The 144,179-nt window shown below is 39.1% G+C and overlaps 4 protein-coding genes across 7 annotated transcripts; 2 read left to right on the top strand and 2 right to left on the bottom strand.

Moving 5' to 3' along the window:
• The first annotated feature begins 30,817 nt into the window (after positions 1-30,817).
• LOC137249761 (uncharacterized) lies at positions 30,818-32,792 on the top strand. Its single transcript, XM_067781624.1, has 4 exons — positions 30,818-30,913; positions 31,452-31,518; positions 31,581-31,649; positions 32,426-32,792. Exons 2-4 carry the CDS (start codon positions 31,489-31,491, stop codon positions 32,624-32,626), a joined length of 300 nt encoding a protein of 99 aa, XP_067637725.1. The 5' UTR covers positions 30,818-30,913; positions 31,452-31,488; the 3' UTR covers positions 32,627-32,792.
• Positions 32,793-38,370: 5,578 nt separating this feature from the next.
• LOC137249760 (nucleic acid dioxygenase ALKBH1-like) lies at positions 38,371-40,485 on the bottom strand. The gene is made up of 3 exons (XM_067781623.1): positions 39,816-40,485; positions 39,225-39,760; positions 38,371-39,160 (listed from the first exon to the last, which is right to left on the bottom strand). Exons 1-3 carry the CDS (start codon positions 39,909-39,911, stop codon positions 38,695-38,697), a joined length of 1,098 nt encoding a protein of 365 aa, XP_067637724.1. The 5' UTR covers positions 39,912-40,485; the 3' UTR covers positions 38,371-38,694.
• A 4,321-nt stretch (positions 40,486-44,806) lies between these two features.
• On the top strand, positions 44,807-45,643 carry LOC137247906 (STING ER exit protein). The gene has a single exon (XM_067778833.1). The coding sequence runs from the start codon at positions 44,883-44,885 to the stop codon at positions 45,561-45,563; it is 681 nt and encodes a 226-aa protein (XP_067634934.1). The 5' UTR covers positions 44,807-44,882; the 3' UTR covers positions 45,564-45,643.
• Positions 45,644-62,708: 17,065 nt separating this feature from the next.
• Positions 62,709-120,529, bottom strand: LOC137249759 (KH domain-containing, RNA-binding, signal transduction-associated protein 3-like). 4 transcript variants are annotated; one of them, XM_067781620.1, is made up of 7 exons: positions 120,275-120,529; positions 120,079-120,200; positions 76,854-77,197; positions 76,705-76,791; positions 76,545-76,624; positions 63,968-64,068; positions 62,709-63,890 (listed from the first exon to the last, which is right to left on the bottom strand). In XM_067781620.1, exons 1-6 carry the CDS (start codon positions 120,429-120,431, stop codon positions 63,971-63,973), a joined length of 888 nt encoding a protein of 295 aa, XP_067637721.1. In that variant the 5' UTR covers positions 120,432-120,529; the 3' UTR covers positions 62,709-63,890; positions 63,968-63,970. The 4 variants fall into 4 exon arrangements, with proteins under 4 accessions (XP_067637721.1, XP_067637723.1, XP_067637720.1 ...); XM_067781622.1 differs by having other exon boundaries at positions 62,709-62,936; XM_067781619.1 differs by having other exon boundaries at positions 62,709-64,068.
• Positions 120,530-144,179: the final 23,650 nt, after the last annotated feature.

Raw genomic sequence — 144,179 nt, 5'->3', positions numbered from 1 at the left:
GCTGAAAAGGGAACTCTATGTTTGCGTTGGACTGGTAATACCACTCGCATCGAAGAAAACTCTGAAAAGGCGTCCATAGATATTTCGGGTAGGAGCCTCAACCATAAATTCACACTGGAAAATGTACGCACGGTAGATAACCTTGATCTCCCAGTACAGTCGCTTAACACAACTGATATGCAATCGAAATATCAGTACTTTAGAGGGCTTCCCATTGAATCGTACAATAACATAAAACCGTCGGTACTTATTGGTGCTGATAATTGGAAGTTGGCCATACCGCTTATAGTTAAAGAAGGTGCCTGGTGTCAGCCAATAGCCTCCAAGACGCGTGACACTGCAGGGGTGTGAGAGAAACCAAAACGACAAATTTCATCTGAATGTACACACGTGTGGCTGCCAACTGAAATACGATCACCTGCATGAAATAGTGAGGGATTTCTTCGCACAGGAGTCCCCAAAATCAAAGGAGATCCTTTCAAAGGATGATGCTAAAGCTTTAAATATCATGACCAGCACGTGCCAGCAACTTGGCGATCGTTACGAGATTGGGTTGTTGTGGCGAGATATAAATGCCACTCTGCCTGACAGTTATCCAAATGCAATACGACGTCTGATGTGCTTAGAAAAGAAATTCGCTAAAGATCCTACCCTGCGGCCTATCATGCAACAGCAGATTAACAACTTGGTCAGCAAGGGGTACGCGAAGAAGCTATCGACAGCCGAGATTGAAATTCCCAGAAACAAAGTATGGTACCTACCAACATTCGTCGTTACAAACCCCAATAAACCTGGTAAAATTCGTATGGTTTGGGACGCTGCTGCGAAAACTAATGGAGAATCACTAAACGACTTTCTCTTAACTGGTCCTGATCTGCTGAACCCACTTGTGCAAATATTGCTAGCGTTTAGGGTCGGTAGAGTTGCTGTATGTCGAGATATTGCCGAAATGTTTCACCGCATAAAGGTTCGAGAAACGGATATGCACGCTCAGCGATTTGTGTGGCACGATGACGGGGACGATCCGAAACGTCCTAGCGTGTATGTTATGCAAGCGCTAACATTTGGTCTCAACTGCGCTCCTTGCATAGCTCATTTCGTACGTGATAAAAATGCACATAAATTCATGGATGAATTTCCACGGGCAGCGGAATCCATAAAGAAAAATCATTACGTCGACGATTTCATTGACAGCGAAGACGACGAAGAGTCCGCTCTTAAATTGGCTACGCAGGTTAAGGATATACACCGCGCAGCTGGGTTCGATATTCGCGGTTGGTCCTCAAACTCCAAACCCTTGCTGGATAAATTGACGGATGACCCCTTATCGGTACACGCGGTAGAAGAGTGGGCGTCTACTACAAAGATACTGGGTATGTTTTGGCATCCAACTAGTGACAATTTTAAGTATATTTGCAGGTTTACGAGACTTCGCCGCGATGTCATTAATGAAAACTTGGCGCCTACAAAAAGGGAATTTCTCCAGGTACTAATGTCTATTTTCGATCCTTTGTGGTTCGTCAACTGCTACACTGTAGAGTTGAAAATTCTCCTCCAAGATGTGTAGCGATCCGGTATTGCCTGGGACGATCCGCTATATGACAAACTCTACGACAAATGGTGCCATTGGAAAACTATGGTGCAACTTATAACTGCTGTACAAATTCCTCGCTGTTATTCCTCATTGCTTAAAGGGGCAGACGATGTACAACTGCACACTTTCGTCGATGCAGGAGAAAACGCGTATGGAGCTGTTTGCTATTTAAGAATACAAAAGGGCAACGATGTCTCTGTCACTCTAGCAGCGGCCAAATCCAAAGTCGCACCCCTCAAGCCATTGTCAATCCCGAGGCTGGAATTACAGGCAGCGGTTGTCGGCACCCGACTGGCCTCTACGGTAACCAGTGTGCAACGAATTGGCATAACGTCTATGCATTGGTGGACCGATTCGAAAACGGTATTGCGGTGGATCCGGATGGATCCCAGAAACTTCCATCAATACGTTATGCATAGGGTTGGTGAGATACTCGAGACATCAAATACAGACCAATGGAGGTGGGTATCCTCGAAGTCGAATCCCGCCGACTTGGCTACTAAAATAACTAGCCCTACTGCTACGGCCTACCAGCCATGGTTTGAAGGGCCGGAGTTTTTAGCGTTAGAGCAGAAGAACTGGCCGCATTTCACCGACGTAAACTCAAATGATGATGACTTAAAAGCTCAGACACTATTGTTTACAAATTGAAATTACACCATTACGAAATATTAAGCTGAACGTTAAATACTTTTCTAACTGGAGACGCTTGTATAGAGCAGTAGCGACCTTCATGCTCTATATACAAAAGCTACATTCAAAAATATCATCTAAAAGAACAAAGTCAGCTATTGACTTCGAAATGATCCAAAAAGCTCAGTATTTTCTCATTAAGTATGCTCAAACAGATTTCAACGAGGAGATAACCTTTTTGCTGGACGGGAAACCTTTGAAAAGGTCTTGCAAATTATATTCTCTGGATCTCTACTTGGACGAGACAGGTATAATCAGGAGTAGGAGTCGCGCGGCTAACTTGAATACCCGAAAAGACGCTATTGTCATGTCTGCTTCTAACTACGTCACATTTCTCATCGTACGTTCGGCTATCGAGCAATTTCACCACCAAATGCGCGAATCAATTATCATACCATGTACGCGGACAATACCTGATACCACGTCTTAGATTTCTCTATAAAAATGTTCGTAAATGTTGCCAGTAATGCATAAAGTATGCCGAAAGCCCCACAAATGGCAGCTATACCATCGGCAAGACTTGCCGCTTTCGAGAGGCCGTTCACGTACGTCGGCATAGACTATTTCGCTCCCCTACAGGTGGTCGTAGGAAGAAGGCGCGAAAAAATATGGGGTGTAATTTTCACGTGCTTAACAATCCGTGCCATACACATCGAAATAGCATAGAGCTTGGACACAAGCTCATGCATAATAGCGATACGCAACTTTATGTCACGACGGGGCTATCCCAGAGAGATATTCACAGACAATGGAACTAACTTCAAGGCGACGGAGAAGGTTATATGCGCTAAGCTCAAGGAGATCAACTTCCCGAATCTTACGCTATCCTTTGACACGATAAAATGGACATTCAACCCTTCAGGTGCACCCCATATGGGTGGGGTGTGGGAAAGACTTGTGAGATCTGTCAAAAACGTACTGTATCATATTCTTCCATCTACGAGTTTCAACGACGAGAGTATACGAAATGCATTATGTGAAGTGGAGTTTGTTATCAATTCCAGACCACTCACCTCGCTCGAGAGTCACGATGACGAGGCGCTTACTCCCAACCATCTACTTATTGGATCGTCGAGTGGTTACAAACCTATTTGCAACGACAGCTCCAGCCCTCGTGAACGTTGGCGTCAGTCTCAAAACTTTGCTCACAGTTTTTGGAACAGATGGATTAAAGAATACATTCCTATCATATCGCGACGCAGTAAATGGTTCGCGAAACAGCCCCCGGTACGTGTAGACGATATCGTAATAATAGTAGATCAAAATCTCCCCCGAAATTGTTGGCCGAAAGGTAGAGTAATAGACGTTGTGTCAGCTAAGGATGGCCAAGTTCGAAGCGTGAAAGTCAAAACATCAGCTGGTATACTTCATCGACCCGTAGTCAAAATTGCAGTACTAGATGTCGGCGATATACGAAGTAAACATACTGAGACTAGTTCGTTTACAGGCGAGGGGATGTCACCGACAGTTTCGATTAATTCGGTGTGAACCTAACATGAACTACATTGTTGCTAATTTGCCCATTTTCCTTATTCTTTGTTTTAATTTCACTTTCCTACTTAGCATATAGCATACAAATACATGATATGCTTTGTTACATACTCGCATATATGAATATTTTTATGTACGATCTAACGGCAGAATCAGCTCATACTTAAAAGGTATAAATACTGAAATAACTGTGTAAAATGTCTAGTTTTATCAGAGGCAACGAATAAAGTTAAAGTTTAAAAGCATCCGCTTAATAAAATCTTTGTTCTTATTTTTTCTGAAAAACAGGCGCGTTATGTGAACGCAACACATACATTGTGACATTTACAGAATATATTTATGTATAATAAAATTTAATTATTTTCTACATAATCATACGGATATGTTTTTCCTAATACTTGTGTGATTTTTATGCCATTTTGATTAGTTGTTGGCCGTCATTGCTTTTCAAAAATTTAATAAACTCCTCGCAATTCATTTTAAAATTTACTTTTATTTGAAGTTCACTTTCAATTGATTTAACTAAAAGGCGATTTCTTTCTTTACTCCATGCTGCAAACATTAAACTAAAAATTCGCTCAACAGCTGCGTTGGAATGTGGAATTGAGAAAATAACGTTACAAATTTTTTCACTGGGGAAAAGAGCGACTATTGAAAAATGGTATCCATTTATTTTCAAAACTTGAACTATTTGTTTCGTTTGTAAGAAAATTTTGTAAGGCAACAAATTCATCAAACAGCATATTTAAATCGATGTCTCTAATATAAAAATCATTAATTATTTCCGTGAATTGAAAGAAATTCATTTCGTTCCCTAAACGAAATACTTTAAATTTTTAAAATTTATTATCATTGTACTGGAATTTTTTGCCCAGATAACTTTTTTTCCAATGTACTTGTTTTTTGCAAAGCACTTCGCTTATTTCAAAGCGTTTGCAACTCTGTTTACTTTATTTAGTATTTATGTGGATGATAACGAAGTGGAATAGAACATTTGTAAAACAGAACAGGGTGACTCTGATCATGAAAATCAAAAAATTTTTTTAATCATGTGAAATAACTTCAGAAGTTTTGCGATTAAATATGTCGAGATAGAAAAGTCAGTACAAATCAGGACAGAATTGTAAAAAATCAGGACATTTGCGTACTGAATTGGGAATTGTGAAAATTCAGGACAGCGAGTGAAAATTCAGTACTGTCCTGCCTAAATCAGTACGTCTGGCAACCTTAATCCAGTGGAGGTTATGTAGATCGGAAGACCATACTGGTGGCTCACAAAAAAGATCGGTCGGCCAATTGCCTTCTACATCGTCAAAGGTGGTTTTTTTGTACTTTCCCCCAAGTGCTGCAAGCGATTTTGTATCTCATCTCTAAGCAGCAGTTTAAATGGCCTAGGCGGTTATGTGCTATTTAGTGATAAAGACGGCTCATAGCTTTCACCGCAATCAAATCCAATCGCTCGCTCAACAGTTGAATTCTGCATACCGTTACTGAACCTTTCCGAAAATGAGGTTCTACAAAATTGAATTCTTCAGGAGGGACACTTTCACGCATGGTGTAAATATTACCAGGTAAAACCATTTACTCTTCTTGGCGGCCATGATGGTTTTTTGATTTTTAAAAAAATTTTAAAATCACTCTCTTAAACTTTGTGGAAATGCCAAACCAAAGAAAACACACAAAAAATTGTTGGTATGACATTTTTCACTTTTTTAATGCCAAAAAAATAAAATGCTTATGAAATAAGTCAAAAAATATTTCGAAAAGTTTTGAAAACCGTTTTTATGTATATGGCAAAAAAATTAGTTGCCAATATAGTGGATGCCTCAACACGTCCTATTTTTGCAAAGGGACAAAAGAAAAGACCTTACTTCTCAACCTCTTCTAATTAAGAAGCGAATGTTGGAGACCACCCCTATTGATTTTTCATTCATCCTTCTTCACTTGGTTGATAGGTCTTTTACCCTTAAGTATGCTGAAACTTCACTTCATAAGAGATCAGCAGTCTCAAATGTTCCTCGCGGTTGGAAGATAAATTCGTTAATTGGCACTTTACCGTTTAGGAGATGCTGGTCGTTGCGTAACAAGTCACTCCAGCTAACCCTGTTTCGCGATAACTGACGCCAACAGGGGGCACCAAAAGAGATCAGTCTTCCCCCACCTGCTTCTCCGAACTCAGTGGAGATCTTCCCATAAGTTGCCCACGCCAGCAAAAGCGCTGTAGATCTTCGCAGCATAGCTAAACAGCATCGTGCAGTTGGAGTATGTTAGTTCGTGGAGGCTGAATTTACCGGCTGAACGGCCAAAGTCTGCCGCCGTGGTCTTGAGCTAGTGTGTTGGCCTATCCATCGAAAATATTTAAGAAAATTTGTATAAATGGTATCGATTGTCCCTCGGCATTATCTTGACACCAAAAAATCCTCCGCCTTAGTAGATAAAGTTTTGGCTCGGCATAAAACATGTATTTAGGTGAACCATTTCGTAGAAAAATGAATACACGATACGTAGCCTTCAAATTGTATGGAAAGCTAGACCTTAATCTCCTCGGATATATGTCACACCAAATTGTTGTTATTATTAGTAGGTATGTACCTCTTACGCACACCTTGGCACAAGAAAATTCCTCAGAAGAGGATCGTGGCCTGGTGCTTCCTTTTGTGGGAAACCACTATACAATTCTGAATTGAAAATTCTGGAATGCGGTTGACCGTTGAGATTTCTTTCCCACCAAAAAAAAAGTTATTTCCACCAACAAAAAAATCGGTTTTGGATAAAATACACTGGATCACAAATTCCAATTTTCTTTCTGCACCAGAGACGCCATTATGAAATTCCTATGTAAAATCACCCCCTGATTTCCAAAATCAAGGTTATTTTTAATTCTATGGTAACGTTTTTGAGATATGTACGAATAACGGGTTTTTCCAAAAAAAAAAAAATTGGGTCCACTTAATCATAAGTATATATCTCAAGAACTAATTGAGCAATTCCAAAACGTTTTGAAGGTTTTAAAAGGTAATACAATTTCCTATAAACTTTGTAAAAATATAAAAAAATTTGTACTTTGCGAGGAAGTATCTCGAAAACTTTTTATTTTTTTGTAGATCTGTTTTTTTCTCTCTAAGCTCTGTTTTATTACAACAAAAATAAGCTTCCATTCAACAAAATCGATGGACTAATACAAAAGTTATAAGCATTCAAGTAAACATATCCATTTAATACTTAAGTACCCTAACTAACTGATATACGAGATCCGTCGGGATCCTTCCTCGCAAAGTACAAATTTTTTTATATTTTTACAAAAAATAATGGAAAAAACCGTAATGATTGTTCGTTATCTTTGAATCTGCAGGGCCTAGCAAAAAATGTATGTATGTATGCACAGTTTATAGAAAATTTTATTACCGTTTAAAAGCTTCAAACCGTTTTGGAATTGCTCAATTCGTTCTTGAGATATATATGATTAATTGGACCCAATTTTTTTTTGAAAAACCGTTATTCGTAAATATCTCAAAAACGTTACCATAGAATTAAAAATAACATTGATTTTCGAAATCAGGGGGTGGTTTTACATAGGAATTTCATAATGGCGTCTCTGGTGCATTTTGGCTGTAAACCAGTGACATCATAATAGCCGTGTCTTTTTTACACGTAAACGTCTATACGCTTAAACTTTATATGGACTGCTAAGCGTCAAACTTTAAATACACCTCTGAAATTGCTGAGCAGAAAATGTGTACTACTAAATTTCAATACGCATTATACTCAGATGTAACTGAAATATGTGTTTTTGTTTCACCCTCTACACTAATTCTATGTATTCTATGTGTGTCCACAATTCATCGCAACTGATTTAGCTATATGTTATACCCTATGGCCATCAGAGCGTTGTGCCTCCGCTTTTCGGTACACTCTGTTGCTGTAGCTAGTTGTTTAACCACAGCCGCTAGATGGGTCTCCTAAGCATTATCTAAGCGAGGATAGGCGTTTTTTTCACGCGCAAACGAAACGTATACGCATGTAAAAATAACACGGCTAATATTAATGTTAGAACGCAAAAATATATGGTAATTGTATACGACAGCATGACACTGGTAATACGCGTTCAAAAATACCCAGAGAGGTGTAAAAAACTCGTATTGACCTCGACAATGATAATCCGACAGCGGAAAATAAAAATTTTAGATCGTTCAAAAGATATTAACGAAAATCCGAAAAATGACCCCGGAGTGCTCCGAAACCGAGGGTGGAATCCATACTATTTTTGCGCAGAACTCCTTTCTGCATTGGCGGCCTTTGACCGCGCTTATAAAAAATTACCTTGGGTGGGTCCAACACCGGTTTGGAGACCAAAACTATATCCGCGCAAAACACTTATGTTCACAATTTTTTTGTGGGTACCACAAAATCATCAAAATTACAACAAGCACATGAAAATTTTCAAAAATTTTTTTTGCAAATATCTCTTGAAAGACCCAGAATTTTTTACCTCCGTTTTCGGGTTCGCGATCCTGGATCCAAAACGCGTCTTTTGATACCCCTCTTGATATTTTTGGACGTGTAATAAGAGTGTCCTGCTGTCGTATAGAATTACCAAATATATTACAGTTTGTTATATTTCTGTTATGAAAACAAAACCAAAATAAAAAAATTAAAATGTGAGAGCAGTGAGAATTTTAAATTTTTTTAAACGTCATTTCGGCTCTTACCGGTTTTACCTTGTAATATTTATACCATGCTTTCACGCATATTGGTGTTTTCTTTTTGTATGGAAGCACCAAGAAGCATAACCAAATCCTTGAATGTAGCTTTTGACATGCGATAAAATGTCCGGAACTTTGTATTATCCTGAGACAACTCCTTTGCACATACAAACAGTCTACAATTAAATTTTTTCCGAATATATGGATGTGCCTAATATTTTATCTTTGCTTTCTTTTCCTTTCTGCGACGAAGGAAATTTAGCAATACCAAATCTTCGTCGCTGGACATGTTTATGTTGACCGATACAAACAAAAATTGTTATTGAAACCCGTTTTGAATTGAAATTTCTTTTTTTTTTTTTCAATTGAATTGTAGCTGAAATATCTTGTACGCGTCTATGACGCGTAGCCTCGTGTGCACCTTGCCTAAGCAAATATTAGCCGTGTTTTTTAACACGCGTATATCCGTTTACGCTTAAACTTGATATGGAATGCTGAGCGACAAACTTTAAATACACCTCTGAAATTGCTGCTCATAAATTTTGTCCTACTAAAATTCAATACGCATTATACTCAGATGTAACTGAAATATGTGTCTTTGTTTCACCCTCTACAATACATATATATACATAGAATACATAGAATTATTCTATATGTGTCCACAATTCATCGCAACTGATTCAGCTATATGTTATACCCTATGGCCATCAGAGCGTTGCGTCTCCGCTTTTCGGTACACCCTGTTGCTGTAGCTAGTTGTTTAACCACAGCCGCTAGATGGGTCTCCTAAGCATTATCTAAGCGAAGATAGGCGTTTTTTTACACGCGCAAACGAAACGTATACGCGCGTGTTAAAAAACACGGCTATTATCGAAAATAAAGATGTTGCAGGCGCAAACTTCGGTGGAAAGCAGTGGAGCGTAACAAAATTCTAGTAGGTCACTTTCACCACACCAAAAACTTTAACACAATGTTTAACATAATTTAAGCACAGAAATACACTGCTTAGAGTTTTAGAGAGTAAAAGTTAAAATTCTGAACACATTACCTGAATAAAAAGTGTACAAATAATTATTAACGGCCCGATTCTTAGCGTTACCGGTAAAATAGTAGCCAGAACATTATGTAACCGAAAATCGTTACCAGTTGTTTTATTCGCGATTCTGGCCAAAGTGGTGACGCTGTCATCACCGAAAAACTCACAAGTGTCTGTGGTGAAATTGAAAGTTGGTTTTCTTCGCTTTACCCATGGCGGAACGATACAAGGTGGCAGCATGGGACAGCTGAATATAAACTTTTTTTATTTAATTTGATACATCAACTTCCGACGCAGTACGATTTTGACATTTGTCCATCGAATTTACAAAAACGAAGTACATGGAATTTTTATTTATTTGTAGGTATGTCACCATGCTGCTACCGTGTATGGTTCCGTCATGGCTTTACCGAAAATGTGTCACTCGTAGATACGATGTTAACGAATAAACGGGACGATGTGTATACACATATGTGCATACATGCGTACGTTTTTATATAGCTATATTGTAATATATACTGTGAAAGTACATGGAAACAAATATGTATAGCAAGAGGCAACACTTTTTTACTATTATGTTTACTTATTTGCGCTCACAATTCTTTATTTTTCAGTATTGCCTTTTTATAAACAATAGCTTTTGTGTGGTTACATCGATGTTACCACCTATTTTAGTGGGTAAACAATTATCCAGCTACTTTCGTGGGCAGAATACCAAAAGGGTACAAAAGTTACCACATGAAGAAAGTTGCCGTGGTGAAGAAAGTTGTTACCACATTAGAATCAGGCTGTAAATAACAAATACAGACAGTGGTAGTTAACAAATTCTGCTGTGGTAAGTGGTGAACGTTACCTACTAGAAGTTTTGTGAAGCTTGCTTCACACGATTTTTCGTCCCTGCAACATCTTACTTTTCGATAATATTTGGCCTAAGTGAGATGTTGCTGATTTTGACGAATTTGTCATTGTGCTCTCGCACATCGTATACGTATATGGTCGCTTAGCAGGTGCTAAGCTCACGCCCATCCCTGCTTATATGGCATCTATTTACCAGCAACACAGTGACGCATCGAAATTGCTAACATTCGCCACAGTATCTACAACGCTGCTTCGCTTTTACGTTAGTTAACTTACTATTATTAATGGTGCCCTAAGAACACCAAAAAAACCCGTTAAATTATCGGATTTCCGTCAATATTAAAATATCAGTGGCTGTTGATATGACCGAGATTTCTGTGACATGACAGCGCCGTGAGCGTAAGTTTCTGATGCAGTTGCATTATATTTACAGTTGTTCACTGTTGAAATTACCAATGAAATCAGTTCTTTTAACAGAAAAATTAGTAAAATTTAATTAATATTAAGTCAATTAAAATAGTGGTACCTAAAGACGCGTATTTTAGTCAAACTGGTCGGTATCTAATATTATCGCTTTTTCGTTTTTGCAATTAAACACGTGAAGGTGGTGAATATTGTTGCCAATAATAATGAATAACAATCTTTTATCTTATGTACTTCTTAATATAGTTTGACAACGAATAATGATACTTGAGATATATCCTTTGGATATTATACAATCTCAAACTTTCGGAAGCCAATAAAAAAATATGTTGCAATTTTTTCCGGAAGTTCTCAGCAGAGTGTTGTAAAGTTGGCACCTTTTATAATTTTATCATGAGACATACATTTTTTTTATACTTTGGTATTATGACAAGTTGATATTGATAAAATTGTTTAATAAGAGGTTTCATTTTTTATTTGCTTGTCATTTTATATTTTTATTGAATTGCTGAAGAAAAAGGATTAACGATCTCACAGCCATTATTTTGCGAATGAATTATTATATTTACGATACAAAAACGGTATGTAAGATATAGAAGCATAAAAAAATATAGAAATGCAGTATTTGCCCATGTTCAAATAGGAGGATTTTGACGACCGTTCACCTGTGATGTCACGCAGTACAAATAGTAGCAAAGCTTTATTAACAAAGGTAAATGTTTTGATTTTGAGTGTGTTCGAGCCGCGAAATAATAACAGCAGCTACTTAATCCATGGAATGTTACTGATGCTCAAGCTGATTATGTTCTGCAATAGCACAGTGAATTTTTATACTCAGCTGAGCAGAGCTCACAGAGTATATTAATTTTGTGCGCATAACGGTACCCGTAACGGCATAAACTAATCGAGATATAGACTTCTATATATCAAAATGATCTGGGCGAAAAAAGAAATTCGTTTAGCCATGTCCGTCCGTCTGTCCGTAAACAATATAACTTGAGTCAATTTTGAAATTTGGTATGTAAGTTCCTGGTTCTCCGATAGCTATTTAAAATGAACGAAATCGGCGATATCCAAAAAAAAAACCGAAAAAGTGCGATAATTCATTACCAAAGACGGATAAAGCGATGAAACTTGGGAGGTGGGTTGACCTTATGACACAGAATAGAAAATTAGTAAAATTTTCGACAATGGGCGTGGCACCGCCCACTTTTAAAAGTTTTGCAAGCTGTAATTTAGCAGCTGAGTATGTAATGTTCGTTTACACCCGAACTTAGCCTTTCTTACTTGTTTTTATTGCCTTTGATGATCAATAGATTGTCAACATATGATTCAACGAACCCGAGGCGTTGTCACAGCTGCTCGAGCTTTGCCAAAGACCATGATGCGCTGTCATAAAAAATAACACTGCTGCAAAAACTCTAGCTCGAACACACCCTTTATTTAGTTTACAAGATTAAACAAAAAATACAAGTTTTTTGACCATAGGATTCAAGTGAGCTCAGGATACATTATATTTTATGGCCTTTTATAATTGCCGTTAACCTATACGATTTCCTTGGTCTATGCCATCTTGTTCCTACACATAATCTTCATCTGTATCGCCCATTTATGATGAGCACATCAAGTTTTCAGGTCTTTCACCGAACACAAGCACAAACAATGAATTTACCTATGATATCCAAGTAAAAATGTTCAGATTATTAGCGTGATACATACATATATTAAATGATGGTGTAAAATTTTCGTTTTTTGCGTTTAACAAGGTTAAATTAAAATTTCAATACGAAATAGTGGGGTATTCAGCTTTAATTTCATTTTTATTGTGACAAATTAATGAAAAACTGAATGGAAAATAAACCATAAAGAAAAAAAGTTGTTCAAAGTTCTTTTTTTCCCTTTTTCTTTTGTATTTTTCTATTTAAGTTATTTGTTCCGTTAAAATGTCTAGCTTAGTCATAAATTAAAACATATAATTCACATAAATTGTTACTCCGTTTGTTGTACGATAACAGACTCGTTGTCTTAATGTACTAATAATGATTGTTAAATAAATGATAATGATTACTCCCGCAGGCTTTATTTCTTTCGCAAAAGGGAAAAAACGCCCATCAGAAAAAGGAAATAACGCCCGCGGATGTTATTTCTCATACGAGAATTGGTCAGTTTAATTGTTATAAACATTTTATAAATAATTTGTATTTAAAATTACTACGGTAGGAATGTCACTTTTTACACCTTTTTCATTAAACTCCGTGTGTTTATTTAATTAAAAAAAAAATGTATTCGGAATCAAAAATTGCGCGATCTCCCAAAAAGGGGAAATAGCCCGAAAATTTACCTTATATTGGCAATTCCGATTATTTTGCCCCTTCTGCTAACGTTCGTTTCAATGAACTGTCAAATGAATAACTCCAATATTGCAAAATGGTCTTTATTAGACTACTTTGGGAATAGTACAATTACCTTTCAATATCACGTACTTAACAAAAGCGTGTTTAAATCAAGCTGATTTCTGATTCATCTTGCGCTGCTTTTATACTCTCGGTTTTCTCTTTCACCCATTTCTCCTAAGGTCTAGTCATTTCGCGAACAGTTCAAGAACAATTGTATCTCATGCTTGGTTGCCAGCTATATACATGTACATTTGTAGTTTATGCGTTTCTACTAGCCATATGCGTGTGTATATGTGAGTAACAACTTCCACTGATGACTGCATGTGTGTGTGTGAGATATCTCTTCACTTCGAGCTACTGGCTATGTGTGAGGCTGCTTACAGTATTTGTTGTTGCTTTATTTACTAACAGCCTAGTGATGTCGACATTCACCACAATATTGAAGTTCCCCCAGCGGGTTAGGGAGTCAGAGTATACCCGCGGTAGGTATGCCTGTCGTAAGAGGCGACTAAAATACCAGATTCAAGGGGTTGCAAGCGCAATATATAGTTTCTCCAAACCCAATTGTCAACCTCACCTATCCGTGGCGAATCCTGTTTCATTAACAGCCGAGGCTCTGGCGACCCCGAACTCCTCATAGATCTAGGGGGTGAGAGGGCGTTATGGCCAAATAGGTCGCATGTGGTCATAACAAATCGTACCCGAGATGGTCGGGCTTGTTACCGGAGCGTACCGGATCTGCATCCGGCAAAGGACCATCAACATCGATAACACTTCCCAAGGCCTTCGGGGAGTGTTCTTATCGCTTCAACAACAGCAACAACAACAACAATATTTAGGTGACATACTATTTTCTTATTTACTTTTTTTTTTCCAGGCTGTCAAAATCTTCGCGTTGATGTTAGCCGAAAGGAATGTACAGAAAGCGTAAAATTTCTCAACTTTTGTGTGTTGTGGGAAATTTGTGCGCTTAATTAGCTAACAATTGATCACCACGCGTTAAATAATTGCCAACGTGTTGTTTACATTTTGCGCTTTCCATCTCGTTTTCACAATCTCTAAGTCAGTACAACGAAACGAATCAAATCAGCTGATGAGATGAGCCACCTACACCATTGCACCAAGTGTTATTGAAAATTCGTCAATGTCATGGGAATTTTTGGCGATGCCACCCGCACGAAACTAACAAAATTTTGTTTTAACCACCCAGGCAGACATGAGTGAGGGTGAATCCTATCTTTTCCCTAACACTAGCCAACTGGTACGGTCTTAGGTTGAATCTCCCAAGTGGACCATAACATAATAAAAAATTTTAAGGACTGCATTTATATAAATGGACCAAAAAATAGAAGTCAATTTTTCCTTTAATACAGACATAGTCTTGTTGAATTTTGATTAAAAAACTGTAACAATAGCTCTTGTAAAAGAATTTTGGGATTTAAAATTATAAAGGTTAATTGAGGAGCAATTTTCCTTTTTTGAAAACAAATAGTCAAAAATTAATGCGGATTTTTAAAAGACACCAACTTGCATTGTGCTGTTTTTAAATAAGATGGACTAAAAAACCACATGCTTAAAATGTTTCCCAAAATCTGGAACACGTTTTCGAAATCGGTTTGCATAGTTTTCGTTCTATAATTCATTTAAGTTTTATTTGAAAATAGTGAAAAGAAAAAAGGAAGAAGCTGAAACCACTTGGAATTAATTTTTGCTGCTATAATTTTACTCGCATGTGTACACATAGTTCGAATTAGCCTCATTCACAGAACAGATCGAGTACTATTCGTAATATTATTTGATATGAATTATTATTCACTTTTTTTCAACTATTTGAATTAAATTTATTGCAATAAATGTTGTTAAATGGAAAGTAAAACAGTTTAACAGTTTTTATAAACAATAATTCCACTGCCAGGGCAAAGAAACATTTGGTAATAAAAAAATAATTGCTTAAATAGTGTCGGAAATTTTGTGGGGCAGAATTTTCCATTATGTTTACATTATCGAACTCTGGCAGAGTACTTGGGTTCCGCTGAGTTGGTTGCTGGTTTTCGATATCAGTAAGAAAGGTCGTGTATGATATGCCATCTTTTTTCCACATAATTAAAAATTATTGAAATGATTGTTTCATACTTTTGGCAGCGTATAGGTGTTGAGAAAACTCCAAACTTCTTTAGCATCATCCCAAAACTGCACTCTATGTTCTTCCTATCGCGACTTAGTCTATAATTAAATATGCGCATCTTGTTGACAATGTTTCTTTCCGGATAAGGCCGCATTTCTCCTTAAAGTAAAGGCGTTATCTGCTACGAAATAATACGGAAACTTATTTCCACTGTCGTCATGTGGTAGTTCCTTTGGCGGTTGTAAATTATTGTAACTTTCTAGCCAACGTCCAAACGTCGAAATTCTAAAAACTCCCCCGTCGCTATTTCGTCCTGCAAATCCGCAATCTGCTGATGTAAACATCCCGTCGGCATCGCAACAGGCAAGTAATATTACTGAATGGTAGTTTTTGTAATTGAAATTAGCTGAACCCGAATTTGGATATTTTTGAATTCGCACATGCTTTCCGTCGATAGCTCCTAAGCAATTTGGCAGCTGCCATAGATCAGAGAACCGTCCCGCAATACTTTTCCTCATTTGGCAACGTCATATAAGAGTCCGATTGTACATTCTCCTCTTTGAAAATATAAAGCGGGCGCATTGAACGTGCATCCTGTAGCCAGATACCTAAACAAAAAGTTACAAAGAAGTTAGACCACACACTTAAAACAGGTTCGCCACCAACTCAGCAGTGGCCTCAATTCAAAGATAATCAGGGGGCCTACTCTGTATTGCGATGCGAAAGAAAAAATACGCGAAATCGCAAAATCAGTACTCTGTATCTTGACATTCGCATGTATATTTTGACTTTCGCATTCACATTTTGCCCATTCGCAATTTTTCTCCCTTTTCGCATTGCCGGCACTCTGTAAAGCGAAAGCGAATGTCAAACAGCATTCATTTTCGCATTTTTCTTGCTACAAGTAAAGGCATTCGCATTGTTCAAATATGTAAGTATTAATTGATGATTTTATAAATTGATATATTTATATTCATTTAAAAATATATAGGACAACTCAAAAAACAAAACAAACACAAAAGCAACAATTTGTAATCCTAGTTGACTTAAAATACATAAATAAATAACAATTAAATCGAAACCACTTTTTTATAAAGCATTTCTATTGGAAATCATGTCATTTTTTATTTGTTCTCTGATACAACTAGCAATATTTCCCATTCTATGATTTTCCACATTTTCTGTATTTATCACGTTCACTTCTTCCAGTTCAATTTCTGAACTGGGAGGATTTCTTCATTTAAATCAATCCTTTCTTCATTTAAATCGTTCCATAATGCTACAGAATCCTTTTTTTAATTTGTTCAACAAAAATTAATCGTTTGCCGAAATTGTAATCGCCTTGTTTCTTTTGTTCTCTTTCTTTGAGTTTGGTCAGTGATGCATACTCGAGCAAAAAATTTGCGAAAAATAAAAAAGCGACATTGTTAGCGATGCGATAGCGCTACAGAGTTCCAATTACCTTTCGCATCGCAATTTATTTTCGCATCGCAATACAGAGTAAGCCCCCTGATCTAATGAAAAGCTCCGACTCAGAAAGTATTCCTATAACCAATCGAATTTGTCAGCAGAACAGGGTTGTTGTTGCAGCAACACCTAATACTAGGAGTTTCAACAAAGTTGGACGACAAAGAAATTATTGTTAGAGTTGTTGGTTCCACATTACAATTGACTCGGTGGTGTGTCATGTGGAGACATACTGCCATGCAAGATATACATGACGCTGCCGGGGTGATTCTGGATAAGTAAGAATTTACCATGTAACAGTATCTAGATCGAAGATGAGCAAGCGACAAGGTGACAAGGAACTTACTGGGAAGTGTATAATTAGCCCAGGTCCCCGAAGGTTTTGGAGGGACTAAGCACTATTGAAAGTACTTTAACCAGATTATGAAAGGCGAGATGGTCTTGGGCCCTGGAAGTGTGCGTACTTATCTGCAACGTATGGAAATGCGGTTTAAGCCATCTGTGTTTAGAAACCTTTGCGGGCCAGCACGTATTTATCTGGATAAAACGGTTTTCGGTCGGAAAATCCCGGTTTAGAAAATTTCAGGAGCAGTTTGTTTAGCATATCATTTTGATCTTCAACAAGAAGGAGTTCGTGTTATTCAGCTGTCATAACCATACATTCCATAGCAGTAGGCCTGCAACTTTATCCAGTGTAGGGTTGCCAGATTTCCTTTGGGGAAATTCAGTACATTCGCCTATTTCAGCTCTAAAAAATCAGGACAATTCAGTATACTTTAGTTAAAAACAAAATATCTATAATTGACAGCGAGCTTTATTAAGCATACATTAAAAAAGAAAATATACATTAATTTTTACATATTTAGGTACATACTATTCATGTACGGCGCCCTTGTACGCTCATACTTATTTAGAAATCAATAAGTTCCATTATATTCACGTATGAATATCCACATACTGATTGATTCATACTGTCACCGACAGTTTCGATTAATTCGGTGTGAACCTAACATGAACTACATTGTTGCTAATTTGCCCATTTTCCTTATTCTTTGTTTTAATTTCACTTTCCTACTTAGCATATAGCATACAAATACATGATATGCTTTGTTACATACTCGCATATATGAATATTTTTATGTACGATCTAACGGCAGAATCAGCTCATACTTAAAAGGTATAAATACTGAAATAACTGTGTAAAATGTTTAGTTTTATCAGAGGCAACGAATAAAGTTAAAGTTTAAAAGCATCCGCTTAATAAAATCTGTTCTTATTTTTTCTGAAAAACAGGCGCGTTAAGTGAACGCAACAATTCTTTTAAACTTTAAAGTGTAATTCGAGATTAAAACCAATAAACATGGATCAAAATTTTCAAGTATGTGAAGAGGTGGACAATGAGCGAATGGTCCAGTGTGACGCCTGCAACTCGTGGTATCATTTCGACTGCGTCGAAGTGGACAGCAATGTTGCTGACGTTAGCTGGAGCTTCATCATCGCCAAATACTAATAAAAGTAACGGGCATATGCAATATGTTCCACTGTGTCAACCAGTTACAACAGCACAAATATTGGGAACGATCGTAAGGGCGTCAACTCTGACCACAAGAGCCACCACGGTTATCCCAACACCTATTGCTGAGGGCATCGCAGTGCCTGTAACAACAAATTTTTCAACTTCGCAACACCACAACCTCGTAAGTACGACTGTTACGAATGCTGTCTCGCACACAATTCCACAAGCACCCTTTACGGTAAAGTCGTCGACGCAACCCGTAGATATTGGAAGGCACGCGCCGATTCCGTTGGTACATCACCCACAGCATTTAAATGCTGGCTATATAGCTAGCTCGTCAACTAATATTTCATGTACTAACGCAAATACAGTGCCACGTCAACAAATGAGTGCATTAAACGACAAGTGTGATAAATCCGACATACAGCGAAACCTTCAATTGGAGCGTCTTAAAGAAGAAATGGAGATACAACAACAATATTTGGATAGCAAATACAGACTTTTGTCACAATACAGTGAGCTTCCTTCTACTGTTTTTTCTCCATTCTCGCAGAGTGTAGGACCGTCGCATTCGCAACTAGTGGCAAGGCAAGCGATCCCAAAGCAGCTTCCTATATTTAGTGGCGACCCAGAGGAATGGCCACTCTTTATCAGCAATTTTGAAAATAGTACAGCAGTTGCCGGATATACCGATGCGGAAAATCTCATAAGGCTCCAGGCCTGTCTCAAGGGTAAAGCTCGCGATATGGTTAGGGCGAAACTTTTCCTGCCTGCAATGGTTCCCGAGATTATTCGTACTTTCAGAATGTGTTTTGGAAGGCCCGAGTACATACTTGAACGCATGGTCAATAGAGCTCGAGCAATGGCTCCTCCAAAAGACAAATTGGAAGGCCTTATTGATTTCGCGCTTTGTGTCAGAAATATTTGCAATACTATGGAAAGTTGCCAGATGCATATGCATCTCCATAATCCACTATTAGTTAAGGAATTCGTCGATAAACTCTCCAATACTCATAAGATGCACTGGGCTCTCCATCAAAAGGATAATACTATTCCGATCGTGAAGCAATTTAGTGACTGGATATTCAGTTTAGCAGAAGCGGCTGGCACAGTTGTCAACTTGGCACCAGGTAAGATCAATGCCACGGTTAACACTCATACAATTGAAAGTAGTGCAAAACAGTCGAAGTTAGTATTTTATAATACAGCTAACAAACAATGTTGCATATGTAAAGGCTACGACCATAAAGTGCCCCAGTGTGAAGTATTTAAAAGGTTTGCTTTACCACGTAGACGGGAAGTAGTTAAAGCCAACAATCTTTGTCGGCAATGTCTTGGTTCGCATAGACGCAAAGGTTTCATAAACAAAGCGTGTGGAATAGAGGACTGCACTACAAAACACCACCCTCTACTACACAAATACGCCGAGGTATCAATTGAACAAGTTAACACTCACAACAGTAGCCACGAGGACTCGCGTCCCCTTTTTAGAATTTTACCTGTTCGTTTGTATTTAGGCAATACAGTGGTCGATGTTCACGAATTCTTAGACGAAGGCTCGTCAGTGACTCTTATAGAAAGGGAAGTGTTTAACAAACTTGGCGTAAAAGCTGAAAAGGGAACTCTATGTTTGCGTTGGACTGGTAATACCACTCGCATCGAAGAAAACTCTGAAAAGGCGTCCATAGATATTTCGGGTAGGAGCCTCAACCATAAATTCACACTGGAAAATGTACGCACGGTAGATAACCTTGATCTCCCAGTACAGTCGCTTAACACAACTGATATGCAATCGAAATATCAGTACTTTAGAGGGCTTCCCATTGAATCGTACAATAACATAAAACCGTCGGTACTTATTGGTGCTGATAATTGGAAGTTGGCCATACCGCTTATAGTTAAAGAAGGTGCCTGGTGTCAGCCAATAGCCTCCAAGACGCGTGACACTGCAGGGGTGTGAGAGAAACCAAAACGACAAATTTCATCTGAATGTACACACGTGTGGCTGCCAACTGAAATACGATCACCTGCATGAAATAGTGAGGGATTTCTTCGCACAGGAGTCCCCAAAATCAAAGGAGATCCTTTCAAAGGATGATGCTAAAGCTTTAAATATCATGACCAGCACGTGCCAGCAACTTGGCGATCGTTACGAGATTGGGTTGTTGTGGCGAGATATAAATGCCACTCTGCCTGACAGTTATCCAAATGCAATACGACGTCTGATGTGCTTAGAAAAGAAATTCGCTAAAGATCCTACCCTGCGGCCTATCATGCAACAGCAGATTAACAACTTGGTCAGCAAGGGGTACGCGAAGAAGCTATCGACAGCCGAGATTGAAATTCCCAGAAACAAAGTATGGTACCTACCAACATTCGTCGTTACAAACCCCAATAAACCTGGTAAAATTCGTATGGTTTGGGACGCTGCTGCGAAAACTAATGGAGAATCACTAAACGACTTTCTCTTAACTGGTCCTGATCTGCTGAACCCACTTGTGCAAATATTGCTAGCGTTTAGGGTCGGTAGAGTTGCTGTATGTCGAGATATTGCCGAAATGTTTCACCGCATAAAGGTTCGAGAAACGGATATGCACGCTCAGCGATTTGTGTGGCACGATGACGGGGACGATCCGAAACGTCCTAGCGTGTATGTTATGCAAGCGCTAACATTTGGTCTCAACTGCGCTCCTTGCATAGCTCATTTCGTACGTGATAAAAATGCACATAAATTCATGGATGAATTTCCACGGGCAGCGGAATCCATAAAGAGAAATCATTACGTCGACGATTTCATTGACAGCGAAGACGACGAAGAGTCCGCTCTTAAATTGGCTACGCAGGTTAAGGATATACACCGCGCAGCTGGGTTCGATATTCGCGGTTGGTCCTCAAACTCCAAACCCTTGCTGGATAAATTGACGGATGACCCCTTATCGGTACACGCGGTAGAAGAGTGGGCGTCTACTACAAAGATACTGGGTATGTTTTGGCATCCAACTAGTGACAATTTTAAGTATATTTGCAGGTTTACGAGACTTCGCCGCGATGTCATTAATGAAAACTTGGCGCCTACAAAAAGGGAATTTCTCCAGGTACTAATGTCTATTTTCGATCCTTTGTGGTTCGTCAACTGCTACACTGTAGAGTTGAAAATTCTCCTCCAAGATGTGTAGCGATCCGGTATTGCCTGGGACGATCCGCTATATGACAAACTCTACGACAAATGGTGCCATTGGAAAACTATGGTGCAACTTATAACTGCTGTACAAATTCCTCGCTGTTATTCCTCATTGCTTAAAGGGGCAGACGATGTACAACTGCACACTTTCGTCGATGCAGGAGAAAACGCGTATGGAGCTGTTTGCTATTTAAGAATACAAAAGGGCAACGATGTCTCTGTCACTCTAGCAGCGGCCAAATCCAAAGTCGCACCCCTCAAGCCATTGTCAATCCCGAGGCTGGAATTACAGGCAGCGGTTGTCGGCACCCGACTGGCCTCTACGGTAACCAGTGTGCAACGAATTGGCATAACGTCTATGCATTGGTGGACCGATTCGAAAACGGTATTGCGGTGGATCCGGATGGATCCCAGAAACTTCCATCAATACGTTATGCATAGGGTTGGTGAGATACTCGAGACATCAAATACAGACCAATGGAGGTGGGTATCCTCGAAGTCGAATCCCGCCGACTTGGCTACTAAAATAACTAGCCCTACTGCTACGGCCTACCAGCCATGGTTTGAAGGGCCGGAGTTTTTAGCGTTAGAGCAGAAGAACTGGCCGCATTTCACCGACGTAAACTCAAATGATGATGACTTAAAAGCTCAGACACTATTGTTTACAAATTGAAATTACACCATTACGAAATATTAAGCTGAACGTTAAATACTTTTCTAACTGGAGACGCTTGTATAGAGCAGTAGCGACCTTCATGCTCTATATACAAAAGCTACATTCAAAAATATCATCTAAAAGAACAAAGTCAGCTATTGACTTCGAAATGATCCAAAAAGCTCAGTATTTTCTCATTAAGTATGCTCAAACAGATTTCAACGAGGAGATAACCTTTTTGCTGGACGGGAAACCTTTGAAAAGGTCTTGCAAATTATATTCTCTGGATCTCTACTTGGACGAGACAGGTATAATCAGGAGTAGGAGTCGCGCGGCTAACTTGAATACCCGAAAAGACGCTATTGTCATGTCTGCTTCTAACTACGTCACATTTCTCATCGTACGTTCGGCTATCGAGCAATTTCACCACCAAATGCGCGAATCAATTATCATACCATGTACGCGGACAATACCTGATACCACGTCTTAGATTTCTCTATAAAAATGTTCGTAAATGTTGCCAGTAATGCATAAAGTATGCCGAAAGCCCCACAAATGGCAGCTATACCATCGGCAAGACTTGCCGCTTTCGAGAGGCCGTTCACGTACGTCGGCATAGACTATTTCGCTCCCCTACAGGTGGTCGTAGGAAGAAGGCGCGAAAAAATATGGGGTGTAATTTTCACGTGCTTAACAATCCGTGCCATACACATCGAAATAGCATAGAGCTTGGACACAAGCTCATGCATAATAGCGATACGCAACTTTATGTCACGACGGGGCTATCCCAGAGAGATATTCACAGACAATGGAACTAACTTCAAGGCGACGGAGAAGGTTATATGCGCTAAGCTCAAGGAGATCAACTTCCCGAATCTTACGCTATCCTTTGACACGATAAAATGGACATTCAACCCTTCAGGTGCACCCCATATGGGTGGGGTGTGGGAAAGACTTGTGAGATCTGTCAAAAACGTACTGTATCATATTCTTCCATCTACGAGTTTCAACGACGAGAGTATACGAAATGCATTATGTGAAGTGGAGTTTGTTATCAATTCCAGACCACTCACCTCGCTCTAGAGTCACGATGACGAGGCGCTTACTCCCAACCATCTACTTATTGGATCGTCGAGTGGTTACAAACCTATTTGCAACGACAGCTCCAGCCCTCGTGAACGTTGGCGTCAGTCTCAAAACTTTGCTCACAGTTTTTGGAACAGATGGATTAAAGAATACATTCCTATCATATCGCGACGCAGTAAATGGTTCGCGAAACAGCCCCCGGTACGTGTAGACGATATCGTAATAATAGTAGATCAAAATCTCCCCCGAAATTGTTGGCCGAAAGGTAGAGTAATAGACGTTGTGTCAGCTAAGGATGGCCAAGTTCGAAGCGTGAAAGTCAAAACATCAGCTGGTATACTTCATCGACCCGTAGTCAAAATTGCAGTACTAGATGTCGGCGATATACGAAGTAAACATACTGAGACTAGTTCGTTTACAGGCGAGGGGATGTCACCGACAGTTTCGATTAATTCGGTGTGAACCTAACATGAACTACATTGTTGCTAATTTGCCCATTTTCCTTATTCTTTGTTTTAATTTCACTTTCCTACTTAGCATATAGCATACAAATACATGATATGCTTTGTTACATACTCGCATATATGAATATTTTTATGTACGATCTAACGGCAGAATCAGCTCATACTTAAAAGGTATAAATACTGAAATAACTGTGTAAAATGTCTAGTTTTATCAGAGGCAACGAATAAAGTTAAAGTTTAAAAGCATCCGCTTAATAAAATCTTTGTTCTTATTTTTTCTGAAAAACAGGCGCGTTATGTGAACGCAACACATACATTGTGACATTTACAGAATATATTTATGTATAATAAAATTTAATTATTTTCTACATAATCATACGGATATGTTTTTCCTAATACTTGTGTGATTTTTATGCCATTTTGATTAGTTGTTGGCCGTCATTGCTTTTCAAAAATTTAATAAACTCCTCGCAATTCATTTTAAAATTTACTTTTATTTGAAGTTCACTTTCAATTGATTTAACTAAAAGGCGATTTCTTTCTTTACTCCATGCTGCAAACATTAAACTAAAAATTCGCTCAACAGCTGCGTTGGAATGTGGAATTGAGAAAATAACGTTACAAATTTTTTCACTGGGGAAAAGAGCGACTATTGAAAAATGGTATCCATTTATTTTCAAAACTTGAACTATTTGTTTCGTTTGTAAGAAAATTTTGTAAGGCAACAAATTCATCAAACAGCATATTTAAATCGATGTCTCTAATATAAAAATCATTAATTATTTCCGTGAATTGAAAGAAATTCATTTCGTTCCCTAAACGAAATACTTTAAATTTTTAAAATTTATTATCATTGTACTGGAATTTTTTGCCCAGATAACTTTTTTTCCAATGTACTTGTTTTTTGCAAAGCACTTCGCTTATTTCAAAGCGTTTGCAACTCTGTTTACTTTATTTAGTATTTATGTGGATGATAACGAAGTGGAATAGAACATTTGTAAAACAGAACAGGGTGACTCTGATCATGAAAATCAAAAAATTTTTTTAATCATGTGAAATAACTTCAGAAGTTTTGCGATTAAATATGTCGAGATAGAAAAGTCAGTACAAATCAGGACAGAATTGTAAAAAATCAGGACATTTGCGTACTGAATTGGGAATTGTGAAAATTCAGGACAGCGAGTGAAAATTCAGTACTGTCCTGCCTAAATCAGTACGTCTGGCAACCTTAATCCAGTGGAGGTTATGTAGATCGGAAGACCATACTGGTGGCTCACAAAAAAGATCGGTCGGCCAATTGCCTTCTACATCGTCAAAGGTGGTTTTTTTGTACTTTCCCCCAAGTGCTGCAAGCGATTTTGTATCTCATCTCTAAGCAGCAGTTTAAATGGCCTAGGCGGTTATGTGCTATTTAGTGATAAAGACGGCTCATAGCTTTCACCGCAATCAAATCCAATCGCTCGCTCAACAGTTGAATTCTGCATACCGTTACTGAACCTTTCCGAAAATGAGGTTCTACAAAATTGAATTCTTCAGGAGGGACACTTTCACGCATGGTGTAAATATTACCAGGTAAAACCATTTACTCTTCTTGGCGGCCATGATGGTTTTTTGATTTTTAAAAAAATTTTAAAATCACTCTCTTAAACTTTGTGGAAATGCCAAACCAAAGAAAACACACAAAAAATTGTTGGTATGACATTTTTCACTTTTTTAATGCCAAAAAAATAAAATGCTTATGAAATAAGTCAAAAAATATTTCGAAAAGTTTTGAAAACCGTTTTTATGTATATGGCAAAAAAATTAGTTGCCAATATAGTGGATGCCTCAACACGTCCTATTTTTGCAAAGGGACAAAAGAAAAGACCTTACTTCTCAACCTCTTCTAATTAAGAAGCGAATGTTGGAGACCACCCCTATTGATTTTTCATTCATCCTTCTTCACTTGGTTGATAGGTCTTTTACCCTTAAGTATGCTGAAACTTCACTTCATAAGAGATCAGCAGTCTCAAATGTTCCTCGCGGTTGGAAGATAAATTCGTTAATTGGCACTTTACCGTTTAGGAGATGCTGGTCGTTGCGTAACAAGTCACTCCAGCTAACCCTGTTTCGCGATAACTGACGCCAACAGGGGGCACCAAAAGAGATCAGTCTTCCCCCACCTGCTTCTCCGAACTCAGTGGAGATCTTCCCATAAGTTGCCCACGCCAGCAAAAGCGCTGTAGATCTTCGCAGCATAGCTAAACAGCATCGTGCAGTTGGAGTATGTTAGTTCGTGGAGGCTGAATTTACCGGCTGAACGGCCAAAGTCTGCCGCCGTGGTCTTGAGCTAGTGTGTTGGCCTATCCATCGAAAATATTTAAGAAAATTTGTATAAATGGTATCGATTGTCCCTCGGCATTATCTTGACACCAAAAAATCCTCCGCCTTAGTAGATAAAGTTTTGGCTCGGCATAAAACATGTATTTAGGTGAACCATTTCGTAGAAAAATGAATACACGATACGTAGCCTTCAAATTGTATGGAAAGCTAGACCTTAATCTCCTCGGATATATGTCACACCAAATTGTTGTTATTATTAGTAGGTATGTACCTCTTACGCACACCTTGGCACAAGAAAATTCCTCAGAAGAGGATCGTGGCCTGGTGCTTCCTTTTGTGGGAAACCACTATACAATTCTGAATTGAAAATTCTGGAATGCGGTTGACCGTTGAGATTTCTTTCCCACCAAAAAAAAAGTTATTTCCACCAACAAAAAAATCGGTTTTGGATAAAATACACTGGATCACAAATTCCAATTTTCTTTCTGCACCAGAGACGCCATTATGAAATTCCTATGTAAAATCACCCCCTGATTTCCAAAATCAAGGTTATTTTTAATTCTATGGTAACGTTTTTGAGATATGTACGAATAACGGGTTTTTCCAAAAAAAAAAAAATTGGGTCCACTTAATCATAAGTATATATCTCAAGAACTAATTGAGCAATTCCAAAACGTTTTGAAGGTTTTAAAAGGTAATACAATTTCCTATAAACTTTGTAAAAATATAAAAAAATTTGTACTTTGCGAGGAAGTATCTCGAAAACTTTTTATTTTTTTGTAGATCTGTTTTTTTCTCTCTAAGCTCTGTTTTATTACAACAAAAATAAGCTTCCATTCAACAAAATCGATGGACTAATACAAAAGTTATAAGCATTCAAGTAAACATATCCATTTAATACTTAAGTACCCTAACTAACTGATATACGAGATCCGTCGGGATCCTTCCTCGCAAAGTACAAATTTTTTTATATTTTTACAAAAAATAATGGAAAAAACCGTAATGATTGTTCGTTATCTTTGAATCTGCAGGGCCTAGCAAAAAATGTATGTATGTATGCACAGTTTATAGAAAATTTTATTACCGTTTAAAAGCTTCAAACCGTTTTGGAATTGCTCAATTCGTTCTTGAGATATATATGATTAATTGGACCCAATTTTTTTTTGAAAAACCGTTATTCGTAAATATCTCAAAAACGTTACCATAGAATTAAAAATAACATTGATTTTCGAAATCAGGGGGTGGTTTTACATAGGAATTTCATAATGGCGTCTCTGGTGCATTTTGGCTGTAAACCAGTGACATCATAATAGCCGTGTCTTTTTTACACGTAAACGTCTATACGCTTAAACTTTATATGGACTGCTAAGCGTCAAACTTTAAATACACCTCTGAAATTGCTGAGCAGAAAATGTGTACTACTAAATTTCAATACGCATTATACTCAGATGTAACTGAAATATGTGTTTTTGTTTCACCCTCTACACTAATTCTATGTATTCTATGTGTGTCCACAATTCATCGCAACTGATTTAGCTATATGTTATACCCTATGGCCATCAGAGCGTTGTGCCTCCGCTTTTCGGTACACTCTGTTGCTGTAGCTAGTTGTTTAACCACAGCCGCTAGATGGGTCTCCTAAGCATTATCTAAGCGAGGATAGGCGTTTTTTTCACGCGCAAACGAAACGTATACGCATGTAAAAATAACACGGCTAATATTAATGTTAGAACGCAAAAATATATGGTAATTGTATACGACAGCATGACACTGGTAATACGCGTTCAAAAATACCCAGAGAGGTGTAAAAAACTCGTATTGACCTCGACAATGATAATCCGACAGCGGAAAATAAAAATTTTAGATCGTTCAAAAGATATTAACGAAAATCCGAAAAATGACCCCGGAGTGCTCCGAAACCGAGGGTGGAATCCATACTATTTTTGCGCAGAACTCCTTTCTGCATTGGCGGCCTTTGACCGCGCTTATAAAAAATTACCTTGGGTGGGTCCAACACCGGTTTGGAGACCAAAACTATATCCGCGCAAAACACTTATGTTCACAATTTTTTTGTGGGTACCACAAAATCATCAAAATTACAACAAGCACATGAAAATTTTCAAAAATTTTTTTTGCAAATATCTCTTGAAAGACCCAGAATTTTTTACCTCCGTTTTCGGGTTCGCGATCCTGGATCCAAAACGCGTCTTTTGATACCCCTCTTGATATTTTTGGACGTGTAATAAGAGTGTCCTGCTGTCGTATAGAATTACCAAATATATTACAGTTTGTTATATTTCTGTTATGAAAACAAAACCAAAATAAAAAAATTAAAATGTGAGAGCAGTGAGAATTTTAAATTTTTTTAAACGTCATTTCGGCTCTTACCGGTTTTACCTTGTAATATTTATACCATGCTTTCACGCATATTGGTGTTTTCTTTTTGTATGGAAGCACCAAGAAGCATAACCAAATCCTTGAATGTAGCTTTTGACATGCGATAAAATGTCCGGAACTTTGTATTATCCTGAGACAACTCCTTTGCACATACAAACAGTCTACAATTAAATTTTTTCCGAATATATGGATGTGCCTAATATTTTATCTTTGCTTTCTTTTCCTTTCTGCGACGAAGAAAATTTAGCAATACCAAATCTTCGTCGCTGGACATGTTTATGTTGACCGATACAAACAAAAATTGTTATTGAAACCCGTTTTGAATTGAAATTTCTTTTTTTTTTTTTCAATTGAATTGTAGCTGAAATATCTTGTACGCGTCTATGACGCGTAGCCTCGTGTGCACCTTGCCTAAGCAAATATTAGCCGTGTTTTTTAACACGCGTATATCCGTTTACGCTTAAACTTGATATGGAATGCTGAGCGACAAACTTTAAATACACCTCTGAAATTGCTGCTCATAAATTTTGTCCTACTAAAATTCAATACGCATTATACTCAGATGTAACTGAAATATGTGTCTTTGTTTCACCCTCTACAATACATATATATACATAGAATACATAGAATTATTCTATATGTGTCCACAATTCATCGCAACTGATTCAGCTATATGTTATACCCTATGGCCATCAGAGCGTTGCGTCTCCGCTTTTCGGTACACCCTGTTGCTGTAGCTAGTTGTTTAACCACAGCCGCTAGATGGGTCTCCTAAGCATTATCTAAGCGAAGATAGGCGTTTTTTTACACGCGCAAACGAAACGTATACGCGCGTGTTAAAAAACACGGCTATTATCGAAAATAAAGATGTTGCAGGCGCAAACTTCGGTGGAAAGCAGTGGAGCGTAACAAAATTCTAGTAGGTCACTTTCACCACACCAAAAACTTTAACACAATGTTTAACATAATTTAAGCACAGAAATACACTGCTTAGAGTTTTAGAGAGTAAAAGTTAAAATTCTGAACACATTACCTGAATAAAAAGTGTACAAATAATTATTAACGGCCCGATTCTTAGCGTTACCGGTAAAATAGTAGCCAGAACATTATGTAACCGAAAATCGTTACCAGTTGTTTTATTCGCGATTCTGGCCAAAGTGGTGACGCTGTCATCACCGAAAAACTCACAAGTGTCTGTGGTGAAATTGAAAGTTGGTTTTCTTCGCTTTACCCATGGCGGAACGATACAAGGTGGCAGCATGGGACAGCTGAATATAAACTTTTTTTATTTAAATTGATACATCAACTTCCGACGCAGTACGATTTTGACATTTGTCCATCGAATTTACAAAAACGAAGTACATGGAATTTTTATTTATTTGTAGGTATGTCACCATGCTGCTACCGTGTATGGTTCCGTCATGGCTTTACCGAAAATGTGTCACTCGTAGATACGATGTTAACGAATAAACGGGACGATGTGTATACACATATGTGCATACATGCGTACGTTTTTATATAGCTATATTGTAATATATACTGTGAAAGTACATGGAAACCAGGCATGCTTAACGAACGAAACGATATCATTTCGTTACGATAATCAACGTTAATAAACGAAACGAAGTCATTTCGTTTCGTTTATTAACGTTAAGAACGTCAAATTAACGTTAATTTGACGATCTTAACGTTAATAAACGAAACGAAGTCACTTCGTTTCGTTTATTAGCGTTGATTATCGTAACGAAATGATATCGTTTCGTTCGTTAAGCATGCCTGATGGAAACAAATATGTATAGCAAGAGGCAACACTTTTTTACTATTATGTTTACTTATTTGCGCTCACAATTCTTTATTTTTCAGTATTGCCTTTTTATAAACAATAGCTTTTGTGTGGTTACATCGATGTTACCACCTATTTTAGTGGGTAAACAATTATCCAGCTACTTTCGTGGGCAGAATACCAAAAGGGTACAAAAGTTACCACATGAAGAAAGTTGCCGTGGTGAAGAAAGTTGTTACCACATTAGAATCAGGCTGTAAATAACAAATACAGACAGTGGTAGTTAACAAATTCTGCTGTGGTAAGTGGTGAACGTTACCTACTAGAAGTTTTGTGAAGCTTGCTTCACACGATTTTTCGTCCCTGCAACATCTTACTTTTCGATAATATTTGGCCTAAGTGAGATGTTGCTGATTTTGACGAATTTGTCATTGTGCTCTCGCACATCGTATACGTATATGGTCGCTTAGCAGGTGCTAAGCTCACGCCCATCCCTGCTTATATGGCATCTATTTACCAGCAACACAGTGACGCATCGAAATTGCTAACATTCGCCACAGTATCTACAACGCTGCTTCGCTTTTACGTTAGTTAACTTACTATTATTAATGGTGCCCTAAGAACACCAAAAAAACCCGTTAAATTATCGGATTTCCGTCAATATTAAAATATCAGTGGCTGTTGATATGACCGAGATTTCTGTGACATGACAGCGCCGTGAGCGTAAGTTTCTGATGCAGTTGCATTATATTTACAGTTGTTCACTGTTGAAATTACCAATGAAATCAGTTCTTTTAACAGAAAAATTAGTAAAATTTAATTAATATTAAGTCAATTAAAATAGTGGTACCTAAAGACGCGTATTTTAGTCAAACTGGTCGGTATCTAATATTATCGCTTTTTCGTTTTTGCAATTAAACACGTGAAGGTGGTGAATATTGTTGCCAATAATAATGAATAACAATCTTTTATCTTATGTACTTCTTAATATAGTTTGACAACGAATAATGATACTTGAGATATATCCTTTGGATATTATACAATCTCAAACTTTCGGAAGCCAATAAAAAAATATGTTGCAATTTTTTCCGGAAGTTCTCAGCAGAGTGTTGTAAAGTTGGCACCTTTTATAATTTTATCATGAGACATACATTTTTTTTATACTTTGGTATTATGACAAGTTGATATTGATAAAATTGTTTAATAAGAGGTTTCATTTTTTATTTGCTTGTCATTTTATATTTTTATTGAATTGCTGAAGAAAAAGGATTAACGATCTCACAGCCATTATTTTGCGAATGAATTATTATATTTACGATACAAAAACGGTATGTAAGATATAGAAGCATAAAAAAATATAGAAATGCAGTATTTGCCCATGTTCAAATAGGAGGATTTTGACGACCGTTCACCTGTGATGTCACGCAGTACAAATAGTAGCAAAGCTTTATTAACAAAGGTAAATGTTTTGATTTTGAGTGTGTTCGAGCCGCGAAATAATAACAGCAGCTACTTAATCCATGGAATGTTACTGATGCTCAAGCTGATTATGTTCTGCAATAGCACAGTGAATTTTTATACTCAGCTGAGCAGAGCTCACAGAGTATATTAATTTTGTGCGCATAACGGTACCCGTAACGGCATAAACTAATCGAGATATAGACTTCTATATATCAAAATGATCTGGGCGAAAAAAGAAATTCGTTTAGCCATGTCCGTCCGTCTGTCCGTAAACAATATAACTTGAGTCAATTTTGAAATTTGGTATGTAAGTTCCTGGTTCTCCGATAGCTATTTAAAATGAACGAAATCGGCGATATCCAAAAAAAAAACCGAAAAAGTGCGATAATTCATTACCAAAGACGGATAAAGCGATGAAACTTGGGAGGTGGGTTGACCTTATGACACAGAATAGAAAATTAGTAAAATTTTCGACAATGGGCGTGGCACCGCCCACTTTTAAAAGTTTTGCAAGCTGTAATTTAGCAGCTGAGTATGTAATGTTCGTTTACACCCGAACTTAGCCTTTCTTACTTGTTTTTATTGCCTTTGATGATCAATAGATTGTCAACATATGATTCAACGAACCCGAGGCGTTGTCACAGCTGCTCGAGCTTTGCCAAAGACCATGATGCGCTGTCATAAAAAATAACACTGCTGCAAAAACTCTAGCTCGAACACACCCTTTATTTAGTTTACAAGATTAAACAAAAAATACAAGTTTTTTGACCATAGGATTCAAGTGAGCTCAGGATACATTATATTTTATGGCCTTTTATAATTGCCGTTAACCTATACGATTTCCTTGGTCTATGCCATCTTGTTCCTACACATAATCTTCATCTGTATCGCCCATTTATGATGAGCACATCAAGTTTTCAGGTCTTTCACCGAACACAAGCACAAACAATGAATTTACCTATGATATCCAAGTAAAAATGTTCAGATTATTAGCGTGATACATACATATATTAAATGATGGTGTAAAATTTTCGTTTTTTGCGTTTAACAAGGTTAAATTAAAATTTCAATACGAAATAGTGGGGTATTCAGCTTTAATTTCATTTTTATTGTGACAAATTAATGAAAAACTGAATGGAAAATAAACCATAAAGAAAAAAAGTTGTTCAAAGTTCTTTTTTTCCCTTTTTCTTTTGTATTTTTCTATTTAAGTTATTTGTTCCGTTAAAATGTCTAGCTTAGTCATAAATTAAAACATATAATTCACATAAATTGTTACTCCGTTTGTTGTACGATAACAGACTCGTTGTCTTAATGTACTAATAATGATTGTTAAATAAATGATAATGATTACTCCCGCAGGCTTTATTTCTTTCGCAAAAGGGAAAAAACGCCCATCAGAAAAAGGAAATAACGCCCGCGGATGTTATTTCTCATACGAGAATTGGTCAGTTTAATTGTTATAAACATTTTATAAATAATTTGTATTTAAAATTACTACGGTAGGAATGTCACTTTTTACACCTTTTTCATTAAACTCCGTGTGTTTATTTAATTAAAAAAAAAATGTATTCGGAATCAAAAATTGCGCGATCTCCCAAAAAGGGGAAATAGCCCGAAAATTTACCTTATATTGGCAATTCCGATTATTTTGCCCCTTCTGCTAACGTTCGTTTCAATGAACTGTCAAATGAATAACTCCAATATTGCAAAATGGTCTTTATTAGACTACTTTGGGAATAGTACAATTACCTTTCAATATCACGTACTTAACAAAAGCGTGTTTAAATCAAGCTGATTTCTGATTCATCTTGCGCTGCTTTTATACTCTCGGTTTTCTCTTTCACCCATTTCTCCTAAGGTCTAGTCATTTCGCGAACAGTTCAAGAACAATTGTATCTCATGCTTGGTTGCCAGCTATATACATGTACATTTGTAGTTTATGCGTTTCTACTAGCCATATGCGTGTGTATATGTGAGTAACAACTTCCACTGATGACTGCATGTGTGTGTGTGAGATATCTCTTCACTTCGAGCTACTGGCTATGTGTGAGGCTGCTTACAGTATTTGTTGTTGCTTTATTTACTAACAGCCTAGTGATGTCGACATTCACCACAATATTGAAGTTCCCCCAGCGGGTTAGGGAGTCAGAGTATACCCGCGGTAGGTATGCCTGTCGTAAGAGGCGACTAAAATACCAGATTCAAGGGGTTGCAAGCGCAATATATAGTTTCTCCAAACCCAATTGTCAACCTCACCTATCCGTGGCGAATCCTGTTTCATTAACAGCCGAGGCTCTGGCGACCCCGAACTCCTCATAGATCTAGGGGGTGAGAGGGCGTTATGGCCAAATAGGTCGCATGTGGTCATAACAAATCGTACCCGAGATGGTCGGGCTTGTTACCGGAGCGTACCGGATCTGCATCCGGCAAAGGACCATCAACATCGATAACACTTCCCAAGGCCTTCGGGGAGTGTTCTTATCGCTTCAACAACAGCAACAACAACAACAATATTTAGGTGACATACTATTTTCTTAGAATTTGGCGAAATGGTTTCTGCTGCATGAAAATGTTAAGGGAATAAATAAATAAGGGAATATACAAGGATTATAAATGCATAACTTTCATCTCTGCAGCGATATTTTTTGTTGGTCAAAAATGGAATTGAACCTGTTCGGACGTTCCTTTTTTTTGTAGTTAACCCTAAACTCTTCATGCAAATAACAAATACCACGCCATGTTTTATAGTAAATGTCCAAAATTATGCCGAAAATTGCCTTAAATCTTGCATAATTTTCCAACTTCACCACTCTGATATGAGAATTTCTGTATCAAATAAATTTATAAAGCAATAAGAGAATTTTTTTAGAAGTGTTCGGACTTTCCAACTTCTCACCAGCTTGACTGGCAATGCCTTTCGGAAAACAAAAATGTGACCATAAATATACTCTAAGACGGCCTTTAGTTTAAAAATTTTGACACCTAAAACCTTAGCAGCTTAATTTTTTAAATTTGAGATATGTTTTTATTAGCCAGCACATAGCAGATCAAAAATCTTAGTTGCGTTATTTCTATATTGCAATATTAAGGGGACCTTCAACATGTTAGCCCAAAGTTTTTTTAAAACTAATTAAGGTATGTTTGAGCTCTAGGGCAGTATATACATATCGTTAGCTTAATGTGAAAATGTGCTAAGTGAACTTTTACGAATTTTACAGTAGACGAAAAAATCTGAATAATTTTTGAAATACCCTTCTTTTTTCAAAACTGTGAATCAGGATGCCTTAATTGCAATGCTTTTGAGTGTAGAAGCTTTGAAAAAGATAAATAAAAATCATGTATGCCAACCCAGCGGCTATTTTATGACTTAGCACAATTTCCGCACTCAAAACAAATTTTTTCTCCTGACTTAGCACTTTTTACTCAATATGTTTTCCCATCACTCCTCCCCTTTAATGATTGAAATATAACACTAAAACTATATATTTGACAAAAAATACTATTTATTTGTCAAACTATTTCTAACGGTTCTGATCTGGACTCTTTTGGCGGATGGTGCGCAGACAATAATTTATTTTTAAATTCAAACAACTGCCACAAACTTTATCTACGAACTAAATGCTAAATCACTTAATCGTTGACCAGAGAGTAAACACTTGGGTGTAATTTTTGACTCCAAACTCTAATTTTCTATTCACATTGGCTTCATTGTTTCAAAATTTGTTGCAATGGTTGGCTTCAGTAGACGTAACACCAGTGACTTTAACGACCCTATGACGGCACTTTATATATCCTTGGTCTGAAGTGGTCTTGAATATTGCTCAATAATATGGAATCCTTTGTATGTATCAAACTCCTATAAAATTGAGGGAGTTCAAAAAATTCTTACAAATATTGCTTTACGTATGCTTCACTAACCAGACGGCCTCCCATCACATACCAACAGGCGCAAATTGCTTGGCCTTCGGGCTTTGCATGTCAGAAGAACTTTTATTTCACTCATGCTTGCCTATAATGTAATAAACTTAGGCACGAATTGCTCTGATTTATCCAATTTGTTCATTCCATATATTCCACTGCGTGATCTTCGGCATAATGATTACACAGGCCGACAGCATCTCAGACCCAGGAACCGGGTTTGCCCATATTTGAGGTTGTGTAGCCTTGAAGTTGTTTTCTTTCACCAAAATTTAAGGATGGCATCTTTGAATACAAGTATTATTCTTTCAAATGGCGTTGAGTTTGCTCAAATATCATTTTTTTTCGCTAAGATATCGTATTCTGAAATTTTGTGGTGTGGTAGGAGTGGTTTCTAGGGGTTAGGGGATACGGAAGTTGATGGGTTAACAGTTAAGTTGGTTAGCCCACTTGTGGTGTGAGATATCTAGATAAATAAAAAGACTTATTTTAGGAAAAATATGCGAGTAAACGCTGTCCCCAGGGCTAAGAGGGTTAGCCTGCTTGCGGTATGATAGGGGTGGTTTCTAGGGGTTAGGGCTGTGTGTGACTTGATACCCGAGGGTTAGATAGTTTAGAGGTGTGGTGAGTTAGCAAACTTATGGTGTGAGACAAAATTTTAAGAAAAATGAGACTCAATTCCAGAAAATTAGTAATCGACTATATCATGTCTATGTTATCTTAATCGACTTTCAGGTGTAGGGAAATTTAGAAACATGAAAATTTCAAAATGCGATATCTCAGCGAAAGAAAATGATATTTGAAACTCAACGCCATTTGAAAGAAGATTTGTACTTAAATATGCCATCCTTTAATTTTGGTGAAAGGAAACATCTGCAAGGCTACATAACCTCAAATATGGGCAAAAACGGTGTTTTTTGCACTTTTAGGTGAGGATATCTCAAAAACCAGAGCTGATAGAGCAAGGCCAGATTTGGATTCAGCGCATCATAAACCTTCGGAAATACATAGTCTGGTTTCTGGGTCTGAATAATGGTTGAATTTTGTCGGCCTGTGTTATTTATTGAAATAACTCATAAAACGAATTATGATATGAATGAACCTATAATTAGGACTATATATCTACATAGCAAATAGATTCAGTAGAGTTATCAATTTTAGTAACAGCTTATATAAGTTTAAGCTTGAATTGTTTTCTATTTTTAACTAGTCTGTAAAAAAACATGTAGTTATCGACATGTAAAAATTGAAGTAGATAAAAGTCAGCGCAAAGCATTTATCAAACACCAAATGCATGTCTGAATTGGGTGAATCCAATTTCAAGGGGTTACGTTCGCAATCCTCTCAAGGGGTTGCCAGCGCAATATATAGCTTCTCCAACCCAATTGTCAACCTCGCCTACGCGTGGCGAATCATGTTTCATTGACAGCCGAGGCTTTGGCGACCTCAAGTTCCTCATGGAACTAGGGGTGGGGAGGGCGGGATGGCCTGGAAGTTTTAATGTAGTCATATAAATCGTTCCCGAGATGGTAGGGCTAGTACCTTAATAGTGCTTTGTTACCGGAATGTACCGGATCTATATCCGGCAAAGGACCATCAACATCGGCCCAAAGCCTTCGGGGAGTGTCTATCATTAATATAACAACAGCAACAAAGCATGTACTTTTAGACTGAATGAATTAAATAAGTAAATAAAATGCGCACACAAAGAAATTACTAGTAATTCAGATTGATATTACTGACTGATTGACTTAGCACATTTTTTTTGAACAACTGACGACTTAGCACATTTACACATCATTGCTCACAGCACGTAAAAATTAAAATTTACAATTTTTTAAAAAAAGTGAATTAGCACATTTTCACATTAAGCTAACGATATGTTTATTAAAAGATATTGTGTTTAAACAATGTATATATATATTTGTCGAATAGTTTGTCTTGCCAATATTTCGACTTCAATCTGAAGATGACTTCAAAGAAGATGACTTCAGATTGAAGTCGAAATATTGGAAAGACAAACCATTCGACATATATATATATATATTGTTTAAACACATTTGCTGTCTTTTAATAAACATATGTATATATTGGCCTAGAGCTCAAACATACCTTGAATATATTAACTAAAAGGCCGGAATATAAGAAAGTAAAACTAATTAGGTATATTTGATTTACCGTTAATATCTTCTATATCAGCCAACAAATCGGCCCGACATATGCAGCTGACGATTGACATCTATAAAATTAATTTAAGTAGGACCTTAATTTTATTTGGTCTTGGTTACCCTTTTACGGAAACACCCATATACAACATCAGCAACAGTGAAATCAGAATAAGATTTTTTAAACACCAATGCCATTCGCTATTCAGAGAAAATTAGTTTTAAGTTTATTTTTTATTTCTATACTTTTTTCCTTTCCGTGCGCCACGAGCACTGTCATACGGTGGAGCTTATCTTCCATGTCAGGTTTTGATTTGGTGCTGCCCATTGCTATTGGCGAGCACTCATTAAAAATATCCGCGACACTTCTACGGATAGGTCATCTATAATCTTGTCCACAAAATCAGTTTATCTGTGTTAAAGATACAGCGGTGAATGCTATTGAAAATAAGCTTTTTGATCTACAGCTGTCCTGATGTTTGCAACGCTGGCAGCCATGCACTCTTTGCTTGCTGAGCGTTTACCTTATCCACTGTGGGTATGATGTGTTCTGCCAAGATTGTTGAATGGTAGCATGTTTCTATTAACGGTACCGAGATTTAGCATGTTCAAACATTAAAAAGGCGTACCATCGGCCATAATTACAAAATGTTTATTAAGGCATGGTTTTCCAGTGCGAGTTTAAACTTAATTTAAATTGACTTTTTAAATGACATACAATTTCGATTCTTATCTCAGTTGAGGCCTCCGAATAACTAGGGGTTCGCACGGTAAAGCGGACATAAAGCCTTGGTGAGCTTTTGAATCGCTGAACTTTACGGTTACAACCAATAGTCAGGTCAGTCTGTTGCCTATTCCACTATGCTGAGGCCGCACATGTTATGGATGACTATCGTTATTACAATAAATAGTGTTTAATTCAACAAGTTAATTTCAACCATCGGTCATTAATTTTTGTCATTCTACACTATTTGAGAGCATCGTTGCATCAATGTCCTCCATATCAGTTTCAGAGACTTGCTCCATCATTGGAAGCCTAGTCTCACCCGCGTTTAATACTTGTCGTACATTGATGTTAATACGCGCATAGCTTAAATAACTTTTAAATGGCAACCAAAATGTTTCATCAACAACTTGGTTATACAGTATTGTATCCATTCCATGTGCATTTGTCCTTTGCAAAGGATTTGCGTCTAGTCTTGGTCTTTTACAGCTAGGTATGTCTAAAGACGTTTTACTTTGCATGCAAGGTATTAAGGCGTTCCAAGGTTGTTCGCGTGCTTTCAGTACACGTGGGACTGCGTGATAGCATAATCGTGATATTCCGGACATAACTAATACATCACCGCTTCGTAAATAGAACGCTAATGGCTTTTCCTCCTTGCTTTTACCACCAATTAAAAATATTGCAGTTTGTCCGAAACTAGTTACAATCATAAAAAAATTTTAAAAACGTCTTATAATAGAACTTCATATTAAGATCTCACCTTATTGAGAATAAGGGTGCAGTACTATTCGGCTCTGAATGATCGGTGTGAGCAGATAATGTTGTACCAATGGGATAGAAGTTTACAATTGCTGCTTGTGCTTCATAGCTTTCAAATCCTAATACGCTCGCCAAGAAGCTACTCAGCGAGATAAGATCTTGTGGAAAATCGCCGCGCATCTTTTCTGTATATTCTTTCGAGTTCCAATCGTGATGGTAACCAAGAGTAGCCCAACGCATTGATATACTCATGCGGCGCACTTCATTTTGTTCATTACATTTGTGTAGAGATCGCCACCAATCATCTAACACTTCTTTTGAAAACAATTGTGGACTTAGATTATTTATATTTGGTGTGCGTGGGTAATCTTGTAAACAGCGACTAATCCAATAACGTTGACCTTCAGCAGTAAATGGATTTTTTATAATAATAATACCCGTGGAAGCAAGTGTATAGCAACGCCATGTGTTTACTGGTTCCAAACCGAGAAAAGGCCCTTTTACATATACGGCATTATTTAGATCTATTGGGATCAGCTAAAAAACAAAATTGTCGGTAATAGCTAATCAGCTACAAGACGAACTTACAAACCTCTGCAGAATTATGTGGACTATTTAAGTCAATTACAGAGCTGAAGTCTGGCACCGGTGACTTTCTTTTAAAATATTTAAAACTTTCTTTGAACATTTAACAACGATTTCACCAATCCTTTATTGTTTTTTTTTTTTTAGGGGTTTAAGTTACTCCCGCACCGAGGCTAGGGAGGTCGATTATAAATCGAATTATTTGGCCCATTCATTGAATTAAAGCGCCATCACCAATTATGAGAATTTTCTCTATTTTATTTCAATATGTGGCGTGTTGCCACGAGTTTTTTATTCCGTTATGTTCACTGTTCCATTATTTTCACTGTCCTGTTAGTTCACTTTCAATTTTGTATTTTAATTCAATATGTGGTGTGTTGCCATCGGTTTTTTGTTCCGTTATTTTCACGTATGACTTGATTGTTCTTTTTTGTTTTGTTCCGTTATGTCCGTTTTTTCCTTCTTCACTTTTTAATTTTATTTTCCCATTATGTGGCGCCACGCCATTAGAATACTTCCTGTTGGGAGTGCAAAAGCTTTCCCTAACTCTAGTTTAGGGAAACATTGCACATCCCAACTCCGCCAATTCACCAGAATGGAGTGCATGTGCCACCTTTATGTCCATTATAGATTTCGGCTCAACCAATTCAAGCCCCAATTTATGTGGTTGAGCCGAGGCTAGCACTGCACTTCCACTCCGGTGAAAGGACAAGAACGGAATCCACCAATCCTTTATCAAATATAAATATTTCATTTCCACGCGTCAGTCTTCTTCATGGTTCAACTATATACAGGTTGGCTCATCTGTAAAGCAACAAAATATGTCTGTTCAAATTGTCAAAATCTGTGTATTGGTGTTGGTGCGAATGGTATGGAATGGAAACATAAAACTTAACAGTTTTTGCATGTGTAAGTAAAATGTTGCCAATGTGTTGGTTTCATTTTGAGTTTGCCATCTCCTTTTGACAATCCCTTCGACCATGCAATGACATAAATAAAATCAGCTGATGAGATGAGTCAACCTGTACATCATTGTGAATGATAACAAAGTGTGATCTCTTATCTGTCAACTCCCTGACAGACTGTTCAATATGGCTACTTTTCAGCGTTTTGACAGGCTGTTCAATATGGCGGCGCCTATCTTCAGCGGGTGATAGAAAGAGATACAGAATGAGACAGCGATAGTCAAATACGAATCAGGTGATCCAATCACTTTGGAATTTTGACGTTTATGCAGAAGAGATCACACTTTGTCATCATTCACAATGCTGTACATAATTGAACCATGGTCTTCTTAGAGAAATTATCTAAAATCAGCTGATCTTTACCCTACAATACACGCTGATAACTTTACCAGACCATTTACACTTTTGACAGTCCGAAAATCTTTTACAATCCCGGGGTAGTAATTTTCGTATATTTATCCTCTTTGACACTACGTAGCACTGCACTTCATTGCAAAATATTATTTGGATGTATGCTTAGAGGGCAATTCACATCTAGAGTCAGCAGCACTGCGTGACCCGGCACAGCACCCCAGCGGGTTAGGGGGTTAGAATATACCCGCGGAAGGTATGCCTGTCGTAAGAGGCGAATTTCAGGTTCCCAGCGCAATATATAGCTTCTCCAAACCCAATTGTCAGCCTCACCTGTCCGTGGCGAATCCTGTTACACTAACAGACGAGGCTCTGACAATCCCAAGCTCCTCATGGAACTTGGTGGTGGGGAGGGAAGGATGGCCAAAAGGTTTAATGTGGACATATAAACATTTCCCGAGATAGTCGGGCTAGCACCGCTGTGTTACCGGAGCGTACCGGGTCTGTATCCGGCAAAGACCCTCACATCGATGACTCCCCAAAGCGTGCGCGGAGTAACCTTATCGCTACAACAACAACAACAGCATGGCACAGCACGTTAAAATTGATCAACTAGGCAAAAAAGCAGCGTAGGGAAGCGGCGCGCAGTGCTGCTGTAGCTAGATGTGAAATACTGCGCGGCAAAATATATTACCAAAATGCAAATAAACGAGGAACAGCTAATTATTTTAATAAATATTATTATATAAATAATTTTCTTGCCGACTTGAGGTCCAATTTTGTAAATAAAATTTTCAAAAATTGTTGAGTTTTATTTACAAAATTTGACCTCAAGCCGGCAAGAAAATTATTTATTTAAAAAAGAAAGGTCGCTAAAAACTTATAATGTACAATACGGAAGGCACGCCGAACGCATACAACAATAAAATGGGATATGCAGAAATAAAGAGAAGCTATGGCAACTATAAACAAATTTCAATTAACAGCAAAAAAAGTAACAAAACCTAAATGTAGTATAAATTTTTTGTTAAAGTGTAGAAAATCCAAATTAGTTCCTAATTTTATAAGAAATTCAACTAGAAGTGATAAATTATTTGCATATGACGGCGACAGACACACAGATATAGATAAGATATTAGACAGACACACACACAACTACCACTTGAAAATTCTAAGCCCACTTATAAAACAGAAACACAACACATTAAAACGGTAACAAGAAAAATGGAATATACAACAAAAAAGCTAAAGAAGAAGCTGAGCGAACATGATTTCGACGAATTTGTGAAAAGAGAAGAAAATGCCGTCAACCAACTTACCAAAACATTGAAGAATAAACAGGAATCAAAGCACGAGAAACTACGAGGCAAACAAAATAACATACTCGTCGATAACAACAAGAGCAAAGAGTGGTTTGTAAACAAAACAAACGTTGAATTCCCCCCAGATATAAAAGCGCTGCCGATAGAAAATGAGAGATTTCCATTATTCCAATATATCGCGGATGGTGAGGATCTCATACAAACTATTAAAACAAAGGAAGAACAAGAAGAAGCGCGAACTAAATTCTCACAGCTAATAAAACATCACACAACCACAAATAAACCAAGTGCAACCAGTGAAATGAAAGACATAAAATCAGCTGATTAGATGAGCCAACCATATAGTTCAGCCATGCGTAACTGACGTTTAAGTATACTCAATAAACACACTTTACAATGTTGCATTTGCAGTTTGAAACAATTTATTACGCAATTTTTTTTAAATTGGCAATTTATTATTACAATTTATTATATGACAAATTGCGTAATAAATTGCCCAAATAGTATAAATTGCCAATTTGGTGTGTGTTTGAACCTAGTATTAGTTGATAAGCTTTTCAAATTGGCCCTGATTTCAAAGGCCGAAAGAAATAAGTTAACCACAACCACGGCACTATCCCCACGAATTTATGGACTTCCGAAAACACACAAGGAAGGAACACCACTTCGGCCGATTTGCTCTGGGATTGGATCACCATCACACGACCTATGTAAATACATTGCCGACGACAATGACGTAAAAAGTACACTTGACGCATTAAATTCATTTGACAAAAATATAAAATTCACAACAGAACTTGAAGACAACGGAAAATTACCTTAGCTCGACACAATTATTATTCGACGAGGAACCAATTAAAGCTCAAGTGGTATAAGAAATCAACATCTACCGGACGAATCATCAATTTTTATTCAAAACATCCAAAAAAGATGATAATGAATACAGTAATGGGCTGTATATGACGTATGTTACACATATCAGACGACACTTAGCACAAGGAAATAAAAGAAAATATTAAATTAATATTAAAAAGTAATGACTTTCTTGACAATGTTATCAAAACCTTAATAAAAGGTTTATCACAGACGAGTCAACGTGAATCCGAAAAAACTAAAATATTCAAATCGCTAGCATATGTACCCAAATTGTCAGAGCGTCTAGCAAAATCAGATTGCTATAATAGAGAAAAAGTAAAGATAGCTCACAAACCAATAAACACATTGAAAAATATCTTTAACAAAACGAAATCTGAAATTCCTAAAACAGAAAAAAGTAATATTGTCTATAAAATCCCTTGTAATGGAAACAGAACAGAATCATGCAATAACATATATGTGGGAACAACGAAAGCAAAATTAAAATCTCAACTAGCGCAACATAAATCCGATTTTAAATATTGCCATGAAACTATTAACCACAAAACAGCATTAATGACACACTGTGCAACGAAGAACCATTTTCCAGACTTTGATAAAACGACGATACTCCAACAAGAAACCAATTATAACAAAAGATTTACACTGGAAATGCTGCATATAATTAACACACCGACCAGCATAAGAATGAACTACAAGACGGACATCGATAATTGCGCGAGCTCCTACAGACATTTGATAACAAACAGACGGACAGTACAAAACTCCGCGTTGAGCAGTGAAGACGCGTAAAATAATGTATGTAAATAATGTTTTTTATGAATGTTTGTTTTGATGTCAATTGTTATTTTTATTTTGTTTATCTTTCTTTATATTGTTATAGTTAATCCTGAAGACAGTTACAGTAGGTAACCGAAATATATTAAAAACAACAACAATTTTTGAAAATTTTATTTACAAAATTGGACCTCAAGCTGGCAAGAAAATTATTTATTTAAAAAAGAAAGCTCGCTAAAAACTTATAAATATTATTATAAATATATAAAAAAACGAATATCCTATTTTACTAACTACATACAATTGAGAGAACCAAGGGACATCAACCTTCCCTCACCGCTTTCTTCCAGTTCAGTGGGGGTTGTTTATTTCCCTGCTGCTAAATGTGGGTGTTGATAGGGATAATTACGGGTCGGAATGTCATAATTTATTGCCATTATATCGAGGCATAGCCGGGATCCCTTTTCCCCTTTCCTCTTCTTCGCACAAAAATGAAATTATTACAGCTTCAAAAACTATGTCCTCCATTTTGCAAACAAAAATAAACACAAACTTTTGCCGCAATATGTCGATCGATTGGCGCTTAATGCTGCTGCCGCTACATGTCGCGCAGCGTTAACATGCGCGAACCTTTAATGTAATTCCACCTTGTGGTACTCACCCCTACATTTGACACATAAATTGTAACAGCTGTTCCTTAATTTATTTTCTTTCGATTTGCTTATACCGTGTGGAAAGGGAAAAGTCGAACTGATACTTTTTTAGGAAGCAAATATTAGAGAAATGCCCAAAGTTGTGTCTCGCAGCATTGTTTGCTCTGATTCCAAAGATCAGGAGGAATATAATGAAGATAAGCCTCTGAATATATATTATTGCCTCTGTGGGAAGCTGACATTGATTCTTGATTGTACAATTGATATCTTGCCACTACGTCCTGCTGACGGGGCGCGAGTAGTCGATGGTAACAAACATGCTCATAAGTTATCATACCAGGAGGGCCAAACTATGTATATAAAGCGTGACAAAGGTTACGAAAAACAATATCGCCTAAATTGTAAATCTTGTAATTTACCTTTGTATTACCGACACGAGCCTTCGTCGAATGTCACATTCATCATTAGAGGTTCTTTAGTCCGTAAAAAAATGGAAAACGCTTTAGATTCTGAAGAAGTTATGACCGCCGATTCTTGTATTGAGGGTGTTGGTTTTGGAGCAACCGAAAAGATTATGGTAACACGACACACAAAACACATGGGAAAGTTCAGTTCGGTAACCGTCTCAACCATTGATGAAGAAGAAGACGAAATCGAAGCTCGTGAAATTGCAGATAGTTATGCTAGTAATGCCAAAATTATCGAGAAACAACTTCAACGAAAAGGAGGAAAGGTCACAGACTTAGCCCGCAATAAGTCAGATGATATGATCCCACTAAAAAAGGCGAGAGGAACCTTACTTGACATATAATTGTAATTCGTTTACGAAATACCACATGCGTGTATTAAAAGAATATCTATTCATTACAAACATAAGCATTGAATTAAGAATATGTATTAATTTACATTCCCTGCACGATATGCATTTGTCGTGAATGAGTCCGGCATGGGTTGCAAAGGAGCGTGTATAGCCACCCTTTATCTCTATACGGGTTGAGCTGGTCCCATTTGTTTGAGCACCTTATATGAAAAAAGTCGACCACAGCGCGCTGCATAGGTTATAATTACAGCCCACTTTACACGAGAGGGATTATTTGCGGGCTACTATATTCAGGCATTAAATGTTTGAGAAATTAAATACATCTTTAATTTGCTTTCATTATTTTTCGACATTTGTTCTTAATCTGGGCCCTACTGTGAACCAGGCGTGGCGAAGTCCTTGCCGCTTCCCAAGACAGTCGGTTCTATGTACCGGAGCGACTCGGGATTTTTCCCGACCACGGACTGTCATTTCAGTGTAACCCCATTTAATTTGCTGTATCACTCCCACAAATTGTCTTCCTCCCAGCAGCTCCTGCAGAGCAGCGAGACTGCTCCGGGACCCCGGTCCTGATAAGTGGTTTTGCTGCGTTTGTCGGAAAATAATCATTTTAGGACGGTCATACTCTTGTCTTACCCTACGGCGCCACCAGCTCATACGGCCGCTACCACTCATAACTACAAACCCCGTAGTAGTCGGTAGCAATGCCGAACATCAGTCCCGCCCGTCTTCTTCCCCCCTGTTGTTGTTGTTGTTGTAGCGATAATGTTGCTCCCCGAAGGCTTTGGGGAGTGTTATCGATGTGATGGTCCTTTGCCGGATACAGATCCGGTACGCTCCGGTACCACAGCACCATAAAGGTGCTGGCCCGACCATCTCGGGAACGATTTATGTGGCCACATTAAACCTTCAGGCCATCCCCTCCCTCCACAACCCCAAGTTCCATAAGGAGCTTAGGGTCGCCAGAGCCTCGTCTGTTAGTGAAACAGGATTCGCCGCGGATAAGTGAGGTTGACAATTGGGTTTGGAGAAGCTATATGTTGCGCTGGCAACCTGCAGGGTTGCGCTACACAGCCCCTTGAATCTGGTATTTTAGTCGCCTCTTACGACAGGCATACCTACCGCGGGTATATTCTGACCCCCCCTAACCAGCTGGGGGGATTCTTCCCCCCTCTTTTCCGGCAGCAATCGCGTAGGCCAGGGAACCAGACTCTTAGTCCGTACCTCCTTTTGCACCGTCTGGCAGCACAGAAAATATATCTTTACGACATCCACCCAATGCAGCTCCTGCCTTGGACGGCAACCCCCCGACGGGCTTCATTGCGCCATGTTACCAGGCCGCAAACACAAATACACCTGGTACCCCAATGCTTACCTAGGGACGTCCAGTCCCAGGGCCACAACAGCAATTACGTCCTAGCTTTTCAGAACTCAGTCGTAGTCACCCGTCACTTACCCCTAGAGTGAGGACGTCTCCCCCCCCCCCCCCCCCTGCACTTCAAAATTCTGCAGTCAAACTGTAATGGATTAACTGGGAAGATCACGAAGATGGTTGGTTTCATGAAGCGACACAACATCCGCATTGCTGCGATTCAAGAGACTAAACTCACAGCAAGATCTGCTCTTCAGACTTGTTATGGGTATAATGTCCACAGAAAAGACCGCGAGAGCGGAAATGGAGGCGGCCACTCTGTGCAATATCATACATTTGATCCCGACATCGGCCGCAGGGACAGTGTATTACAATGTCAACATCTACATCCCTCCTGCCACCTGTTGCCCCAGTGGATACCACCCTAATATCAGCGCCTTACTCACTGGCAACAATCGCATTATCTTAGGCGATTTCAATGCCATCACGATCTATGGCATTCAAACTTGCGGGCGAACAGTATGGGTGAGAGGTTGGCGGATCAAATAGAAGAAACGACGTTCTGCACAATAAACGGAGACGCCCCCACACGTATGGTAGGAAGCTGTAACAGTTCGCTGTATATATCAATCGTGAGCGCAGGACTCGTAAACTGCGTCAACATGCAGCCGATGGTAACATTGGCATCCGACCACCTGCCTATACTTATTTCGCGGGCCGCCGACTTCATCGTCACAGAAAAACGCACTTTCATAAACTTAAAAAGGGAGAGTGGGACTAATACAAATCCTTTACAGAAAACCGCTTTGCTGCCGTCCCTATCCCGACTGATGCTCGCCAACGGCAGCGTGCTTTCCGCAATGTCATTGAATCCGCCTCGGCTCGCTTCATTCCCGCCGGTAGAATTCCCGAAATTCGGCCCACTTTCCTGTGGAGGCCGCAAATTTAGCGAGAGAACGTGACTTTATAAAAGACAGCTCGATCCCGGCGACCTCCAAATAAGGGATATAAACAAACGCATCAGATTGCTTGTGGATGAACACAAGCGGGCGAAATGGGAGGAGCACCTAAGCGATTGTAACCTCTGCCGGTGTAGGTAAACTTTGGTCCACCATAAAGTCCCTATCGATCCGTCTAAGCACAATGACAAAATTTCCATCGCCTTTGGCGATAAAGTGCTGTCGGGTGCGAAAAAATGCGCGAGCGTTTTCTGCCGACAATATATAATGCATTCTACGGTCGACAAAGATAGACGGAGGGCCAACAGACACGCACATAAACACAAATTCAGCGCGTCACCAATCACCATCACCGCTAAAGAGGTTGAGGACGCCATTGGTCGCGCTAAACCATCCAAAGCAGTGGGCCCAGACGGCATAGCCATGCCGATGCTTAAAAGCCTAGGGAAAGAGGGTTTCAAATATTTAGCACATGTCTTCAACCTGTCTCTTTCCACCTTTGTCATTCCCGAGAAATGGAAAATGGCCAAAGTGGTCCCGCTACTAAAGCCTGGGAAAGCAGCTAACATGGGAGAGTCATTTCGCCCGATATCTTTCCTATCGGCAGTAGCCAAAACGCTTGAAGCCATTTTGCTCCTCTACTTCAAAGCAAATTTGCAGCTAGCCTGTCATCAGCATGGCTTCAGAAAACCCCATAGTACAACCACCGCGCAATGCTATTAGCACCCAGATTAATTGCGGTTTAAATTAAAACCCCCACCAAAGAACAGTACTCGTTGCACTAGACCTATCAAAAGCTTTTGATACGGTCAACCATGGCACGTTACTGCAAGACCTGGGATTCAAGGGGTTGTGTAGCGCAATATATAGTTTCTCCAACCCAATTGTCAACCTCACCTTCGAGCGGCGAATCCCGTTTCACTAACAGACGAGGCTCTGGCGACCCCAAGCTCCTCATGGAACTTGGGGGTGGGGAGGGAGGGATGGCCTGAAGGTTCAATGTGGCCATATAAATCGTTCCCGAGATGGTCGGGCCAGCACCTTAATGGTGCTGTGTTACCGGAGCGTATCGGATCTGTATCCGACAAAGGACCATCACATCGATAACACTCCCCAAAGCCTTCGGGGAGTAACCTAATCGCTACAACAACAACAACAACAACTACAAGACCTGGAAGGGTATACCCTTCCCCCACGTCTTAAAAGGTGGACCGCAAATTATCTGGGTGGTTGGCAGGCATCGGTGCAATTTAGAAACGAAACATCAAAACCAAGAAGAATAAAACAAGGGATGCCAAAGGGTGGTGTCCTCTAACCCCTTTTGTTTAATTCGTACATATCAAAGCTACCTTCGCCACCAGAAGGAGTTACTATCGTTTCCTACGCCGATGACTGCACAATAATGGCCACAGGCCCAGGCCCACGGATCGATGAGCTTTGCAACAAAATAAACGGCTACCTCCCTGATCGACGGCACTACGCTACCGACTGTCTTACAGCCCAAAATCTTGGGTGTGAGGTATGATCAGGATCTACATTCTGGTGAGCATGCAGCCGCAATTGTACCAAAAATCCATAGGCGCAATAAAATCCTCAAATCTCTTGCTGGCAGTACTTGGGGTACAGATAAAGAAACGCTCATTACCACTTACAAAGCAATTGGCCAGCTGATTGCATGCTACGCGTCCCTGATATGGTCGCCAATCCTAAAGACTACTCACTGGAAGAAGCTAAAGGCCTGCCAAAATACCGCCACGCTTATCTTCTTATGTCCCCAGAACACCATCTACATAATGGGGCGAGAATACTCCCCATTAGGGAGAGAAATTAAATGCTAACCAAACAGTTCCTGTTGATTACGCAGAAACCTGGGCATTCCAACAGACATCTGATTGGTGAGCCAACACCGCCTAGGGGATTAAGGAATCATCTTCGTAAGCATTATGAGGAAATAAGGCACCTGAGAACTCAGCCGTAGGAAGCCAAAAAACACAAGCAGGTCCTCAGTAAACTCCACAGACAGGCGTCGGACCTTTATGCCAGGAATTGCCCGGTGAATCCTGTAATCAAAGAACAATACCCAAAACTTGCAGAAGAGGAACTCACACTCCCTAGGGAAACGCGAGTCACTCTAGCGCAACTTCGATCTGGATACTGTAACAGGTTAAACTCTTACCTATTCAGAATCAACCCCGACATACAAAATGTATGCCTCGCTTGCAACATGACACCAACCATCTCTTCAATTTTAATGTGGATCCCAACGCCTCTAACACCCCCTCATTATGGTCCACCCCTGTTGAAGTAGGACTTGGATTCCCGTTAGAGGATATTGATGACAATCGGTCATAACCGGGTTGGATGCATAGATGAATGGATTTGCGACGCTTTGTTTCGAGAGAGCGCTGTCAAAATGCAAACTTTTGCCAAGGATGTCACTCCAAACAAAAATGAATAGATCTGAATAGGGGATTTTTGACATATATTTCGGCGATTTTATAGTTTCAATCATTTAATAAAATGATAGTCGAAAAATATTCAATTCTTTAAACTTATTTTACAATAATGCGACCAGTTAGAGTTAAATATAAACAAATCTTTGTAAAATTTACATTTTGATTAAATAAATTACTCAAGTATTGTAACGCATTTAACTCACAGTGAAAACCAAATATTCTTTTGAAATTTGAGTAAATCGGACCAATGATATAATAGTTAACATCATTTAGTGGATAGGGCTTATCTTACATGTCTGACGTTCCAGGTTCTGTGATCAAAATGGACTGGTTGCATCATATTTACAAAACCTGTTTTTAGTGATAACTTTTGAGTGGGAAATAATATTTACCCTCCGCCTTCTAAATAATAATATTTACACTAAAACAAGAATTTTTATCTTTTTTCCCATAATTTTTGAACGCATTTCTACAGTTGTAGGTCAAACTAAAGTTTACCGAAATGTTTGGCCCGTTTTTCGTTTTGGCTGGCACATTTTTTGTTCTGGCACCCGCGAGGGCTTTATCTGTGATTGTTGCCAGCACAAGTTTGAGCGAAAAAAATGAGAGCGGAAACAAATATTTCGTATCAAGTCATCTTTGATTGGATGCTTCTTCTTGTTCGTTTTTTGTATGGATGCTATTTGGTACTGTTGTACTGCTTAGGTCCAAAAAAAGTGTAGTAGGCGTTAACGAAAACTGTGTAAAAATTTAATCGTAAAATTACAAAGAAATATCCTTATTTACTTTCAAACGGGCACTTAATTACATCTCTCTTTAAAATCCATATGTTTTGGGCAATTTTAGTTAACAAATTGTGATACTTTATTACCGGGGACGATTGATAACACACGACCAAAATCGTCGGGGGAAGTATTAATAGACACGTTTTTGCCTCGCTTCCTATAATTCGAAAGCTTTTTCGCCTTTGGATTATTGATATCAGGACAAAACGCTTCTTTTCATTTCTCTTTCCACATTTTTGGACGGGTTATTTCAGTCGACCCCAAAACTTCAAACTGTTTTTCGCGGAGAACTTTTGAACGGGTAGAAAAACTTAGCACCTGTGTTAGCATTCTTAATGCTGCAATGACTACCGCATCATCAAATACCCCAAGACTTTTATGTAATTTTCTGTAGGACCCATATAGGTGCACTTTACATTTCCATATTAAATTCGTTAAAAAAAATTTACCATCACAGCAACCCATATCTGGTATTCCGCTCCTTTTTTAGTTTCCCCAAAGAGGATAAATACAATAAGAGCCGTCACTCGTTATTTTGTGGCGAGTATTTCGCTGGAAATTGAAAAAAATTGATGCCGAAAGTTTTCTGAGAGGGACATTTTTAATTGTCTCGCATTTATACATGCCGTGTAGGCCCCTTGTGCAACTATGATTTTTGGAAAGAGAATTAAATAAGTTAATTAAATACAGTCGGAAAAATAAACACAAATACCCCACGAAAATGTATAGAAGACATTTATAAACACCTCGCCCAAAAAAAAAGTAGCGACTACCTCTCAGTATACATCGAGTAAATGCCTAAAAAATAACGAGTGACGGCTCTTATTGTATTTATCCTCTTTGGTTTCCCTGCGCCGCTTTCCATGGTAATTTTGAAACTTCGGCCAGTGTCAAATAGCAGTGTGTTAGAAAGAGAAAGGAATTGTTTCCTTCTCACACATATCCTACTTGTAAACCTGTAGTATGGATCAAGTGAGCGTGGCTGTGGGTGTGCTGCTCCATATCATATTGTAAACCTTTAGAATGGTCGCTATAATATAAATTTTTTATACACCTTCACAAAAAGCCGTTGCAACTTAAATTTCATACAAGTTTAACAAAACCAGCAGGCCAATCCTACCAAGTGATTGCATGTTTTGAGGCCGACTTCTCAGACTTTCCAGTAAATACCGAAAAATTGTTGCGACAAAAAAAAACTTGGCCACTTAAATGAGCAATAAGCAATCCTAAGATTTTGACCGCAACCCTATGTAGTGATCTGTTCATGTAAACTGTGCCCAACGACCTTCGAGAGAAAGAAAAGAAACCATATTCTTTTCTGCCCTTATTTTTCTAGTTTGGAGTAAGCTCTTACGGCACGGATGTTCCGGCCAGCGTTGCGTGATTTTGATTTGAATGAATCACGAATCCAAAAACAACATTTAAAATTTGTTTAAATCAGACATTTTTTATTTTATTCGGCATCCAATTAAAAATAAATTTTTATTTTTTATTTGATTCAGCATCCAAATAAAAAACACTTTTCTATTTCCTATTTGATACGGCATCCAAATAAAAAATATTTAATAATTTGGGAAAAATTTAAACAACGTGACATCAGGACGAACAAGGCAACAGCTGTTTCGATTATACTTTGTAAATCTCTACAATATTTTTTATTTGTATTCAAGGTTCGAAACGATCTCAAGGCCACAACAATAACATTTTTGTAATGATTATTTTTTTTTTTAATTTTTCCATAATTGATTTTTATTTTTATGTTTTTTAAGTAGAAACTTTTTCAGACAACCTGCCATAGCTACGCAGATAGATCCATTTCGAAGGGTGCTAAGCCTTCATCATCAGTACGCTTTAGGCACGCTGCGCTACCCATTTAGCTATACAGCGGTGGTTTGTTTGACTGATAAATTGCTACCTTTTTACCAACTATATTAATTCAGCGTTGCGTTATTTGTTATTTGATTTTCCAGCTGAGTCAAAGATACTTTTTATTTTTTATTTGATTCGGCATTCAAATAAAAGATACTTATCAATTTGGGTGTCTTTGATGGATATGTCTAACCTTACACATCGGCCTTATCCCAAAACGTTTGATGTTGTTATTGTAGGTGCTTTCACCCTACCTACATAATACATCTCGGTGACATCTGGTGACGTTTCGGATGTAAATTCGAACTGCGACCTTTTCCTCCCTCCTGTAACCTGATCTACCTTCTGGTCACAGCTCCCATTGCTACCCCTTTCCTCTTTCATTCTGGGTCAAGTTTCTCATGGAGCAGGGGTTATTTTGAAGACATGCCCCATGCTTTTTTTGATCGAATATGGGGAATCAAGAGAGAGCAACTCTAATTCCGAGTATTGTCCAAACCGTACTGTTGTTGTTGTAGCAGTGCTTCGCCCCATCCAATAGGTGCGACCGATCACAAATTGTCATCAATATCCTCTAACGGGAGTCCCAGGAAACTTGCTGTTTCAACCGGGGTGGACCATAATGAATGGGTTATTAGAGGCGTTGGTTCCACATTACAATTAAATATATGGTTGGTGTCATGTAGGGACACATGGCAAGCATGGCATACATTTTATATGACGGGGTTGATTCTGAATAGGTAAGAGTTTAGCCTATTACAGTATCCAGATCGAAGTTGCGCTAGAGTGACTCGCGTTTTCTTAGGGAGTGTGAGTTCCTCTTCTGCAAGTTTTGGGTATTGTTCTTTGATTACAGGATTCACCGGGCAATTCCTGGCATACCGACGCCTGTCTGTGGAGTTCCCTGAGGACCTGCTTGTGTTTTTTGGCTTCATACGGCTGAGTTCTCAGGTGCCTTATTTCCTCATAATGCTTACGTAGATGACTCCTTAAGCCCCTGGACGGTGTTGGCTCATCAATCAGATGTCTGTTGGGATGCCCAGGTTTCTGGGTATTGGACCATGCATGAATAATGTAAAAAGTATCTTTAATTTGGCTGAAGAATCAAATAAATAAAAATTATTTTTTATTTGAACTCAAAATGCACTTCTGGTACTATGAAAAATTTCGACAGCTTTGGTTTTTAGGATAAATACGTGTCGAGGACTTTAAACAGTATTTTGTATCTTTCTAATTTTCCAACGAAAATCCCACTTCTGGTTGCGGCTATCCATGGTAATTTGTGCATATTTCGTGTTTGTTTAATATTTGTATTGTCATATAATAATTTAAAAAGCACATACCGTTCAGACTAGCACCTTCATTAAAATGTTTATCGAGATCCTTTGGTGCCAACCAGAAAAGGTTTCTTTGGGACCATCGTGGTTCATAATGACAAACTTATCTGAAATTAAAAGCACCAAACAAGTTTTAGTGGAAAAATAACAATACAAACTGTTTTCGAAAAATACATAATATTTTTCACGTTCATTTCGTTTTTTATCTTATTACTCGGAATTTTAAAATCCTTCAACTCAAAATCAGAGAAAATGCCCTTCCATATTCTGGCATGTGGGCGACGATGTGGCATTGAAACTAGAAAACAATAAAAAAACTTAAACTTATCCTTTGAGTAGGTATTCACGCAACATTAGGTTGCATTCCATAGCAGTTGTTGTTGTTGTAGCAGTGCTTCGTCCCATCCAATAGGTGCGACCAGGGACGCAACAAATTAAACGGGTTACACTGACATGACAGCCCTTGGTCGGGAAAAATCCCGAGTCGCTCCGGTACATAGAACCGGCTGTCTTGGGAAGCATAGCAGTGCTAAGTGTTGCTTGGTTGTTGTACGAAGACAGTCTTTAAAACTAGAAAATATTAAGTTTTTCACTGCTTAATAGCATAACCTTAGATGTCGAAAGGCTGCAATCGCAACAGACTGCCAATGATTTGGCAACACGACTGTCACACCTACTCTCTGAGAGCACAAGTCAAACCGACGGAATGCAGAAGCCTCGGGAAAATTGTTTACCGCCGACCACGGAAAAACAATTGGTACGATGAAGAATGCCGCGTTGCAACCGAAAGAAAAGACGTTGCGTATAGAGCTACGTTAAAAGCGAGAGTAAAAAGAAGAGTGTGCGAGCGCCGCGAGTTAAAAAGGGAAGCGAGACGCATTTTCATGAAGAAAAAAAACAAAAACAGAGGCAGAAAGGCGTAAAAGTGTGAGGAGCTTGAGCAACCCCATTAGCTCAGTCAGAATTGGGAAACACCTCTCGGAGCCGTTCGAAACTACACGACGTTTCAGACAGGGGGAACCCCTATCGTGCGATATATTTAATTTGGATCTGGAGGAAATTATACTAGCTACAGAGCTTAACCGCTTTGGAACAATATTCTGTAAAAGCTTGCAGATATTCGCGCCGTAAGTTCTGCTTACCCCAAACTGGAAAAAAGCGGAAAATGGATTTGATGCTGAACGAGGACACAGTAAAGTCAAAGAGCAAAGAGCAAAGAGTCGCCTTGTCAACCACGCTACTGTTGGCAGCCATAATTTCGAAATAGTAAAAGACTTCGTTTATTTGGGAACCAGCATTAACACAAACAACATCAGGTCTGATATCGATCAAATAATGACTCTTGGAATTAAATGCTACATTGGACTAGGTAAGCAAAAAGTAAAGTCCTCTATCGCCTAACGAAAATCATGCTCTATAAGTCACCCGACAGTCCCTTCCTGCTATATGGTGTAGAAGCATGGACCTTAACACATCAGATGAAGCAGCTCTGGGAGTGTTCGAGGGAAAAGTTCTTCGAAAGATTTACGGGCCTCTACGTGTTGGCGACGGCGAGACGTGCTTCACGCAACATAGTCCAGCACAGAGGCTACGCTGGCTATGCCAAGTTATGCGAGGGAAAGATGACGCTCCGGCTAAGAAAGTATTTTCATCTGAACCCGCCCATAGAAGCGTAAGAAGACGGCCCCACTCCGCTGGAAGGATCACATGGAAAACGATTTAAATTCCCTTGGTGTTACCAATTGGTGCCAGTTAGCAGAGTGAAGAAGCGACTGGCGCGCCTTGGTGGACGGCCATAACCGTTTAGACAGAATTAAGGGTCTCATGCTCTATTACGAAACGAACGCTCGTTTCGCCTCTGAGGCAAATCGCTAGTGTATTTGCACTATGCTAAACGATGGCAACATATCATTTGACACTTGCTTTCGCCTTCATGTTTGACATAAAGTTAGAAACGTAAAGGCCTACCGAAAATGATCGAGCATACCATTGCTATACCAACTCGTTTGGAGGGGAATCGTTCGCAATACAGAATGAAGCCCTAAAACTTAAAATCATTCAAGTTTTATATTTAAAGAAAAATGGAAGAAGGCCCCTAAACTCATAATTTTAAATTGAGACTATCAAAGGGATTGCAACTAGCCTAAATGATATATTTCAAAAACGTTGTTCAATACTGCTTTGAAATTTTCAATAACTTCGATTTTTTCTTATATTGGAACATATATGTATATATGTAATATATATATTGTAATATTGTTGATTGGTTGGTTGCTGGTATATCAAAGTAACGCTCGGGCGCCATTTTGATGCACATGTCTCGCGGTACCAATACCTGCTGATTTCGTGTGGCTGGTCGGAACTCTGTTCGAACCATTTGGAGCGGACAATGAATCTGCTGATATCTTTTACAGAGTAATTGCTACTTCTTTAACTTCCGGCAGTATAAAACTGTTCATAATTAAAAACCTAGTGTGTGCTAGAGCTGGGCATTCACACTGAACAGGTAGTGCAGGAGGACTGTCTCTTTGCTACGCTTCCCGTCGTAGCTCGTGCAAATGCTGTTGAAAGGGATCCCCATGCTCTCAGCATGCAGGTCCTGTGCCTAGTGCCCCGTGATTGTGCCAGTGATCATAAAGATTTCTTTCCTTGACCTTAGTAGCTCCTCTGTTCTCTGACTGTCGTGTTTCGGACAACTACAAGATAACCAAGCCAATCTGTCTCCAAACTCCAACCTACGCTGACGCTAAAACTCCATTGCCAAATTCTAGATATTTTTGCTCCATCGCCATCGTTAGCGTAGGTTGGAGTTTGGAGGCAGGTTGGTTTGGTTATCTTGTAGTTATCCGAGGAATACCAGTTGGAGACTGCTAACTCCTTGATTTCGCTATGAAGGTTTCTTTTGATTGATGTAAATGGACGATGCGTCTCTAACGCCACCGCAGCCTTCAGCAGTGCCTCTGCACTTGCATGTTCGTTTGCCTCCATGTTCCTGTGACCAGGAACCAATATAAGGGTTATGTTTGCGAAGTTAACTGTGGCTTGAAGCGACCTCTTGCAGCTGCTAACGCCTTAGACGAAGTGATGGGGAGTTTAACGCCATGAGCGCTGCTTGGCTATGAGTAAATGCATACGGACACCAAAATTAAATGCATCAACTGCTCGAAGAATTATGCCCCCATGCAACTGTTTCCGTTTCTGGCGTATGTGCCACGACCACCGCTGGTGTCGAGTCCTACAAAAGCGCTGAAGCTAAATAATCAGATTGCCTCAGTGATGGATGGAGATGAAGATGAGCCCGACGCAATTAATGCATTTAACTATGTAACGGTATACTTTTAAGGTATAAAAGCAAAAAATTTCTGATATAGCGCTCTCTCTTTTGACACCGGTAGTCCAGTAAGTTTTATATGAATATCACGGATTCCAAAACAATTGGTTAGCTAAAAAAAGCTAAAAATTTTAACACGCCGGAATATAAAGGAATTGGAGGCAGACAAATAAATATTAGCTGTTTTTTTTATACATGTATATACATCTGCATTTGCAACTAAAAAAACGCCCATTAAGAATTACACATTGTAGTAGCGTATGGAAAGATAGTGGAGACACAAACCTTTATACTTAGTATACCAAAATTCAAAGTGGTGGGGACACACACTTTTCAGCACTAACTTTATGTGCAAGAACTTCATGTGTAGATGAAGTTCTGCACTTAGCAGTCCATATAAAGATTAAGTGCATATGTATATGTATGCATGTAAAAAACACGGCCATTATTTCAAAAATACAAACTGATGTAAAATTTAATGGAATGGTTACATAGGACGCGACTAAGGTTATAAAATAAAGGCACAACAACTTTAAAGCAAGCTACATAAACACCTTAATCATCATTTACACATGTACATACAAGGCAGCAGAGAGATACTCACCATCAGCCGAAGAAGTACTCACATATACACACATACATGGCTATGCGAGAGACTATAAACTACAAATATACATGTACATATATGGCTGGTAACCAGGCATGGAGTTCGCGAAGTTACTAGACCTTAGGAGAAATGGGTGAACGAGGCAACAGAGAGAATAAAAGCAGCGAAAGCTGAGTAGTAAGCAAGCAGTTTGATTTAAACACGCAATTAGTTGTGAAGTAACGAGTTATTGTGAAGTATTCTCAAAGTAGTCTAATAAAGACCATTTCGCATTATTGAATATTGGAGTTACTTAATCAACAGTTTAGCGATTCGAACGTTAGCAGAAGGTTTGGAATAAGCTGAATTTCTCTAAAATCGTTACAATACGTTTAACGACCGACGTTCCATTCCATCACGTCCACCACCAAATTTTCTTACGTAGAACGCAGTGAAGTACCAACAATTATAGGTTACTTAACAAATTGACGGTTAGAGATAATTACCCATTACCATTAATTGAGGACTGTATTGAGTCATAATCGAATGAGCTAAGATCCCGCCATGGTTCAATTATGTACAGGTTGGCTCATCTCATCAGCTGATTTTATTTATGCCATTGCAAGGTCGAAGGGATTGTCAAAAGGAGATGGCAAACTCAAAATGAAACCAACACATTGGTAACATTTTACTTACACATACAAAAACTGCTAAGTTTTACGTTTCCATTCCATACCATTCGCACCAACATCGATACACAGATTTTGACAACTTGAACAGACATATTTTGTTGCTTTACAGATGAGCCAACCTGTATATAGTTGAACCATGGATCCCGCATTCCGGAATTTTTGTATTTGTAATCGTATTTGAAAAAAAAAGTTTGATGACGTAGCGCTTTTGAAATTTTTCGATTTATTATCCCTCATGTTTCGCTATGAGTGTTCGGAGTATTTAAAACTGTTACCTGAGTAAACGACTACCCCGGAGTAAAAATTAAATATTCGGAGCATATTTTTTCTTCCTTTTTGAAAGCGGGCGAACAACTAACATAAAATTGATTTGGTGGCTTGACAAACCTTTCGGTTGTGTTTTTGCCATGTATCTCAGCAAAAAAGTTATCTGCCTTATCAGATGTATATGGAGTCGGCCTAAAACGTGTAGGATGACCAATTAATGCTCCCATTAACATACCACATTCTATCCCCCCGGATATTTATCGCGAAAAAATATTATTATTATTATTTTCGGTTTACCATACATATTTCATGCAATTTTAATGACCTAGGGTTTGAAGACCGGGGCAGATTCCTGTAGGAACAACAATGGCGACTTGGCAACTGACATACAGAGTGTGGGGGAAGACGAACCCGCGATCGCTGATGATAAAAAACACTCACCGACATCCAATAACAAGGCTAAAAAATCACAAGGTGCCAAGTAATGGCGGGATACCCGCCGGGCTGTTCAAACAGGGAGGCGAAGAGTTGGTATAAGATAAAGAAGCAAAAAAAAGTGGGTCTTGCAGTAAATTTGGACAAGATGAAGTACTTGCTGTCATCGCGGCCTTTGTAGCTCACTGTTGATATAAATTCGAGACTGTGAAGGGTTTCGTTTATTTGGGAAGCAGCATTAAAAGCAAAAACAATGTCGGCCTAGAAATCAAACGGAGAATAACTCTTGCCAACAAGTGTTTCTTTAGGCAATTGAAAAGTAAAGTCTCCTCTCGACGAACAAAATTCCCGCTCTACAAGTCACTCATCATACCTGTCTTGATGTATGGCTCGGAATCATGGAAGGTGTCGAGAGAAGATGAGATGGCTCTTGGAGTATTCGAGAGAAAAGTTCTCCTGAAGGTTTATAGTCCTATGCGTGATCGAAGGAGGTATAATGATGAGCTATATGAGATTTACGCAGACATGACGATAGCGCAGCGATTGAAAATCCAAAGGCTTCGCTCCGGCAGTTTGTAAACAGATTAAAGAGACGACCTTCACTGAGTTGGGAGAGATAGTTGGAGGAAGATTTGACCTCGCTTGGTGCCCTAATTGACGACTGTTATCGCAAAACTGGGTTAGCTCGCCTCACTGACTCGACGTACTTAATTTTTATATAAAACTTCAAGAACATACAACACGTTGAATTTTGGCAAGATTTACAGATCGCGCCCGGACACATTTTTTGCTTACATTTTACTCCTTCTATTCTCATTCCGTACGAAAAAAGTACAAAAACTGTGAGTAGAATGTGAAGAAACATGTCTTAAGACACGAAAAATTAATTCACGTCATTTCATCCAATCGTCACTTGTAAACAATCAGCTTTTTATACGTATGTAATAAAAACTTCAAACAAAAGATATTAGGTAGTTGTTGTTGTTGTTGTTGTAGCAATGCTCGCCCCACCTAATAGCCGCGACCGATCACAAATTGTCATCAATATCCTCTAACGGGAGTCCAAGGAAACTTGCCGTTTCAACAGGGGTGGACCATAAGGAAAGGGGTGTTAGAGGCGTTGGTTCCACATTACAATTAAAGAGATGGTTGGTGTCATGTGGGGACACATTGCAAGCAGGGCATACATTTTGTATGTCGGGGTTGATTCTGGATAGGTAAGAGTTTAACCTGTTACAGTATCCAGAACGAAGTTGAGCAAGAGTGACACGCGTTTCCCTGGGGAGTATGCGTTCCTCTTCTGCGAGTTCTGGATATTTTTCTTCAAGTACTGGATTCACCGGGCAATTCCCGACATAAAGGTCCGACGCCTGTCTATGGAGTTCACCAAGGACCAGCTTGTGTTTTTCCGCTTCATACGGCTGGGTTCTCAGGTGCCGTATTTCCTCAAAATGCTTACGGAGATTACTCCTTAGGCCCCTAGGCGGTGCTGGTTCGTCAATCAGATGTCTGTTGGGATGCCCAGGTTTCTGGGTATTCAACGGAAACTGTTTGGTCAGCATCTCATTTCTCTCCCTGATGGGGAGTATTCTCGCCTCATTATGCAGATGGTGTTACTGCCAGCAAGGGATTTGAGGATTTTATTACGGCTCTGAATTCTTGGAACAATTGCGGTTGCGTGCGCACCAAAATGTAGATCCTGATCAAACGTCACACCCAAGATTTTGGGGTGTAGGACAGTCGGTAGCGTAGTGCCATCGACGTGGATGTTCAATATGGTCGACATTTGGGGCGTCCATGTTGTAAATAAGGTCGCGGAAGATTTAGTCGGTGACAATGCCAGGTTTCGCGAGGCGAAAAAACTGGAGAGATCAGGGAGATAGCCGTTTATTTTATTGCATAGCTCATCGATCTTTGGGCCTGGGCCTGTGGCCATTATTGTGAAGTCATCGGCGTAGGAAACGATTGTGACTCCTTCCGGTGGTGAAGGTAGCTTAGATATGTAGAAATTAAACAAAAGCGGGGATAGGACACCACCCTGTGGCACCCCTTGTTTAATTCTCCTTTGTTTTGATGTTTCGTTTCTGAATTGCACCGATGCCTGCCGACCACCCAGATAATTTGCGGTCCACCTTTTAAGACATGGGGGAAGGGTAGACCCTTCCAGGTCTTGCAGTAACGAGCCATGGTTGACCGTATCAAAGGCTTTTGATAGGTCTAACGCTACGAGTACTGTTCTATGGTGGGGATATTGATTCAAACCGCAATTTATCTGGGTGCTAATGACATTTAGCGCGGAGGTAGTACTCCATTTGAGTCGAGTTAAAAACTAAATAGTATTACTACCTACGAGTACTGTTCTATGGTGGGGATATTGAGTACTACCTCCGCGCTAAATGCCATTAGCACCCAGATAAATTGCGGTTTGAATCAATATCCCCACCATAGAACAGTACTCGTAGGTAGTAATACTATTTAGTTTTTAACTCGACTCAAATAAACCTTTGAGATAAAAAATGTAGTAGGAGGTAAGAGCGGAGCAAAATACTCCGATTGGAATAAAGTCTGAACACTGGGTCAGCAATGAAACATGTTGTCAAAAGCATGACGTTACGACGAGAAAATTTATTTCACAGCTAACTATGATTTTGTGCTCTCTCATTTTGTAATGCGGGATCTGTTTATTGGTTCATGGTATTGAGTAGTTGCATAATAAGCGCTATTTCTCTGTATTAGACTTAAGGCGCGGATTTCACCAAGTTGATATGTCTCCCGATACAATACTGCAAAAAAAATTACAAACGAAAATTTTTTTCAGCAAAAGCCAAGATTCGGCTAAACCAACCGAGAATAATCCAGTTTTTCAAAATATTATTAATAAATAGCATTTTTCTGTTATACATGTCATTCCTGGCCTTATATTTACCATCAAATGTGACATAAATTAATTTATTTTATTATTATTATTAGTGCTATGTATTTTGGTTGCACTATAAAGTATAATATAAGATCTTATTGTACTAATATTTTCTAAATAAATGAATGAATTACGGATTATATAAATGATTTTATAGTTTTATTATTATTTCATTACTTTTTTTTTTACAAAATGTCATAGTGATTCAATATTCGATAACAACGAGTTATAAAGTTATCATTTTATTTGTATTTATTTAGAATTGCTTTGTAAATTGGCTTATAAGTTTTGACTGGTGCCTCGCGAGTACGCTTATATCCAGATTCCTCATAGGTAGTTGGTGGTCGTTTTGCAGGTGCTGTCGATAGGATAGTTATTATAAAATAGTTTTTTTTTTATATATTTAACATTATGTATTTATATTTTATTGAATTTATTGGGCATTAAAATATTATTACAATTGCGGTATTCCCTTCACATACATATATAACAAATTTTCTGCTTAAAGGTTATTTGACTACAGTTCAATTGATTTTTGTAAACTATGGAAAAAATCTAAACACACCAACAAATAAGTTAATAACCCAGGTTCAGTGAATACCCCAATTGTTTTTTATAGTGTATTTAGGTATTAGTACATATGTATGAGATTTCTTCGCGTTATAATATTATAAAGCTTTCATTATAATTTCACAGCAAACATACACGCGATCTGCATTTTCAACCTGACTTTTGTGCCACATTTTTTTAAATTTTGCTTTATATGACGCGGTTGATTCTGAATAGGTAAGAGTTTAGCCTATTACAGTATCCATATCGAAGTTGCGCTAGAGTGACTCGCGTTTTCTTAGGGAGTGTGAGTTCCTCTTCTGCAAGTTTTGGGTATTGTTCTTTGATTACAGGATTCACCGGGCAATTCCTGGCATACCGACGCCTGTCTGTGGAGTTCCCTGAGGACCTGCTTGTGTTTTTTGGCTTCATACGGCTGAGTTCTCAGGTGCCTTATTTCCTCATAATGCTTACGTAGATGACTCCTTAAGCCCCTGGACGGTGTTGGCTCATCAATCAGATGTCTGTTGGGATGCCCAGGTTTCTGGGTATTGGACCATGCATGAATAATGTAAAAAGTATCTTTAATTTGGCTGAAGAATCAAATAAATAAAAATTATTTTTTATTTGAACTCAAAATGCACTTCTGGTACTATGAAAAATTTCGACAGCTTTGGTTTTTAGGATAAATACGTGTCGAGGACTTTAAACAGTATTTTGTATCTTTCTAATTTTCCAACGAAAATCCCACTTCTGGTTGCGGCTATCCATGGTAATTTGTGCATATTTCGTGTTTGTTTAATATTTGTATTGTCATATAATAATTTAAAAAGCACATACCGTTCAGACTAGCACCTTCATTAAAATGTTTATCGAGATCCTTTGGTGCCAACCAGAAAAGGTTTCTTTGGGACCATCGTGGTTCATAATGACAAACTTATCTGAAATTAAAAGCACCAAACAAGTTTTAGTGGAAAAATAACAATACAAACTGTTTTCGAAAAATACATAATATTTTTCACGTTCATTTCGTTTTTTATCTTATTACTCGGAATTTTAAAATCCTTCAACTCAAAATCAGAGAAAATGCCCTTCCAAATTCTGGCATGTGGGCGACGATGTGGCATTGAAACTAGAAAACAATAAAAAAACTTAAACTTATCCTTTGAGTAGGTATTCACGCAACATTAGGTTGCATTCCATAGCAGTTGTTGTTGTTGTAGCAGTGCTTCGTCCCATCCAATAGGTGCGACCAGGGACGCAACAAATTAAACGGGTTACACTGACATGACAGCCCTTGGTCGGGAAAAATTCCGAGTCGCTCCGGTACATAGAACCGGCTGTCTTGGGAAGCATAGCAGTGCTAAGTGTAGCTTGGTTGTTGTACGAAGACAGTCTTTAAAACTAGAAAATATTAAGTTTTTCACTGCTTAATAGCATAACCTTAGATGTCGAAAGGCTGCAATCGCAACAGACTGCCAATGATTTGGCAACACGACTGTCACACCTACTCTCTGAGAGCACAAGTCAAACCGACGGAATGCAGAAGCCTCGGGAAAATTGTTTACCGCCGACCACGGAAAAACAATTGGTACGATGAAGAATGCCGCGTTGCAACCGAAAGAAAAGACGTTGCGTATAGAGCTACGTTAAAAGCGAGAGTAAAAAGAAGAGTGTGCGAGCGCCGCGAGTTAAAAAGGGAAGCGAGACGCATTTTCATGAAGAAAAAAAACAAAAACAGAGGCAGAAAGGCGTAAAAGTGTGAGGAGCTTGAGCAACCCCATTAGCTCAGTCAGAATTGGGAAACACCTCTCGGAGCCGTTCGAAACTACACGACGTTTCAGACAGGGGGAACCCCTATCGTGCGATATATTTAATTTGGATCTGGAGGAAATTATACTAGCTACAGAGCTTAACCGCTTTGGAACAATATTCTGTAAAAGCTTGCAGATATTCGCGCCGTAAGTTCTGCTTACCCCAAACTGGAAAAAAAGCGGAAAATGGATTTGATGCTGAACGAGGACACAGTAAAGTCAAAGAGCAAAGAGTCGCCTTGTCAACCACGCTACTGTTGGCAGCCATAATTTCGAAATAGTAAAAGACTTCGTTTATTTGGGAACCAGCATTAACACAAACAACATCAGGTCTGATATCGATCAAATAATGACTCTTGGAATTAAATGCTACATTGGACTAGGTAAGCAAAAAGTAAAGTCCTCTATCGCCTAACGAAAATCATGCTCTATAAGTCACCCGACAGTCCCTTCCTGCTATATGGTGTAGAAGCATGGACCTTAACACATCAGATGAAGCAGCTCTGGGAGTGTTCGAGGGAAAAGTTCTTCGAAAGATTTACGGGCCTCTACGTGTTGGCGACGGCGAGACGTGCTTCACGCAACATAGTCCAGCACAGAGGCTACGCTGGCTATGCCAAGTTATGCGAGGGAAAGATGACGCTCCGGCTAAGAAAGTATTTTCATCTGAACCCGCCCATAGAAGCGTAAGAAGACGGCCCCACTCCGCTGGAAGGATCACATGGAAAACGATTTAAATTCCCTTGGTGTTACCAATTGGTGCCAGTTAGCAGAGTGAAGAAGCGACTGGCGCGCCTTGGTGGACGGCCATAACCGTTTAGACAGAATTAAGGGTCTCATGCTCTATTACGAAACGAACGCTCGTTTCGCCTCTGAGGCAAATCGCTAGTGTATTTGCACTATGCTAAACGATGGCAACATATCATTTGACACTTGCTTTCGCCTTCATGTTTGACATAAAGTTAGAAACGTAAAGGCCTACCGAAAATGATCGAGCATACCATTGCTATACCAACTCGTTTGGAGGGGAATCGTTCGCAATACAGAATGAAGCCCTAAAACTTAAAATCATTCAAGTTTTATATTTAAAGAAAAATGGAAGAAGGCCCCTAAACTCATAATTTTAAATTGAGACTATCAAAGGGATTGCAACCAGCCTAAATGATATATTTCAAAAACGTTGTTCAATACTGCTTTGAAATTTTCAATAACTTCGATTTTTTCTTATATTGGAACATATATGTATATATGTAATATATATATTGTAATATTGTTGATTGGTTGGTTGCTGGTATATCAAAGTAACGCTCGGGCGCCATTTTGATGCACATTTCTCGCGGTACCAATACCTGCTGATTTCGTGTGGCTGGTCGGAACTCTGTTCGAACCATTTGGAGCGGACAATGAATCTGCTGATATCTTTTACAGAGTAATTGCTACTTCCTTAACTTCCGGCAGTATAAAACTGTTCATAATTAAAAACCTAGTGTGTGCTAGAGCTGGGCATTCACACTGAACAGGTAGTGCAGGAGGACTGTCTCTTTGCTACGCTTCCCGTCGTAGCTCGTGCAAATGCTGTTGAAAGGGATCCCCATGCTCTCAGCATGCAGGTCCTGTGCCTAGTGCCCCGTGATTGTGCCAGTGATCATAAAGATTTCTTTCCTTGACCTTAGTAGCTCCTCTGTTCTTTGACTGTCGTGTTTCGGACAACTACAAGATAACCAAGCCAATCTGTCTCCAAACTCCAACCTACGCTGACGCTAAAACTCCATTGCCAAATTCTAGATATTTTTGCTCCATCACCATCGTTAGCGTAGGTTGGAGTTTGGAGGCAGGTTGGTTTGGTTATCTTGTAGTTATCCGAGGAATACCAGTTGGAGACTGCTAACTCCTTGATTTCGCTATGAAGGTTTCTTTTGATTGATGTAAATGGACGATACGTCTCTAACGCCACCGCAGCCTTCAGCAGTGCCTCTGCACTTGCATGTTCAATTGCCTCCATGTTCCTGTGACCAGGAACCAATATAAGGGTTATGTTTGCGAAGTTAACTGTGGCTTGAAGCGACCTCTTGCAGCTGCTGACGCCTCAGACGAAGTGATGGGGAGTTTAACGCCATGAGCGCTGCTTGGCTATGAGTAAATGCATACGGACACCAAAATTAAATGCATCAACTGCTCGAAGAATTATGCCCCCATGCAACTGTTTCCGTTTCTGGCGTATGTGCCACGACCACCGCTGGTGTCGAGTCCTACAAAAGCGCTGAAGATAAATAATCAGGTTGCCTCAGTGATGGATGGAGATGAAGAAGATGAGCCCGACGCAATTAATGCATTTAACTATGTAACGGTATACTTTTAAGGTATAAAAGCAAAAAATTTCTGATATAGCGCTCTCTCTTTTGACACCGGTAGTCCAGTAAGTTTTATATGAATATCACGGATTCCAAAACAATTGGTTAGCTAAAAAAAGCTAAAAATTTTGACACGCCGGAATATAAAGGAATTGGAGGCAGACAAATAAATATTAGCTGTTTTTTTTATACATGTATATACATCTGCATTTGCAACTAAAAAAACGCTCATTAAGAATTACACATTGTAGTAGCGTATGGAAAGATAGTGGAGACACAAACCTTTATACTTAGTATACCAAAATTCAAAGTGGTGGGGACACACACTTTTCAGCACTAACTTTATGTGCAAGAACTTCATGTGTAGATGAAGTTCTGCACTTAGCAGTCCATATAAAGATTAAGTGCATATGTATATGTATGCATGTAAAAAACACGGCCATCATTTCAAAAATACAAACTGATGTAAAATTTAATGGAATGGTTACATAGGACGCGACTAAGGTTATAAAATAAAGGCACAACAACTTTAAAGCAAGCTACATAAACACCTTAATCATCATTTACACATGTACATACAAGGCAGCAGAGAGATACTCACCATCAGCCGAAGAAGTACTCAGATATACACACATACATGGCTATGCGAGAGACTATAAACTACAAATATACATGTACATATATGGCTGGTAACCAGGCATGGAGTTCGCGAAGTTACTAGACCTTAGGAGAAATGGGTGAACGAGGCAACAGAGAGTATAAAAGCAGCGAAAGCTGAGTAGTAAGCAAGCAGTTTGATTTAAACACGCAATTAGTTGTGAAGTAACGAGTTATTGTGAAGTATTCTCAAAGTAGTCTAATAAAGACCATTTCGCATTATTGAATATTGGAGTTACTTAATCAACAGTTTAGCGATTCTAACGTTAGCAGAAGGTTTGGAATAAGCGGAATTTCCCTAAAATCGTTACAATACGTTTAACGACCGACGTTCCATTCCATCACGTCCACCACCAAATTTTCTTACGTAGAACGCAGTGAAGTACCAACAATTATAGGTTACTTAACAAATTGACGGTTAGAGATAATTACCCATTACCATTAATTGAGGACTGTATTGAGTCATAATCGAATGAGCTAAGATCCCGCCATGGTTCAATTATGTACAGGTTGGCTCATCTCATCAGCTGATTTTATTTATGCCATTGCAAGGTCGAAGGGATTGTCAAAAGGAGATGGCAAACTCAAAATGAAACCAACACATTGGTAACATTTTACTTACACATACAAAAACTGCTAAGTTTTACGTTTCCATTCCATACCATTCGCACCAACATCGATACACAGATTTTGACAACTTGAACAGACATATTTTGTTGCTTTACAGATGAGCCAACCTGTATATAGTTGAACCATGGATCCCGCATTCCGGAATTTTTGTATTTGTAATCGTATTTGAAAAAAAAAGTTTGATGACGTAGCGCTTTTGAAATTTTTCGATTTATTATCCCTCATGTTTCGCTATGAGTGTTCGGAGTATTTAAAACTGTTACCTGAGTAAACGACTACCCCGGAGTAAAAATTAAATATTCGGAGCATATTTTTTCTTCCTTTTTGAAAGCGGGCGAACAACTAACATAAAATTGATTTGGTGGCTTGACAAACCTTTCGGTTGTGTTTTTGCCATGTATCTCAGCAAAAAAGTTATCTGCCTTATCAGATGTATATGGAGTCGGCCTAAAACGTGTAGGATGACCAATTAATGCTCCCATTAACATACCACATTCTATCCCCCCGGATATTTATCGCGAAAAAATATTATTATTATTATTTTCGGTTTACCATACATATTTCATGCAATTTTAATGACCTAGGGTTTGAAGACCGGGGCAGATTCCTGTAGGAACAACAATGGCGACTTGGCAACTGACATACAGTGTGTGGGGGAAGACGAACCCGCGATCGCTGATGATAAAAAACACTCACCGACATCCAATAACAAGGCTAAAAAATCACAAGGTGCCAAGTAATGGCGGGATACCCGCCGGGCTGTTCAAACAGGGAGGCGAAGAGTTGGTATAAGATAAAGAAGCAAAAAAAAGTGGGTCTTGCAGTAAATTTGGACAAGATGAAGTACTTGCTGTCATCGCGGCCTTTGTAGCTCACTGTTGGCGGATATAAATTCGAGACTGTGAAGGGTTTCGTTTATTTGGGAAGCAGCATTAAAAGCAAAAACAATGTCGGCCTAGAAATCAAACGGAGAATAACTCTTGCCAACAAGTGTTTCTTTAGGCAATTGAAAAGTAAAGTCTCCTCTCGACGAACAAAATTCCCGCTCTACAAGTCACTCATCATACCTGTCTTGATGTATGGCTCGGAATCATGGAAGGTGTCGAGAGAAGATGAGATGGCTCTTGGAGTATTCGAGAGAAAAGTTCTCCTGAAGGTTTATAGTCCTATGCGTGATCGAAGGAGGTATAATGATCAGCTATATGAGATTTACGCAGACATGACGATAGCGCAGCGATTGAAAATCCAAAGGCTTCGCTCCGGCAGTTTGTAAACAGATTAAAGAGACGACCTTCACTGAGTTGGGAGAGATAGTTGGAGGAAGATTTGACCTCGCTTGGTGCCCTAATTGACGACTGTTATCGCAAAACTGGGTTAGCTCGCCTCACTGACTCGACGTACTTAATTTTTATATAAAACTTCAAGAACATACAACACGTTGAATTTTGGCAAGATTTACAGATCGCGCCCGGACACATTTTTTGCTTACATTTTACTCCTTCTATTCTCATTCCGTACGAAAAAAGTACAAAAACTGTGAGTAGAATGTGAAGAAACATGTCTTAAGACACGAAAAATTAATTCACGTCATTTCATCCAATCGTCACTTGTAAACAATCAGCTCTTTATACGTATGTAATAAAAACTTCAAACAAAAGATATTAGGTAGTTGTTGTTGTTGTTGTTGTAGCAATGCTCGCCCCACCTAATAGCCGCGACCGATCACAAATTGTCATCAATATCCTCTAACGGGAGTCCAAGGAAACTTGCCGTTTCAACAGGGGTGGACCATAAGGAAAGGGGTGTTAGAGGCGTTGGTTCCACATTACAATTAAAGAGATGGTTGGTGTCATGTGGGGACACATTGCAAGCAGGGCATACATTTTGTATGTCGGGGTTGATTCTGGATAGGTAAGAGTTTAACCTGTTACAGTATCCAGAACGAAGTTGAGCAAGAGTGACACGCGTTTCCCTGGGGAGTATGCGTTCCTCTTCTGCGAGTTCTGGATATTTTTCTTCAAGTACTGCATTCACCGGGCAATTCCCGACATAAAGGTCCGACGCCTGTCTATGGAGTTCACCAAGGACCAGCTTGTGTTTTTCCGCTTCATACGGCTGGGTTCTCAGGTGCCGTATTTCCTCAAAATGCTTACGGAGATGACTCCTTAGGCCCCTAGGCGGTGCTGGTTCGTCAATCAGATGTCTGTTGGGATGCCCAGGTTTCTGGGTATTCAACGGAAACTGTTTGGTCAGCATCTCATTTCTCTCCCTGATGGGGAGTATTCTCGCCTCATTATGCAGATGGTGTTACTGCCAGCAAGGGATTTGAGGATTTTATTACGGCTCTGAATTCTTGGAACAATTGCGGTTGCGTGCGCACCAAAATGTAGATCCTGATCAAACGTCACACCCAAGATTTTGGGGTGTAGGACAGTCGGTAGCGTAGTGCCATCGACGTGGATGTTCAATATGGTCGACATTTGGGGCGTCCATGTTGTAAATAAGGTCGCGGAAGATTTAGTCGGTGACAATGCCAGGTTTCGCGAGGCGAAAAAACTGGAGGGATCAGGGAGATAGCCGTTTATTTTATTGCATAGCTCATCGATCTTTGGGCCTGGGCCTGTGGCCATTATTGTGCAGTCATCGGCGTAGGAAACGATTGTGACTCCTTCCGGTGGTGAAGGTAGCTTAGATATGTAGAAATTAAACAAAAGCGGGGATAGGACACCACCCTGTGGCACCCCTTGTTTAATTCTCCTTTGTTTTGATGTTTCGTTTCTGAATTGCACCGATGCCTGCCGACCACCCAGATAATTTGCGGTCCACCTTTTAAGACATGGGGGAAGGGTAGACCCTTCCAGGTCTTGCAGTAACGAGCCATGGTTGACCGTATCAAAAGCTTTTGATAGGTCTAACGCTACGAGTACTGTTCTATGGTGGGGATATTGATTCAAACCGCAATTTATCTGGGTGCTAATGACATTTAGCGCGGAGGTAGTACTCCATTTGAGTCGAGTTAAAAACTAAATAGTATTACTACCTACGAGTACTGTTCTATGGTGGGGATATTGATTCAAACCGCAATTTATCTGGGTGCTAATGATATTTAGCGCGGAGGTAGTACTCCATAGCACTACCTCCGCCCTAAATGTCATTAGCACCCAGATAAATTGCGGTTTGAATCAATATCCCCACCATAGAACAGTACTCGTAGGTAGTAATACTATTTAGTTTTTAACTCGACTCAAATAAACCTTTGAGATAAAAAATTTAGTAGGAGGTAAGAGCGGAGCAAAATACTCCGATTGGAATAAAGTCTGAACACTGGGTCAGCAATGAAACATGTTGTCAAAAGCATGACGTTACGACGAGAAAATTTATTTCACAGCTAACTATGATTTTGTGCTCTCTCATTTTGTAATGCGGGATCTGTTTATTGGTTCATGGTATTGAGTAGTTGCATAATAAGCGCTATTTCTCTGTATTAGACTTAAGGCGCGGATTTCACCAAGTTGATATGTCTCCCGATACAATACTGCAAAAAAAATTACAAACGAAAATTTTTTTCAGCAAAAGCCAAGATTCGGCTAAAACCAACCGAGAATAATCCAGTTTTTCAAAATATTATTAATAAATAGCATTTTTCTGTTATACATGTCATTCCTGGCCTTATATTTACCATCAAATGTGACATAAATTAATTTATTTTATTATTATTATTAGTGCTATGTATTTTGGTTGCACTATAAAGTATAATATAAGATCTTATTGTACTAATATTTTCTAAATAAATGAATGAATTACGGATTATATAAATGATTTTATAGTTTTATTATTATTTCATTACTTTTTTTTTACAAAATGTCATAGTGATTACAATATTCGATAACAACGAGTTATAAAGTTATCATTTTATTTGTATTTATTTAGAATTGCTTTGTAAATTGGCTTATAAGTTTTGACTGGTGCCTCGCGAGTACGCTTATATCCAGATTCCTCATAGGTAGTTGGTGGTCGTTTTGCAGGTGCTGTCGATAGGATAGTTATTATAAAATAGTTTTTTTTTATATATTTAACATTATGTATTTATATTTTATTGAATTTATTGGGTATTAAAATATTATTACAATTGCGGTATTCCCTTTACATACATATATAACATATTTTCTGCTTAAAGGTTATTTGACTACAGTTCAATTGATTTTTGTAAACTATGGAAAAAATCTAAACACACCAACAAATAAGTTAATAACCCAGGTTCAGTGAATACCCCAATTGTTTTTTATAGTGTATTTAGGTATTAGTACATATGTATGAGATTTCTTCGCGTTATAATATTATAAAGCTTTCATTATAATTTCACAGCAAACATACACGCGATCTGCATTTTCAACCTGACTTTTGTGCCACATTTTTTTAAATTTCGCTTTCATCATGGTTTCATAACGCGCCTAAAGAAGTATAACTTCAATTATTTTTTAACTTTTAGTTCTTTCTCAGTTTTTTTTTTTCAAACTATTATTTATTTTTAATTTTTTAGTTCGAGGTTTTTGTTTGTAGTTTTCTTTGTTTTCGACTACGTTAGACGTCGGCCATTTGCTTGTACGTGAAGGACCTAAAATATGGTGATGGTCTTTTTCCCGAAATGATCACATGGTCAAACGGAAACTTCCTAAATGGTCGCTACACCAAATTTTGAAGGGCCCTTAAGTCAATTGGCCCTATGGTCGCTTTAAATGGCCAATTCAGTGGTCATACGGTCAATTTACTTAATGTTCTTTGAGCTTATGTCACTCCTCCATCAAATTATTGCATTGTGGCATTGTTGTTGTTGTAGCAGTGCTTCGCACGGAGCATATTCCAGTTGTTCCCTGCCACCAGGTCTACATGTGGAATGGCATACAGTGCCGCCGTCGGGATTGTTTTCAGAGCTCACGTAATGCTAAGCATTGACAGCCTGCATACCCCTTCTAATTTTTCGAGGTAGGTTCTTTTTCGTGAGGCTGCCCATCAAACAATAGATAGTTTTTAAACATTAATGTTCCCTACTACCGGTTGGCTTAATTTTTGTTATATAAATATGTATATAAATACATACACTAATTCTATGTATATAAATACATACATATTTCGTTCAAACAAAATTTTCATGTATACTGTATTCTATTCCTAACAATTTCTCCCTATCTAAAATAATTTTTTCACTTCCAATTTTTTTTTCAAACTCGTCATCAAAAAAACCACTAGTAGTGGTTTTGGTCAGCCACAAAATGATAGAACGTCGCATTGAACGTCGATACAATACATGCGGACGCTACGTACGAAAGCAACCACTGTTGTTATGATAACGCCATATCTTTTTTTCTTATACATGCCAACCTTATAAAACCGCACTCCGGCAGTTTTCTGTAAAAAATCTCTCATGCACATACAACGAAATTGAATTTACTGCATAAAAAGCTAGCTCAGTTTCCAATTTTTGGTTACGCGTGATATATCGATTTGACGTTTGCACACATTAGCCGTGTTTTTTAACACGCGTATATCCGTTTACGCTTAAACTTTATATGGACTGCTAAGCGACAAACTTTAAATACACCTCTGAAATTGCTGCGCATAAATTTTGTCCTACTAAATTTCAATATTCAGATGTAACTGAAATATATGTCTTTGTTTCACCATCTACACTAATTCTATGTATTCTATGTGTGTCCACAATTCATCGCAACTGATTCAGCTATATGTTATACCCTATGGCCATCAGAGCGTTGTGCCTCCGCTTTTCGGTACACCCTGTTGCTGTAGCTAGTTGTTTAACCACAGCCGCTAGATGGGTCTCCTAAGCATTATCTAAGCGAGGATAGGCGTTTTTTTCACGCGCAAACGAAACGTATACGCATGTAAAAAAACACGGCTAATGTAAAAAATAGCGGCAGTGGTTAAACAACTAGCTACAGCACAGAGTGCACCGAAAAGCGGAGACACAACCCTCTGTTGTATTTCTGTGTATAACATATAGCTGAATCAGTTGTGATAAATAGTGGACGCGCATAGCATACAAAGAATTAGTGCAGAGTGTGAAACATATACACATATTTCAGTTACATCTGGTATAATGCGTATTGAAATTTAGTAGTACTAATTTTATGCGTAGCAATTTCAGAGGTGTATTTAAAGTTTATCGCTTAGCAGTCCATATAAAGCTTAAGCGTAAACGTATATAGATGTGAAAAAAACACAGCTATTATCGCAACATACGCTTATTTCGGTTAGAGCAAGAAAAGCGTTTATGTACGTGCGTTAAAAAAATGCAATGCGTTTTTATTAGGATAGACTGTAAAACCGATAGCAGCTAGTGACTTATGACAGTAACTGCATCAAATATTAGTTACGTTCCAATGACGCGTGAACCAGATACGGATAGAAATTTAACATGCAAATGCAATAACAACATTGTGATCCTGATATTTATCTTGTTAAATTTCTGATCCGTATAGCAGTTCTGTTCGTTTCGTTTTCTGCAGTAGATTTTTTGACAGCTAACCACTTTTGAGTTGGTAGCACTCATGGCTCAACTATATGGTTGGCTCGTCTGTTATGGAATCGCATCCATGATGGAAGCAGCAAGGAAGGCAGTCGGCATGATATTGTGGTGCACAGTGGCTAGTCATTGTCGGCTGGGGCGGGTCCTTGCCAACCTTACTGTTCCTGCGTCATAAACAGAAAAAATTCCTATCATGCCTTTCAAACTCAGCTGTCAAACTTAAAATAAACTGACAGAATCGCAGAGGCCGACTCAAAACGCTTATCAATACAAACTAAAACGACATCCGGTCGAACCGGATGCCACGGACAGACTGTTGACATATTCAAAATTTAAAATTCAAAATTCAAAAAAAAAAAAAAATCTAACGCAACAACGCAACGCTCATCTCTACAGCAACATAAAACTTTTTTGTGTAGTAAGAAAATGTTATCAATGTGTTGTTTTCATTTTGAATTTGCCATTTCTTTCTGACAATCCCTACTCCAGTGAAATGAAAAAAATAAAATCAGCTGGTAAGATGAGCCAACCATAGAGTTGGAGCCATGGTAGCACTGAAATCACCACAAATCACACACACAAGATTGCGCATTGCGCATATAAACAAAAGATCAGCTGTTTTTTATGGGCAATTTTTACGTCATTTTCCATTAGTGCTACCAGCGGGTTAGGGGGTCAGAATATACCCGCGGTAGGTATGCCTGTCGTAAGAGGCGACTAAAATACCAGATTCAAGGGGTTGTCTAGCGCAGCCCTGAGGTTGCCAGCGCAATATACAGCTTCTCCAAACCCAATTGTCAACCTCACCTATCCGCGGCGAATCCTGTTTCACTAAGAGACGAGGCTCTGACGACCCCAAGCTCCTCATGGAACTTGGGGGTGGGGAGGGAGGGATGGCCTGAAGGTTTAATGTGGCCATATAAATCGTTCCCGAGATGGTCGGGCTAGCACCTTAATGGTGCTGTGCTACCGGAGCGTACCGGATCTGTATCCGACAAAGCACCATCACATTGATAACACTCCCCAAAGCCTTCGGGGAGCAACCTTATCGCTACAACAACAACATTAACATTGGTGCTACCAGCTCTCATTACGTTGTTTCAATGAGATTTGATCGTGAGCCAGAGCTCGATAACTCACTGGAATGCTCCTATTAAGATAAAAATATACAATGGCGCTTTCAACAAATACACGTTTTTGAGCGCACCGTTGAGTATTTTTGATCCACTCAACGTTTTGCATTTTACGTCAAATTACTGACGATACATTTTTCGCTATGAGCAGTTTTTGACGTTTTAATATGTTGGTTTTGAATAAAATTTTCCTCTCATTATACTGAAAGCGCCCAATAATTTATCGAAACAAAAAAAGGTTGAACAAACACGATATACACCTCATATACTTATTTAGAATTAACTCACCTTTCACATATGGTGAAAAACCTGGCCGCCTTACTAGATAGCGGGTATGATATTCTTCTTCTTCCTCTAGTTCTTCCATGCTGTAAATTGAACGAAATATGAAATATGCCCGCAATTAGTAATAGTTATAAAAAAGAGATCAATTAAATTGCATACTTACTCTACATCGATTTCTGCAGCTGCGTTCCTTTTAATTAAGTTCAAAAATTTTGAGCCCTCGCTAATCGCATATTTACTGAGTACAGTCCTGAAGAAAGATATATTTTAAATATGAGTATGTATTGGTATGTAGTCTTAAGTTATCCTTACTTTGAATATGATTGCGCTGATTTTGGATCTATTTTCATCAGTTCGCGTAGCTGCTCCTGGGAAACATCATCATTTTTATCTGGTATAAGATATTTACGTATTTCGGCCAATGCATACGCAACACGAGCATGTCCTTCAGCTGGTGGTGCTATAGTGCTTATTTCAATAAATAAATCGCGATGTAAATGTGCATAACGGGGATCCCCTGATTGTCGTAGCTCTTCTTCTTTATTGCGGTCACGCATAGACCCTCGCCCTTTTATAATTATCTTGCATTGTGTTTCTTCGTGCAAACGACGTAAGGAATTGCCCTTTGGTCCCAGTAACTTTCCAGTGAAATTAAACTAAAACAATGGAATCATATAACTAAATCTGAATAATATGTATCAACGAAAGTTCTTTCTCCTTGTTGGACAGATAAATAGACACCCCAAAGGTTTATGGGAGAGCTTTGAATGGAGGCGAAGATATTTAATCGAAGAATGTAATTTATCTCATTCGCGACAACTCATCCAATGTGTAATACCCATAATAACTCGTGCATTATGTTTTGGGAGGCGCATACTATATAGAGATTTGGGTTATTACACCCTAGCAAAATTTGCCGGCATATGCGGTCACACACATGACTTTATTTCAGCCAGAGTACTCTTTTGCAGTGTTTATTAGGCCTAGTTCAGCGGGTCGGTCTAAATTAAACGTGTTTGCCTCCAAAGGTATCTTGCGATAGGTTTGTGTGTATCCTATGATACAGAAAAACGTCAACTGCTGTATCATTCTTGTTATTAATTTGGCAAAATCAATTATTGTTGAAACCGAAAATAAAGAGTGTTATGAATATGGAGGGCACAATTCTCTAACCTTCTGTTGTTGTAGCAGTGCTTCGCCCCATCCAATATGTGTGCCCAATAACAAATTGTCATCAATGTCCCTTAACGGGAGTCCAAGGAAACTTGTTTTTTCAACAGGGATGGGCCTCTTCGCAATTGCTGCTCGCGCTATAATGAACTGTACAACTGCATTAGTTTTGAGTATTTGATTGCTGCTATCCGTAAGGAAATACTCTCACGTCTGACATGATATTTTTCAGGCATGCTTAACGAACGAAGCGTTTCGTTTATTAGCGTTGATTATCGTAACGAAATGATATCGTTTCGTTCGTTAAGCATGCCTGATATTTTTAAAGATTTTTAAATAAGATGTCAATTTTATTTCAATATTAATTTTAACAAATTTTTATTTTTGATTTCATTTATGTATTAATTAAAATTTAACTTAATTAATTTGATTGTTTATTATTTAAGTTTTTACTTTAAATTTTGTTTTTTACGCTTATGTTTTCTTTCTTTGTTATATGTATTGTATCTTATATCCAGTAGTCGACCGCTTTGTATTCATCAAACAAGTAAATAAATAAATAAATAATAAGTGGGGTGTTAGAGGCGTTGGTTCCACAATACAGTTGAAGAGATGGTTGGTGTCATGTGGGGACACATTACAAGCAGGGCATACATTTTGTATGTCGGGGTTGATTCTGTATAGGTAAGAGTTTAACCTGTTACAGTATCCAGATCGAAGTTGACCTAGAGTGACGCGCGTTTCCCTAGGGAGAGTGCGTTCCTCCCTTTGCTAGTTTTGGGTATTGCTCTTTAAGTACTGGATTCACCGGGCAATTCCTGGCATAGCGATCCGACGCCTGTTTCTGGATTTCACTTAAGCACTGCTACAACAACAACATTAAATAAAATGTTTGCACCTGACGCTATAAAAAAAATTCAATACTTGCATGGGTGTTCTAACGGTGTAGAAAAACAGTAAAATTGACTGAAATAAACAAACTGAAATATCAGCATTCCGAGACCATGTCAGCAGGTGATTTTACAGCGTGCAACACTGTTGCAAAGTATTATAAAAAGCTTATGAAAAAATTTAAAAAAAAATCGAATTTATGGAGATGGATCAATTCTACGATCTAAATAGTTCCAATCAGGGATGCACCTTAACGTTAAGCTAATCGATTATCAAAAAATTTCCACCGTTTCCGTTGAAACACTTCGAAATATTATCGATAAAGAAATTATCAAGATAAATCGTATCTCGTTTTTAACCGAAACGAAAAGCTTTCGTTATCGTTAAAAACGTTAACAAAAGCGTAATACTTTATGTTTGAATTGTGCTGGCAATGCTATAGCCATGGTGAAGCCGTAAGGTGGTAACAGCGAGCGGTCATACACACACAAACTCCATGTAATTTGTTTGTGTAATTCGTTGGTGGTAATGTCAAGAATACTCTGAGAAATGTTCGTACTGTCAAAATTCATGAGAAAAGTTGCAATCAGCTTGGCTGATGCTTTCACCTTTAATGACTCCGCCATCAATCAGCTTTGCCAGCATAGTTTGAAATTAATAATCAACATAAACGATTGGATTTCGTTTTGATATGGCAGAAAACGAAACAAAATCAATTCGTTAATTTGACGTTCTTAACGTTATAAACGAAACGAAATGACTTTGTTTCGTTTATTAACGTTAATTATCGTAACGAAATGATATCGGTTCGTTGGTTAAGCATGCCTTGTTCCAATAGTAATTTAATGTGGCAGCACCTTAAACAAGCAGTTAATTTGACTGAAGTGATTGATAGAAAATGTGTTCTCTGAGAGTCGAGTTGAACCAAGTGAAATAATTAACCTTAAATTTCAAGAAAAATATTTTCATGATTTGTTTTTTTTTTTTACTTGAACGCGAACGGACTACGAACAGCGACGCCTACTGAAAATACATAAGAGAACGAAAATCGACACTGACGATGGCACAACGCCGAAACCGGTTTGTTTCGAAACCAAATTTGACAAGGGATAACAGAAGATCGTTCCAATATACATCATTTATCCGCCCTGTCGGAAAAACAATAAAACAAAATAAGGCGCTCAATGATAGTAATTATTGTTGTTATTTAAAGGGAAATTGATGTTCTCGAGGATTTCCTGCCTCAGGATCATTTGATTTTTTAGGTCGTTACAATTCAAATATTTGATGTTAATAAATTTCTTTATAATTCTGCACGTATTTACTTTGTTGGTGATATTCTATTTTTAATATGCAAGCATATGTATGTACGAAGTGAACACATATATTTTAATCATATTCTGCTTCATAATAATTCTGCAATTTATTAAATATACAAATGTACATGTAAACTTTTACAATAATTTCATAAAGAAGTTTCCTTGTAAATTTGCCTAACGACCATCTACATCCATATCAGAGAACAGCAAAAATCGAACACAACAACGTTCAATGATCCAACTTGCTTAAATGAACATAATCGACATTGATTTAAAATCAACCAACTTGTTGCATGCGTGAATATAATCAATTCAGGCGTTTGCATCAACAGCGATTACATTCATCGGAATGAAAAGGCAAATATGAAAACTCCATGCGTCTGAATATTTGCATGATTCTTCTGCCCTTATGTCACGGCGACAAGCTACATATAAAAGAATATGTACCAGACAGTTGAAGCAGTATGCTCTTCTAATGAAATCCCTATTATTTTGCCTAGAAAAAGTGCTCAAACAAACGCGGAGGATCACCACCGTATACAAATTTTTATCCCATTTCTAGACTCAGCAATTCAGAATTTGGAATTACGATTCAACATTTTAAAATGTAAAAAACACATTAGTGTTTTTTCCGTGTAGATATGACTTTTTTAAATTAAGTTTTTTCTATTCGATCAGTTTCTTTCTTTTGAATTTTATATACGTATACTTTAGATTTTAATTTCCAATATTTTTATTAAAAAAATATCAGGAGCTATTCTGTTTTGCGCAAGCTTGCTAAAACTTCTCTTTTTTTAATAATCCTTTTTTCTACTGAGAAAAGGCATTGCCACATTATCAGATTTTTACAAGTGAATTTACTTAATCACTAAGAAGACCTTACCTAATTTTGCCTACAGAGGGCAGCGTCAGTATTTACAGAGTAGAAGCGAACACCTGATTGGTTGTTCGCCACATTCGTTACCTTAAATGCAGGTTGCCGTACTTTTACACTAAATTATTGCGTTTACCGAGCTTCTTATTCTATTCCTCAATAGATGGCAGTAACAACGCAACTCTTAAGGTTGGTACGCAACCATTTTTGGATAGCAACCGACACTTCCACATTTCAGTGGATTACAGCTTCGGCCAACCTGACTATAATCGACTCGATTATTTATGAGTTTTTCTATTTACATATTATGTACTTATTCTAGCTAAACCTAATACATGCGTGAAGTGTCGCCTGGCTGTTGCTGAGGGCTATTCAAGCTCTTTTTGGTCTGCTGACCATCTTCTAATGCGCGAAGCTTCAACAATGCCATCATAGGGTAAAGCCCCCATTACTGATACTTAGCATAGACTTAACTTGACTTGGCGTAAAATTGGCAACTTAGCCACGATTATACTCCACTTGGCGCATAAAATCTGGCATCATAATCAGCGTTGAAATTTATTTTTAAATAAATGTCAATTTGTATGACAAAATGTCAAAATGAAATGAAAACAAACAAATGGCATCTCAAAATGTAAACGTCACTTAGAACTTACATAGAAAATCAAAATTCAACAGACTTCTAAGTCAAGTTAAGTTTTGAGTAATCAGTAACATGCAATGTTAATTTAACAGAACTGTAAGTGACAGTTCGCAAGCCAAGTCAAGTCTATGCTAAGTATCAGTAATGGAGCCTTAACTGAGTTAATTGGCAATTCTCAATGTCTCTAATTACATACCGATCATGTGGTAAGATTTTATGGATCACATACGGGCCCCTGTATTTCGGTATAAGTTTTTTATTAGTTCCGACAGTTGTATCGACATTACGTATTACTACGAAATCACCTTCGGCGTATGTCTCAGGTGGCTTACTACTTTTGGAAAAGTACCTTAAGTTGTATTCTTGTGATCTCTCAATAGCTGCAAGGGCTGATGCCCGAGTTGTCTCGAGACTCGGTGTCCCGTTGATTTCTTGTTTGTCCTCGATATGTTCTGTCAGCTCATCGACTACAGCGCCCCTCTGTTCTACGCCGAACAGCAACACGCTTGGAGAGTGCCCAGTAGTAGAGTGTACGGTATTATTTAAGCTATATTCAGCTTGTCCTAACATGACTGACCAGTTGGCGTGATTTATCGGCTCAGTAATTTTGCTCAAAACGGCTTTGATGACCCTATTTACTCTTTCTACTTGACCATTCGCTTGCGGCGAGGCGGTGGCAACTTTGACATGAGATACATTATTTTTTAACAGGTATGCGCTGAATTCGAGAGAAGTAAAACAAGAGCCGCGGTCTGATATTAACCTCTTCGGTCTACTATAGTAGCTGAAGTATTTCTCGAGACAGGCTATGACTTCTTTTGTTCTTGTGGAATTTACCGGATATCCCTAAGTTTGGGTATCCAATTGTTTTTTTTTTATTTGATTGCATGTCTTGTCAATGCCTAAGTGACCGATTTTCTCGTGAATCAGCCTAATAACGTTGTCTTCCATATCTTTTGGAACTAACATCTGCAAGTAACCTTCCCCCTCTCTCCTAAAGACAAGGCCATCCGCTAATTCGTAGTTCAACACAGGCCACAGCTCTAATTTCTCCCGTAACTTTCTTATAGAATCATCTCGGTATTGTGAGGCTTGTATATATAAGTCAACTTCATTGGCGTCAATAGCTGATACAAGTTCGCATGGTTCAGCCAACATATTTGGCTCGCCAGCGAGGGCTACAAGTGATTCGGACGTGTTGGCGGTACCAGCTTCGGTGCATCGGCTAAGTGCATCAACATGCGCCATGTTTACTCCACCTCTGTGCAGGATTGTGTAATTATAGTTTTCAAGTTCTAGGGCCCATCTGGCTATCCGCGGGTTAAGCTGTTTTTTACTTAAGGTAAGCGAATTGCAGTCTGTGACTATCTTAAACGGAATACCCTCTAAATAGACTCTGAAACGACGTAGTGCATATATGATGGCTAAGGTCTCTAGTTCAAAGCTATGGTATCTCGCCTCTGCGGCCGTAGTAGCTTTTGAAAAATACATAATCGGATGCAGACGGCTGTCCGTTTGCCTTTGTAGCATAACCGAGCCGAAGCCCGCCGAACTCGCATCACAGTGCAACTCTGTCTGTTTCTTTGGGTCATATATAGCTAGCACTGGTGCGGCCGACAGTTTGTTTTTTAGCTCTTCGAAAGCCTGCAGAGATTCTTTTGACCACTCGAACTTAATACCTTCGCGTGTCAACTTTTGCAAAGGGCCGGAGATCCTTGCAAAGTTTTGAATAAACTTCCTAAAGTAAGAGAAGAGTCCCAAGCACGTCTTAAGCTCCTTCTGATTCCTGGGCAGCCTATATTTTCGAATTGCTTCTACATGTGCGTCACTGGGTCGTACGCCATCTGAACTAACGGCATAACCTAGATAATCAAGTTTATTAAACCCAAATAAACATTTATCGAGCCTTAATTCTAAACCCCTCTCTCTCATCCTCCTAAGTACTCTGCCCACAAGCTCGATATGAGCTTCAAAATCTTCAGTGGCTACGATTATATCATCCATATACACCATAATTAACCCATCCACTAAATCTTTAAAAATGTTGTGAATATATCGCTGGAATACTGCGGGCGCGTTCTTCAGGCCAAATGGCATACGAACGTTTTCGAATTGACCATACGGTGTTACGAAAGACGTATATTTAATGGAGTCGGCTGCCATTTTCACATGAAAGAAACCGTTTCGCAAATCAAAAGTTGAAAAAAATGTTTTCCCCCAAGTAACCGAGACAATCTTCGATTAACGGGAGCGGAAAATTGTCACGAGCCGTCAATTTGTTAAGCGGGCGATAGTCAACGCACTTGCGTATCTCGCCACTCTTTTTCCTCACTAACACGATCGCAGAGGCATAAGGTGATTCGCTTGGCCTGATTATGTTTTTTTTTTAATAGTTCATCTGTTTTTTTTCGCAGTTCGGCTTTTTCATAATGGAACAGCCTTCTTGGCGCTGAATGGAATGGTTTGTCGTCGACCAGTCTAATTTTCATTTCATAGTCATACGGACGAACATCAATACCTGTAGGGTTCACATAGTTATCGACTAATGTTTTTTCTAATTGTGCTATATTCTTTTTTTCAAGGGCGCTGTTTATCTTTACCTCGGACACAGATGCGCTCAGCTCATTGAAACTACCTTCAGATGGAAATATATCGAGTTGGCACAATCCGTCAGTAGGAGACCCCTGAGACATCATACCCGTGTGTGATTGGTTTATCTCACCGTCCAACTTATCATTGGATCCATTGTTGTGTGACTCTGAACAACCCTCTGCAACCTTAAGACTACATGCACCATTTGGATCAAGCGCACAAAAATAAGATTTTCCATCTAGTAAATGATTATGTAATTGATTTGGGTGATCTATGCCGCCATACTTAAGTGAACATAAATGAATATTAAATTTTTTGAGAAACCCTCGACCTAAGATAAGAGGAATTTCCATGGTGTCATCGGGCACCACATTCAAGACAATTGTGTTAATTTTATTTTTAAACTTTATTTCAGCTTTGATTTTTCCAAAAGTTAACAATCTAAAACTTCCTAAACCTCTATAAATTGATTGTATGGGGGTTCCGTCACCGTCTATTGGTACTGCGGACTTACGAACGAAGCTAGTTGGACTACCGGTATCAAGAAGAGACGAAAAATCTATAAATTTTTTGCACTTAATCTTTGTGGTGAGATAGGCGACACTTACCATGTTCATAGATCCTAACATGTGACAACATGTTTCCTCATCCATATCTTCGGCCCCACTGGCGGTGACTGCGGCTACTGTTTTCTTCAGTGTTAGTACTTTTCTCGGAAAGGTGCAGCTTCGGTGATCGTGACCCATCTTCCAGCAGCGGAAACAACTGCCATCCAGCCTCTTCTCATAGGGGCATTTACTTTGAAAGTGCCCCATACGGGTGCAATTAAAGCATCTTGTTTCAGAAACTGCGGCTTCGCCTTTAGCTGTTATGGGCTTGGACAACTTAGGCTTGTTGGCGGCTTCTCGATTAGATGAACGAGACGAGAGGCGACGTTCATATAAATCAAGTGAATCTTTAAACTCTTTCTTTGTTCTAGCATTCAGTAGTATATAAACTTCTGGTGTATTGTCCTGAAGCCCATCGACTATAAAGTTGATTAACTCAAATTCATCAATATAATCACACCGCGTTGCGATATTTTCCATTTCTAATACGTACCGACGCACACTGCTCTTCCTGTCCCACTTGTGATTCGCTAATGCCTTCTAGACTTCGGCACGACTCACCACACGCCCGAACTCTCTCACCAGCAGCGCCTTTAGATCAGCGTAGTTCAAAATATCTCTGCTTAACAAAAGTTTTGCATCCCCACAAATCGAGTTGCACAAACAAGTGAACTTGAAAAGCTCGTCAGCTCCCACCATTTGCATTATCCTTTCAAAGTTACGTAAAAAGTCATGGACATTGTATGTCTTATTCTCCCCATCGAATTTCGTAATTGTATGTTCAATATCTCGGAAGGTTAAGCGCTTCGACAAATTCGACCTAATGTTGCCAACGGCATTATCATTATTTGTGTCTTGGCATTGGCGCCTTAGATCAGCAACGGATTTTTCGAGTTCAAGAAGCTCTTTCTCTTTTTTCAAAATTGCAATTTTTCGGTCAACCTCGGTTTCTTCTCTTACCCCTGAGGTGATTGCGTTGAGCAGTTTTGTGTCGGATTCAATGTACCTGTTGACCGAACCGGTGGGCGCGGTGTTATTGGCATCAATTGTGGCGGCGACGTGGGCAGCAGTATCAGCAACGGTGGCCTCAGTGTTAGTGACGGCGGCAATATTTTTTATGACTAGAGTATCAACAGCGGCAGTTTCGGCAGCGGTGGTGGCATCGGCAATGGCAGCAGTTTCAGCAGTGGCATCAGTATCGGCGGACGTAGTGGCATCGGCAGTAACGGGGACATCAGTCACGGCAGCATCAGCAGTGGATGGAGCACCAGAAACAAAAGCGTCGACGGCAGTATTTCGATCATTTACATCAGGTGAATCAGAATTCATATCAAAACTCGGGGCAGCGCTCACTGGGATACTAGTGGAAGGGACCTGACCAGCTCCAACCACATTTTGCAGCAATCTCCGCAGTTGCGTTGCGGTAGCTGTGTGTGGAAACTCCACCCCAGCATCATTTAGAACATTGATCAACTGCTCACGAATATTCATTATATATTATGTATTTTTATTACGTTTGTAGCACGCAAATTCTACCCACACCTGAGCTTTAATTTCCAAAATTTTTATTAAAAAAATATCAGGAGCTATTCTGTTTTGCGCAAGCTTGCTAAAACTTCTCTTTTTTTAATAATCCTTTTTTCTACTGAGAAAAGGCATTGCCACATTATCAGATTTTTACAAGTGAATTTACTTAATCACTAAGAAGACCTTACCTAATTTTGCCTACAGAGGGCAGCGTCAGTATTTACAGAGTAGAAGCGAACACCTTATTGGTTGTTCGCCACATTCGTTACCTTAAATGCAGGTTGCCGTACTTTTACACTTAATTATTGCGTTTACCGAGCTTCTTATTCTATTCCTCGATAGATGGCAGTAACAACGCAACTCTTAAGGTTGGTACGCAACCATTTTTGGATAGCAACCGACACTTCCACATTTCAGTGGATTACAAGATCTCATGCATAGGCTCAAAAAGCATGAATTCTACTTATTCCTGAAGGAGGTACTTCGGTTTTTTTTTATCAATTTATCTATGATTAATATTACAGGAATGCAATTCTGTGGCTTTTCCTAATGTTCACATGTTGTTGAAAATCTTGTGTACGCTTCCAGTAACAACGGCAACGAACGAGAGATCTTTTTCGACTCTTAGGCTGACTAAAAACTATTTGGGAAATACGATGAGTGAAAATCGATTGAATGGCTGTGCATCATTAAGCATCCACCGTGATCAAATTGTTACCGTTGATGAAGTTTTAGATGAAATGGCAAAGAACAGCCGCCGCATGCGCTTGAGTTTTTAATGTAACCTTTTTCATATCATATTCCAAATACACGTACTTTAATGTTAAAGCTAAAGACAACATATTTTTTTTTTATTTATTTAACTGAAAAAAAAAAAATTTGATAGAAGTCTAATGCTCACTAAGCTACATAAAATCGGCAAATTGAGTAAAAGTGTAACTAACCGGAAACAAAAAACCTGCTATTGAGTCTGTGGTTTTGGATGAGACATTGGTGGAAATAGGCTTTCTACAAGGATCGGTATTTACCAAAACCCTATTTAATACATGTATAAACGACATATCCTTTGCCTTTACACTTACCAAAATCAGGTTGTTTGCGGAAGATGCATATAAATAAGTGATTCAGATATCATGTTAGATGGGTGTAAAATGCAGGAAGAGTTAAATTCATTATACAGGTGGCTTTGTAGTAACACACTTAAACTAAATATAATCAAAACCAATTTTATGATCCTACCTAGTACCACAAATAAAAACTCACTTAAAATTGATCCTGGAAAATTTTCTGATTAGACAAAAAATTTTAAAATTTTTAAAAATAAAAGGTAATTATGTTAACAATAAATAATATAGTGTTTAAAATTTAATTATTAAATAAACAACATAATAACAATATTTATAACAAATAGTCCATCCTATGGTCATGTAAATATATAAGTAAACATTATACTTATCATCAAGAATTAATGAGTTTAAACACCGGCTTATAAGAATTGAATACTCAATTATTATGTTTTTCTAAGACAAACTGAAAAGAAAGAAACATTTACTGGCATATTGCGATGGTACCATTTTGAAAACCGCCACGTAATTATCATCAGGCAATTTCGTAATGTTATCAAAGGTTTCACCCATATTCGAACCGCGAACGAAATTGCCCGATAATTACGTGGCGGTTTTCGAAATGGTACCATCGCAATATGACAGTAAATGTTTCTTTCTTTCTTTTCAGTTTCTCTTAGAAAAACATTTTAATTGAATATTCAATTATTATAAGCCGGTGTTAAACTCATGAACTCTTAATAATAAGTATAAATTGAACACACCTTTAAAACAAACAAACATAAAAAAGTAAACATTATAGTTAAAACTCAACAGATTTCTTATGGCTAATGATGCACTAGTACATAAACAAAACAAAGCCATGAGATTTATCCTGATGTGGCGATATGACACTTCAATAAAAATGCATGATCGAAGCTCTTAATTGGCTCAGTGTCAAACACGTTTTATTTTGTCACAGTATAGTGGTGTGGTGGTCCCGTGCTCCGCCCACTGAGTGCACTTCCCGGGCTAAGCAACATCAAAACATTAGAAAGAAGATTTTCAATTTAAAACACAGTTTTTCTAAGTGGGGTCACCCCTCGGCTTTGATTTGGCAAACACCATAAGTGTATTTCTACCATGAAAAGCTTCTCAGTAAAACTCATCTGTCTTGCAGATGCCATTCATAGTCAGTGTAAAACATATAGGAAAAATTAAAGAGGAGCACGACGCAAATTTAACGATTCCCAAGGCCGTCGGTTCTATGTACCGGAGCGACTCGGGATTTTTCCCGACCAAGGACTGTCATTTCAGTGTAACCCCATTTAATTTGTTGTGTCCCTCCCACAAATTCTCATCCCCCAGCAGATCCTTGCAGCGGGACTGCTCCATATTCTCTTGCTCCGGGAAGGTATCGAACCCAATCCAGGTCCGTCTCCTGACCCCGGTCCTGGAAATGGTTTTGCCGCATCTGCCGGAAAAGAATCTTTTTAGGACGGTCATACTCCTGTCAGTGTGTCTCGTGTAAGAGATGGTTGCATCGGACAGGTTGTTCTGGGCTAGATCCCAAAACCAGACGTCCACGTAACTTCTATAATCTTTTGTGGCCCCTTGCTGTTCACGCCCTAGGGCGTCCCGTAGTCTACGTCTTAGCATTGCTGGGATTCAAGAGACTAATATCTAGCAAGATCTGCTCTGCAGACCTCTTCTGGGTATAATGTCCACAGAAAAGATCGCGAGGGCGGAAGTAGAGGCGGCCTCGCGTTTATGTTGTTGTTGTTGTTGTTGTAAGTAAGTAAGGGTTGTTGTTCTAGCAATGCTTCGCCCCACCTAATAGCTGCGACCGATCACAAATTTTCATCAATATCCTCTAACGGGATTCCAAAGAAACTTGCTGTTTCAACAGGGGTGGACCATAATGAAAGGGTGTTAGAGGCGTTGGTTCCATATTACAATTAAAGAGATGGCTGCAGTCACATTGCAAGCGGGGCATACATTTGGTATGTCGGGGTTGATTCTGGATATGTAAGAGTTTAACCGGTTACAGTATCCAGAACGAAGTTGAGCCAGAGTGACCCGCGTTTCCCTGGGGAGTATGCGTTCCTCTTCCGGAAGTTTTGGGTACTGTTTTTTGAGTACTGGATTCACTGGGCAATTCCTGGCATAAAGGTCCGACGCCTGTTTGTGGAGTTCACCAAGGATCTGCTTGTGTTTTTTTGCTTCATACGACTGAGTTCTCAGGTGCCGTATTTCCTCAAAATGCTAACGGAGATGACTCCTTAAGTCCCTTGTTGTTGTTGTTGTAGCGATAAGGTTACTCCCCGAAGGCTTTGGGGAGTGTAATCGATGTGATGGTCCTTTGCCGGATACAGATCCGGTACGCTCCGGTACCACAGCACCATTAAGGTGCTAGCCCGACCATCTCGGGAACTATTTATGTGGCCACTTTAAACCTTCAGGTCATTCCCTCCCTCCCCACCACCAAGTTCCATGAGGAGCTTGGGGTCGCCAGAGCCTCGTCTGTTAATGAAACAGGATTCGCCGCGGATAGGTGAGGTTGACAATTGGGTTTGTATATATTGCGCTACACAGCCCCTTGAATCTGGTATTTTAGTCGCCTCTTACGACAGGCATACCTACCGCGGGTATATTCTGATCCCCTAACCTTAAGTCCGTAGGCGGTGATGGCTCATCAATCAGATGTCTGTTGGGAAGCCCAGGTTTCTGGGTATTCAACAGGAACTGTTTGGTTAGCATATCATTTCTCTCCCTGATGGGGAGTATTCTCGCCTCATTTTGTAGATGGTGTTCTGGGGACATAAGAAGACAGCCCGTGGCGGTTCTGAGAGCAGTATTTTGGCAGGCCTGTAGCTTATTCCAGTGGGTAATTTTTAGGCTTGGCGACCATATAGGAGACGCGTAGCATGCAATCGGCTGGCCAATTGCTTTGTATGTGGTAATGAGCGTTTCTTTGTCTTTTCCCCAAGTACTGCCAGAAAGGGATTTGAGGATTTTATTACGGCTCTGGATTTTCGGTACAATTGCGGATGCATGCTCACCAAAATGTAGATCCTGATCAAACGTCACACCCAAGATTTTGGGGTGTAGGAGAGTCGGTAGCGTAGTGACATGGATGTGGATGTTCAAAATGGTCGACATTTGGGACGTCCATGCTGTAAATAAGATCCCGGAGGATTTACTCGGTGATAATGCCAGGTTTCGCGGGGCGAAAAAACTGGAGAGATCAGGGAGGTAGTCGTTTATTCTGTTGCAAAGCTCATCGATCTTTGGGCCTGGGCCTGTGGCCATTATTATGCAGTCATCGGCGTAAGAAACGATAGTAACTCCTTCTGGTGGCGAAGGTAGCTTGGATATGTAGAAATTAAACAAAAGTGGGGATAGGACGCCACGCTGTGGCACACCCTGTTTAATTCTTCTTGGTTTTGATGTTTCATTTCTAAATTGCACCGATGCCTGCCGACCACCCAGATAATTTGCGGTCCACCTTTTAAGACATGGGGGAAGGGTAGACCCTTCCAGGTCTTGCAGTAACGTGCCATGGTTGACCGTATCAAAAGCTTTTGATAGGTCTAGCGCAACGAGTACTGTTCTATGGTGGGGGTTTTGATTTATACCGCAATTTATCTGGGTGCTGATGACATTTAGCGTGGTGGTGGTGCTATGGGGTTTTCTGAAGCCATGCTGATGGCAGGCTAGCTGCAAATTTGCTTTGAGGTAGGGGAGCAAAATGGCTTCAAGCGTCTTGGCTACTGGCGATAGGAGAGATATCGGGCGATATGACTCTCCTATGTTAGCTGGTTTCCCAGGTTTTAGTAGCGGGACCGTCTTGGCCATTTTCCATTTTTCGGGAATGACAAAGGTGGAAAGAGACAGGTTGAAGACATGTGCTAAATATTTGAAACCCTCTTTCCTTATGCTTTTAAGCATCGGCATGGCTATGCCATCTGGCCCCACTGCTTTGGATGGTTTAGCATGACCGATGGCATCCTCAACCGCTGAATTTATGTTTATGCGCGTGTCTGTTGGCCCTCCGTCTATCTTTGTCGACCGTAGAATGCATTATATGTTGTCGGCAGAAAGCGCTCGCGAATTTTTTCGCATCCGACAGCACTTTATCGCAAAAGGCGATGGAAACTTTGTCATTGTGCCTAGACAGATTCGATAGGGACTTTACGGTGGACCAAAGTTTACCTACACCGGCAGAGGGGTTACAACCGCTTAGGTGCTCCTCCCATTTCGCCCGCTTGTGTTCATCCACAAGCAATCTGATGCGTTGGTTTATATCCCTTATTTGGGGGTCGCCAGGATCGAGCTGTCTTATAAGGCCACGTTCTCTCGCTGAACTTGCGGCCTCCGCCGGGAATTGGGGCCGAATTTCGGGAATTCTACCGGCGGGAATGAAACAAGCCGAGGCGGATTCAATGAACTTGCGCCAGCTGGTATGTGATGGGAGGCCGTCTGGCCGGTGAAGCATACGTAAAGCAATATTTGTAAAAAATTGTTGAACTACCTCAATTTTATATGAGTTAGATTCATAGAAGGGATTCCATATTATTGAGCAATATTCAAGACCACTTCTGACCAAGGATATATAAAGTGCCTTCAACGTAATAGGGTGCTTAAGGTCACTGGTGTTACGTCTACTGAAACCAGCCGTTGCAACAAATTTTGAAACAATTAAGTCAATGTGACTAGAAAAAGAGAGTTTGGAGTCAAAATATACATCCAAGTGTTAACTCTCTTTACAACGATTAAGAGATTTAGCATTTAGTTTGTAGATAAATGTGGCAGTTTTTTTGTAGTAAGACACAACACAGAATTTGAATTTAAAAATAAATTATTGTCTGCGCACCATCCGCCAAAAGAGTCCAGATCAGAACCGTTGGAAATAGTTTGACAAATAAATAGTATTTTTTGTCAAATATATAGTTTTAGTGTTATGTTTCAATCATTAAAGGGGAGGAGGGATGGGAAAACATATTGAGTAAAAAGTGGAGAAAAAATTTGTTTTGAGTGCGGAAATTGTGCTAAGTCATAAAATTGCTGCTGGGTTGGCATAAATGATTTTTATTTATCTTTTTTAAAGTATCAGTCGGGATATGGAGGGCAGCGAAGTGGCTTTCCACCTTCCTTTTTTAAAGTTAATTAAAGTGCGTTTTTCTGTGACGATGAAGTCGGCGGAACGCTCGAGCGAAATAAGTATAGGCAGGTGGTCGGATGCCAATGTTACCATCGGCTGCCAGTTGACGCAGTTTACGAGTCCTGCGCTCACGATTGATGTATCCGGCGAACTGGGAAAGCTTCCTACCATACGTGTGGGAGCGTGTCCGTTTATTGTGCAGCACGTCGTCTCTTCTATTTGATCCGCCAACATCTTACCCCTACTGTCCACCCGCAAGTGTGAATGCCATAGATCGTGGTGGGCATTGAAATTTCCTAAGATAATGCGATTGTTGCCAGTGAGTAAGGCGCTGATATTAGGGCGGTATCCACTGGGGCAACAGGTGGCAGGAGGATGCAGATGTTATTGATTTCTAGGTGTGCATTGCCTGACCGGACAGATAGGTCTTGACGTTCTAAGACACTGTCCCTGCGGTCGATGTCGGGATCAAATATATGATATTGCACAGAGTGGGGTATGATAAACGCGAGGCCGCCTCCATTTTCGCTCTCGCGATATTTTCTGTGGACATTATACCCAGAACAGGTCTGCAATACAGATCTGGCTGTGAGTTTAGTCTCTTGAATCGCAGCAATGTGGATGTTGTGCCGCTTCATGAAATCGACTATCTCCGTGATCTTCCCAGTTAATCCATTACAGTTTAACTGCAGAATTTTGAAGTGCATAGGGGGAGACGTCGCCACTCTGGGAGTAAGTGACGGGTGACTACGCCTGGGTTTTGGAAGGCTAGGGCGCAACTGCTGTTGTGGCCCTGGGACTGGACGCCCTTGAGTAAGCATTGGGGTACCCGGTGTATTTTTTTTTTCTTTATTCATTGGATATACGTATACAATAATACATATCGTTAGCTTAATGTGAAAATGTGCTAAGTCAACTTTTACGAATTTTACAGGAGACGAAAAAAACTGAATAATTTTTGAAATACCCTTTGGGATACCTTAATTGCAATGTTTTTGAGTGCAGAAGCTTTGAAAAAGATAAATAAAAATCATTTATGCCAACCCAGCAGCAATTTTATGACTTAGCACAATTTCCGCACTCAAAACAAATTTTTTCTCCACTTTTTACTCAATATGTTTTCCCATCACTCCTCCCCTTAAATGATTGAAATATAACACTAAAACTATATATTTCACAAAAAATACTATTTATTTGTCAAACTATTTCTAACGGTTCTGATCTGGACTCTTTTGGCGGATGGTACGCAGACAATAATTTATTTTTAAATTCAAACAAATGCTGTGTTGTGTCTTAATCCAAAAAAAAAACTGCCACATACTTTATCTACGAAATAAATGATAAATCTCTTAATCGTTGTCCAGAGAGTAAACACTTGGGTGTAATTTTTGACTCCAAACTCTCTTTTTCTAGTCACATTGACTTAATTGTTTCAAAATTTGTTGCAACGGCTGGTTTCAGTAGACGTAACACCAGTGACCTTAAGCACCCTATTACGTTGAAGGCACTTTATATATCCTTGGTCAGAAGTGGTCTTGAATATTGCTCAATAATATGGAATCCCTTCTATGAATCTAACTCATATAAAATTGAGGTAGTTCAACAATTTTTTACAAATATTGCTTTACGTATGCTTCACCGGCCAGACGGCCTCCCATCACATACCAGCAGGCGCAAGTTGCTTGGCCTTCAGGCTTTACATGACAGAAGAACCTTTATCTCACTCATGCTTTCCTATAATGTAATAAACTTTAGCACGAAATGTTCTGATTTATCTAATTTGTTCCTTCCATATATTCCACTGCGTGATCTTCGGCATAATAGATTACACAGGCCGACAGCATCTCAGACTCAGGAACCGGACTATATATTTTCGAAGGATTTTGATGCGATGAATCGAAATCTGGCCACAAAATTGCTCTATCAGCTCTGGTTTTCGAGATATCGTAACCTAAAAGTGCAAAAAACACCGTTTTTACCCATATTTGAGGTTATGCAGCCTTGCAGATGTTTTCTTTCACCAAAATTAAAGGACGGCATCTTTGAATACAAATCTTATTCTTTCAAACGGCGTTGAGTTTGCTCAAATATAATTTGGTTTCGCTGAGATATCGTATTTTGAAATTTTTTGGTGTAGTAGGATTGGTTTCTAGGGGTTAGGGGATACGGAAGTTGATGGGTTAACAGTTAAGTTGGTTAGCCCACTTTCGGTGTGAGATATCTAGATAAATAAGACTTACTTTAGGAAAAATATGCGAGTAAACGCTGTCCCCAGGGTTAAGTGGGTTAGCCTTCTTGCGGTATGATAGGGGTGGTTTCTCGGGGTTAGGGCTGTGTGTGACTTGGTACCCGGGGTTAGATAGTGTAGGGGTGTGGTGAGTTAGCAAACTTATGGTGTGAGACAAAATTTTAAGAAAAATAAAACTCAATTCAAGAAAATTAGTAATCGACTATATCATGTCTATGTTATCTCAATCGATTTTCAGGTGTAGGGAAATTTAGAAACATGAAAATTTCAAAATGCGATATCTCAGCGAAAGCAAACGATATTTGAGCAAACTCAACGCCATTTGGAAGAAGAAGACTTGTACTTAAAGATGCCATCTTTTATTTTTGGTGAAAGAAAACATCTGCAAGGCTACATAACCTCAAATATGGATAAAAATCGTGTTTTTTGCACTTTTAGGTTAGGATATCTCAAAAACCAGAGCTGATAGAGCAAAGCCAGATTTGGATTGAGCGCATCATAAACCTACGGAAATATATAGTCTGGTTTCTGGGTCTGAATAATGGTTGAATTTTGTCAGCCTGTGTTATTTTTCGAAATAACTCATAAAAGGAATTATGCTATGAATCAACCTATAACTAGGACTATACATCTACATAGCAAATAGATTCAGTAGTGTTATTAATTTTAATAGCAGCTTATATAAGTTTAAACGTGAATTGTTTTCTTTTTTTAACTAGGCTGTAAGAAAGCATGTATTTATCGACATGTAACAATTGAAGTAGATAAAAGTCAGCGAAAGCATTTATCAAACACCAAAGGCATGTCTCAATTGGGTGAATCCAATTTCAAGGGGTTGTGTTCGCAACCCTCTCGAGGGGGTTCCAGCGCAATATATAGCTTCTCCAGCCCAATTGTCAACCTCACCTACCCATGTTTCATTGACAGCCGAGGCTCTGGCGACCCCAAGTTCCTCATGGAGCTAGGGGGTGGGGCAGGCGGGATGGCCTGGAAGGTTTAATGTGGGCATATAAATCGTTCCGAGATGGTCGGTCGGGCTAGTACCTTAATAGTGCTTTGTTAACGGAACGTACCGAATCTATATCCGGCAAAGGGCCATCAACATCGACCCAAACCTTCGGGGAGTGTCTTTATCGTTAATACAACAACAACAACAAAGCATGTACTTTTAGACTGAATGAATTGAATAAGTAAATAAGATGCGCGCACAAAGAAATGACTAGTAATTCAGATTTATATTATTGACTGGTTGACTTAGCATATTTTTTTTTGAACAGCGGACGACTTAGCACTTTTACACATCATTGCCCACAGCACGTAAAAATTAAAATATATTTTTTTGTGATCGTTGTATTTTGAATTCAGTTTTAAAACTGCATTAAAATACAATTTTTCAAAAAATAGTGACTTAGCACATTTTCACATTAAGCTAACGATATGCATTCTCAAAAAAATTAAAGTTTTGTGTGAGAATTTAGCTCAGATAATTAACAATTTCTATGCATACAGTCATGCAGTCGCTTATATGTAGAGAAAAAAAATAATAAAAATAAAAGATATTGAATGGTGTATAAAAATGCAACACAAATTGATAAATACAGTAGAGTTAGTATAAAATATAAAGTTTTGGTTTCTTTTAATCTATGTATATAAAGTGGTGTTAGTTACACTAAGTATAACTCAAGAACGGATGAACCGATTTGGCTGAAAATTGGTGGAGAGGTAGCTTAGAACCAGGGAACGGACATAGGATACTTTTTATCCCGTTCTGGCTAGGGTCTTGAGATCAAAACGTGGACCTGGGCAATCCTGGGATGTGTTTGTACAATATGGGTATCAAATCGAAGCTGTTTATGAGTATTTTAATACTGGGTATTTTTCGTACCCCTGGGTGACTAGGGTCTCGAGATATAGGCCAAAACGTGGACCCGGGCACCCCTAGAATGTATTTACACAATATGGATATCAAATGCAAGCTGTTGATGAGTGCTTTAGTACAGGGTAGTTTCCATACCTATTGATGACTAGGGTCTCGAGATATAGGCCAAAACGTGGACCCGTGCACCCCTAGAATGTGTATACACAATATGGATATCAAATGAAAGCTGTTGATGAGTGCTTTAGTACACGGTAGTTTTCATACCTATTGGTGACTAGGGTCTCGAGATATAGGTCAAAACGTGGACCCGGACACCCCTAGAATGTGTTTATACAATATGGACATCAAATGAAAGGTGTTGATGAGTGCTTTAGTACAGGGTAGTTTTCATATCTATTGGTGACTAGGGTCTCGAGATATAGGCCAAAACGTGGACCTGAAAGGTGTCCATCGTGGACACTATGAAATATTGTTCTGTGCACACACTGCTACACACACACGCAACTGTTATCGAACTTACTCTGTCTTTTTTTTTTGTTATTCCTTCAGTTAAACAAATGTTTGTTTAATTTTTAAGTTTAATGGTTTTATTTAAACTTTGTTCTTTTAAACGTTTTAGTTCTTAGCTGTGCACTTAGTTTTTAGTTTCTACTTTTAACTTAGATTTTAATTTCAACTGTTAACTTAGACTTTCCAATTCATTCGCGTGTGTATAAGTTGCCGGTTCCATCTAAACTGTGAAAATGTACCCACGCTGAGTTGCCATTTTGCACAATGCAATTGGCCCTGCTGAGTGCAATTGGCATTGCTGTTCAGCAACAGCTGACAGCGATGCCATTTGCACTCAGGGGTGTGTTTAGTGCGTAAAGGCTGGGTAACGCAGTGCCGCTATACCACCCTTCCTTAGAAAAAAAGAAGAATCTGACAACTTGATCAGATCTGTCATATTCTTCTTGTTCCTATGACGTAAATTGTTTTGGTTGAATGAATGTATGATATTAGGGTGTTCCTCCCCTTTTTTTTTTCATTCGTTCAATCAGAACAATTTTGTTCTTTTTACATCTGAAATTTTGTTAATATTATAATATGAATTCAATTACTTATGTGTAAGTTGTTTTCTAATTTCTATTGCATTAAATTAATGTACTATATATATTTATTACAAATAATGCGTGCATATTAATATTTGGTTTTATTTACATGCCAATTGAAATTTTTGTTTTCGTATATTAATATAAATTTTAATTTGAGATTTCATGCTTCAATAACAGAGTAATGAAAATTTTAAATTAGTTACAAGTTAGATTGTAAATTTGTATTAAAAAAAGTGTTAGTTTACCTTATTGATTCGGTTTTTGTGAACGGTTTTTTCCTTTTTATTCATTTAATCTAAAACCGTGACATTAACTCCATCAATTTTTGTGACTATATATGGTCCTTGGCAAATACTTTCGTATTTATTTCTAGGTTCTTTTTGTATTACTACTTTATCGTTTATATTAATAGCTAACGGACGCGCCCTCTTATCATATATATCCTTACTTTTAATTTTTTTGTTAATTAAATCTTTCGCTATTTTATGTGTTTTTTGTAGTCTATATTTTACTTCTTTTGCATAATTTTCAACATTGTAAATTGGATCGATTTGTTCCTTTTGAACTTCATTTGGTAAGGTAACATTTCTACCGAATACTAATTCGTATGGAGTAAATCCATTATCAAAAACAGTACTAGGAGTTGTATTATGCAAAAATGTAAAATATTTCAAATACACGTCCCATTCGGGGAAGTTATCGTTTAGAAAAGCTCGTAAATATTCATTAAACACCTCATGATTTCTTTCAATTGTACCTAGGGTTTCATGATGGTAAGCTGTAGAAAAATTATGTTCGATTTTTAGGATTTTAGTTAATTCAGAGAAAATTTCATTTTTATATTCGGTTCCTAAATCGGTTTTAATTGACTTCATTATGCCATAAATGAGGATGAAGCTTTCAAAAATGGATGTTGCAATTGTTTTTGCTGTCTTATCAGGGATTGCTATTGTAACTAGGTATTTGCTTAAGTCACACATAATGGTAACCGCGAACCTATTTCCATTATTCGACTCAGGCAAAGGTCCTATTGTATCTATAACTACGACATCGAAAGGTTTGCAGGGTGTTGGTGTAAGCACCAAATTTTCTTTGGTTTTTGGCTTGACTTTATTCAAAAGGCACTTTTTTTGTATGTATTTTTGCGTAAAGCTTTTTATTTCCGCAGTGACCACCTGATATCGTCATTGTGGTAAATTTCCAGTAGTTTAAGTTTTTTGTCGTTGTCCGTAACTGTTTCGACAGGCTCTATTAATAGTATTTGTAAATTTTTTAAAGTTGAATTCCCTGTACTTTTAAAATTTGAAATAGAAAAATATTTAAACAACTGATCATCTTTTTGCCATTCTGCTTGCTTAATATTGTGTTTACCAGCTTCTTCTTCAAGCTTCAAAAGTAATTCATCTAATTGCATTATTTTGTTAGTACACACAATATTAAGTAACTCGAGTTTTTTATGTTTTAAATGCGCATATATTTTTAAATTAATTTTATCATTATCGTTGTCATGACATATTTGGCTTTTTATCCTATGGATTTTCTTGGAAAAATTATATGAAAATTTGTCGAATACCTGTAATTTGACATTTTCTTCGTTAATTTCCTCAGCCGATTGTTGTAGGTGTTCGTGACGTTTCGTCATATACCTCGTGTGTACTGCTAAAATTTGATTATTGTAATTTTTAAGTTCTTGAATTGAAATTCACGATAATGCGTCTGCACCTACGTTAGATTTTCCTGGCAAGTCGTTACCATTATGATTTTGACTCAGTATCGCACCACACCCCAACTTTGAAGCATCTACCGTAATTAAAATTTTTTTGGTGAAATCTGGATATTGTAATAGTTTTGGAGAACTCAGACTTTTTCTTAGTTTTTCGAAAGCTAACTCACATGACGAATCCCAATTAAATTCAAAATTTTTTCTACTCAAACGATTCAATGGAGCTGCTAAAGAAGCGAAATTTGGAATAAATCTCCTATAATAATTTGCAAATGCCACAATCTTCGGACAGCATCTTTATCGCGTGGCTTAGGATACCTTTTAATTGCTTCAATTTTTGAATCGTCTGGTAGCAACCCATTTGCTGAGCATTTATGCCATAAGAAAGTTACTTCAGGTCTAAGGAAATTACATTTTTTTTGATTAAGTCGCAAGTTGAACTTCCTACAGGTCTCGAAAACTTTTTTAGATTACTGAGATGATGTGCTTCGCTACATCCAATTACTATTATATCGCCTACATACATAAAGGCTTGGTTGGGTGAAATACCAGAAAATGCAATTGACATCATTCTTGAAAATGAATTTGGAGCCACGTTTAAACCAAATGGTACGACCTTCCATCGAAAAGCTCCGCGGTCAGTACTAAAAGATGTTATGTCTCTTGAATCTTTGTGAAGTGGAATTTGGTGAAAACCCGAAAAAAGATCTAAAGTAGAAAAGAATTTCGCACGGCCAAGGTTATCCAAAATATCGTCAACACGTGCAAAAGGAAATTTATCGGCAATTAACTTTTTATTTACAGCCCTAAAGTCAAGGCACATTCTATATGATTTTTGGCCATTTAGGTCTTTTTTCGGTACCAAAATCAAGGGACTGTTATAATTCGAACAACTATTTTCGATCAGATCGTTTTCCAATAATTTATTAACCTGTTTATTTATTTCTTCGCGAAAATTCTATAAACTTTGCAACGAGGTGGTATGACAAATGTATCGCTTTCCATTCCGTGACGGATGGGAAGTGCGATCTTTTCATTGCCTATTCAGAAGGAAATGCAATTTGTTGCATAGCTGATATCGCATTTATTTGATTTTAAGAAATCCTTACCAAGTGTTCCATCTGATGGAATGTTGAAATCATTGTTACCAGGTGCAACGTATGTTTGATATAAAAATTTTAAAAGTGTAAGTTAGTTGTAAAAGTACCTAATGTAGAAACTGTATCTGTAGTTACCCCAGTAATATTAATTGTATCATTGTTATTAATTGACAAATTTTTATTGAGAGAAGAAATTTTAATTAACGAAATGTCGGCTTGTGTATCGACTAGAAATGTACAAAATTTGTTAAAGCCAGTAATATTTATTTGTATAAAATCGGAATAATTTAAGTTAAGACAATAAACGTTTTTAGAAGAAAAACTGTGAGCTGAATCAGTTAGTAATTTGTTTCGTCCTCCCTCAGTGTTCGCTCCTTAGGGGTTTCCCTGTCCGGATTTCTACCTCTATTATTGGATGTTAGAACCGTTATTATTGCTAGTACGACTATTGCTGCTATTATTATTATTATTAGACTGATGCCGATTTCCGCCGCTGGAACGGAAATCGTGCCGCGATTGAAGTTGTTGCCATTGTTAAAAGATGGTCTATTTTGTCTATAATTGTTAAAGTTACGACTTTTATTTTGGAAATTTCGACCTCGGTTATTACTTTGCAATTTTCTTAAATTGTTATTGTTCCGCGCCCTAAATGCTAAAAATTGGCGTTCTTTTATTTCATTTGTTTGCTCTACAATCAGTTTAGCTACTACGTCCTTGGAATCAGAAAAATTGGTTGAAGCGAGGATTAATTTGACTAAACTTGTTTTTACGTTCAATCGGCAAACGTTAACTGTTTGCTCGATGGTCATTTCATGGGCTTTGGCCTGAGTAATCCCTTCGATAATTAGTGAACGCTCTAAAGAATCAGTCAATTCCTCGACGCGTTTTGCAAAATCGGTGTAATTATTATTATTAACTTGTAAAGCTGCAATTTTTCCGGCCACGACTTTGGAGTTGTCGGGTTTTATACGGTTACGTAGTGCTATTTTTATATCATTAACTGAAAGTATTTGAGTTGGTGTCGCTTCTCGAGCATTACCATCGAGTTTGGATTTAATATATGAAATACAAGTGCCAGTTAAATTTTCGTCGACAAATTCTTTGATTAACTCAATTTTATTAATGAAAGATTCAAGACCCAGGGGCTCACCGCTATAATTTTCACGCATAATACCAGCACACATGTTGATAAACGATCTTTTTTCCTCAGGAGTTGCCATATTTGTATCGGTATTAGTAGGATTTGAAATATGTGTTTCGGGCAATTCCTCAAATACGTGAAATTCTCCGGACAAAGAAAGTCTAACAAGGTTTTTGATTGTACTGGGCGAATATGTGGTTGAGCCTTCGGAAACTGGGCTTTTAAAATCAAGATTTTTGGAATCGGAACTTTCGGAATTAAAATTTTTGGAATTGGAATCTGAATTTTCGGAATCTGAGTCTTGCTCTGAAATTCTGGGAACTACTTTCCTGTTTCTAAGAAACATATGTAGTAGAAAGCAAAGAAGAAATATTTAAACCGATTAAAGTCGAATTTATAGGAATTGCTTACGAAAATTTAATTGAATGTCGATGTGAAATTGAAAGAATTATCCGGCAATTTAATGAAAGACTGAATATTTAATGATGAATTGAATGTATATTGAAGTAATTTAATTTGATTTCAAAGGAAAAATTTTATTTTGGTAAAAAGGACTTGGCTGGTGATAACGGACGCACCGTTTTTATTAAAATTGTATGGTTTTATTTTTATAGATACGGGCGCACCGCATCTTTTCACACTTGTAATATGAATGTCCTCGGACGCACCAGATTAAAAAAAAATGTTCATTGGTTTTGCACGGAACCACCGTTTACGCAAAAAAATCTCTTGGTTATTTACGGAACCACCACCTTGTGCAAAAAAAATTTATGTATGTTTGTTTACGGACGCACCGTATTTCAAAAAAAAAAAAACTCATATTTGTAAGTATGTACGATTGCTCAAAAATATAAATTTTTTTTCAACTCTGATTTATAAATGAGGACCTCCATAGCAAAACGCGATAAGTGCTATCAAGAAATTTTGTGAAACTACAAATGTTACTGACCGTCTTAGGTAGGCTAGTCTTGCAATTCTCACAATTAGAAACAAAATAGATAGTCACATGAGTAATAAGTGTACGTTAAAATTCCGGAAAAACACTTATGCGATTGATTTGAAGCTCCTCAAATATTCCACCTATTTAGCAATATATATTGTGATATAATATTCGTATTCGGCAAAAATTTTTTAATTTATTTGTTATAATTTATTTATAAAGAGAGAGAAAATTCGTAAATTTTGGTATGTAATTCATATGAAAAGTCGAAAAGGTAATATTTTAGTTATATAAGTTTTAAAAAAATTCATTATATGTATATATTTCATAAAAGGTTTAAACTGTTTTTTTTCTCAAAGTTGCAACTCCAAATTATACATACATACATATTATACCGATTGATTCCGCTTTTTTTCTGCTGCTGCTGTTAACGCTGCTCAGCTTCGGCTGCTGCCCGATTTCTGTCACTGCTGCTGGGTTCTGCTGCTGCTATTCTATAAGCCGTTGGATGGCATTTTTGTGGTTTTGTAATGGTATTTACGCCGTTATACTTGGCATATGTAGTAGGAAGCGTGATTTTGTATAATTGCAATGTGATATAATGTTAGCATATTATTGTGGCGGTGTGGCTACTGCCGTTTTTTGTTTTTTCTCACCAAGTTTTTTGGTACAGTTTTTCAAAGCGTGTATCGTTGTTGTTGTTTTAAATGTAATTGTTTCTAATTTATGTATTATTTCTGCTTCCTATTAGTTTCTTTTATTATTACTTCAAAAGTTTCTTATTATTTCCGTTTTTTAAATAGTTTTTGTATTATACGTAATATGTATTCTTTATCGTTTTTCCAACTACTACTTTTTTCACTAGCCACTGCCATAAACCACCAACACTGCCTCGTTTCAAACTTTGTAAGTTTTGTAGCTGTTTTAAATGCTTGTATTTTTTTGTAATTTTTTGACTTTGTACTTTTTTTGTAGAGATTTTTAAATATTTTGTAATTTTTTTGGTAGTGGTTTTTAAATTTTATAATTTTTTGTAGATGGGTTTTTTAAATTTTGTATATTTTTTTTTTTTGTAGATTTTATAGTTTTTGTTTTTTGTTTTTATATTTTCCAATTGTGAATACAATTCAAAATAGATTTGTAATAGGTATAATGTAATAAAAATATGTATATAAGTATGAAAATTGAAAAAGAATGTAATAGGTATGAATATCGACTGAAATGTGTATATAAGTATGAATGTATATGACAATGAGAATTATTTCGCACACTGTGCGTCATACCATCTGCCGCCTACTGTACCGCTAGCTGTTCTGCTGCTGCGCCTTCAGTTCTGCCGCTGCGGTTGGTGTTCTGCTGATGCGGTTGGTGATGGCGTAACTTTTGTTGCTGGATTTCTTCTTCTTATGGTCCCGCTATGGGAGTGGCGTGGCTAGTACCGTTTTTGACCAAATATATACCGTATAATGGTTCCGTTATGGCGTGGCTAGTGCCGTTGTCCACCAAAACTTATAATAAAAAAATCTTTCCATATAGTTTTAATTTATGTAGTTTTTGTATTTTCCACATATATATTTTTGATATAAGTGTAGTTTTTCATATAAATTTTTGCATAGTTTAAGTTTTTAAATGTTTTTTTAACTGGTGATTCCACCATGCTTTAGAAATTTTGAATGTTCGCTGTATTTTGTAAATAATAGGTTTTTTTTCCACTTTAATTAGTGCTCCCACGCCTGTTGAGAGGCTTGACTGGCCACTCGCCGCATTTGCAGGCCTTCGGCCCACGGTCGCCATGAAAGGTGTCCATCGTGGACACTATGAAATATTGTTCTGTGCACACACACGCAACTGTTATCGAACTTACTCTGTCTTTTTTTTGTTATTCCTTCAGTTAAATATTTGTTTAATTTTTAAGTTTAATGGTTTTTTTAAACTTTTTTCTTTTACACGTTTTAGTTATTTGTTGTGCACTGTTTTTAGTTTCTACTTTTAACTTAGATTTTAATTTCTACTGTTATCTTAGACTTTCCAATTCATTCGCGTGCGTATAAGTTGCCGGTTCCATCTAAACTGTGAAAATGTACCCACGCTGAGTTGCCATTTTGCACATTGCTGAATGCAATTGGCCCTGCTGAGTGCAATTGGCATTGCTGTTCAGCAACAGCTGACAACGATGCCATTTGCACTCAGGGGTGCGTTTAGTGCGTAAAGGCTGGGTAACGCAGTGCGGTTATAGACCCGTGCACCCCTAGAATGTGTTTATACAATATGGATATCAAATGAAAGCTGTTGATGAGTGCTTTAGTACAGGGTAGTTTTCATACCTATTGGTGACTAGGGTCTCGAGATATAGGCCAAAACATGGACCCGGGCACCCCTAGAATGTGTTTATACAATATGGACATCAAATAAAAGCTGTTGATGAGTGCTTTAGTACATGGTAGTTTTCATACCTATTGGTGACTAGGGTCTCGAGATATAGGCCAAAACGTGGACCCGGAATGAATGTGTTTATACAATATGGATATCAAATGAAAGCTGTTGATGATTTAGTACAGGGTAGTTTTCATACCTATTGATGACTAGGGTCTCGAGATATAGGCCAAAACGTGGACCCGTGCACCTCTACAATGTGTTTATACAATATGGATATCAAATGAAAGCTGTTGATGAGTGCTTTAGTACAGGATAGTTCTCATACCTATTGGTAACTAGGGTCTCGAGATATAGGCAAAAACGTGGATCAGGGTAACACTAGGGTGTGTTTTTACATTATGGGTATCAAATTGAAACTGTTGATGTGTGCTTTACTACAGATATTTTTTTATACCGCTGGGTGACTTGGGTCGCGAGATATAGGCCAAAACGTGGACCCGGATACCCCGAGACAATGTTTATACAATATGGATATCAAATGAAATCTGTTGATGAGTGCTTTACTACAGGGTAGTTTTCATACCTATTGGTGACTAGGGTCGCGAGATATAGGCCAAAACGTGGATCAGGGTAACACTAGGATGTGTTTTTACAATATGGATATCAAATTGAAGCTGTTGATATGTGCTTTAGTACAGAGTAAGTTTTATGCCGCTGGGTGGCTGGGTCTCGAGATATAGGACAAAACGTGGACCCCGATATGGGTATCAAATTGAAGCTGTTGCTGTGTGCTTTAGTACAGAGTAATTTTTACAGCTGGGTGACTAGGGTCCCGAGATATAGGCCAAAACGTGGACCCGGAAATCCCTAGAATGTATGTGTAATATGGATATCAAATGAAAGCTGTTGATGAGTGCTTTAGTAGAGGGCAATTTTCATACCTCTGGGTGACTAGGGTCTCAAGATATAGGCCAAACCGTGGACCCGGATACCCCTAGAATGTGTGTGTATTAGGGATATCAAATGAAATCTGTTGAGAAGTGCTTTAGTAGAGGGTAATTTTCATATCCCTGGGTGACTAGGGTCTCGAGATATAGGCCAAAACGTGGATCAGGGTAACACTAGGATGTGCTTTTAAATTATGGATATCAAATTGAAGCTGATGATGTGTGATTTAGTACAGAGTAAGTTTTACACCGCTGCGTGACTAGGGTGTCGAGATATAGGCCAAAACATGGACCCGGATATCCCTAGAATGTGTGTGTATTATGGATATCAAATGAAAGCTGTTGATGAGTGCTTTAGTAGAGGGTAATTTTCATATCCCTGGGTGACTAGGGTCTCGAGATATAGGCCAAAACGTGGACCCGGGCACCCCTAGAATGTGTTTATACAATATGGATATCAAATGAAAGCTGTTGATGAGTGCTTTAGTACAGGGTAGTTTTCATACCTATTGGTGACTAGGGTCTCGAGATGTGGGCCAAAACGTGGACCCGGATACACCTAGAATGTGTTTTTACATTATGGGTATCAAATTGAAGCTGTTGCTGAGAGCTTTAAAGTAATTTTCATTGTGATATTCGATTTAGTCGCATCAACCTGGCAAAACTGATAAATATGCATGCGAAGCCGAAATAAAGACATGAATTAATAATACCCACATACCTATTTACATACGTCCTATTCGATTTGCCTGAAATTTGGTATATAAATTTGCCTATATTAGTATTTAGGATGCCTTTTTCCGGGAAGTAGACCAGAGACGGACTGGGACTGTGATTAGGACTAGGACTGGGACTGAAACTGAGACTCGGAGTGGGACTGGGACTGAGAATCAGAATGGGACTGGAACAAAATACATACCACCATCTGGGACTGGCAATAAGATATGAAGAAGAATGAGAAAAACTTGAGAGAAGAGAAAAGAGAAAAGGAGACTGAGAAAGAGATATAATGAAACGAATATGGAAATAGATGAAGCGAAAAATACGGAGGGAGGAGTGAATACAAAGATTAGGAAAAAGTGTAGAGGGGCGAGGGCAGAGTTAGACGGAAAAAGCTTATTAAAATGTATGCAGATAGACCAAATTTAGGGCAGAACAACGTCTTCCAGGTCTGCTAGTGTTTGATTAAAAGACAAAAGAGAAGGAAAGGATTTTTTAGCACAATTAATTAAATTAATTAAATGCATTGTATCATGAATTGTGGTCGATACTGAAATCGTATCTTTGAAGTAACAACAGAATCACTTCACGTTTAAAAGTGATAATGTTGTGAGATGTTTTAACATACTCTGGTAGTCTGTTGAACAGTTTCACACCATAATTGCGTAATGAATTTTCACTTTTTCCTGTTCGAATTTGGGCATGCGGCCTGGCAACATGGCGCAATGAAACCCGTCGGGGGGTTGTCGTCGCGGAGACGAGAACATCTAGGAAAGTGGCACCGTCCATGGCAGGAGCTGCATTGGGCGAATGTCGCAAACGTATATATTCTGGCAAACGGTGAAAAGGGAGGTAGGGACTAAGTGTTCGTTTCACTGACCTACACAATTATTATTATTATTATTTTATTTATTACGGCCAAAAAAGCCTAATTCATTGTATAGTACAATTTACAAAATTCATAATTGTTGCTTAAAACTATTTCATTAAAAAGAAATTAGTAAATTTATTGTTTATCTAGTATTAAATATTTAAATTTTTACACTATAGAAATAGTTTTTCTTTAAACTTAACAACGTTTTCACAGTCTTTTATCTCTGCTGGTAGTTCATTATACATTTTATAGCCTACGTATTCTAAGGTCTTTTTTGCGAACTCGGTTCTTACTTTGGGCAGTCTTAAATTTCTGCTACTCCTAGTTCCATAGTTATGGATCTCATGATTGTACTGTATCCTATCACTCAGATAATTTGGTAACAAAGAGTAATAACAGATTAATTGTTTAATACTAAGCCAATTTAACATAGGAAGCATAATACTTTTTGATGTTCTATAAGAGTATTTTAGTATCAAGCGCATTGCTTTGTTTTGCTGTATTTGCAGCTTATTAATTAACGTATCATTTGTTACTAGTAGTATTGATGGACAGTAGATAAAAGGTAGTTCTACAATTGATCTATATACTAATATTTTGTGATGTTGGCTAATATGCTTACATGTTCGATATATAAATCCTATTTTCTGTGCAATTTTCTTCTCTAAATGATTCTTGTGTTCTGTGAAACTTAGTTTCTCATCAATTATTACACCTAGGTACTTCATTTGATCTACTCTATCAATTGCATTGGTTTTTATTTTCAGACTAGATTGGTTTAAGTTATTATGGTTCTTGTTAAATATCATATACTTAGTGTTATCAATATTAAGTTTTAGCTTAAGTTTTAGCTGGCTATGCAGTAGCCACTTGAATAAATTATTTAAGTCTTCTTGTATTTTCATGACAGCGCAATCTACATTTTTGTCACTAATGCTAACTAATGCATCATCCGCAAAAAGACTTAGTTTACAATTTCTCAAGCAAGTTTTTATATCGTTGATGTAAATTATAAACAATATCGGAGCAAGTACTGAGCCTTGTGGCAGCCCAATGTTAACATCAACAACCAATGAAACTGCGTCTCCAATTACCGTCCTCTGCTTTCTGTTACTCAGGTAACTACGAAACCATTCCAAAGCTTTTCCCTTGATCCCAATTTTATCCATTAACTTCAGAAATTCATTTCGACCGATCGTTTCAAACGCCCTCTTTAAGTCTAAGAAGCAAGATAATACTACCTTTTTATCAGCAACAACCTCTTTCCACTCTGCAATTACCACATTCAATGCTGTTTCGCAGGAGTGGCCTTTCCTGAAGCCTGATTGCTCTGGTATGATTATATTATGATCGTCTAGGTATGCTACTAGTTGCTTTTTCACCACTGTTTCCATAATTTTTTCATCAATAGGTAGGGTATTAATCGGACGCAGCTCGTCAGGTTTCGTTGTATTTTTTACTTTTGCTACTGGTATTATTGTGGATATCTTCCAGCAGCTGGGAACAATGCCACTATCAAACGATTCGTTTATAATGTCCTTATATAAGTGTGCAATGTACACCATAGAGTCCTTGATAACACCCTCTGACAATAGGTTTTTACCGCCATATTTGTTTTTAAATGATTTAGTTATGTTCATTATATCTTCTAACTCGATACTGGTGAGCTCAAATGTTGCTACCGAGTTGGTTGTTTCACTTTCATCAACAAATTCAATTGTTTCAATACTATCATTGCTTTGAATTATGCTCTGAACAAAGTAACAATTCAAGACATTAGCTATATCGTTGCTATTTTCTAGACATTCACCGTTAAATACTATTTTTTTAATATGCTCTTTATTATCTGCAAGTTCCACAGCATCTTTCAAACATTTCCACATGGATTTCATATTTCCTTTATTAATAATCACTTGATCTTCCATGTATTTCTTCTTTTTAAGTATTATAGTTTTTTTATATATTTTTTTAACGGCATTATAATCATCCCAATGACCTGTGCTAATCGCAGTTTTATATAATTCAAATCTTCTTTTATGTAGTACTGTTAGTTCACGGTCGTACCACTTATTTCGCAATTTTATATTGATCCTCTTCTCGTATGTCAACTTTTGCATGGCTTCAGACAAGATATCATTCCAAGCCTGAACCCTATTTTCTAACACTATATTAGATATAGAACTTATATCACATATCCGCAGCAGATTTATCAGGTTCTCCGCGCTGTAGTTCTCCCAACAGACGGCATTGGCATATTTTCTCATTCTGCAATATTTTGAAGTAGGTATTTGAAAGCAGATTGTCTCATGATCAGATATTTTATATTCGCTGGCACATTCAATTTTGATCTGGTCATTATTGGCAAATAGTAGGTCAATTTTTGTAGCTGAGTGCTCCGTTACTCTCGTATTAAAATCAATTTTTTGTACCATGGCCATTTGTGCAAACACACTTCTAAGCTGGTTAGAGTACGTGGATGGTATATTCATGTTTATATTAAAGTCCCCAATAATTAGATTATTATCCGAATCTTTAAGGTGCTCTGTGACGATCTCATTTAAATATTTAACAAAATCTGCATCGCTGCTACTAGGTGAGTGGTAGATTACTCCAAATTTCCACTTTAGAGCGCATTTTTTAATTTTTATAATAACACACCATATGTTCATGTCGAAAGACTTATTGCATACAACGTTGAATTCTACTTGTTCATGTATATAAAATAACGCACATGTGTGCCTACTGTGTGAATCACACCGGATTAATTTATATGTAGAAATATTTAACTCGGAGCCCATTATATTATCTGTTGTACAGGTTTCGGAGCACACTACTAAAGCTGGCTGTTTAACTTCCATAAGACGTTCTAGTTCTACTTTATTTGAAACAATACTATTAATATTAAGATATATGCACTGCAGTATACAGCCTTCCTTAGTACTTGTAGTATACGCTTTTACGTGATATAGTCACATTATATTTGGTTTGTTGCTAGTATCCCATATGTTTTTCCTAACATTCAGCTTCTGCTGATATACAGGGCAAAATCTATCCATAGTATCGTGGTTTATATCTAGTCCCATATTCAGATCTTTGTTTGCTCTAATGCAGTTGATACATTTATTAATTGCTGTCTCATTGCATTCTTTGGAAAAATGTGCGCCATGACATTTAGTGCACACTTCCGTTTCTTTACAGTCTTTAGCTTTATGATTGAAACCTTTGCACTTAAAACAACACAAAACCTGCACTGCATCATATACTCGGCAACGTTCCCAACCTACATTAAGCCTCTCTCCAGCTAGTACATTTGCGAACGCTTCAACATTCATTTCTATCACAGCATTATAATAGTTTTTCGCGTTCTTTTTCACTTCATATTGCTTAACAATTTTGATTTCCGTTTCACTTAAACAAATGTTTTGTCGTTTAATTCTTTGCACCAGTTCCTCGTCGCTATATTTAAAATTTATACCAGTCACCATGACTGCTGGTTTCACTTTTTTAGGAATCTTAACCTCATAGTTATTTCCCAGATTATTCTCAATGACATTTTTTATTTTGTCACGCTCATGGTCATTTTCGCTTTCAACAATAACAACTCCGCTTTGCCTTGCTACTATATTAGTTATTTGCAGCTCTTTAGGATCAACTTTCGAGTTGAGGTCAGTTTTGGTTATTTCTATATTTTGCCTTTTATTCGGCTTGACAATTAAGGGATGATTCTTTCTAATGTCTGGCAACACTTCTTTTTTTTGTCCATCATTTTTTGTTATCGCTGCGTATGACACTTTGGCTTCAACACTATTAACATTTTTCTTTATTTCATTGCACATTTTTTTATTCTCTTTACTTATTTCTTCAATCATTTTCTTATTGTCATCCTTGTTTGTTTTCAATTCATCACAGACCTGCTCGCTGCTTCGCTTGAAGCCTTCAGCAATTTCCCGTATTTTGTTCACTTCTACAACACTCTTTTCGCATGATTCTTGCGCTTTTTGCATTGCCTTAATTCTGTCGCTTAATGCAACTTCCACTGCTTTCAAAACTTGCTTTATTTCTCTTTCATGTTTCTTGAGAGCATTATCAAATTCATTCCTGTACTCAGATAGTTGTTTGCCATTTTTGCTCACTACCATCTGCATATCTTTTAGAATGTCATCTACGTTATGAACATACTGCACACAATCAGTACACATAAATCTAAGCATTTCACATTCTTCTAATTTATTAACACTGTATTGGTCTATGCCAGAGCATTTTGGTGATAAATGATAATATTTCCCACACACCCTTTCGCAACGAATTTTTGACACTTCTCCATGTATTGTACTTTTGCACTTGTCGCATTTACTCTCCATTTTTTTATATAGAATGAATATATGTATATGTATGTATCAAACTGATCAAACTGGGGCTGATGCTCGGCATTGCTCCCGAATCTACTACGGAGATTGTAGGTATGAGTGGGAGCAGCCGTTTGAGTTGGTGGCGCCGTGTAGCGCAAGCAGCAGCGGGTACTTGTTGTGGCTTGCTGGGCAGCGGGGCTGCTGGAAGGTAGTGGGGGACGCCCTAGGGCGTGAACAGCAAGGGGCCACAAAAGATTTATAGAAGTTACGCGGACGTCTGGTTTTGGGTTCTAGCCAGAAAAACCTGTCCGATGCAACCATCCCTTACACGAGACGCACTGACAAGAGTATGACCATCCTAAAAAGATTCTTTTCCGGCAGATGCAGCAAAACCATTTCTCAGGACCGGGGTCAGGAGACGGGTCCGGATTGGGTTCGATACCTTATCGGAGCAAGAGAATATGGAGCAGTCCCGTTGCAAGGAGAGATGACAATTTGTGGGAGGGACGCAACAAATTAAATAGGGTTACACTGAAATGGCAGTCCTTGGTCGGGAAAAATCCCGAGTCGCTCCGGTACATAGAACCGACGGCCTTGGAAAGCGTTTATCATACATCACTCTGCGCAATATCATATATTTGATCACGACATCGGCCGCAGGAACATTGTCTTAGAACATCAAGGCTTATCTGTCCGGTCACGCGTTGCAAACCTAGAAATCATCAACATCTACATCCCTCCTGCCACCTGTTGCCCCAGTGAATACCGCCCTAATATGAGCGCCTTACTCACTGGCAACAATCGCATTATCTTAGGCTATTTCAATGCCCATCACGATCCATGGCATTCAAACTTTCGGGCGGACAGTAGGGGTGAGATGTTGGCGGATCAAATAGAAGAAACGATGTTCTGCACAATAAATGGAGACGCCCCCACAGCGGGTTAGGGGGTCAGAATATGCCCGCGGTAGGTATGCATGTCGTAAGAGGCGACTAAAATACCAGATTCAAGGGACTGTGTAGCGCAACCCTTTAGGTTGCCAGCGCAATATATAGCTTCTCCAAACCCAATTGTCAGCCTCACCTATCCGCGGCGAATCCTGTCTCACTAACAGACGAGACTCTGGCGTGGGGGAGGGGATGGCCTGAAGGTTTAATGTGGCCACATAAATCGTTCCCGAGATGGTCGGGCTAGCACCTTAATGGAGCTGTGGTACCAAAGCGTACCGGATCTGTATCCGCCAAAGGACCATCACATCGATAACACTCCCCAAAGCCTTCGAGAGCAACCTTATCGCTACAACAACAACATCAACGCCCCCACACGCAATGGCGGATACAGGGGGGTCGCCCATCGCCCCCCCCCCCCCCCCCCCCCCCCCCCCCCCCCTCAAAGCCCTACCTGAATAAATATTGGACGTGCTTAATTTGCCAGAAATTGAAATGCATTTTTTAGATTTCCGTAAAATTGAGATTGAATGAAATATTTCTTATCTTCTTTTGTCTGTTTGTCTAGCGAAAAAAGGTAAATAATAAATAAGTGAGTTTTGCTTTTTCCGCTTATTGCCGCAGATATGCCATGGTTTGTGAATAAAATAGTTGAAACATGGTGACCTTGCAAAACATAAAAAAATTCTTCATATCACCAACCAACTTCATTTTTTTTTTATAAAAGTTCCGGAACACACTTAATATGTCGTTTCATTTATACAATATCAGAGCCACTGATGACCCGATACGCTTCCCAAGGCAGTCGGTTCTATGTACCGGAGCGACTCGGGATTTTTCCCGACCAAGGACTGTCATTTCAGTGTGACCCCATTTAATTTGTTTCGTCCCTCCCACAAATTGTCATCCTCCCAGCAGCTCCTTGCAGCAGGACTGCTACATATTCTCTTACTCCGGGAAGGTATCGAACCCAATCCGGGTCCGTCTCCTGACCCCGGTCATGAGAAATGGTTTTGCTGCATTTGCCAGAAAAGAATCTTTTTAGGACGGTCATACTCTGTTCAGTGTGTCTCGTGCAAGGGATGGTTGCATCGGACAGGTTGTTCTGGGCTTGATCCCAAAACCCGACGTCCACGCAACTTTTATAAATCTTTTGTGGCTCCTTGCTGCTCACGCCCAAGGGCGTCCCGTAGTCTACGCCTAAGCGTATCCCCACTACCTTCCAGCAGCTTCGCTGCTCAGCAAGCCACAACAAGTACCCCGCTGCTGCTCGCGCCCCACGGCGCCAACAACTCAAACAGCTGATACCACTCATAACTACTACCTTCGTAGTAGAGCTGGTTGCAATGCTGAGCATCAGCCCCTGCCCCCGTCTTCTCCCCCCCCCCCCCCCCCCTCTTTTCTGGCAGCAATCGTGCAGGTCAGGGAAACAGACTCTTAGTCCCTGCCTCCGTTTGCACCGTCTGCCAGCACAGAATATATAGGTTTGCGACATCCGCTCAATGCAGCTCCTGCCTTGGGTGGTGCCACTTTCCTAGATGTTCTGGTCTCCGCGACGGCAACCCCCCCGACGGGTTTCATCGCGCCATGTTGCCAGGTCGCAAACCCAAATCATCCGGGTACCCCAATGCTTGCCCAAGGGCGCCCAGTCCCAAGGCCACAACAGCAATTGCGTCCTGGCCTTCCACAACCTAGGCGTACTCACCCCTCACTTACCCCTAGAGTGGCGGCGTCACCCCTCATGCACTTCAGAATTCTGCAGTTCAACTGTAATGGACTAACTGAGAAGATTACGGAGATAGTCGATTTCATGAAGCGGCACAACATCCGCATTGCTGCGATTCAAGAGACTAAACTCACAGCAAGATCTGCATTGCAGACCTGCTCTGGTTATAATGTCCACAGGAAAGACCGCGAGAGCGGTAATGGAGGCGGCCTCGCGTTTATTATACACCACTCTGTGCAATATCATATATTTGATCCTGGCATCGACCGCAGTGACAATGTCTTAGAACGTCAAGGCCTATCTGTCCGGTCAGGCGATGCAAATCTAGAAATCATCAACATCTACATCCCTCCTGCCACCTGTTGCCCCAGTGGATACCGCCCTAATATCAGGGCCTTACTCACTGGCAACAATCGCATTATCTTAGGCGATTTCAATGCCCATCATGATGTATGGCATTCAAACTTGCGGGCGGACAGTAGGGGTGAGATGTTGGCGGATCAAATAGAAGAAACGACGTTCTGCACAATAAACGGAGACGCCCCCACACGTATGGTAGGAAGCTGTCACAGCTCGCCAGATATCTCAATCGTGAGCGCAGAACTCGTAAACTGCGTCAACTGGCAGCCGATGGTAACATTGGCATCCGACCACCTGCCCATACTTATTTCGTTCGAGCGTACCGCCGACTTCATCGTCACCGAAAAACGCACTTTCATAAACTTCAAAAAAGGAAAGTGGGAAGAATATAAATCTGCAACAGACAGCAGCTTTGCTGCCCTCCCTATCCCGACTGATGCCCGCCAAGGGGAGCGTGCCTTCCGTAAGGTCATTGAATCCGCCTCGGCACATTTCATTCCCGCCGGGAGAATTCCCGAAATCCGGCCCCACTTCCCGGCGGAGGCCGCGAGCTTAGCGAGGGAACGCGACCTTATAAGACAGCTTGATCCAGGCGACCCCCAAATAAGGGATATAAACCAACGCATCAGATTGCTTGTGGACGAACACAAGCGGGCGAAATGGGAAGAGCACCTAAGAGGTTGTAACCTCTCTACCGGTGTAGGTAAACTTTGGTCCACCGTAAAGTCCCTATCGAATCCGACTAAGCACAAAGACAAAGTTTCCATCGCCTTTGGCGATAAGGTGCTGTCGGATGCGAAAAAATGCGCGAGCGCTTTCTGCCGACAATATATAATGCATCCTACGGTCGACAAAGATAGACGGAGAGCCAATAGACACGCACATAAACACAAACTCAGCGCGTCACCAATTACCATCACCGCTAGAGAGGTTGAGGACGCCATTGGTCGCGCTAAACCATCCAAAGCAGTGGGCCCATACGGCATAGCCATGCCGATGCTTAAAAACCTAGGGAAAGAGGGTTTCAAATATTTAGCGCATGTCTTCAACCTGTCTCTTTCCACCTTTGTCATACCCGAGAAATGGAAAATGGCCAAGGTGGTCCCGCTACTAAAGCCTGGGAAACCAGCTAACGTAGGTGAGTCATATCGTCCGATATCTCTCCTATCGCCAGTGGCAAAGACGCTTGAAGCCATTTTGCTCCCTTATTTCCAAGCACATTTGCAGCTAGCCCCTCATCAGCATGGCTTCAGAAAACTCCATAGCACTACCTCCGCGCTAAATGTCATTAGCACCCAGATAAATTGCGGTTTGAATCAATATCCCCACCATAGAACAGTACTCGTAGCGTTAGACCTATCAAAAGCTTTTGATACGGTCAACCATGGCTCGTTACTGCAAGCCCTGGAAGGGTCCACCCTTCCCCCATGTCTTAAAAGGTGGACCGCAAATTATCTGGGTGGTCGGCAGGCATCGGTGCAATTCAGAAACGAAACATCAAAACAAAGGAGAATTAAACAAGGGGTGCCACAGGGTGGTGTCCTATCCCCGCTTTTGTTTAATTTCTACATATCTAAGCTACCTTCACCACCGGAAGGAGTCACAATCGTTTCCTACGCCGATGACTGCACAATAATGGCCACAGGCCCAGGCCCAAAGACCGATGAGCTATGCAATAAAATAAACGGCTATCTCCCTGATCTCTCCAGTTTTTTCGCCTCGCGAAACCTGGCATTGTCACCGACTAAATCTTCCGCGACCTTATTTACAACATGGACGCCCCAAATGTCGACCATATTGAACATCCACGTCGATGGCACTACGCTACCGACTGTCCTACACCCCAAAATCTTGGGTGTGACGTTTGATCAGGATCTACATTTTGGTGCGCACGCAACCGCAATTGTTCCAAGAATTCAGAGCCGTAATAAAATCCTCAAATCCCTTGCTGGCAGTACCTGGGGAAAAGATAAAGAAACGCTCTTGACCACATACAAAGCAATTAGCCAGCCGATTACGTGCTACGCGTCACCCATATGGTCGCCAAGCCTAAAAACCACCCACTGGAAGAAACTACAGGCCTGCCAAAATACTGCTCTCAGAATCGCCACGGGCTGTCTTCTTATGTCCCCAGAACACCATCTGCATAATGAGGCGAGAATACTCCCCATCAGGGAGAGAAATGAGATGCTGACCAAACAGTTTCTGTTGAATACCCAGAAACCTGGTCATCCCAACAGACATCTGATTGACGAACCAGCACCGCCTAGGGGCCTAAGGAGTCATCTCCGTAAGCATTTTGAGGAAATACGGCACCTGAGAACCCAGCCCTATGAAGCGGAAAAACACAAGCAGGTCCTTGGTGAACTCCATAGACAGGCGTCGGACCTTTATGTCGGGAATTGCCCGGTGAATCCAGTACTTGAAGAAAAATATCCAGAACTCGCAGAAGAGGAACGCATACTCCCCAGGGAAACGCGTGTCACTCTTGCTCAACTTCGTTCTGGATACTGTAACAGGTTAAACTCTTAACTATCCAGAATCAACCCCGACATACAAAATGTATGCCCTGCTTGCAATGTGTCCCCACATGACACCAACCATCTCTTTAATTGTAATGTGGAACCAACGCCTCTAACACCCCTTTCCTTATGGTCCACCCCTGTTGAAACGGCAAGTTTCCTTGGACTCCCGTTAGAGGATATTGATGACAATTTGTGATCGGTCGCGGCTATTAGGTGGGGCGAGCATTGCTACAACAACAACAACAACAACAACCTGATACGAAACTTTTATTCTCTCTCAATTCGTTTCCGGGAATGGGGCTCGAAATCAGCTGTCTGTTCATTCATTTGTAAACAAAAATTCTTCATATCACCAACCAACTTCATTTTTTTTTATAAAAGTTCCGGAACACACCTAATATGTCGTTTCATTTATGCAATATCAGAGCCACTGATGACCTGATACGAAACTTTTATTCTCTCTCAATTCGTTTCCAGGAATGGGGCTCGAAATCAGCTGTCTGTTCATTCAATTGTAAACAAAAATTCTTCATATCACCAACCAACTTCATTTTTTTTTATAAAAGTTCCGGAACACACCTAATATGTCGTTTCATTTATGCAATATCAGAGCCACTGATGACCTGATACAAAACTTTTATTCTCTCTCAATTCGTTTTCCAGCCTAAAAATCACCCACTGGAAGAAACTACAGGCCTGCCAAAATACTGCTCTCAGAATCGCCACGGGCTGTCTTCTTATGTCCCCAGAACACCATCTGCATAATGAGGCGAGAATACTCCCCATCAGGGAGAGAAATGAGATGCTGACCAAACAGTTCCTGTTGAATACCCAGAAACCTGGGCATCCCAACAGACATCTGATTGATGAACCAGCACAGCCTAGGGGCTTAAGGAGTCATCTCCGTAAGCATTTTGAGGAAATACGGCACCTGAGAACCCAGCCGTATGAAGTGAAAAAACACAAGCAGGTCCTTGGTGAACTCCATAAACAGGCGTCGGACCTTTATGCCGGGAATTTCCCGGTGAATCCAGTACTTAAAGAAAATTATCCAAAACTTGCGGAAGAGGAACGCATACTCCCCAGGGAAACGCGTATCACTCTTGCTCAACTTCGTTCTGGATACTGTAACAGGTTAAACTCTTACCTATCCAGGATCAACCCTGACATACAAAATGTATGCCCCGCTTGCAATGTGTCCCCACATGACACCAACCATCTCTTCAATTGTAATGTGGAACCAACGCCTCTAACACCCCTTTCCTTATGGTCCACCCCTGTTGAAACGGCAAGTTTCCTTCCAGCGGGTTAGGGGATCAGAATATACCCGCGGTAGGTATGCCTGTCGTAAGAGGCGACTAAAATACCAGATTCAAGGGGCTGTGTAGCGCAACCTTTCAGGTTGCCAGCGCAACCTTTCAGGTTGCCAGCGCAATATATAGCTTCTCCAAACCCAATTGTCAACCTCACCTATCCGCGGCGAATCCTGTTTCACTAACAGACGAGGCTCTGGCGACCCCAAGCTCTTCATGGAACTTGGGGGTAGGGAGGGAGGGAATGGCCTGAAGGTTTAATGTGGCCACATAAATCGTTCCTGAGATGGTCACGCTAGCACCTTAATGGTGCTATGGTACCGGAGCGTACCGGATTTGTATCCGGCAAAGGACCATCACGTCGATAACACTCCCCAAAGCCTTCGGGGAGCAACCTTATCGCTACAACAACAACAACAACAACAACAACAGGGTGGGAGAAGACGGGGGCAGGGGCTGATGCTCAGCATTGCTACCGACTCTACTACGAAGGTAGTAGTTATGAGTGGTAGCAGCAGCGGGTACTTGTCATGGTTTGCTGAGCAGCGGGGCTGCTGGAAGGTAGTGGGGGGAGGTGGGCGCTAAGGCGTAGACTACGGGACGCCCTAGGGCGTGAACAGCAAGGGGCCACAAAGATTTATAGAAGTTGCGCGGACATCCAGTTTTGGGTTCTAGCCAGAACAACCTGTCCGATGCAACCATCCCTTACACGAGACGCACTGACAAGAGTATGACCGTCCTAAAGGATTCTTTTCCGGCAGATGCAGCACAACCATTTCTCAGGACCGGGGTCAGGAGACGTGTCCGGATTGGGTTCGATACCTTATCGGAGCAAGAGAATATGGAGCAGTCCCGTTGCAAGGAGAGATGACAATTTGTGAGAGGGACGCAACAAATTAAATGGGGTCACACTGAAATGACAGTCCTTGGTCGGGAAAAATCCCGAGTAGCCCCGGTACATAGAACCGACTGCCTTGGGAAGCGCAAGGGGAACATAGTGTATATGGATATCGATGTTCACCGGGCGCGACCTATAAAAGGCATTTACCGATTATATGTATTTTGCTTGGGGCCTTCCTTTATTCTTATCTGGGGGAAACGGCTGTGTTGGCAAGTGCAGGATCTCACGATAGTGCTTACTGAGATGTTTCCTTACACCTCTTTGAGGCCAGGCTAGATCAAACAGTCGTTTGTTGGGTGTCCAGGTTTTGACAGTTAGGCGAAAACTGTCTGTTCAGCAGACAGTATCTCAGACGGTCATACTCTTTTCAGTGTGTCACGAGCAAGAGATGGTAGTATCTTTCGGGATGTTCTGTGCACAACAACTATACAACAAACCACATGGAAATTGCCGATTTTAACTTCTAATAACTCATACCTGAGATAAATTTTTTTAAATATTCATTAAATACATAATTATAATAAGATAAGGTGCTTTAATTACCTTGGGAAATTGTTTCACCGGTACAAAAACCTTTTGTATCACCTTAATAGGCTTCTGCTTATACACGTCTGCAAGAAATTCTGTACCTGGTATACGGCCGGTGCTATAAACACGCTCGAAAGCTATATTTCATGTATAAAAGTTAAACGTTTACGAACTTTAACAAGTACACGTATTTAGTTTTAAATATACATACCTTCATCAATTAGTAGAGTACACAAGGGAAATTCACTGCTCAAACGTTCACGTTCCTCGTTTAAGTCAGCAAGAAACTTCTGAGCCACACCGTTTATACGTGGCTCATGCTCCTCAGCTTTCTGAACTCCATTGTTTTCTTCATAACTTTCAGCCATTTCTATGAAAATCTCAGGAACAATTTTAACCAAATCTCTTATTTCCGAAAAGATTAATTTGTACCCAGGTACTAGAGATGAAAATGTATATACCCGTAAGTCATCGATAAATTGCAGTCGATAAAAAACTTTAAAAGCCGCATCACAAAAGCAGTATTTCATATCTATTCCGTTCCAATGAATCGCGCTCCAAATACGGAGATATACCCTACAAAAATTGTTGGATTACGTGTTCTATTTCCTTCATGTTGGATTACTCCAACAATACCCTTTGCAAAGCGTTTGCGGACCACCATCAGCCGATCATTGCTCGTTTTTTAACGCCCGTGATCACGACACGATGACGATCGAACAGAGTTGCCAAAAGTAAAATATTGTATACAAATGACTGATAATAAAATTTTACTATGGCAACTCTGATAAACTACAACCGCGTATTGGTTTTATGTATACATACTATAGTATAAAGAAATATTAGTTTCTTTATTCACGCAAATGCTAAATAACATAAGAATATTCGTAGTATAAAATATAAAAGTTGTATTGCACCTCTTCATTTACTTTCATTTTAAATTAAATTCACTCCGATAATTCTTTCCGACACAATTCCTCTTTAGTACTTTGGCATATGATCCTCTGTGGGCGCTCCATGGAGTACTACAGCGAAAGTACTTTGGAAAGTACGCTCACGTATGTACTCTATGGAATACTCACAAACAAAGCGAGAGTGGGATCACCTACTCCTCTCCTAGGACATCGCAATGTTAATTGGAGCACATTTTTTGTATGAATACAGATTAGTTTGGAACACTTCTATACTCCTAAAGGAGTATTCCTTACACTATTTATGGAGTACTCGCGTTTTTTGAAGGGTTCCCTGCAAAAATTGTTGGATTACGTGTTCCATTTTCTTCATGTTGGAGTACTCTAACAATACTCCTTTGCAATGCGTTTGCGGACCACCATCAGCCGATCATTGCTCGTTTTTCAACGACCGTGATCACGACACGATGACGATCGAACAGAGTTGTCAAAGTAAAATATTGCATACAAATAACTGATAATATAATTTTACTATGGCAACTCTGATAAAATGCAACCTCGCACTGCTTTTATGTATACATGCTATAGTATAGAGAAATATTAGTTTCTTTGTCCACGCAAATGCTAAATAACATAAGAATATTCATAGTATAAAGTATAAAAGTTGTATTGCCCCTCTTCATTTACTTTCATTTTAGATTAAATTCACTCCGATAATTCTTTCCGACACAATTCCTCTTTACTACTTTGGCATATGATCCTCTGTGGGTGCTCCATGGAGTACTACAGTGGAAGTACTTTGGAAAGTACTCTCACGTTTGTACTCTATGGAATACTCTTATACAAAGCGAGAGTGGGATCACCTACTCCTCTCCTAGGACATCGCAATGTTTATTGGAACACATTTTTTGTAAGAATACAGATTTGTTTTGGAACACTCCTATACTCCTAAAGAAGTATTCCTTACACTATTTATGGAGTACTCGCGTTTTTTGAAGGGTATTCAACATGCAAATGCAACAATAAATTGATCCATATGGATTATATTGTTTGGTAATACTTTACTTTAGCTCACAACGGGAAAAGTTTAGAACAGCACCCCCCGAGCATAGTGTACCTATACAAGTGTGTCAACTAAGCGATAAACGTCAAAACTACAAACAGCCTTTTTGGTACGTAAGAGTACTTCAAGCTGAGTTGCATTTGATAGTTTAAAAAAACTTTGTATTATTCACAGATGAAATACCCTGCAAAAATTGTTGGATTACGTGTTCAATTTTCTTCATGTTGGAGTACTCTAACAATACTCCTTTGCAATGCGTTTGCAGACCACCATCAGCCGATCATTGCTCGTTTTTTAACGACAGTGATCACGACACGATGACGATCGAACAGAGTTACCAAAAGAAAAATATTGCATGCAAATAACTGATAATAAAATTTTACTTTGGCAACTTTGATAAAATGCAACAGCGCACTGGTTTTATGTATACATATTATATTAGTTTCTTTATTCACGTATGCGTATGCGTATTATATTAATTTCTTTATTCACGCAAATGCTAAATAACATAAGAATATTCGTAGTATAAAATATAAAAGTTGTATTGCCCCTCTTAATTTACTTTCATTTTAAATTAAATTCACTTCGATAATTCTTTCCGACACAATTCCTCTTTAGTACTTTGGCATATGATCCTCTGTGGGTGCTCCATGGAGTACTACAGTGAAAGTACTTTGGAAAGTACTCTCACGTATGTACTCTATGGAATACTCACAAACAAAGCGAGAGTGGGATCACCTACTCCCCTCCTAGGACATCGCAATGTTAATTGGAGCACATTTTTTTTATGAATATAGATTAGATTTGGAGCAGTCCTATACTCCCAAAGGAGTATTCCTTACATTATTTATAGAGTACTGTCGTTTTTTGAAGGGTAGTCGCATATATTTCCGCGGAAATAAGAATACTAATGTATTTGTAGCCTGCAACAATGCGGAAACATACGGAAAGTAAAATTTATTTAAATTAGAGTCAAAATATAAAGCGCCACACTTGTAGCAAGGAAAATTTTCACTCTAACGGCCCGATTCTTAGCGTTACCGGTAAAATAGTACCCAGAACATTATGTAACCGAAAATCGTTACCAGTTGTTTTATTCGCGATTCTGCCCAAAGTGGAAACGCTGTCATCACCGAAAAACTCACCTCACAAAAACGAAGTACATGGAATTTTTATTTATGTTTGTAGGTATGTCACCATGCTGCCACCGTGTATGGTTCCGCCATGGCTTTACCGAAAATGTGTCACTCGTAGATACGATGTCCCCTTGCGGGTCAGGGGGTTAGAATATACCCGCGGTAGGTATGCCTGTCGTAAGAGGCGACTAAAATACCGGATTGGCCTGAAGGTTTAATGTGGCCATATAAATCGTTCCCGAAATGGTCGGGCCAGCACCTTAATGATGCTGTGTTACCGGAGCGTACCGGATCTGTAAATGGCAAAGGACCATCACATCGATCACTCCCTAAACCTTCGGGGAGCAACCGTATCGCTACAACAACAACAACAACAACATGTTAACGAATAAACGGGACGATGTGTATATACATATGTGCATACATACATACGTTTTTACATAGCTATATTGTAATATATACTGTGAAAGTACATGGAAACAAATATGTATAGCAAGAGGCAACACTTTTTTACTATTATGTTTACTTATTTGCGCTCACAATTCTTTATTTTTCAGTTTTGCCTTTTTGTAGACAACAGCTGTTGTGTGGTTATTTCGATGTAACCACCTACTTTTGTGGGTAAACAATTATCCGGCTACTTTCGTGGACAGAATACCAAAAGGATACAAAAGTTACCACATGAAGAAAGTTGCCGTGGTGAAGAAAGTTGTTACGACATTAGAATCAGGCTGTAAGGCTGTTTACACAAATAAGGGCAACATTATATAAACGTTTTGGTCGCTTCAAAGCAAAGATAACGTACGGCGTTTCATTGTTTTTCGTATGGCATTGTCAAACGTAGGCACGCAACCAAAGCATTTACGTAAATTTTTCGATACTTCGCCCGACAGGTAAATTAATGAATGCAACACAACCAAAGCGCCTGTGTAAATCCGCCTTACTTTTTGTAGCTGTGAAAGTCTACTGCAAATAAAATGGTGCTGTAAGTGCAAACAAATCAAGCTGCTATATGACACTACTTTATTTTCTATGTATTTATATTTTTTGTCGAGGGAGCCAATAAGGTTTCAGTACTGGTGTAAATTTGTAAACTATATTTAAAAAAAAAATAAAGAAATACAAGAAAAATACAACGTAGTTCATTAAAAACGAACAAGCCAGTTTGTATTTCGATAGGGGTTTTTGACATTAGGCCTTTTTTTGTTTATTTTTTCTGAAAATGAAAACTTTGTTTTTAGTTTCAAAATTTTGTGCATAAAAATACAACTAAATTCAAAGTGTAAATTGTATGTCCAAATGAGTTTTCAATAAGTGTACATTTTTTCAGTTTTTCATAGTTAAGGAATTGACCGCCAGATTCTTGTGTTACACAAATATAGTGAACATGAGTACAGAAATTCAAATTAAAAAGCTTTTCACAATAATTTGAAAAACTACGTTTTCTCTGCTTTTTACAGGGTCTTGTATTACAAAAATATAATGAACTTGCGTACAGAAATTCTAGAAAATATTTTACCGATATACTTTGTTGGTGAGTTTAAAAATTGTTTCACAATAATTTGAAAAACTCTTCGTTTTTTATGCTTTTTAATCTTAGGAATAACCTCATGTATTAAATTAAATTTTTAAAGAAAATCAATAAATCTGAACTGAACAAATTTCTCTATGATATAAAACTAAAATGTTGTGGAACAGGAGCAACACCTTTGTGAATACGTAAACCCTGTTTGAACCTTTTACGTCTCTGCATAGAACCGTAATTGACCGTTTTCAACCGAAACAACAATGGCAACCCAGATTTTCCCGTTATGCTCACTTAAGCGAGTGCCTGTCAGAAAGAAGTCAACACACTTGTCCTTGTACACTATGCCCCCGAGTACGGGGTTAAACTTGGTATCAAATGAAAGAGGGACTCCTCCCGATCACAAATGTATTAATATTTTAAAGTGCGCACACTTATAATTTAAAAGTTATTTGTTGTTAAATCTTGCAAATTTAGCAAATTGTTATGGATTCGCATCTACAATGGAGCAGTAAGGAAGGCAGTGGGCATGATCTAGTGGTGCTGTGTGGCTAGCCATATCGGCTGGGCGGGGTTCTTGCCAACCTTACTGTCCTGCGCCATAAACAGAAAAAAATCCTATCATGCCTTTGAAATGGTCAAACAGCGCAGAACTAATTCAAAACGCTGGAAATTCTAACTTAAAACAACATCACGCCGTACTGGATGTCACGGACAGACCGTTAACACATTCAAAATTCAAAAAAAAAATCTAAACGCAAAAAAAAAACAAGCTTAATCGAACCGGAAATGACCGGTTACCAAACGCTGGAAAAAAAGAGAACTAAAACGGCTGAAAATAAAAATAAAAAGGCCGAATATACATAGGGGCGCCGCGGGTGTTGTTGCGACGCCCGGTGCTTGCCCACCCTCAAAACCATGGCCACCGACGCACCTATTTTTCGGTGGCCCCTTACCTGAATTACCTAGTGCCTTCTAAATCAAAAAGAATGCCAGCATTCCCATTTTATATAACATTTATTTATAATCCATTATAATAGAAAACTTATTCCGTACTAAGGGAAACCCTAAGCAAAAAAAACTCAAGGCTAGGATAATCTCATATTCTTTTCAAAAAAAAGATTTTAGTTGCAAGGTTAGCGGGAGGCCATAGATATAATTAAGTAGGGGGCGGAAGAGTATATATAAAAAAATTGCTTTATTTTAACTTATTTTGTTTTATTTTCTTTTATTATAGTTTTTTTATTGTAGTTTACTCTATTTTATTTTTGTTTTTCTTATTTTAGTTTATTTCATTTTATTTTAACTTATTTTAGTTTAATTCATTTTATTTAGTTTAACATTACTCTTAATTTTATATAGGGTAGTTTATGCTTTGTTGAAGATTCAGCTCAATTTTATTGTATTTTATTCTAATTCATTTATTTGATCTTTAAAAAAATTTGTTGTTTTCTTTCTGATTTTAATAAATATATATATATATATATATATATTTATATACATTCTAAATATATGTATACAGTATCGCTTTTAGGTATCGCAACAGGCTTGGTTTTTGAAGATATGGAAATTTAAATTATTTCGCTCATTTAAAGGAGCATGAGAAGTTAGCAGCTGTGTCAAATATGCTTATCTACCCCAATTTTCTTAATTTGTAATTTCGTCTGCTAACTATTAATAAGTTAGTGCAAAAACTTCCTCGAAGGTATGTTCAAAAAGCGCTAGTAGAGTATTCAATGCCCGCGAATGTTTTACAATTTAAATTATGCCATTGCCAATTTCGAAATTAACTTAGAAATGGTTTTCAATATTTTGAACTTTCGAAACTAGGTTCGTACATCCGAAATTTTGCACTCTAATATTCAAATTATTTTAAACATTCTAATATTAGGTTTGAAAATTCGAAATTAGGTTTGAAAATTCGAAATTAGGTTCGAAATAATAAAAAAAAAAATCAATTTCCTTATTCTGAAGTCTTAATGCCGTATTAGATAAGAATATAGCATAGTACTAACAAAGGTGTATGCGCGTACATAGGCTATATTGCTGATACATATGCACATAAATTTCGAGTAGTCTTGTAATTGATATTAACTATAAGTAAAAGATGAATGTATCGTTAGGCAGATGTACATACGTAAGTGCATCGTATGGCATTGTGTGGTTTTATTCTACTAGCTATGCTACAGCAACGTTATAATAAAATTGAATTTTATTAAACAAATACTATCAAAACCGAAATATTAATCAAGTAAATTTTGTTTGGTTACTGGCAGCTGCAAAATTTATTTACAAATTAAAAAAAAAATAGTTTGAATTTCTGTGTATACATGTGCGTATGTTGTGTTGCTGATACATATGCACACAAATTTTAAGTAGTTGTATACTTGAGAATAAGCATATTTAAAAGATGAATGTATGTCTATGCCTATGTATATACGCAAGTGCATGATAAAGTATAGGTGAGTTGATTCTACTAGCAACTATGAATACATATGTATGCTTATAGAATATGCTGAATCAAAATTATAATAAAATTGCATTTTATTAAACAAATGCAATCAAAGCCGAAATATAAATGAAGTAAATTTTGTTTGTTGCTGTCAACCGCAAAATTTACTTACAAATTTTAACCTAAGCCTTAGAAAAAAATTAGCGCATATGCTGAATGCGAGCAGCAATTAAACACGCCTCAAGTTTTGCGTTTAATGTAACATACAATTAGGCGTAATTCTTATTACATATTTGGATATTAACTTAATGAAAACGTTTTTCTTCTACAATGTCATCCTAAGACAGCTTAATGGCTTAAATATATTTAAATTCAATTATAAATTTAAATTCAAAGGAAAAAAGTTTAAATTTCTAAATCGTCCGTATTATGGAACGAACTCACCCATTATATGGTGTTCTCGTTGTCTGAGCCGGTGGTGCAAGAGGCCGTTTAGGGGGGCCTCTGCCTTATGATGTCATTGCCGATGCTGCAGGAGGCCGTTTAGGTGGGCCTCTGCCTTATGATGTCACTGTCGATGCTGCATGAGGCCGTTTAGGTGGGCCTCTGCCTTTTAGTTGTCACTGCCGATGCTGCAGGAGGCCGTTTAAATGGGCCTCTGCCTTCTAATTGTCACTGTAGGTTTTGCAGGAGGCCGTTTAGGTGGGCCTCTGCCTTTTAATTGTCACTGTAGGTGGTGCAGGAGGCCGTTTAGGTGGGCCTCTGCCTTTTATTTGTCATTGTTGGTTTTGCAGGAGGCGTTTAGATGGGCCTCCGCCATTTTTTATGGCACTGTTGTGGTTGCAGGAGGCCGTCTCAAAGGGCCTCTGCCTTTTATTTGTCACTGTTGGTGGTCTGCAGGAGGCCGTTTAGATGGGCCTCTGCTTTTTTTATAACACTGTTCTCTTGTTGCACGGTGCGGCGAGCTGATTATGTTCATGCGCGGTTGGGGTATACGTTTGTAGATGGTATTGGCGTGCGGTGTTGTGCTGTCGGCGGTGGTAGTGCGTGGTGTGGCGATGGTGGAGCTATGAAATAAGAAAGAATGCTGTTAATGTTTTATAAGCGATAAAAGCGTACAACATATTACATGGATTATGTATTGCTTTAGTTGGCAACATGGTCATAATCCGTTTTCGTTAAGAACAGGGCTGCTCAACCCCTATGCACTTGTAGCACGTTTGTTTTGTTTTGCTCCGAATCATATGCGCAGATACAAATTCATACTTTAATAAAAAAAAATTTTCATGCGCTCGCATATGCCCTCACATATAATTTTGAGTCGTATGAAAATGCTCGAATTGCTTATGATAGTGCCAAGAAAAGCACTTCCGTATGAAGCTTAGGCACTTGTGTAAGATAAAAAAATTTTACACTTGCAATTTGACAGCAAAAATGTATTCAAAAATAAATAGCACTGAAACAAATGGTAATTAAAATTGGTTCATAAATAAAATTATAATATTGATAATTAGAAAAATAGATAGCTAACCGCGTAGCTGAGTATTTGGGGCATATGACCAAAGAATATAGGCATAACCGTACCCAAAAGAAGAGGAGCCTCTTAGCACTGGTTATTTTTATGCTTGGTCGAAGGACGTTAGTGAAATCTCTTCTTGCTTTAACAACGTAAAGTCGGTAGATCTAAAATTTAGCAAGCTTTTGCGAGATTTCTTGGAGCAAGCTTAATATGAATGAATATTTATTTTTACGCAGTTTTGTGCGTTTAATTTCAATACTTCCGCCAATAGACCCTTGAGCGACTTTTAGGACCACGAATTAGGCTTATTATTGCCATGTTTTTACTTCCCGGTTTACAACAAAATTAGTTAAAACTAATAATGGTCTAAACTTACCAATTTATTGGGTTTAATTTTAACAAAAACGCACTTTTTATATCTCTTTTTTTCACTACCACTCACATTGAAAAATTCACTTGGTGGAACGTACCGCCGCCAACGATTGCAATTTCGCGAATGATTTCTACAAATGGCGCCCCACGCCGTCACTTGCATAGCGGAATGATACAAGGTGGCAGCATGGTGACATACCTAAAAACATAAATAAAAATTCCATGTACTTTGTTTTTGTAAATTCGATGGACAAATGTCAAAATCGTACGGCACCGGAAGTTGATGTATCAAATCAAATAAAAAAAGGGTATAATCAGCTGCCACCTTGTATCGTTGCGCCATGGTCACTTGTTAAAACAAAATTCCACCATTACTGCGACTGCGCAGTGGAACGGCGCCGTTAAATCGCTTGATTTAACTGTAGTTGCCATGGTGGAACCATGCGAGGTGGTGGTGGCTGTGACATTCCCGCAGCCATAATGAAAAGTTCCATATACTTTGTTTTTGTGAACCGATGGACTAATGTCAAAATCGAACTTCGCTGATAGTTGATGTGTCAAATCGTATAAAACTAAAAGCCAGCTGTCACCTTATATAGTTACGCCATGTTGGTTGCCGTTTTTGGGAATTTTCCTACACCATTGGATTATTTCGCGATGCCACCTGCGCGAAATTAACAAAAATTTGTTTTAACCACCCCAGGTAGACATGAGTGAGGGTGAATCCTACCTTTTTCCCTATCACTAGCCAACTGGTACGTTCCAAGGGTGAATCTCCCAAGTGGACCATAACAAATCTGCTTCGCTTTGAAGACCTGACGATGAAGCCAACAGGAAACTGGTTCATCTGTGGGAAGTCACTACGAGGAACCTCCGATGCCAAGCAACGTGGGGCACGACTCAACCCTAAGATAAGAGTCTCAAAGCCCTACTACGAAGCCAGCCGGACAACAAAAGGTCCACCAAAAAAAATTAAGTCAAATAGTAAATCAATTTTTTTTAGTTAAAAGGCTTTGCGGCAATTAGACATTTGTTATGGAGAACTCGTCAAAACTCCGTATGGTTCTAGTGGTTATCGCCCCCACAGAAAGGCTAAAAAAAAATATATGGGTGTAGACATTTTGGTAAAGGAGAACTCGTCCAAACTCCGTAAGGCTAGTCCCATCCCAGCGTGGAGAATACTGGGCGAGATGTCCCCGACCGCCAAAACGCCCAGACAGAAAAAAAGGTCCAATTGGTAGGTTTATATAAAAAAAAGTCAATTTTTAAGTTAGCAAAAGCGTTCTTGAGGGTTTATTGTGGACGAATATCCGAGGCATGGAGGCGACCTAACAATTTCCCGTTTAGGTCCTCGAGATCACACAATGCATTGCCTATTTTCCGGAGCACTCGACACTTAAGATATTTTGGCAGGAATTTGGCGTTAATACCCTGTTTGAAGTTACTCGAAGCAAATTTTCTCCGGAAAACTTCCTGGCTTTCCCTGTAGTTGACTTGCCTAAAGCGCTTGTTATAGGTGGTTATTCCCCTATCTTTTGCCTGATCTAAATTTCTACGGATCTGCTCACGAATATTAGTTAACTTGTCAGCTCTGCTCACTATCGTAACCTGGTCTTCCCTAAGCCTGCCGAGTTTCTCTAAAATATTGTACGTTGAGGCATGCTGAACCATGTTCTCGCCAAATAATGCAAAGTATGGACAGCACTGAATCGCCGTATGGAAGTCGCTTCTCAAAACTGGTAAAATCTCGGGTATTTGCTTATCCCAATCGGTATCGTCTGGTTTATCCTTCAGGAAAATTCTAATCTTGGAAACAATTTCTCTATTAACACGTTGGGATGCGTTCGCTTGAGGAGAATATAACCTCGTCCTCACGTGCGTCACCCCGTAATTTACTAAAAATTGGTTCATTTCCTTCGAGATAAACTGTTTACCATTGTCGCTATGAATAAACTCCGGGACCCCTACAGCTGGAAGAATTTCTGAAGCGAAGTAATTTATAACATTAACAGTGGTGGCTCTCTGCACGGGCCTTAGCCAACCTATTTTGAAAGATGGTCCAATACTATGAAAAGAAATTGATTTCGTCGCTTAGATCTCGGATAAGGCCCTAGAAAATCGCAATATAATCGCTGAAATGGCCTCTCGGATGCAAAGGTATTCTTTATAGGCGGTCTCGACTGTTGATTGGTGGGTTTCACTGCTTTGCAAGTGTCACAACGCTGGACGTAGTCCCTGACGTCCTTAGCCTGCCTTGGCCAGAGGTACTTTTTAATCTCACTGCTTCCTCAGTCAACCCTTTCGGCAACCACAAACGCCATAGCGAGTCTTCTTCCCCTTCCACCACCTTACGAAATTTAACTCTTTTGAAAATTACTCCATCCCCCACTCGTAAGTACGGAAGCGATTCCTCGTTTTCGGTGACGGTCCTAATCAAATCTTGATATTCGTCACTGCTAAATTCGGGAGAGACTAAATCTATTTCCCGGGTGTGGTAGGGAAAGTGAACTCATCGGCATCAAACCGCGAAAGCGCATCGGGTACTACATTCAGGGTGCCTTTGCGATGTTCCATTTTAAAGTCATATCTTTGCAGCAGGAGCGACAACCTCGCCAACCTCCCGCTCAAGTCCTTTTGCGTCATCAACCACTTGAGACTGGAGTGGTCCGTGATAATCCGAAACGGTAATCCTTCAACATAGGGTCGGAAGCGCTTCACGCTGACTATGGCGGCGAGACATTCCAGCTCGGTTACTGTATAATTGCGTTGAGCATTATTTAGCTTTTTCGAAACGAACGCGATTGGATGCTCAGCGCCCTCATCATCGACCTGGAACAATACTCCGCCAACACCTATTTTGGAAGCGTCGCATTGTATTACAAACTCTTTGGAAAAATCGGGTTGGGCCAAGACAGGAGCGGAACTCAAGGCTACCTTGAGTTTTTCGAAGGCCTATATGGCTTCAGAGGTAAGCTTGAACGGGCCTGATGACTTACGGGGCAGTCGATCAAGGGACCTGCCAAGTAAGCAAAATTGGTAATAAATGCCCTGTACCAATTTGCCATGCCCACAAACCTACGCACCTGCCGAGGGGATTTAGGGATCGGAAAGTTTTGCATCGCTTCTATTTTTCCAGGATCCACCTTCAAGCACCCGCTCCCTATCAAGTACCCTAAATATTGTATTTCCTTCTGACAAAATTTGATTTTGTTTACGTTTATTGTCAGGCCTGCGTCTGTCAAACACTTTGCCACTTCCGCCAGCAACTTCAGGTGGTCCTCAAAGTTCGTACTGCATACCATCAGGTTGTCCAGGTAGACGAAGACATTCTCCCGCAGACGTGAAGGGATTGCCTTGTCCATCAGCCTACTCATAGTCTGCGGTCCATTGCACAGAACAAAGGGCATTACCTTGAACTGGTACAGGGGCCTCCCCGGAACCGCGAATGCTGTTTTTTCCTTGGAGGAATCCGTCATTTTGATCGGAAAGAACGCGTCTTTCAGATCATTGCCACTAATAAAGTGTGCATCTTTCAGTCTGCTCAATAAGCCGTTAATATGAGGCAGGGGGTATGAGTCTTTCTTAGTCACCGCGTTGACCTTCCTGGAATCTATGCACAATCTAACTTTACCTGGTTTCCGGACCAGTACCACAGGACTACACCACGGAGAGTTCGATTCTTCTATAACTCCCAATTCGAGTAGCCTGTCTATTTCGCTAAAAGCTTCGGCTTGCCTCGGTGGCGAAAGAGGGAAATGTTTGCTTTTTATAGGAACAGCATCACCGGTGTCAATGTGATGCTCCACTAACTTCGTTTGCCCCAGACCTAGCTTTTCGAATGAAGGAAACGTCTCTATGACCTTCTATAAATCTTTTCTCCGGGTTGGTGACAAATCATGGAGATTAAGTTCTTCGTCCTTTGCATTGCTAACCTCTATGCACTCTACGCTTGGGAATATTTCGGGAGCTAACGCAAATGCTCTCCAAAAATCAACCCCGAAGTAAGCTTCTTGGAGGAGTGAAGGAACAAAGTAAGAACGAATAATCTTTGTGGTATTCTTGAAGGTGACCGGCAATGATATCGAGCCTAAGAATTTTTGCTTGTTGCCACCCGCGGTGTATATGAACGCATGTAGGGGTTGATAATCGAAGCCGCTATCTTTTAGGAATTCTACACCATTCTTCCCCAAGATGGAGACGTTGGCTCCCGAGTACAACAACCCTACAATAAAACTATCTTTTATTTTTGCCTTCACGAGAGGCCTTTCATCCTCCGTAAGCATTAGCGTGGCGGTTTGCAGCAACCTACGCTCCTGTGATATCTTTCCTGCACTTTAAAATATTTTCTGATACCGGTTGTTGTTCAAAAATTACATGTCTTATTTGTTTATACCTATGTTCCCTTTCTTCTAGATTAAGTGGAGAATGCGTATGGCAAGCGGCATCCCTATGCTGGCGTTGCGGAATTCTGGTCGGTACGCCCATCGCGGATGAGGACGTTTGACTATCGGATTCAGGACTATTGGAATTATCCGTACTGCCAGGGAAAGTTACTATTACATTTGGGTATTCCTTCGTCACGGTACTACTACTCCTCGGAAGCTCACCACCTCCATGCAACCCTGTACCTGTGAGGGATCCACCCTCTGGTTCAGCGCACGGGATGACGCCTCGAGCAATGGCTGGTGTGGGAGCTATGACGCCAAACGAGGTTCCCCCGCCTTCTCGCTCGGGTACTGGTTTCCCTGCCTGCGATGGTCCCTCGGGCATTTAGGAGTAAGTACTCCCTTATACCCACATTTAAAACAAAACGAATTCCTAATGGGTTCCTCGCATTATATATATAAATGCCCCATTGCCTAACAATTCCAGCATTGGATTCCTGAATAGTCCGGTTTCCGGTTACGTCGATACTCTAACGCCTTTAACTGTGGGTCAGCTTCGAAGTCCTCGTCTTCCATCCTCATGTCCGGCTTTATCGTGCGGGCCACGTTCACGTGCCGTCCTGGGTAAGTGGCTCCCAACAACTTGCTTTCTTTCAGCACTTGTTCTCCTCTGCGTGCTACATCGCGTAGATCATGAAGGGTCCTCACTTCCGCGTTGAAGAGCATTAGCTTAAGGCTACTGTTGACGTTCCTTTTTATGATGCCAATCAGTAAAACCTCTGACATTGGTTCTCTTAAGCGCGAGTTCAAGGAGACTATGTCCGTGTGGAACACGTCATAGCACTCACTCAGCTTCTGCTGCCGCATGGAGATCTCCATCATGATCTCGTGGTCGCTTTTTAGAGTACCGACCTCTCTTTAAGGAATAGCACAAAAAGGCATATGTCGCATTCGGGTTTTGTTTCGTGAACAGCCAGTACCACTCTTCGGCCCGCCCAGAAAGGAATAGGTGGAAACTAGCCATTATTTGGTCCTCAGTGCATTGTATACGTTCACACAGGGTGTTTACCTTAAATAGGAAGTCCACAACGCTCCCAGTGCCGTCGAACGATATTTTCCACTCCTGGGGTTTTATTACTATGTTGCTCGGAGCAGGGCTCATTGAAGTTACAACTACTGGAAGTGGGTTACGTTCCATTCTATTCGCGTTCCTGTTCAAATTTATGAATTGCTGCGCAGACTCGACAGGGCGAATACCCCAGGGATCCATACCGAAACTCCTCGTGGAGACTCGTGGGTGCAAGTGTTACACCAGCTTTTCCGGACCTCGCAGGAAGAAATGCGGAGGGAGATGGGGATAATTCGAAACAACATAGACCAACTCAGCGCAGCTCTCGAGTCTGCGCAAAACAAAAAAAATAAATGTAAAGTGCGATAACCTCCGAAGAGATCTAAGGCCGAGCTTCTCTTCCAATTTGCGTCGTGCTCCTTTTGATTTTCCCTACAAATTGGTCGGACGGGACCTACATGTTTTATGCCGACTCCGAACGGCATCTGCAAGGCAGATGAGTTTTCACTGAGAGCTTTTCATGGCAGAAATACACCCAGAGCGCTTGCCGAACACTGCCGAGGGGCGAACCCGCTTAGAAAAATTCTCTTCTAATTAAAGAACCTTATTTCTAAAATTTTGATGTTGCTTTGCCCGGGGTGCGAACCCAGGGCATACGGTGTGGTAGGCGGAGCACGTTACCATCACACCACGGTGACCGCCATAAAGCAGTTAGGGGTTAAGAAAAAAGGTCAGATTTCACCCCCTTCACCCTATATTCTAGACGATGATTGGTTTAAAAAAAAATTATATATTGTAAAGTACAGCCCAGCAAATGCAACCCTGCTGATATTAACAAGATTGCATACCTGCATTCATAGAGAAGATGTACTAAAATATATTTATACAAAACCGCGACTAACTTCTATATATGAAGGGCGTCACTAGATAAGTTTAAACCAACGAAGAATGATCTGGAAAACTGAATAAGCTGAGCAAATATTAAAATAAACAGATATATTAAATAAAACCCTTTAAAAATCGAGTTTTTATATCTCAGGTGTGAGGACAAATCCATATAATCAACTTAATAAGAAAAAACGCAAATATGTCAAATCCGAAACAGGAGTTGAAAAAAGCACTTGCTGATGCAGGTGCCGAATTTCCAACAACAGCAACGCCCAAACAGTTGCGCAAATTACTGGAGGACATTGTTGCGAAGAAATCATGCAGTATGCAAGATGATAATCCCAACGCGAAAGAAACTGACGATTTTGAAGAAATTGCCGATGCCGTGAACTTTAACTCTGCCGCCCATAACACCACTGCCGTTAACGTCGACGCCGCTGCTGCCAGCACTGCTGCTCACAATGCTTCTGACGCTCATATTGCCGAAAATAATGTTGCTGCCACTAATGTTGCTAACAATAATATTGCCGTTCATACGGATGCTGCCGTACACAGCGTTGGTACAACCAACAGTTCCGCCTATAATTCCGCTGCCGCTAACCTACACCATGCCGTTAATGCTGTTAATACGGACGACAATGCCATTTGTTCTGCCGCTATTGCCGCTCGCCCGCTCGATCTTGCTGAAGAAATACAAAATGTTAAGCAAGTGGCACCAAGAATAATCAACTTAGATGAAGACGTTGCAGATCTCAGAAAGCGAATAGAGTTATTGTCGCTCATGAAGAAAATAGAAGAACTTGAGTGCCAGGTTACACCTAAAAACAAGCGTCGACCAGATTTTGGTGAAATCGAGCATGCACTCCCCAAATATAATGGTGACGACGTAGCGTATTCTGTTAACGATTTCCTACGGGACCTCGAAGAAATATTAGACGCTACAGGTGCCGATGATAATTTTAGGTTGCTCGCTCTTCGGCGCTCGTTAACCGGAACGGCAAATGTGTTCCTTACAACTACCACGGCGCTCAATTATGCTGCATTGCGGAAGGCATTAGTGGCTGAGTTTGATATAGCAGTATCAAGGCAGGAGGTTTACAAAATGCTTGCCCAGAGGCGATGGAAAAAGAGAGAAGAGTCCTTACACTGCTATATCTTGAACATGCAGGCACTCGCAAAGCATGCAAACATTACGGAAACTGAAATAATCGATGGTGTTGGTACTTCGGTCCCGAACGTTCATATTTTGTTGACGCTAGACGAAATGAAGATGTTGATTGCAAGACATCAAAACAAATGCCTTTTAAATAACGTAGTGGGAGCGAACCCGAGACTTTCATCAGCCGCAAAACAGCCGGCAACAAATCAGAAGTCTACTGGTGGCAAATCAAGAAACGCACAAATCCTATGCTTTAATTGTTCGCGTACCGGGCACATGAAGCCCAGTTGTCCATACCCGCTGCGCCCAGATGGATCATGCTTTCGGTGTCGGCGAATGGGGCACGACCATCGGCCATGTCCAATCCAGCGAAATTGCTCAAACCTCGGGAGGATGTGGCTTTCGTATCTGATGATGCCGAATATGATGACGCTTTAGGAGCATTTAATTACGAAGTTTAGCATTTAAGTTAGACAGGAAAACATTAGTTAGTAATATATTTTCTCTTTTTGAAACCGGCAGCCCGGTTAGCTTTGTGAAGGCATCACTGGTCCCAAAAGAATTCGTAGCTGACCAAACCAATGGATCAATCACCCAATACAAGGGGATTGGAGGGGAAAATTTGTTAATTTTCAATAAAATTAAATGTGAGATTGAATTTAAAAATAAAATACATGAAATTGAATTGAATATATTACCAAATAATAGCACGAATATACCTCTTATTTTGGGACGTGACTTTCTCCAAATATTTAATATTCATTTGAAAAGTATTGTTAGGAAATATTCTAAGGAGAAATTGCTAGAGTTAAGAAACAAAGACAATACTATGTTAAGGCAAATTGTAAGTGGATCTAAAGCAAACGTTGCCGTTGTAAAGCCAATTAGACTTATTAGAAAATTTGAACACAAATGTGATGATGATGAATCTCGGGATTTTGAAAATTCTAGTGATGTTGACGTTCCTGACGTATTCAGTATCGCCGTTTCTTGTGACGCAGTTCACATCGACATAAATCCAAAACTGTCTAGTACACAACGCGATGAGTTAAGTTGACTTGTTAATTTAGCTTACATTAACCCTGAAATAAAGCCCGAACCAAAAAAGTATGAAATGAAGATACACTTAACTAACGACGTTCCTTTTCATTGCGCTACCCGCAGACCTTCGTATGCTGAGCGTGCACAAGTACAGACAATTATCGAGGAACTTAGACAAGAGGGGGTAATACGGCCCAGCGATTCTCCATATGCATCCGCTATTGTATTGGTGAAAAAGAAAAGTTGTCAAACACGAATGTGCGTAGATTATCGGGCATTAAATAAGATAACCGCCAGAGACAATTATCCCTTACCTCTGATTGAAGACTGTATCGAATATCTAGAAGATAAGAAGTTTTTATCGGTGCTGGATCTGAATAGTGGGTTCCACCAAGTGCAAATGGCTCCGGAGTCGATCAAATTCACAGCGTTTGAAACTCCTAACGGTCAATACGAATATCTCAAAATGCCTTTCGGTTTGAAGAATGCTCCAGATGTATTCCAGCGCTTCATTAATAATATTTTCAGAGATTTGATTGACGATAGGAAAATCATTATTTACATGGATGACATTGTTGTCGCCACTGAAAATTTCGACCAACATAAAAATTTACTGCAGCTAGTATTAAAGCGACATTACCTTCGAAGCTTGAAGCTTAACTTGGAAAAATGTAAGTTCTGTTATGGCGAAATCGGCTATTTAGGGTATACGGTGACCCGATCTGGAATCTTGCCGAATAACTCCCACATAAGAAGTATACAGAATTTGCCGATACCAACCAACCCAAAACAACTGCAATCGTGTCTTGGCCTATTTTCGTACTTCCGACGGTTTGTGCCGTCTTTCTCTCAGATTGCTAAACCCCTGCAGAATCTGCTTAGGAGGAATTCGAATTTTGATTTTGACGACAAATGCACTGAGGCCTTTTACGAACTTAAGTCCAGGCTTGTGAAGAGCCCAGTCCTGGCTATATATAATCCGAAACGGGTAACTGAACTGCGATGCTAGTAGCATTGTGTTCGGAGCCGTTCTTCTGCAGCGACAGGAGGACAACAAATTCCACCCCATATCTTATTTTTCCAAACTCGCTTCGGGTGCTGAATCCACATACCACAGTTTTGAACTTGAAACCCTCTCGATAATATACGCCCTTAGGAGGTTCAGACCTTACTTGGAGGGTATACCGTTTACTATAATAACAGATTGCAATTCCTTGACAAAGACCCTAGAGAGAAGGCAACTTAACTCTCGAATAGCTAGGTGGGCCCTTGAACTTCAAAACTATAACTATAGTATACGGCATAGGAAAGGGGCCTCCATGGGCCATGTGGATGCATTGAGCAGAAGGGAGATTGCTGTTATTATAAATACAAGTGATGTAGATTTCCAACTGCAGGTTGCTCAGGAGCGGGATGAGAACATCAAGGTAATACGAAGTCGATTGGAGAAAGAAGATTTAAGTGAGTACGAGTTGGTAGACGGGGTTGTGTACAAGACGAAATTAAATGACAAAAAGGCCCTTTATGTACCCAGCGAGATGGAACAGAACGTTATACGTGCGATTCATGAGAAGTTAGATCATCTGTCAGTAGACAAAACGGTGAATAAGCTGTGCCTCTATTACTGGTTCCCAAATATGAAGACGAAAGTGGAAAAGTTCATTGCGAACTGTCTGAAGTGTATTATGTATGCGAACCCCCCTCATGACAGGGATAGGACTTTGTACCCCACTCCTAAAACTCCGCTCCCATTCGACACTATCCATATTGACCACTTTGGGCCGCTACCATCCCTTAAGTCAAAGCGAAAACATATTCTTGTAGTTATTGACGCTTTTACGAAATTTGTCAAACTTTATCCGACTAACTCCACCAGCACACGAGAGGTTATCGCTTTCCTCGAAAAATATTTTAACTATTATAGTAGACCAAGGCGGATCATAAGTGATAGGGGAACATGCTTCACTTCCTTGGAGTTTGGTTCCTTTCTCATGAAGAATAATATATGCCACACAAAGATTGCCGTTGCGTCTCCGCAAGCCAACGGCCGGGTTGAGAGGGTAAATAGGGTGTTGAAAACCATGTTAGGAAAGATGACGGATGAAGTGAACCATGATGACTGGGTTAGAAAATTACTTGAGGTAGAATACGCCATTAACAATTCTAAACATAGTACTTGTCGTGACTCACCAAGCAGACTTTTGTTTGGTGTCGAACAAAGAGGTGTCATAGTGGACGAGTTCACTGAGTTCTTTGAAGACAAAGGATGTCACGATGAGGAACGGGATTTGGAGAAAATACGCAAGGAGGCTTCCGAGTTTATTACAGCGAAACAAAAGTACGATAGCAAGCGATCTTCCAAAACTCACAACACGACTAAGACTTATAGTGTAGGTGAATACGTTGTCATAAGAAATGTCGATACAACCGGTGGAGTTAACATAAAACTGATACCACGATATAAAGGTCCACATGTGATTCACAAAGCACTGGGAAACGATAGATATGTAATTAGAGATATAAGTAACTGCCAACTGACTCAACTCCCATACGATGGGATAGTTGAAGCACATCGAATTCCAAAATGGCTGCAACCACCGGCAGAGTCTGCTGATGAACCAGAATGTGATCCGTTGGGGATCGAGGTCGATCCTTTGTCAGAATTGGCCGAGTTGTAAAGTACAGCCCAGCAAATGCAACCCTGCTGATATTAACAAGAATGCATACCTGCATTCATAGAGAAGATGTACTAAAATATATTTATACAAAACCGCGACTAACTTCTATATATGAAGGGCGTCACTAGATAAGTTTAAACCAACGAAGAACGATCTGAAAAACTGAATAAGCTGAGCAAAAATTAAAATAAACAGATATATTAAATAAAACCCTTTAAAAATCGAGTTTTTATAATATATATAAAAATTTGCGCGAGGGAATAAGAAAAATTCGCGCCAATAAATACAAAAATACAATCAATATTTATTCGATAATCGTATCGAATAATAAAAAAAAGCTGGAAAGAAAGTGATTATTTAAACATACGTCTTATATAATCAATAAAAAACAGGATAGGTTTCGCAAAACTACTTGTGTATTTAGATGCAATGGGAATGCTGACATCCCATCATTCGAAGGTATATAAAAAAATTTTTGTTAAATAAAAAAAAAGATTCACTCACACTAGTCCCTAGTGCTCCCAACCGCAGCGCATAAGGGGGTCTTGAGGACCTGCCTCTGGGACTGGTTGGAGCCACTAGGGTCAATTTCCTACACACACAGTTTGGTCCCAACACACCCAGCCGCAACGCAGAAGCGGTCTCCAGGGGCTCGCTAGTGGCACTGGCTGGGGGTGTTGAGGCCTCCCGTCCATTCACCCTGGCCACCCCTCCTGCCTCCACCGCTATGGGTGGAGTGGCTTCATTGCCCGCTCCCCAGACTGGTGGGAAATGAAAGGGTGCTACTTTGAATCGCAGCTCAATCCGCCACAATCCAGGTGGTATTCTCTGGTACCAACTGAGACGTGGGGTGAGCTGGGGTCCTTACAATTCATACATACACGCACTCATACTGACTTCACAAATTCGGCAAAAAAAACTATCAATTTTTAAACAAACAAAATTAAAACCCAATTAGCGGACCAATATGTACCAAAGCCGACTAACGGACAACATCCGGGAAACTAGACCCCAATTACGAAAAAACTAAGTGCGTTCAGCACTGCCTCACCGGGTGAATACAAAAATCCGGAGGACTGACGTTAAATCCCGTGGAACCCTCCGCTACTGCCCCCGATGATCACACCGGACAACCTGATCCGTCCAACCATCCCACCGCAACGCAGGTGGCTGCTCCTGCGGCTGCTCACCCCGGACTGGTGGGATGGTACTTCACAAGTCGACCCGGAATGACCCTCGCGACCAGCGCTTCAGGTGCCACGTTGGGTGCCATCTGTTATGGCGCCCTCAGCCACTGTCAACGATGATCACTCCGGACAACTTGATCCATCCCACCGCAACGCAGGTGGCTGCTCCTGCGGCTGCTCACCTCCGACTGGTGGGATGGTCAACTTCACAAGTTGACCAGGAATGGCAAGCGCGACAGCGCCTCAGGCACCAAATCACTTGGGGCGCCATCTGTTATGGATTCGCATCTACAATGGAGCAGTAAGGAAGGCAGTCGGCATGATCTAGTGGTGATCTGTGGCTAGTCATGTCGGCTGGGCGGGGTTCTTGCCAACCTTACTGTCCTGCGCCATAAACAAAAAAATTTCCTATCATGCCTTTGAAATGGTCAAACAGCGCAGAACTAATTCAAAACGCTGGAAATTCAAACTAAAACAACATCCGGCCGTACCGGATGTCACGGCAGACCGTTAACACATTCAAAATTTAAAATTCAAAAAAAAAATCTAAACGCAAAAAAAACAAGCTTAATCGAACCGGAAATTACCGGTTACCAAACGCTGGAACAAAAGATAACTAAAACAGCTGAAAATAAAAATAAAAAAGCTGAATATGCTGTGTTGTTGCGACGCCCGGTGCTTGCCCACCCTCAAAACCATGGCCACCGACGCACCTATTTTTCGGTGGCCCCTTACCTGAATTACCTAGTGCCTTCTAAATCAAAAAGAAATCCAGCATTCCCATTTTATATAACATTTGTTTATAATCCATTATAAAAGAAAACTTATTCCGTACTTATAGCCAATACATGTTATACGACTAACCCTATATTAAGGCTTATTCAAACTAATATAAGGGAAACCCTAAGCAAAAAAAACTCAAGGTTAGGCTAATCTCATATTCTTTTCAAAAAAAAAAAAAAATTAAATGCAAGATTAGCGGGAGGCCATAGATATAATTAAGTAGGGGGCGGAAGAGTATATATAAAAAAAATTGCTGTATTTTAACTTATTTTGTTTTATTTTCTTTTATTATAGTTTATTTTATTGTAGTTTACTCTATTTTATTTTTGTTTCTCTTATTTTAGTTTATTTCATTTTATTTTATTTTATCTTATTTTAGTTTATTTCATTTTATTTAGTTTAACATTACTCTTAATTTTATATAGGGTAGTTCATGTTTTGTTGAAGATTCAGCTCAATTTTATTGTATTTTATTCTAATTCATTTTATTTGATTTAAAAAAATTTTTTGTTTTCTTTCTGATTTTAATAAATATTATATATATGTATATATATATATATATATATATATATATATATATATATTTATTTATATATATTTATTTATATATATATATTTATTTATTTATATACATTCTAAATATATCTATACAGTACCGCTTTTAGGTATCGTAACAGCCTTAGTTTTTGAAGAAATGGAAATTTAAATTATTTCGCATGAGAAGTTAGCAGCTGCGTCAAATATGCTTATCTACCCCAATTTTCTTAATTTATAATTTCGTCTGCTAACTATTAATAAGTTAGTGCAAAAACTTGCTCGAAGGTATGTTCAAAAAGCGCTAGTAGAGTATTCAATGCGCGCGAATGTTTTACAATTTAAATTATGCCATTGCCAATTTCGAAATTAACTTAGAAATGGTTTTAAAAATTTTGAACTTTCGAAACTAGGTTCGTACATCCGAAATTTTGCACTCTAATATTCAAATAATTTTAAACTTTCTAATATTAGGTTTGAAAATTCGAAATTAGGTTCGAAATAATAAAAAAAAATTCCATTTCCTTATTCTGAAGTCTTAATGCCGTATTAAATAGGAATATAGCATAGTACTAACAAAGGTGTATGCGCGTACATAGGGTATGTTGCTGATACATATGCACATAAATTTCGAGTAGTCTTGTAATTGATATTAACTATAAGTAAAAGATGAATGTATCGTTAGGCAGATGTACATACGTAAGTGCATCGTATGGCATTGTGTGGTTTTATTCTACTAGCAGCTATAAATAGGTATGTATGTTTATAAAATATGCTACAGCAACGTTATAATAAAATTGAATTTTATTAAACAAATACTATCAAAACCGAAATATTAATCAAGTAAATTTTGTTTGGTTACTGGCAGCTGCAAAATTTACTTACAAATTTAAAAAAAAAATAGTTTGAATTTCTGTGTATACATGTGCGTATGTTGTGTTGCTGATACATATGCACACAAATTTTAAGTAGTTGTATACTTGAGAATAAGCATATTTAAAAGATGAATGTATGTCTATGCCTATGTATATACGCAAGTGCATGATAAAGTATAGGTGAGTTGATTCTACTAGCAACTATGAATACATATGTATGCTTATAGAATATGCTGAATCAAAATTATAATAAAATTGCATTTTATTAAACAAATGCAATCAAAGCCGAAATATAAATGAAGTAAATTTTGTTTGTTGCTGTCAACCGCAAAATTTACTTACAAATTTTAACCTAAGCCTTGGAAAAAAAATTAGCGCATATGCTGAATGCGAGCAGCAATTAAACACGCCTCAAGTTTTGCGTTTAATGTAACATACAATTAGGCGTAATTCTTATTACATATTTGAATATTAACTTAATGAAAACGTTTTTCTTCTACAATGTCATCCTAAGACAGCTTAATGGCTTAAATATGTTT

The sequence above is a fragment of the Eurosta solidaginis genome, chromosome 4 (genome assembly GCF_040869045.1).
Source record: "Eurosta solidaginis isolate ZX-2024a chromosome 4, ASM4086904v1, whole genome shotgun sequence".
Taxonomy (NCBI): Eukaryota; Metazoa; Arthropoda; class Insecta; order Diptera; family Tephritidae; genus Eurosta; species Eurosta solidaginis.
Note: the sequence above shows the minus strand (reverse complement) of the source record. Positions and strands in the feature narration are given on the sequence as shown.

Excerpts from the sequence above, each read along its gene's own strand:
- LOC137249759 (XM_067781618.1), bottom strand. The coding sequence starts at position 120,431 with ATGGCTGAAAGTTATGAAGAAAACAATGGAGTTCAGAAAGCTGAGGAG. Across the intron at positions 77,198-120,078 it reads CGGTGAAACAATTTCCCAAG|TTTAATTTCACTGGAAAGTT; the intron begins GTAATTAAAGCA and ends CCATTGTTTTAG. Across the intron at positions 76,792-76,853 it reads TCAGCGCAATCATATTCAAA|GACTGTACTCAGTAAATATG; the intron begins GTAAGGATAACT and ends ATCTTTCTTCAG.
- LOC137249760 (XM_067781623.1), bottom strand. The coding sequence starts at position 39,911 with ATGTTCAAAGAAAGTTTTAAATATTTTAAAAGAAAGTCACCGGTGCCA. Across the intron at positions 39,761-39,815 it reads GTCCACATAATTCTGCAGAG|CTGATCCCAATAGATCTAAA; the intron begins GTTTGTAAGTTC and ends TTTGTTTTTTAG. Across the intron at positions 39,161-39,224 it reads GCACCCTTATTCTCAATAAG|TTTCGGACAAACTGCAATAT; the intron begins GTGAGATCTTAA and ends GATTGTAACTAG.
- LOC137247906 (XM_067778833.1), top strand. The coding sequence starts at position 44,883 with ATGCCCAAAGTTGTGTCTCGCAGCATTGTTTGCTCTGATTCCAAAGAT.
- LOC137249761 (XM_067781624.1), top strand. The coding sequence starts at position 31,489 with ATGAATTATTATATTTACGATACAAAAACG. Across the intron at positions 31,519-31,580 it reads ATATTTACGATACAAAAACG|GAGGATTTTGACGACCGTTC; the intron begins GTATGTAAGATA and ends ATGTTCAAATAG. Across the intron at positions 31,650-32,425 it reads GCAAAGCTTTATTAACAAAG|GATTCAAGTGAGCTCAGGAT; the intron begins GTAAATGTTTTG and ends TTTTGACCATAG.